The 144,179-nt window shown below is 34.7% G+C and overlaps 1 protein-coding gene and 1 pseudogene across 2 annotated transcripts; one reads left to right on the forward strand and one right to left on the reverse strand.

Moving 5' to 3' along the window:
- Positions 1-29,255: 29,255 nt before the first annotated feature.
- LOC115720548 (RGG repeats nuclear RNA binding protein A-like) lies at positions 29,256-54,121 on the reverse strand (annotated as a pseudogene).
- Positions 54,122-66,531: 12,410 nt separating this feature from the next.
- Positions 66,532-93,202, forward strand: LOC115711048 (agamous-like MADS-box protein AGL66). Of its 2 annotated transcripts, none has more exons than XM_030639393.2 (9): positions 66,532-66,858; positions 67,001-67,057; positions 67,239-67,254; positions 67,386-67,453; positions 67,547-67,574; positions 67,697-67,758; positions 67,914-68,013; positions 91,011-91,171; positions 91,355-92,751. In XM_030639393.2, exons 1-9 carry the CDS (start codon positions 66,671-66,673, stop codon positions 91,365-91,367), a joined length of 693 nt encoding a protein of 230 aa, XP_030495253.1. In that variant the 5' UTR covers positions 66,532-66,670; the 3' UTR covers positions 91,368-92,751. The 2 variants fall into 2 exon arrangements, with proteins under 2 accessions (XP_030495253.1, XP_030495246.1); XM_030639386.2 differs by lacking the exon at positions 91,355-92,751 and adding an exon at positions 92,775-93,202 and having other exon boundaries at positions 66,536-66,858.
- The last annotated feature ends 50,977 nt before the right edge of the window (positions 93,203-144,179 follow it).

Consider the following 144,179-nt stretch of genomic DNA (forward strand, 5'->3'; position numbering starts at 1 on the left):
TGTTCCCAAAATGTACGTATCACCCTGACTGTTCAAAAGTAGGCTTAACTAACAAATCAAAGAACATGTATAATACTCTTGAGATCGAACCTAACCATATCAGGATTAAGATCATTTGATCTAGGATCAAGAGTTGATATTGAATTGAATAGATATTACGGTAAATTTTAACAAATCTAATCAAAGTTCAATATCGGTCCCATCCGATGTATACTCCCTACATCTAATACTGGTAAACTTTTCCAATGCCCTCGAAAGGGCATAACACTTATCCAAGGTGTAAGAATACCTATCGCTGATTATATCATGCCAGTCTAAATCCAGTGAACTGACAAATCAGGGAATAAACTTTCGAACATATAATTAAGATTATATTCCACTGTGCTGACAACACTATAATCATTAACAAATTCATATGTTCTAGACTTAAATAGAATTCATACATTATATGCATATAATCATGAAATAAATCATGTGAACCATGCAACATAAAATGTTATTTCTGATCTTTATTAATAAGTAAATCTGATTATATTAAAATGGATTTTATTTAGGGAACAAAACCCAACAACTAAATCTTTAAGTTGGAGCCACATCTTCTCATACGTTGTCTTAAATATGATGTTTGAGGAGACTCCATTGTCTATCATAGTTAGGGCCATTGTCTTGTTTGCTATCTGCACGACCAAGGGGTCGCTGTGCGGGAAGTGGACGTGAATAGCATCTTCTTCAGTAAAAGTTATACTGGGTTCCCTACCGATGGTATTTTTGCCTTTCTCTCCTCTACAACCAGAACTGTTTCCTTTTGTTCATGATGTATGGCTTGGGCATACTTTTCCGTAGCTTTGCCCGAGTTCCAGCTGGATGTGGCCCCCCAATAATAACTTGTTAATGCATGTCTACTGGTAGAGGCATTAATAGATTCTAATTATCGTATGTTTGGGCAGCCCTTTGATTCTGATTGACCTTGACATATTTTTACAAATGTGGGTTATTTTTTCTGATCAAGAATTCAGTTTCTCGCTTCAGGTTATTGCACTCGTTCTTGTCATGGCCATAATCTGGATGAAAACAGCAGAACTTGGACGTATCTCTCTTACTTACGTCCTTCTTCATGGGAGAGGGTTTCTTGTGCGGGACCATAGACTGGGTTGTTGTGTAAATTGTCTCTAGGTCGTCAGTCAGGACAAAAAAGGCAGTAAACTTTAAGGCATTTTCTCTAGGGTTGTGTTTGGCATTACCAATGAACATTCCTTTTTCCGTTACCTTGCCTGCCACTGTTATTAGACCTCTTCCCATTCGAATTTGAGCTGCTACGGCAATGTGGATTTTGAGCAGGTGCCCCTGCCGAGGAGATACGTTGCTGACCTTTCTTATGTCCGACTGTGTCCACACACCAACAGCGTCCTCGAGCTTAATAAATCCATCTGCTCGATCTATAAATTCTGCCATGGACCCCACGGGGCCAAACCTTTTGATATCTTCCCACAATTCCTCAAGCAACTTAATGCCCCCCAGTATGGCAGCCAGCCTTTCCTCTTTGGTTAACCCCTTAACCTTTGTAGCCTTTGTCATTAACCTATTATATAATATTTGAGGGATTCTCCTGACACTTTTTTTACCTCGACCAGGTCTTTTAGGTGCGAGGGGAGTTGACGGGAGGAGGAGAACTGTGTGTGGAATTCTGAGGAGAAAGTCTACCACAAATTAAACCTTCCTGGGGGTATCTTGAAGTACCATTGTTGGGCGACCTCTGCAAGTGTAGCAGGGAATATTCTACATCTTACATCACCTCGTACCCACTGCAGGTCCATCTGCATCTCAAAATATTTTAGATGTGATAAAGGGTCTTCTTTGCCCGTATACATCTTCTAGGTCGGCATCTTGAACTTTAGGGGTAACTCAAGGGCTTCAATCTCTAGGGAGAAAGTTTATCCGCATGCTCGGTTCAGCTCAAAATCAGTGAGTTTTGGGCCGGTCAGGCCTTGTACCATGTGTTTCAGTTGATCCAATTGTGCTTGCACAAATGGATGAATTGGTTCATCCTATTAACTGACCTATGTCACATCAGGATCTCTTGGAGCTGGGTCTTGGATACGGGTGCCTGGTTGGACAGTTGGTTGGACGTATTGTTCGTCTGGGCCCCTTCTTCTATTCTGGTCAGCCTTGAGGTCGTGTGCAGCACCTAATCCATCAAATACCGAGGTACTAGGTGGTCTCGGTGTCTGACTTGTTTAGCCAGTAGGTTGGTTAGAATTTTCAGTTTGGATGAAGTTATTAGGTATAACTCCACCCAAAGGGTAGTCAGGAAGGATCGGGTCGTCTACTGCTTGGCCCATAGGTTAGACCTATGGCCGGGGATTGGACAGCTAACCATTATAAGTTTGGGTGGTAGGCCCAGTAGCATACTCTGTTGTATTGCTCAGTGGGATACTAGACACGGTAGCTGGTTGTTGATTGGCAACTTGGTAGGCCCTCCTTATTAGTACGGTGGCCTTCCTCGTGCGATCATCAATGGGTGCTTGCTGAGCCTTCAAAGTTTCCATCTCCCTGTCCCTCCACTCTATAAATTGGCATCTTTGCTCGTCAAATGCGAGGTTTATAGCAGCATAGAGATCCTCCTCATCATGATGCAAAGTATTATTATGGCCTTGCATGAGTCCAAGGGTTGTACAGAGGTTTTGGATCTCAGTATCATCCCTAACCGTCCTCCGAGCATTAGTGGTGGACGGGACTTCAATGTTAGGAGTGGATTAGTTGGCTGTAGAACTAGTATTCCAGTCTCTTGCACACCTGGTGTGATCCCAGCCAGAGGGGAAGTCACACCATGGCCCACAGTAGGTGGTTGTGTATTGGCCTATTCGGGGTTTGTCCCTAGTGGTCCTCTCGTATTCCCAGGGGTTTGTACATTAGGATCTATCACCATCGCGTCACCCAGATCAACTAGGCATTTGCGAGTTTACACCACCGTCTTGTATGCATGTTATAACTTAAGACAAACAACAAACTTGAGTTTAACTCTCAATGAAAGCATCAAAATATTGACCTCGCTTTTAGCCAACGACAGTGAGTCAATTATTAAGCGATTAAGAATATAATTAAAATAGAGCAAAAACAAATAAGTAATAAAAAGCACCAGATTTTAAAGAGGTTCAACACCGTAAGTGTGGTAATAGCCTACTCCCCTTTGATTGTATTAACCTGAGACAAAGAACAAAGTGTTTTTCTCTCTCAAAGCTCTTATAATGAAATCTCTGAACAATTCTCTTAGATCTCTCTCTGAAACAGTTCTTTCGATCCCATTCATAGTGAAGCTAAGTCACTATTTATAGGGCCTTAATGCATGAGGAAAGGTTTCCCTTTTGCTTACAATGTATAAAATAAGAAAGAATATTCATTACATATTATGACACACAAAATAAGAAATTAGAAAAAGTTGCCATATTCCTCTGACTCAATCACACGATCCTAGGGATTGTCTTCGTGCCTAGACTTCACGAGATCATTTTGAAGTAGTGAAGTCCTGATAAGTAGTTCGGAAAACTAGATCTATGCCTGCTCGGATGATCTGCCCTTAACCCTACTCGGGTAATTAGAAGTTATACATGTAGATGTATAATATGAAGTCTGCTGAGGACATTCATCTCCGCCCAGATTCGAGGAATGCAGGACATGTGTCACTTGTGTATTCTGCCACGTCATTGTGCAAAAAATGTGATAACAAATATAATTGATTGTAGGTTTGAAATTCAAACTTAAACCTAAAACCAAATTAAGACAAAAGTTATCTTAACCCAAAATAAATAATAAATGTTATTATTTTAAGACAAAACTTCAAAGATAATTAACTTGTCTTAAATAAAAGGTTTATTTAAGAATTATTTAATTAAAATTGTTTTAATTAATTAAAAAGGTTTAACAAGTGTATTAAATTAAAAGTTAATTTAATATTAATTAATTTAAATTATTTTAATTAATTTTGAGGGTTACGACGATCATAAAAAATTATAAAAATATCATTGATACTATGGATATTAGTTTTGTAATTTAGTTTCTAATTTCAAAGGTTACAAAATTAGAAATATCAAATTTATACGCGATTCATCATTATTGTTTACTTATTGCTTTTAAATAAATATTCATTAATAGTTGGTTAATAACATGCTCATGCATTGAATAATATGGCATACATAGAAATCCCACACAGTTTAAATTATCGCGCATCTCATAGTAAAAACATGGCATATTAGGATTGTCCTATGTATTTATGTGTTTACCATTTTTGAAACTTAAGCATGTGAACTGACTAAATTTAATTTAGAATTAACTTGATAATTTAAAATTAATCTATTAATTTAAAAAAGTTTTAAATTATGAATTAAAGAGTTAATTCAAATTTAATGATTATGACAGGAAAATTATTTATAATTTGAGGCTTTTATTATAAATAAATTAATAATAATTGTTAAAGTGGTTAATGTGTATTAATATTATGAATTAATAACCCAAACACATTAACCTTAAATAGTGAGTAGGAGAAGGAGTACATATTAATGTAACCTACAATCTCCATTATTTATCAACACTAAGGGAGTATAGACTGGCCTCTAGACGGTTTTATTTTTTCCCCCTAATATGTGTCTATACTGTTTCTCAAGGTTGATCTCTTGATTAAGATAAGAGGAAGCGATGTATTTTAGTGTGACATTGACCCTTAAGGCGACACACTAAGTTAAGTCATGAAATCTAAAATAATGGATTACACTCACAAATTGCAACTAAGCTTCATAGTGGTTAGTTGTTAACTTGGTCAAAAAGCAGTACTTTATATTTTGAAAATGAAATATGAGATATTCAGGTTTCAAAATAATAAAGATGAGATGTGTCTCATAGGCTTAATGAAATTTACTCGATACCGACCCTAAGGCGGTGATCAATTAACAAAGAGCTTTATCGTGGAATAACTTAAATAAGATTTTATGTGTTTTACTTGTATGCTCTCATGCATCACGTTTATAGTACTTTCAAAATGATATTTATTATTCATGCATAATAATTATGTTACTTTATTTATTTTTAGTCTTGTCTACTACCGAATCCCCTTACTACTTTAAGAGCACTTGAAAACTAAATGGTGATAACTTTTATAAATGGAAATCAACTCTAAATTTCATATGGTTTGTGAGAATCACAAATTTGTCCTAACTGAGGAGTGTCCTAAGGATCCCATTTCCAATGGCCCAAAAAATGTTCGGGACATATATGATGCTTGGATTCAATCCAGCAACAAGGCTAAATGTTTCATGCTTGTAAGCATGGATGATGTTCTGCGTAAGATGCATGAGAAGAAGGAGAATACATCTCAAATAATGAATTCTCTACAGGCCATGTTCAGGCAGCAGTCTAATTAAACAAGACATGATGCTACTCGTAGCTACATAAATTGTAAGATGAAGAAAGGTGTCACTGTTTGATCTTATGTATTGCACATGATTGAGCTATTGCATGAGGCAGAGACACATGGGGCTATCATTGATGACAAGACTCAAGTGAGTATGATCCTTGAGTCACTATCTCCTTACTTCAAGGCTTTCACCACAAACTATGTGATAAATAAGTTAGAGTTCAACATGACTCAAATATTGAACAAGTTGACCGCACTTGAGAACCTTAACAATGATATGTCTAAGGAAGGGGAATCAAACATAGTTGAAGCAAAATCCAACTCTCCTCCTTCTTCTAGTAAGAAAAGGAAGTGGAACATTAAGGATAACAACGGTGGCAAGCCCAAAGGCAAGATGTCACCCAAGGCCAAGAAGAACAAAGCCAGCCCTAAGTCCAAGGACAAGAAGGGTAAAGGCAAGTGTTTCTATTGTGGCGTAATGGGACACTAGAAGAGAAACTGTACCAAGTATCTCTTCGACCTTAAGAAAGATAAATATGATTTATTCATTCTTGAAGCTAGCTTAGTGGAAGATGATAAATCCTTACAGATTGTTGATTTGGGTTCCACTAATCATATTTATTCTTCTATGTAGATACTTGAATCGTCAAGGGAACTGCCGATGTGGAGATGACTATGCATGTGGGTAATGTAGCACAAGTGTCTGGCAAAAGTATTGGTAGAGTCCGTTTGAAATTGGATAATAAATTTTTATTATTGAACAATGTTTATTTTATTCCTAGATGTACCAGGAATATTATTTCCTTATCTCTTTTTCATGATTAATTTTTCAATATTGGTTTTATTAATAATGAGATTATTATTTCTAAAAATGATATGCCTATTTGTTTTGCAAAACAAAGTAACAAACTTTATGTGCTCAAGCCAAGTGAGCAATTAATTTTAAATAATGAATTATTTAGAGTAGCGATACCTTAAACGAAAAAGACGCAAAAGGTTTATGATGATGATGAAACGAATCTATCACATCTACTTTTAGGTCATTTTGGCCTAGAAAGAATAAACCAGTTAACAAATGATGGTCCTTTTAGAGAACTAAAAGTTGGAACTCTTCTGGTATGCAAATCTTGTCTTGAAGGAAAGATGACAAAAAGACCTTTTTCTGCAAAAGGCAATAGCGCCAAAGAGCAACTTGAGCTAATACATGCTAATGTGTGTGGACCTATTAATATTCAAGCTCAAGGAGGTTATGAATACTTTGTCACTTCATTGACGATTATTCTAGATACGGTCATACTTACCTAATGGCCAAGAAGTCTGAAATTTTTGGAAAGTTTAAAGAATTCAAGGCTATGGCTAAAAAGCAATTAGGTAAATCGTTAAAGACACTTCGATCAGATTGTGGTGGCGAGTATTTGGATTTCAAATTTAAAGACTATTTGTTGGAAGAAGGGATTTTATCCCAGCTGAATGGTGTTGTAGAGAGAAGAAATTAGACTTTGTTAGACATGTTTAGATCAATGATGTGCTACTCATCACTGCCACTGATCTTCTAGGGATACACACTTTTGGTAGCTACTTAAATTTTGAATGTAGTACCATTGAAGAGCATAAGCATTACTCTAATGGAATTATGGAATGGGACAAAACCCAATTTGAAACATTTTCGTGTTTGGGGCTATCCTGCTCATGTTCTTAAACCTTAGTCTAGGAAGCTTGCTCCTAAGACTAAAGTGTGTATATTTGTAGGATATTCAGATGAGACTCGAGGTGACTATTTATATAGTCATCAAGATAACAAAGTATTTGTTTCTACTAATGCTACTTTTCTTGAACATGACTATATGAAAAGTCACAAGCCACGTAGTCAAGTGGTGGTCGAGGAAATCAAAAAAGAGATTTCTGAACCAACAATTTCAGCACCATTAGTTGAACAACCGACAGCGGTTACCACAGTTCCTAAAAAGGAAACCCCGTATATCATCACAGTAGGAGGGTATGAGAGAACCTTTCCGCTATGAACATGAAGCACATGTTCTTGTTTCTGACATAGACAAGGATGATCCATTGACTTACAACAAAGCAATGCATGAACCTAACTTATACAAGTGGAACAATGCCATGGATTCAGAGATGGACTCCATGTGCACCAACAATGTCTGGGTATATGAAACTCCACTTGAGGATATTACACCCATATGGTGTAAATGGACTTTTAAGAAGAAGAAAAATGTTGAAGGGAAGGTAGAGACCTTAAGAGCTAGGCTTGTCGCCAAAGGCTACACACAACGAGAAGGCATCGACTATGAAGATACCTTCTCTCCCGTGGAAATGCTTAAATCCATTCGCATTCTTCTTTCCATAGCTTCTGCATATAATTACGAGATATGGCAAATGGACGTCAAGGCTGCTTTTCTAAATGGCGATCTTGATGAAACCATATATATGGAACAATCAGAAGGGTATGTGTTACCATGGAGTGATCGAAAGGTGTGCAAGTTGCTTAAATCTATTTGGATTGAAGCAAGCCTCTAGATCACGGAATATTGGTTTTAATAAGACTATTAAAGAGTATGGCTTTGAATAAACGAAGAAGAAGCTTGTGTGTACAAATACATTAAGGGTAATGTAGTGGTATTCCTAGTTTTTTATGTTGATGACATTCTACTTATTGGGAATAATGTAGAAAGGTTATCAAATGTAAAGAAGTGGTTAGCCGAAAAATTCCAAATGAAGGATTTAGGAGAAGCAAACTATGTTCTCAAGATCAAAATATATAGAGATATAAAGAGAAGAACATTAACACTTTCTCAAGAAACTTATATAGATAAGGTGCTAGAAAAATTCTTGATGGAGAATTCCAAGAAAGGACAATTACCATCTAGACATGGAATTACTCTATGCAAGGATCAAGTCCAAAAACTCCTCAAGAGGAAGAGGACATGAGAAAGTTCCCTTATGCATCAGCAGTTGGGAGCGTAATGTATGTAATGTTGTGTACAAGGTCTGACATATGCTATGCTATAGGGATTGTTATCCGCTATCAATCAAATCCAGGTTTGGAGCACTAGATTGTAGTAAAGCATATTCTCAACTATCTTTGGAGAATGAGAGAGCTCATGCTTGTATATTCCGATGGAGAGTTAAATCCTACCGGATATACTGATTCTAATTTTTAATCAGAGAATGATAGTCAAAACTCAACATTTGGGTCAGTATTTACTCTTGGTGGAGGAGTTGTAGTCTGGAGAAGCATTAAGCAAACCAGTTTTGCAGATTCAACCATGGAAGTCTAATATATAGCAGCTTGTGAAGCAGCTAAGGAAGTCGTTTGGTTGAAGAAATTCTACACAGCTCTGGAAGTAGTTCTAGAAGTAGAAAAACCACTGGTGCTCTACTGTGACAACAGTGGAGCGGTGGCCAACTCCAAAGAACCAAGGAGCCACAAGAGAGTTTGAGAGGAAGTACCATCTTCTAAGGAGTACAGTAGAGAGAGGTGATGTGACGGTCTTGAAGATTGCTTCGGAACATAACCTGGAAGGTCCATTCACAAAGACATTACCAGCAAAATCTTTTGTGGGTCATATAGCTAATATGGAACTATGGGAGATGCCCAATTTGCTTTTAGGGAAAGTGGAAGATTATTAGGGTTTATGCCCTGAAAAGCCTATTAACACATTCCTAATTATTAAATGAAGAGTCAAACATTTGATATATGTATGAATGTTAAATTTTTAATATTTATTATTGAATAATTTATATTAAATATCAAAAAATTCTTTATTCATATATGAGGTTGTGGCTTGTAGCTGTATAGAGAACTAAGACCACTTAGCTATGAATAAAATATTCAGCAACATATTAAAGTTATGGAATCTTTAATCAATAGTTTCCAGTACGGTTCACTGATACTCGTTCTTCGGTGCAAGTAATCTTGGTTCAAATTACGGATGTAGTGAGACATCAAAGTGAAGGTACTGTAAATAATAGAGATTATCTATGACAATGACTGACATGAATAAAGTTGTCTTTATCAATATGTCGTTTATCATAAAGACCTAATTCATATCATAACGATGATCAATAGTAGATTGGCCTAAATCCTAAGTTATCATGAACTCTTGTTTATGTTATTAGTTTCTTTGATTCACCCGTTAAAGTTTCTCAAAGAATATGATTCTTACAACTTCTCTTTTGGAAAACTAATAACATGGATGGTTGGGAACATGATGTACAATTATAGAATCCTGACTTTCTTAACGGATCAAATTTTGGTTCCCTTTAAGTGTTAATTCTAGAACTAGAATGTTGTGCACAAATACAGAAGGGATCTTGAATTATACTTCCACTAGAGAATTAATGAAAATAAAGGTAAAGAAGTAATAATTAGAAAAGGTAAAATAGTATTTTGACCAAAACTAATTACGAACCAACACATGGAGGGCTAATCACCGTAATTGATCATATCAATGGACACTATAGTTCAACTCAGTAAATATAATTCTATAATTACTAAGAGTGTAATTCCATATTTATAGTGGAGTAATCATTGAATTAATAAAAAAATAGATTATTTGGTTGATGAAACTCAATAAATAATGTAGTTTATTGGAGCTTAGAATTATAGGTCCATGATCCTCGAATCGCCACCTTGAGACACTGTCAAGGGTAGGGATAAAGAGTTGTATAAAGATGTTGGAAGAAAATATATTTTGAATTGGCAAAATCGTAATTATTTTTTTAATATAAATAAATAATTTTTTCAAATGAATTAAATAGGAAAAAAGACAAAAATTGTCAAGACAAAATTTGTTGAGACAAGAATTGTCAGGGCAAAAGTTATCAGGATAAAAGACACCAACCTTGTCCTAAAGATAGTGGTAGGTGCCTAGCTTGTTCTTGTCCCTATTAGATTGTCTTTTTGGGTTAATTATTTATTTAATTAATTCAAGTAGGTAAATATCTAATTTGAAAAGTGGTTAAAGATATTTCAAGGTTGTTGAAATATTCTCTCAAGTAGTTGAGAGATTCCCTCATAAATATCAGTAACCGAATTCGGTTATAGATATTTATTTATTTAAATAATTAAATAATGATTTAATTAAAGGGATTTAACTACTATAAATAGGAGCCTGATTTGAGAAATCAGGATCACTCTTTTACACTGCAAAAATTCAAAATCTATAGAGAGAAAAAGAAACTATTTTTTTCTCTCTATTGTTCTTGCTCATGTGTTGAGAACTCAACAAGAACAAAGGTTATACACTTTAGCCTCATAGCTCATACTATTCCTTGTGTGCGGTGGATCGATTTGGAAGATACTGGTGTGAGTTCAAATTGCTAATTCCTCATCAACTAGATTAAGGGATACAACATACGAGAAGTTTCGAGGATACCCTGTTAGGCTTCAAGAGGTATACTCTAAGCTAATTGTTTTTATTTTTTTTGTTTTAATGTAGACACATATGGAGATCCTAGGAGCAATAGTACAATGATAATCAGATAATACAAAACTCTTCCCCTGCGTACCTGATTTAGTACCATAAAACCAACAAATTTTACATCAGATTTTGTTTTATTGTAAATAATTAAATAATAAAATAATTAATTGGGAAGTAAAATTAAATAGGCTTTATATAAAACATGGTGTAACCCTAATGAAAAAATCCAAATTGAAAATCTTAAATTTTTTTATTGAACTAGAAAAATATTTTGTAGACTTTCCTTACAAAGAAAAAAAAGTTGACGTTATTTATTCACTTTTTGTTATAAAATAATATAAAATTATATAAAGTAGATGAAAAGAAAGAAGAAGAAGAAGAGAGAAAGAGAAGGTGAATGAGAATTTCTCAGTTGTTTATTCCAATGGGGTGAACTCCTATTTATACAAATACAATAGTCAAATATTAAGAAACTAAGAAAAAGAGAAACTAAGAAAAGAGGAATGTTGATTACAATTAATGGTAATAAATAAAAGATTTAGACATCCACATAATTATTAATATTTATAACACTCCCCCTTGGATGTCCATAATAACTGTCTCATTAAAAATCTTGCTGAAAACTTGATCAAACGAAAAAAAGAGTATAGTGTAAAATAACTCCCCTTCATTTAGGCATTTGTGGAGATCTTCTAATCGACGAATTTCGATCTTGTCTGCCGTCTTCTCAAATGTTGATGTTGGTAATAAATTTGTGAATAAGTTTGCAAGATTGACACTTGATTGAATATGTTGAACACCAATATGCATTTTCTTGAAGCGTATAAAGAAGAATTTGGTGAAATGTGTTCTAACTCTATCTCCTTCAATGTACCCTCCTTTTAGTTGAGTGACGCAAGCAATATTATCCATAGAGAATTGCTTGGGTTGATACTTCTTTATTGAGTGAAATCCATATGTTTCCCGAATATGCTAAGTCAATGATCTCACTCACACACATTCTCTACTTGTTTCATAAAATGCAAGTATGTTAACATGATTTATAGTTGCCTCGTTAAAAACCTTGCCAGAAAAACCCAGTGGGACAAAATCTGAGCTAGGGAAAAAGAGTACAATATATATTTCATATTCATAACTATTTGCAAGTTGCCTCGTTAAAAACCTTGCCAGAAAAACCTAGTGGGACAAAACCTGAGCTAAGGGAAAAAGAGTGCAACATGAATATGTCTCCCCCTCATGCACATATGATCCATAATTCTTTTGGTGATAATAGATCTCATAAGATTATTGTTATCACTTTTAAAATATCACCATATACAATCTTTGATCATATATTTTCTATAACTCTTCCAGAGTATGTATGGACTTCTAAATTATAGATGAGGGGTTCGTAGAACATTAGTCTTTATCCAACTAATTGTATCATTCATGTGTGTACACAACTTTGTTCATACTAAAATTTAAAATTTCAAGTAGATATGAACATAACACATTAATGGTACTATAAATTTTCATTTGTGACAATGATGGTACTCCAATACCATATATTTGTTCCATCTTGTTGTATGATCTTAATTTCTATATCAAATGATCATATATCTATAATTCTTGATACATATGAAGTATTTCAGGACTTCAATACTAATGAACAAACTTTATACATTTAATATTTCTCAATATACAAAAAGAAATAAAAGTTTGTTCTTCAATTAATCAAAAACTCTTCAAGGGTGTATCACAACGTATAATTTATGTATTTATACTGCATAGACAACTATAGGTATTTTTCAAACAATAATTTACTTACATGTCTTTATTTCATACAAAGATTTTTGTCATATATTGCGCGCGACTTTGAATTTATATCATTTAAGAATGTATAAAATTCTTCTAGAATTTTTAGATAAGGCTTATTTCAAATTCTCACTATATTATGAGCTCCAAATAAATAATTTTTTGTTGCAACATTTATGTGACGCTTATAAATCCTCATAAAATATATTCCAGGCTATAATTAAATCATGATTATATTTTCTCAATATTTAAGCCTTACTTCAATCAATCTCATGTCTATGCAAACTTTGTACAACAATTCATTATGTACAAATATATATATATGAAAATTTCTCATTAGAAATATTTATTTGCACACCCTACAGGTCTTACTTCACTTTATATGAGTAAATTTGCCTGGACTGTGTCATAATATTTTGGCCAAAAATCAAAATGTATGTCAATAATTCTCGACAAATCTAATACCATGATCCTTCCTATGTTAGTTTATTGCATATGCAAACATTCAACATCTATTGTCGACAAAAATTTTATTATATGATAATTTCCTCCCATATTGACATAACTTATAGAGATCTCTTTAAATTACATATTTTTTAAAATATGTTTATCATTTATAGGTACCTATATAGAATCACTTCAGGGATTCAACCATGATCAAATGTGTTATGTCTAACTTCTCTTGGGAGTCTCTTCAAGTACCGTTTTCATCACGGTTATCATTTTAATCATCAATACTTTATAACATTAAGGTATCTCCATGAATACCTCTAGATTTAACAACTTCAGGATAAATCAAATGAACATTTATTAATAATTTCTATATTGTTCATTTACGCTTCAGGCATTTTCAACTCATTCTAACTCAACTTTGAATAATATTGATTTGCAGTTGGTATATATCATTTTGAACTATATTGCTCTTATATACTTTGTGCAAAGATCATTTTTCAAAAATTATCATCGATCCCAACTGCTTCTCTCTCCCTGATCGAGAGAATTTTTAAAAATTGTGATATCTAATAATATTAATATACCTGTAGGGATTTCAATATATCACAATAAATCAATATTTCCTTAAACTCATATATACTATATGACATTGAACTTCTGGTTCAAGTTCAATACTTATGAACTTAATTCAATTCTAAGAATGAGTCACATGTGTATAATTAGAAATACATAAATTTACACATTTTGTAAATGCATGATCATATAATCTTATCACATCGATAAGAAACTATGCAATAAAAATCTAACAATGGCTCAAGATTGTTAAAGAAATATAATTTAAATATTTTTATGTGCAAATATATGCACATTCTTCTTTTGAGCCTTATAAATTAACAATGAGAAGAATCTTCTGGTTCTTCAACAAAATTTAGTCAAATTCTTTGACAATTTATTGCATATGATTGATCATGTCAAAAATAACTCAATTCATAAACTTCAGGTTCACTATAATTTGTATTTCAATGAAACTTTCACAAGGTAATGTAAAATCACTACAACATATAAGTAATCATAACAAGTTTCATTTTTATATACACGAATAATATAATTATATTATTCTCCAAAACATATACACTCTTCAGGAGTCACTATTATGTTTATCAAACTTTATATTTTTTCAGGAATCACTATCATCAATTCAGTGATGTGTATAATTTAAAATACATGACAACTTCATCATGTTATTGTAATGATCAAATAGATATAACCATATATATCATTCATTTTTCCTGGTATCTTTTTAACAAGTCGTCTAATTTATTAATAGACTATTCATCAGTCTAATTATCATGACTTGATATATTATATATTTAAACGTACAACCAGTACATATAATAAGTTATTTCTTATTACTTTCATAACTAGATAAAAGTTATACATCTAGGTACATACAAATATATTTTACTACTCCAAGTAGCAGTTGTATGTAAGACTTCTTCAGGAAACTTTTCCAATAATCATTTTGTGATTCTTTATCACTTTGATTATATTAGATCACTAACAAATATTAGTAAGTTATATATTCACTTCTGGGAATATGCAAACTGAATTAAATAGTAACTGCATAAATACATATCTTGTACCAACAATAGTTTGAAACTATTGATTTCAAGAAATAATAAAATATGTATATATTAATTTGCTTCTGGCATTATCAATATATGTAAAATCTATATTCTTTGAAATTGAATTCCATGTCTATTCATTCTCTTCAGGGAATGATATTTAAATATTCTAAATGTACAATAAATTTGTACAATTCACATTCTATTCAATAATCAAATATACTTTTATCTTGATTATAAGTGTGTCCGCACTACAGGTACGCGACTACTATTATTCAATTCCACACATGATATATAGATTTTATGCACTTTGATTGGGTGTGGTATCTCATCTTTTGGTTGTTTCCACTTTCTTGTGTAAATATTTGAGTAGTAAATAATGCCATCGATTATTTAAAATCAGTACATTCACTTCGGGGAATGACGTTGAACAAGTAGAACATTATTATAAATTTCTTAAAAATTTATTACTTATTCATCCATAAAAATATAAGAAATTATTCAGCAATTTATTTTATGATATTTCAAAGAATATATAAATGCAATTTTTGCATAGTCTCCAAGATGTATGCAAAATTTAATCTTTAATATATGTCAGATTCAATAATTTTTAACATTGCAAGTAATAACAATGTATAATAACATGACTAATACGAACAATCTTTAAAATTAATTGACTTCAATTCGTATCATTCTCTGCACGAAATGATGAACAATAAATACATGTCTCATGTATTAAAATAACATTAGTCATGCTCATTGTTATTCTTATATTTTGATGTTTCAATGCAATTTTCTTAACATTCTTTTTAGGTATTCAAAACCCACTATAAAATTGCATCAATAATGATCATTTTTAATGATTCTTTAGTTGTATTCACATAAATACAATCATTTTTTTCGACAAATATAAAACATTTACTTTAGGAAATGTTTGTAAAAATCTATATCGATATTAGATTACTTTTCATTGTCCTCAAAGAGTACAAGAACATATATATAAATATGTATTCATCTCTTTCATTATATATCCATCAACTATATAATGAATATTACATTTGCATAATCTTCAGGATATATGCAAGATTTTATTGAGGATGCATAATCATCAGGATATATGCAAGATTTTATTGAGGACGCATAATCATCAAGATATATGCAATATTTTATTGAGGACGCATAATCATCAGGATATATGCAATATTTTATCGAGGATGCATAATCTTTAGGATATATGTATATAGATTTTTCTCTACTATATCATGGAAATATACATTGTAAATATTATAAATAATAAGAACATAATATATATATATGAAATTAATAATAAACATATAAAAACATATACATACATATATAATAGATAGATATATAGATAAAAAGAAAAAAGAAAACAAAGGATTCTTAAAATTGTTTCAGTCAGATAAGTATATATATAAATATATATTTAGTGTATCGTGACCTTGAAACAATTCAAGAACTTTTAACAAAATACTTACATTGGGGCTTAGGCAGAGACTCATGCTTGAAGCTTGGGCAGAGACTCGTGCTGATAACGTGTTATAAAATAATATAAAATTATATAAAGTAGATGAGAAGAAAGAAGAAGAAGAAGAAGAGAGAAATAGAAAGTGAATGAGAATTTCTCAGTTGTTTATTCTAATGGGGTGAACCCCTATTTATACAAATACAAGAGTCAAATATTAAGAAACTAAGAAAAATGGAAACTAAGAAAAGAGGAATGTTGATTACAATTAATGGTAATAAATAAAAGTTTTAGACATCCACATAATTATTAATATTTATAACACTTTTTTGTTATTTTTAAAATTTAGAAAGGAAACTCTATAAAATATTTTTATTACTCTAATTCAAAAAAAAAAAAAGCTACATCATGCGTGTATATACAGTTATTTTTAACAATGCATATACAGTTATTAGAAAGGAAAATCTATAAAATATGAGTACCTATGTGTATGATTTATTACTTTATTATTATACGTTAGATTTTCAACAATGTATATTTTTGAGTAATTTGTGGCAAAAATACTTAAGTTTTATGCCGAGTACCAGATAAATACCTAAGTCTTATTTTTGGCGGTATAAATACCTTCTGTCACTACTCTGGAACTTCCGTAGGTACCTCTCTGTTTTTTGCATTGTAATGTGCCAGGTGTCGTGCCATGTCATTAAAATGTATGCCACATCACTCACACCACTTAAACTTAACCATGCCACAACATACATTAAAAACCCTAATAATAATACCCTAAGATTAATTAAACCCTCTTAAAATCAAAATAAAAATATTTAGAAAAAAACAAAAAAATAAAAATAAATAAATATTTTATATAACTCAAACCTAAATAGTCTGAGGCAAAACTTTTCCACCATTGTTGTAAGCTCGAAGGTGATAGTGACGCAATGGGACGGTGGTTTTGCGATAGTAAACCACCATTGGAAGTTGCAATTCGCACCTCTAGGACGATGAAGAATCCTGGGAGAAGGTTCAAGTGCTGCCCAATCCATAAGGTATGTTCTCTTTTCCCAAAAATTCTGGCAGCCCGAGGGGTTTTTTCAAGTGCTTCACCATTGTTAGTGTGCGAAGCTGGTATTTTTTCAATTTTCTGAAACTTTCCCCCTCTTATTTTGGGTGTTGATTGTTTGGTTTTTCAGAGGAATGGTGGGTGCGATTTTTTCGAGTGGGTTGACAGGGAGATGTTTCGAAATTGTGGAGGTGTATGTGTTGGAATTTATTTTACCAGGATCTTAGATCTACTCACAAGTATGTTTATTAACATCCTAAATAAGAACTTTCTAAAACGATGAAATTAAACACATATAAAGTTAAGAAACCTTACATTGGGTGCAGCGGAATTAAATGACTCCTTCCGTTCAGATCTCTAACCCTTGTATCCTTTCCGTTCAGATCTCTGAATCCTTGATGCTGAAACTCCTTTGCTGATGATCTTTCTTCACGATCTTCCTCACTATGATTGAGGTATTGCTTGCTGTGTGTGGGCACTACTCTAATCACTAAGGTAATTTCGAAATTCAAAGGAAGAAGAGAGAGAGAGAGTGGCAGCCAAGGAAGAGAGAGAAGGCTCAGGTTTTTCTGATTCAGAAGTGTAATTTTCCTGAAGCCTTCACTATCTATTTATAGCATTCCACTAGGGTTAGGTTTGAATTATTTGGCATTAAAATAATGAAAATATCAACTTAAAAAGCCTACAAAAGTGGCCGGCCATGGCTTGGTGGATTTGGGCCTTGCTTTTTGCAATTTTGCAATTTTAACACTTTTGTATCTGATTTTCTCAAAAATACCAATTTCTTAATTCAACCATTTAAATGCCAATTCTAACTATTTAATAACTATAAATAATTATTAAATAATATTGTCATTTATCATATTTATTAATTGAACCATACAAAGTATCATAATTAACAAATATGCCCCTATTAACTCTTTCTTTACAATTTCGCCCTTACTTAGTGAAAATTTCACAAATAGACATAGTCTAATTTGTGAATTATAATTGATTAATCAAAACCAATTACATGAGTCTTACAAAAAATATTATCTCAACTAGTGCGGGACCATGGGTCTATATAACCGAGCTTTTAATAAGTAGATCAAGAATTTAGCACTAAAATTCACTAACTTATTAATTCTTCGTTGAATCCACGCATAGAACTTAGAATTGCACTCTCAGTATATAGAATGCTCTATATGTTCCACCAATAGAAGCATCATTGGTTATCCATTGTTATAATCCTAATTTGATCAATGATCCTCTATATGAATGATCTACACTATAAAGGGATTAGATTACCGTAACACCCTACTATGTATTTTATCCTTAAAACACTTGACCCCGTATAAATGATATTTCAGCTTATGTGAAATGAGTACTCCACCATTTATGTTCGTTTGGTCAAGCTCGAAGGAGATCATCCTTTGCTTACTATTCGCCAGATAGAAGCTATAGATTCCATGTTTATGCTAGCGCTCCCACTCAATTGCACTACCGTGTTCCCAAAATGTACGTATCACCCTGACCTAAAAGTAGGCTTAACTAACAAATCAAAGAACACGAATAGCCTTTCAAGATTGAGCCTAATCATAACAGGATTAAGAACATTTGATCTAGGATCAACTTGGCGATATTGACTTGAATAGATTTTACGGTAAGTTTAATTAAATCTAAGTCAAAGTTCAATATCGGTCCCTTCTGATGCATACTCCATGCATCCAACCTGGGCTTTACTTTAACCAATGTTCTGGAAAGAACATAGTATTTCTCCAAATACAAGTAAACTCTTGTTGTAGATTATCATATCAGTAAAACCCTGTGTCTGATAAATCTAGGAAACTTTATTCACATAGTCATGTTTACTTTCCAATGTGATGACAGCACAATAAACATGATCAAGTATGTGAAAAGGGTTTAAGATGAATTTACAAATCAAATAGACAAGAAATTGATAAATTGAACCAAAACATACACAAATGAATGAAAAATACTTCTGTTTCTTTATTGATGTTGAATAAAATAGATTACATTGAAATGGAGTTTTATTTAGGGCATAAAACCTAACAAACTCCCACTTGCACTAATATAAAACTAATTAGTACATATCAATTAATCCTAAATTCTGACGGTGCTTTTCAAAGGCTGTCACGGCCAGGACTTTGGTAAATGGATCAGCTAGGTTGTCCTCTGTGTCAACTTTCTCAACTAGTACATCCCCTCTTGCCACGTATTCTCTGATAATGTGATACTTCCTTTCAATGTGTTTGCTTCTCTTGTGGCTTCGAGGTTCTTTACTATTTGCTATTGCTCCATTGTTATCACAAAGTAAGACTAGAGGCTTTTCCATTCCAGGAACAACACCTATGCTGGTGAAGAACTTTCTTAGCCAGACAAGTTCTTTAGCAGCTTCGGCTGCTGCTATGTATTCAGCTTCCATAGTTGAGTCCGATATCGCTGTTTGTTTAGCACTTCTCCAAACCACTGCTCCACCCCCAAGAGTAAACACCATCCTAGATGTAGATTTCGTATCTTCAAGACTTGCTTGGAAATCTGAATCAGTGTAGCCTATGGGATTTAAAGCACCACCCTTGTAGACTAACACAAGATTCCTTGTACTCTTTAAGTATTTCAGAATATACTTAACTGCATTCCAATGTTCTTGTCCTGGATTAGACTGATACCTGCTCACGATTCCAACAGCATAACAGATGTCAGGTCTAGTGCATAACATTGCATACATTAGACTTCCAACTGCAGAGGCATAGGGAATTTTCATCATGTCCTCTATCTCTTGAGGATCAGTCGGAGACTGTTCCTTAGATAGACGAATACAATATCTAGAAGGCATGTTTGCCCCATTGGTGTTGTTCATGGAGAATCTCTCTAAGACTTTGTCTATGTAGGTTGTTTGAGAGAGAGCAAGAGATTTGTTCTTCCGGTTTCTGATAATCTGAATACCAAGAACATAGGCTGCTTCACCCAAATCTTTCATATCGAATTGAGTGTTGAGTCATTCCTTGATGTGAGTCATTTTCTTGACATTGTTTCCAATGATCAAAATGTCATCAACATAAAGGACCAGGAATACTACTACTTGGTCTTCCTTGAGTTGGTAAACACAAGGTTCATCTTCATTCTGAAGAAAGCCATAGGTCTTGATGATTTCATCAAACCTTTTGTTCCATGAGCGAGAAGCTTGCTTAAGTCCATAGATAGACCTATTTAATTTGCAAACTTTCTTTTCCTGCCCAGGAAGAACATAACCTTCTGGTTGCTCCATATAGATGGTTTCTTCAAGTACCCCATTAAGGAAGGCAGTCTTGACATCCATTTGCCAGATTTCATAATCGAAAGCAAATAGCCTATGGAGAGAAGAATTCGGATGGATTTGAGCATGGCAACAGGACTAAAAGTTTCCTCATAGTCCACGCCTTCTCTTTGGGTATAACCCTTGGCTACAAGTCTAGCTTTAAAAGTTTCGACTTCGCCTCCAGCTCCTCTTTTCTTCTTGTAAACCCACTTGCATCCTATCGGATGATAGTCGTCAGGTGCGTCAACATATTCCCAGACTTTGTTCTTTTTCATGGAATCCATGCCAGCCGACCATCGTTTCCGTTGCGAACTAGCCATTGCCTGTTTATAGGTTAATGGATCGTTATCAATACCGTCACCTACGACCATATTGATTTCACCATCCAAGCCATAACGAGCAGGTTTTGTTGAAACCCTCCCACTACGACGAGGTACGGTTGTCTTCTGAACAGAAACTTTAGTAGTAGATTTCTCAGTTGGTTCAACTGAGGGAGTGGGATTGTCTTCTTCACGAGTGGAAGAGGACGGAACATTGGAAGGACTTATATCTGATAGCAATTCCTCTAGAACAACTTTACTTTTCGGTTTGAAGTCTTTAATATAGTTCTCTTCAAGGAAAGTAGCATTTGTAGAAACAAACACTTTGTTATCCTTGTGACTATAAAACAGTCCACCCCTAGTCTCTTTAGAATTTCCGACAAACATGCATACTTCGGTACATGATTCAAGTTTGCCTTCTCTCTTTCTTAAGACATGAGCAGGGCACCCCCAAATTCTGTAATGGCGCAAACTAGGTGTTCGACCATTCCAAAGTTCGACGGGTGTCTTAGGGACTGCTTTAGATGGAACAACAATTAAAATGTCATTTTCCATCTGTATAGCATATCCCCAGAAGGACGTAGACAGAGTTGAATAACTCAGCATAGACCTAACCATTTCTAAAAGAGTGCGATTTCTTCTTTCTGCAACTCCATTTTGTTGTGGAGTGGTTGGGGTAGTGTATTGGGATTCAATTCCAAGTTCAATTAAATGATCTTTGAACTGCATATCCATATATTCTCCACCCCTATCAGTTCGCAAGATCTTTAATGATTTACCTAATTGGTTTTGGGCCAAAGCATGAAACTCCTGAAACTTTTCAAATGTTTCAGATTTCTTTTGCATTAGGTAAAGAAAACTATATCTAGAGAAATCGTCAATGAAAGTGACAAAATACTCATAACCACCTCGGGCTTTGACATTCAAAGGTCCGCAGACATCAGAATGCACTAACCCTAGAGGGATTTTGGCACGCTCTCCCTTTGCAGAGAAAGAACGTTTAGTCATTTTTCCTTCTAGGCAGGACTCGCATACTGGCAGTTCACCTAAGACGACATTTTTCCTTCTAGGCACGCTCTCCCTTTACTTGAAAAGTTGACTCATCTGAGTTAACCCTAGATGCAAAAATCAGCCACTCACAACCATTACCTTTACACGTGGCCCTCACTCTTCTTTGGTCATTACTAATGTACTTGAAGTCCCTGTCATTAGCAATAAAATGTTCCCTAAGGGCCTTTCTGAAAACTTCAACAGTTGCAAAAATCATCCCTTTCTTAAACTCAAAACAAGCCTTGTCACACTGTGGATTATACTCAGGTCTTGAATTTTTCCTAAACTCACCTTCCTCATCATCACTTACTAAACTTTGCAAGTCATCTTCACTTTCAACTCCATCTCCTTCACACTCATTACCCTACCACCTTGACTGCAAAAATTAGTGACACTTGACCACCATTTGCTAGGATCTGTTGGCTTGGCTATATTCCTCTCAGCTTGGACATCTTGCTCATATTCCTCCTCATGAAACTCAAAATCTTGTTCATCATTGGCTTGTTGTGTCCCATTTCTGTCTTGGTGTTATGATGTTGTTGGGTCAATAACATTGGGCTCGTTTTGTGGTATGTCAACAGTTGGGTGAAATGGATTGGGCTGAGGTGGTATTGGGTCTAATGTAGTGGGTCGAGGTGGTGTTAGGTCAACTGTAGTGGGCTGAGGTGGTATTGGGTCAAATGGTTGGGCCTGATGTGGTGTTGGGTCAAATGCAGTGGGAAAGTCTGGTGTTGTGTCAAATATAGTAGGCTGAGGTGGTGTTGGTTCAAATGTGTTGGACTCATACATCATTGGGTCATTTATGGTGGGTTGGTGAATTCTTGGCTCATCTGTAGGGGTTTGGTATATAATTGGGTCTTCATCTTCTCTACCAGGTTGAGTATCAACTGGAGGAGCATCTTCCCCTGCATCTTGAATCTCAGGGTCTTCCCATTCTGGTCCACAACCATCAAAGATGACATAGTCATCACTACAATATCCTTCAAAATCTGACTCTTCTAGGCCATCCTCATCATCCATATCATCACCCTCATCATCTGTATCATCCTCATCAACTAATTCTTCAGAGGAGCTACTTATTTCAACCACCTCAATTCCTTTACCCTTACTGCCTCTTCTATCTTTTCCTTTGCCTATGGGTTCTGGTATGCCCACTACATCAGCCACCACATCAGCATCTGGTGGCAATTCCTCAATCACACAGTGTTGAACCTTTGTTGGTAGCTCTGGAACATGAGGCACAGCAATTGGGTCATCTTTCCATTCCAATTCCAGTGTCATCTCAGGCATGACCAAATAAACATCCATCTCTGTCTACTTCCTCCTTTCCATTTTGTATAGGATAGATTGGACATCTCTATCATCCAAAATCATGGAACCATTTCTCAGAGCTCTATCTTTGGCCTTATACAGCATACCAAAAGGCAATTTGTAACCTAGAGACAACACAAAACCTTCTATGAACACCCTGCTCATCTTCTCCTTATCAATCCTATCAAAGTAATTAACCTTCCCACCCTCATATTTCATATTACCAAAGGGTGTGAAGAACATGGCCCCATGGTGGATTGCAAGTGTCAAGTAGTCTAAATTATCACCTGTCAAATTCAATTTCAACAAAAAAAAAAGCAGGCAGATCACAGAGGAAGCAACAAATTAGCATCTCCCAAACATACCAAACACAAAATTAAGTAAATTTTTTTTGGTCAACTATGGACCCCACTTTCAGTAGGTGCACATGCATAAAGTTGCAATAATAGCAACACAAAACCCTAACCATAAGCTTTAAAGATTCTTATTCTTATTCCCACCAACCATTTGCTCGTGTAGTGTGTTGTAACCCAAACCCCCAAAAATAGCATTTCTTTATGTCAAATGGAACAGAAGAAAACAAAACCCATCACTATTAACTGAATAATACTCCAAAAAAAATACCTTTTTATAACAGACACACACACTTTCTAATCCCCATCATTTTCAAAACCCTAAATCACACAACAATACTAAAAGTAGGAGAGAACCCATCAATTCCACTTTCAAAACTGACAACAGAAATTATGAAAAGGAAACTTAACGTAGTCAGGGGGATCACCTCCATCGTCCCTGTAAAAAGCCATACCCTCGACACTGTCCCGTTTGACTTCAACCTTCGATCGTCTTTAACCTTGGACTGTTGCGTTTTACAATCGAACCTTCGATCTTCTTCAACCTTCGTTCATCTTCAAGTCGAACCCTAAGTTTCTCTCGACTCTCTCAAGAAAGTTTGGGATTTTTGTGCAAAAATGGTAACTGTTCTCTTTTCAAAAACTGAGGAGCAATTTTGTTTTGTTTTTAATTTAAATGTCAAATTTAATTTTAATTATTTCATTTTTCTTTCCTGATTTAGATTATAAATCAATTTCAATTAAAAGTTATTTTTTTAATAATTTAAATTGATATTATTTGTGTAAAAAATTTAATATTTAATTTTTATTTTAAGAGGGTTTTTAATGTATGTTGTGGCTTGGTTAAGTTTAAGTGGTGTGAGTGATGTGGCATACATTTTAATGACATGGCACGACACCTGGCACATTACAATGCAAAAACGGAGAGTTATCTACGGAAGTTCCATAGTAGTGACGGAAGGTATTTATACCACCAAAAATAGGATTTAGGTATTTATCTGCTGCTCGGCATAAAACTTAGATATTTTTGCTGCAAATTACTCTATATTTTTTTATTTGTATTAAATAGTTATTTTTTTTCTATTTAAAAACTAAAAAACTTTAACATACCTAACGTTACCATATTTTTATCTCAGCCGCATACCTAACCCTATTATCACATCTCCTCATCTTCTCTCATCACAAAGCTAATCTCTCTCTCTCTCTCTCTCTCTCTCTCTCTCCCTCTCCCTCTCCCTCTCCCTCTCCCTCTCTCTCTCTCTCTCTCTCTCTCTCTCTCTCTCTCTCTCTCTCTCTCTCTCTCTCTCTCTCTCTCTCTCTCTCTCTCTCTCTCTCTCTCTCTCTCTCTCTCTCTCTCTCTCTCTCTCTCTCTCTCTCTCTCTCTCTATATATATATATATATATGGATCTCGATGGGTCTAGTTGAGTTGTTGTCTTCGGCTATGGCTAGTGGTTTGTCTTTGTATGGATGCTCCAAGGCCGAGATCCCTCTCCTTCTCGTCGATCTAGTCTGGCAGCGGCAGTTTATGTGGTCTCGTCGAGCTCCCTCTCGTCCGTCCGCCCCCTGAAGTGGTCGTCTCCTACTATCATAATTTATATTGTTTTAAAAAAAAGTCACTTTATTTGTTTTCAGAATTGTACATATGTATTTACTGAAAAACAAAAAAAATTCATATTACAATTGTAATAATCTTTGATTTGGTATAATTTTAATAAGTTATTATATTTAAATTGAAAATATATTAATTCTTTTTTATTTTAATTAATATTATCTTTTATGAAAATTAATGTTGTTATATATATATTTGATATTTAAAAAAATATATATTAAAAAGTAATTCAATTTAATTTACATAATACTTTTGTCAACAGTTATAAACTGTCATTTAAAGTGACTTTTCCCAACAGCTATAAACCTTTATTTGAAGTGAATTTTCTCAAGAGTTATCAACTGTCTTTTAAAGTTCTACATTTTTATGACACCCACATAGTCAACGATTTTAGGAATCGATGAGAAATAGTATAAATGACAGTTATATATTGTTGGGAAAAGCCAATTTTGTTGTAGTGAATGTTTGAAGCCAAATGTGCTATGCAACTCCTTCAACAAGGTTCGAACAATGTTACTTCCTACTACACTAGACTTAAATCATTGTGGGACATGATTCAAGAATATAGACCTATTCCTGTTTGTAACTACAGAGCTATGAAGATCATTCAACAATATCAAGAAGAGGATCGTGTCCTTGAATTTCTTGTTGGATTGAATAAATCTTATAGTTTGGCTCGATCTCAATTGTTGATGCATATCCTCTTTCTATCATCAACAAAGCTTTTGCTTCTATCATTCAAGAGGAAAGACAATATGGCATCATTGTTGTCCATGTTGATATTGAGAAACCCATCCCTCCTCCAAGTGGTGAGTTTGTATGAGGTGTTCAATCACAAAGATAAAAACTCATATGCACTCATTCATTGTGGTATTACTGGATACACCATGGCCAAATGTTACAGGCTTAATGGGTATCCACCTAGCCATAACTTCATAGCAGTTTTTCAGATAAGGGAAATGGTTCGAATTATACCAAGAACTCACAAGTAGGGTTGTTCATCCGATCCAATCCGCACTTTTTTGGTCAAACAACATCCAATCCGCACTTAGTGCGGATTTCATTTTTTGGATCCAATCCAATCCACACAATAGCTCAAATCCAATCCAATCCGCAAAAGTGCGGATTAGATCGGTTACTTTGGATTGGTTACTTTTTAATATTAAATTATTTAATATTTATGAAAAAATATTTTTTTTCACATAACTAGCAACAAAATAAAACAAATTATAGTTATTTTATGTTTCCAACAACACATTAAATAAATAAAATAACAAATAACAAATTCAAAGGAAGAAAAAAAATTGTATATATATAAAAAAAAAAAGATATATTTAATTTTATTTTAAATTGTATGTAAAAAAAAAATATATAAGAATAAAATGTACATTTTATCTATTAAGTTTTGCAATATAATTGTATTATATGTATTAGAATTTTAAATTACTATTTTCTTTACATTAAAATATTATTTGTATATATAATTTTTTAATTTTGTTATAAATATGTGTGGATTGGATTGGATCGGTTACTTTTACACTTGTGCGGATTTTGAATTTTCCAATCCAATCCAGCCCGCACTTTGCGAATTGGATTGGATTGGATCGTGCGGATTGGATTGGATCGGCTATTTTATAAACACCCCTACTCACAGGGGAAGGCTGCTGCAAATCTCTCTGGAACTAATGACGATGTTGCCGAGGATAACTCTAGAGGAACCCAAGATCCTTTTCCTAATCTGTCACCAAACCAGTGCCAACAACTCATAGCTTTCTTAGCTCAAAAATTCCACAATGACAACTCATCCACCCCACAAAATCAGCCAGGGGTATCTAATTTTCTGGTAAGAACAATCTTATTTAATAGTAGGTCATTGATACTAAGATTATACGCCACGTGTGTCCCCATCTTGAAATATTTCATGATATTAAGTCAAATTTATCATTTTCTGATGTTATTCTACCTGATGGGACTACTAGAAACATATATTGCATTGGATCTATTTCTATTTCACCTCATATTTTGTGGACAAATGTTCTTTATGTGCCTAATTTCAAGTATAGCTTACTTTCTGTCACAACTTTACGGTCCTTTGCACAATGTTCATTCCCTTTGCACAATGTTCATTCCCTTTTCTTGGTGGTTTTTGTGTCATTCAGGACACCAAGAAGAACCAAAGGATTGGGATGGGTGAAAGCCATGGAAATTTGATTTTAAAATTTGATTTTTCTCCTTCTGTTATGTCTTTTTCTAATTAAAAAATAAATGTAGACAACTTGTGGCATTATAGATTGGGTCACCCCTCAAGTATCAAAAATTTTCTTATCAATAAAAGATTACATTTCAAAAACACTCCTTGTTCTGATTTTCATTGCTATACTTATCATTATGCCAAGCTAAGAAAACTTTCTTTTGTTTCTAATCACAATTTTTCAAAACATTGTTTTGAGCTTGTCCATATAGACATTTGGGAGCCTTTCCATACCTTGACACGTGAAGGATATAAGTATTTTGTTACTATAGTGGATGATTATTCTAGGTACACTTGGATACATTTATTTAAGCCAAAATAACCATTCTAGACATCCTTTAACTTGTTCAAAATCAATTTAATACCACCATAAAGGGATTTAGATCTGATAATGCCAAAAAGCTCACTACTACAAAAAAAAATACTATTTTCGTCAGTTTTTAAGTGTCATTTAAAGAATTTACGTCAGTTTATAAAACCGACGTGTATGCCATAATCTCAAATAGTTTTTTATTAGCGTTATTTTTGAAATGACGCAAAAAACAATTATCTACATTGAAAAAATGACGCAAAATATACACACTTATTTTATCTTCTGCGTCAGTCTAGAAATGACACAAAATTGTTTGTGGCATTTCTAAACCGTCACAAAAAACTTATAATGTTAGTTCAAAAATGACACATAAATTGCTAAAATACTTTTTTTTTCACCTATTGCGTCGGTTATAAAATGAAACATAAATGTAGGTAAAGAAAAATTACAAATTTTCATGCAATTTTTCCTACCTACATTATCAAATTTCTACCAAACCATATATTATTTACAATAAAGGATGGTCTAAAGCAATTAATTATGAGAGTGGTTCTCTAAGGAAACAAAGGAAGGTTGAGCTAAAAAAAACTTATCGATCAAATCTAATTTAATATGACTAGATGATAGCATAGCTCTATGAATGACGAGCGCAATTATAAGTTATAACAAGCATTACACACCCTTTTGGCACCCTAACAAGCATTACAATAAAAATTTGAGCTCATGGACTTGTCTAGCCTGGCAGGTGGTGAGGATAATTGAAAAAAATAAGTTAAGATATGAAGTTCATATGGAGCTACCTATAGCACAGATAAACTGCTGAGTATACAAAAACCTCCAAACTAGAGTAAAAATTACTAAAAAAAAGAATCAGTGGAAGGAAAGAGAATAGATGACTAGAAAGCAAGCAACAGATGTTGACAAAAATTAGCACTACATTACTTATTGCCTTGCAATAACTCAAGTATTTCATGTACTCCACGAGGAAGATCAAATGCATAATAATGCCCCTGGAGAGAAACAGAAGAGTACATCTGTGATAGTTATATCAAAATCAACATGTTTATCGAGGGATGAGAACACAAATTTAGTACCTCTACAAATAGAAATTTGTTATTTTGACCTATTAAAATATAGATTCCCTACTCTACTAATCAATCCCATAACCTTCTTTTCTTTCCTTTTTGTTGGAACTCAATTCCATAACCTTCGCATAACTTAGTGGTAGCTTACTCCATACTATAATTTAAGAGTCACAGAAAGTTTGATAATATCCTTGTCCTAAATTTTCAACAAGCCAGAGGTATTACATCAGTTCTCACCAAAAGCTGTGACAGTTTTATTAAAGTAAAACCAGTTTCAAAGCTATAAACCTACAACTAATTCACTAACTGATTTCTTAGATAAATATGCACTACTTAAAATTACCATACCATAAAAGACAAAATGACTATTTAAAAAAAAAAGGCAAAATTAATTACTTGACTAGCAGAGAAATTAATAAACTTGTTTTGTTTTCATATATGTCTTATTGATAGTATGCAATTCATAATCCCAATCATTACCCTTATTTAACATTACTTAAAAAAAATTGCTTTAACATTACTTGTATATATTACTAAAATCAATAAAATAACTAAAAATAATACCCTACGTTTTGGCTATTGGCACCTTGAAACTTAGAGCTGATGGGAGAAACTAGCAGAATCTCATTTACCGCCAAGGGATGGGAACTGTCCGGGATCTTCAATGGATGGGGCTGCCATGTTGCTAGGAGTGTATCCACCGCCATATCCACCTCTTGAACCACAGCCACGACCACGTCCATGGCCTCCAGAATAGAACCTCTCACCTTCAGCAGGCTTCGGGAACTCATTTATGGTAAAAGACTGCATCCAAATAATAATCCAATTGTATGTTATGTTTGTAACAAGAGAAAAAATGAAATAGAACTACCCTGCATTTGCACTTGCATATTTTTAAAATAAAAAACCCAATAAATAGGACGAGACTGAAGAAACCTTCTTAGCTTTCTCTTCTTTTTTAGCTGCTTCTTTGTGCTTATCCTTCTCAGATCCCTGAAATATAAATACCCACTAAATACAAATACAATTTAAGTTGGCTATATGAGGCATTTAGTTAATAAAAATAGAACAGCAAAGTCATACCAATTTGATAAAGATGTCATGATTCTCCTTTTTACATGAGATCTGCTACATCGATTCAAACTCTTTAGCATCAACCTTCCTTTCCTCTGTCTTCAAAGTAACCAGGGCCTTTCTCTTCTCCTCGAGTACCTTCTCATACTCCTCCAAATTCATTTCCTGACAAGATATACAATATGAAATCATGGTCTGATATAAACAATAAAGGCTTACCTTTTCAAGTAATAAAATAATATATAATACCAAAACATAAATCAATGCACAAATAAGTTCATTACTTAGGTTTTCATCAACAAAAACAAAAGGATCATTACTCAAACAACACTCTAATTAGGATTGTGTAAGCATTAATCAACCTAACATATTGTAGTTTAGTACGATTCAAAGCCTTACAGGCAAAAACATCTTTCCCAACATTAAATTGATTGTTTGATCTTATCTTTCAAACCTCCTCAAAATTAACATGAAGTAGTAAAAAATAAAGAATTAAGAATACTTACTCGATAACCTCTCTTGAAGCATAAAACATAATTGAATACGAATAAAAAAAGAATAATGAAAGCAACCTTGTCCTCAGGCTCCTTCTCTTCTGGCTTAGCTACAGGACTATCCTTGTTGGCATGAGGAGATTCCTCCTCTCTCAATGGCTTCTCAACATCAACATTCTTCTTAGTTTCAGTTTCAGCAACAAGCTCCTCAGCCTCCCTGTTTTGAGAAGAGAAATAAATGCACAGATAGTAATTAAGCATAAAGTAGTACTACCTCTCTAATTAAGAGTCCAACATTCCAAGAGATTAAAAACTTACGGAGCAATTTCATCTGTGGGTGTTCCCCAGTTCCCACGACCAGCACCTTCCCACTTAAGCTCATTTCTGCACAAATGATAGAATGAATTTTAAAATAAAGCTAATTGGCAATGATCAGTCAACAAAAAAATGCTGAAGTAAAATACTAACCCACGTCCAGACCAATTCAAGAATAAATAAACACGAAGAATAAGATGTAATAATCATCTTCCGAAATGCAAAAAAAAAAAAAAAAAAACTTTGGTTGGAAATTTTTTAAAACAAACATCACAACTCTCAATTGATCTAAGAACTGTAATTAGTAATAGTTAGCATAGAGACCTTATTATTCTTTTTATCACAACTCCCATTCCATCACTAAATGTTAAAAGGTAAAATTTAAAATCCCTAATTAATTAACAATGTTGACTCTCTCTCTCTATCTCTCTCTCTCTCTCTCCAATTCCATGACGAAACAACATAAATGAAAATTTTCAGCAAACAAACAAATAAACAAAACAGAGCTTGACCCAACACATTCAATAAGAAACATAATAGAGGGTTTCGAATCCAAAATTTTCTATTACCAAACACCAAATAGGGAAAACAATACTAAAAGTAAATAAAACAGATCTAACCAAAAGCTTATAAACCACTAAAAGTTTAGAATTAAGGAAATGATCTATAAAAACTAGCACGAGTCGAGAAAATTTCCAAATCATCAAAGTAAACTCATTCCTTAAATTTATACAAGAGGAAAAAAAAAAGATCCACAAAACCCTAATAATTTGTTTGATTATGGTCTGATCAATTCCTTTAATGGGTTTCTCAGCAAGCATAGAAAAAGGAGATCGAATCAACCCACCACAAACTCAAAACACATATATTATACACACATAAAAACAAATACCTGTGGCTGTGGCTGTGGCTGTGGCTGTTTCATTGGAGTTTTAGACATCACACCCACCCGTGTGTGACTCAGAGAGAGAACCAAACAATTGGAAGTGGTGGGTCAAAATCGTTAGGGCAGTTTTGTGGGTTCAAAAGGAAGAGAGGGCAGCAGCGGTCAACAATGGCGAGGAGTAAAGGGGAGCAGAGGCCAATAATGGAGAGGAAGAGATGAGATCGTCGGTCGACGATGGAGGAAGAGAGGGGAGCAGCCAATCGCTAGAGCTTTTTTATCTTTGAAATGTAGAAGGCGAATGTGAACAGTGGGATAGATTTGGGGACTTCGGGATTTAGATGTATTTTTCATCGGTTTTTAACCTTACCCATTTGTTTTTTTTGTCGGTTCTAGCTCACGTAGCTTTTATTCGACTCTAATAAACTGACGGGAATAACATTTTCACGTTTAATTATTTTGCTTTTTTTTTATCGTCGGTTGTGTTTGTAGCATCATTTTAGTAAACGACGCAAGTTATTATTTTATAGCGTCATTTAGTAATTGACAATCATATTTTTGGCACACTATTTACGTCGGTCAACTTTATAAACAGTAACATTGACTGACGAAAAACACTCATTTTTTTAGTAGTGGCTGCAATTTACAAATTTGTTTAGGTCTCTTGGAATTGTACATTATCACTCTTGTGTCCAAAGACCTCAACAAAATTGAACACTTACTTAATGTGCCTAGAGCTCTTTTGTTCCAAACTTACATGGAAAACCTCCTTTGTATTATCATTTGAAACTTTTGGTTGTCTTGCCTATGCTTTAATCTTGAATCAAAATGGATCCAAGTTCTCACCTAGAGTCATATCTTGAATTTTTTTCGAAATATCCTATGGGAATGAAAGCTTATAAGTTGTTGGATTTACACATGTTATCCAAAATTCTTTCCACCTGACATGGAATGTCCACATAAGCCAAAGATAGAATACAGGTGGAGTACAGCCCCGCCAATAGCAGAACAGAGCCTCCATGAAAGATATAGCAAAACCGGCAAGTAGCAACTGAAAGGAGTGAAGCGAGCCCTTAAGGAGATGTACCCACATCCTTTGCTGGCAAAGAGGAGCCTATGGGCCAGCAAAGGTGAGCCTACAGGGAGGCCAGGATCTGTGCACAAGCTGGCCGGCCAAAAAGTGACTTTTCGGACCAAAGGAGCCTCCGTTCGATCAAGGGAACCTGACCTCTTCAAGGGAACAATGTACAAAGTTGTCCTCAACTTGCAAAAGGCTAGTCTCCACACTCAAAGGCTGGCCTCCTCTTGGTGGAGCTATAGTGATCTACAAGGTCCTGTAGGCTTTGTCTTGCCAGACTAGGTCTTGGTAGGACCATGGTCGACCAGGATTGACTTGGCAGGACCATGCCCGGCCAAACTTCCGTGTAGGTCTATGGGCGGCCATGATTGACCTGGCAAGACTCTATGTACAACCCAAAACATGGACACAAGGCATGGGCTGGGAAGTGGGCCCTGAAAACCTAACAAAATGGCTGAATAATATCCAGATTCAAGGGCACTTTATTCTTTTATAATTATCTAACAACCTACGTAAATATCTAGGGATTTAAACTGTAATCTAGGGTTTAGCCCTCCTATATAACGGCCTTCACCCTAGCCTAAAAACCTAAGTCACTTAGCCTCTAAATAGTTCTAAGTCTGAAAGCCATGTCTCTCTTCTCTCTCTCTCTGGCTCACGCCCAATAGGGCTCTCTCTCTCGTCTCACTTCATCTCTCACACGCCTCTAAGGCTATTCATCTCTCTCATTAGAGATTTGCCTACTTGATTCATACTTTGTATCCTTATAGAGGGTTATATCAAATCCTACATATAGCGATCTGAATAGTATTATCTCTAGGTATCAATACAACCAAAAGGGGAGTAGGTCATTACCCGCTATCACAAGGGGGCTAAACCTCTATAACAAATCTCTATGTTTATTATTTTTCATTCTTGTTTGTGTAACACATGGCAAGCATCAGATCCATAAACCCCGCTATCAGTTGATCACTTTTTGAGGACAACAGTTTGGTGCTTTCATTGAGAGCGTGGATATCGTATCTGATCAAAAGCCATGGTAAACACGAGAAGAACTCTAATCGCACCATCTGCATCTTCGGGTTTCTCTTAAGACCCACAGACTATAGATCCAGACACTGAGGTTCCAGTCACAACTGGAATCCCGATGAACACTGCGGATGTGGTGAATCCTGTCACCACAACAGGCCCCATGAGTCTGGCCACCTCTTGGTAGAGCTATAGTGACCTGCTAGGTCCTACACACCTTGTCTGGGCAGGTCTTGCACACCTTTTCCAGCCAGGTCTTGCACACCTTGTCGGCCTAGACCCTGCATACCTTGTCCGGCTAGGTCCTGCACACCTTGGGCGGCCAGACCTCCCTTGTAGGTGTTGACCTCACTTTTAGCCAACGACAGTGAGTCTAACTTTGTAAGCGACAAGTAGTTTAATATGATTGAAATATTATAAAGCAAATAAAGACACAAGAATTTTATAGAGGTTCAGCCCCGAGCAGTTCGGTAATAGCCTAATCCTCATTATTTATATTGACTTAAGAACAAGGAGAAAGGTTCCTTTTCTTACAGCTCTTACAACAGTATCTCTGAATATGAATTCTTAGACATAATCTTTTGACCTCTTGCCCAGTGAATATGCATCACTATTTATAGAGCTATAAGCTATTATAATTGATATAAGCAGAAAGATTGCATAGTAAATACTGAATACACTGATCATGGGATTTGGACAGCTTGCTTGTTGGGTTTTGTGCCCTAAATAAAACCTAGTTCAATATAATCAGATTTATTACTTAATAAAGATCAGAAATAACATTTTATGTTGCATGGTTCACATGATTTATTTCATGATTATATGTATATATATTGTATGAATTCTATTGAAGTCCAGAACATATAAATTTGTTAATGATTATAGTGTTGTCAACACAGTGAAATATAATCTTGATTATATGTTCGAAAGTTTATTCCCTGATTTTTCAGAACACTGGATTTAGAGCAGCATGGTATAATCAGCGATAGGTATTCTTACACATTGGATAAGTGTTATGTCCTTTCCAGGGCATTGACAAAGTTTACCAGTATCGGATGTATGGAGTATACATCGGAAGGGACCGATATTAAACTTTGGTTAGATTTGTTAAAATTTACCGTAATATCTATTCAATTTAATATCACCTGTTGATCCTAGATCAAATGATCTTAATCCTGATATGTTTAGGTTCGATCTCAAGAGTATTATACATGTTCTTTGATTTGTTAGTTAAGCCTACTTTTGGGTCAGGGTGATACGTACATTTTGGGAACATGATAGTGCAATTGAGTGGAAGCGCTAACATAAATATGGAATCTATAGCTTCTATCTGACAAATAAAAAGTAAAGGATGATTTTCTTCGAGCTTGACCAAACAAAAATAAATGATGGAGTACTCATTTCACTTAGCCGAAATATCATTTATATGGGGTTAAGTGTTTTAAGGATAAAATACATTGTAGTGTGTTACGGTAATCTAATCCCTTTACAGTGTAGATCATCTATATAGAGGATCATTGATCAAATTAGATTATAACAATGGATAACTAATGACGTGTCTATATGGTGGAACATATAGAGCGTTCTATATATTGAGAGTGAAATTCTAAGTTCTATGTGTGGATTCAACGAAGAATTAATAAGTGAGTGAATTTAAGATATAAATTCTTGATATGCTTATTGGAAGCTCGGATAGATAGACCCATGGTCCCCATACTAGTTGAGACCATACTGCTTGTAAGACTCAGTTAATTGATTTTGATTAATCAATTATAATTCTAAAGTTAGAATATGTCTACTTTATGAATTTTCACTATGTTATGGCTTGATTGTGAAGAAATAGTGTTTTGGGGTTTATTTGTTAATTAATAGACTTTATGGAGTCTAATTAATAAATATTATAAATGACAATTTTATTTGATAGTTATTTTAATTATTAAATAAATAGTTTGGCATTTATAAGGTTGAATTGGAAAATATGGTATTATTGAAAAGAAGAGTAAGTGGTTGAAATAAAGTGGCAAAATTATAACTAGAGATTGGCTCACTTAAGTGTACGGCCAAGAGTGATTTATTGCCCAATATTTTATTCTTTTTTAATCCATTTAATTAAACCCTAACCCTATTGAAGAATAGTATTAAAGAAAGGTTATGGTCTGATTATCCAACTAATGCCTCCAAAGCTAAAAACCTAGATGAGACCTCTTCCTTCTTCTTTCTTGTTCAATTCGAAACACCAAGCCTTTCTTCACACTAAATATTTTTAGCCATTAGTGAATGAGTGAGTGCCCACACACATCAAGTGGTATCTCAATCATAGTGTGTAAGACTGTAGTAGATTCCAAACAACAAGAAGGAGAATCAGCATCAAAGGAAGGAGAGAAAGAGATCCAGGTTCAGATCTTGGTGATGCTCTGCTACAGAAAGGAATCAAGGGCTAAAGATCTGAACGGAAGGAGTCATTATATTCCGCTGCACCCAATGTAAGGTTTCCTAAACTTTATATGTGTTTATTTCAATGTTTTAGAATTCATATTAGGATGTTAATGAAACATACATGGTAGTAAGTCTAGATCTTGGTAAAATATTTCCAACAACTGGTATCAGAGCCATGGTAATGATTTACTTTCATGAAATATGAATTAAAACGATGATATGCATTCATTTGGATGGTTTCATGTGGTTTATGTGCTTATTTGATGATAGTTTAGAAATCGTAATATATGTTACTGAAATATTTTTTATTTCGATCTGGAATTATTTTCTCTGGAAAGTAGACAAAAAAAATAATAAATTTAGGCTTTTACAGAATTTAATTTGAATTTTTTATGAATTAGTTATGATTTTTTGAAGTTGAACGAAAATATCAGGGTTTGAAAGCACACTCGCGCGCGTGCATGGGACAAAATCCCTTCAGACAAAGCCTTGTCCGAAGCTTCCCCTGTGTCACGCCCATGTTTCTCGGCCATGGAGTCTGCATGCAGCCTCCTGTTTCGGTCTGATGGGCCATTCCGCGTGCACAGGGGTATGCAATGCATACCCCTGTTCACCAAACTTGTTTTCTTCATATCTTTTGATTCAAAAATCGTTTTTCATTGAAACAAAAGCCAATTTTTGGTAGAATTTTGTGTAGAATTTGAATTTTCAATTAAAAATCTAATTGTCAGAATAAAATTAATTTTTATTTTTATTAATTAATTAAAATTAGTTTCTGATATTAGTAGGCTTTGAATTTTGAAAATTTGATTTCTCACAAAGGAGCCTTATGGTTAATTTTGAAATTTTAGATTATTTTATTTATTTTAATTATAAGATCAGATATTATTTTTTTTATTAAATTTGAATGATCTTACTTTGATATTAAAATACTATCTTTTAAAATAATCTTGATCATTTTTCAAATTTGTTATTTTTTGAAATATATTTTATTAATTAAAATTATAAGATTAGGAATATGTTAGGTTTAACATTTTATCTTATTAGATATTTTTTTTATTAAAATTATATTTTGGCAAAAATTACATGAAGATTTGAAAAATTGGTTAGTTTAGTTTGAATAGATATTTTAGGATTTCAAACCATAAATTTTTCAAACTTATTATTTTTTTTTTAAATATTCTAACCATATAAAATATCTTATTTTTTTTAATTAGTTTATTTATGTAATATTTAAATTTATTAAATTATAAGACTTAGAATATAATAATGAAATATTTAAATTTAAAATTCAAGATATTTTATTATATTATCTTATTAGAAATTTTAAATAAATTTAAATTTTGAATAAACTTGATATTTGAAAAATTGGTTAGATTTTTTGTTAGAATTTAAGAAATTTAGGAGTTTGTTGAATTTTGAATTATTTCAAATATTGTCTAACAACCTAAATTTGAATTCTAGTTAAGATATTTATTTTAAAATTTAAAATTGAGATATTTTAGCTTACTTTCGAGATATTCCAGATCAGTTATTTGTTTGTATTGTTTGTTTATATATTAATATACAAATTTTTTTACAAACCTATTATTTATTTGATCTAAATTGCTATGATTACTTGTTAACAGATCCAATGATCTGATTTTAATCATAGTCCAATTGTCAATAGATCTTATAAATAATTTGTAACAGGTAAATTTTGCAATTTCTTTCATCTGTGTAAACCTAGTAACATGATAGGGCCCATCCAAATCATTTGACCTGTGTGAGCCTATATGTTTGCTATTGGGCTTAGATGCATATAGGAAGCCCATTTAAGTTTTACTAAGTAAACGGACTAGGTTGCTAAAATAAATTTTGACATATGTAAATTTATTTAGGCCCAATTAGATTTGGGTTTATTCAATGAATAACAATTGTTTATTTAAAGGTTAAATTCCTCTCTTTTGGGCCTTGTGTGAGAGTTGTGGGCCAATAGAAGTGGGTACGACATACTGAACCCAGCTCCCCCTCACATGAACTACCCCAATTGTGAAAGCCCATTTGCCTTATTTAAATAATTGTATTAGGTTAATTGTATTAGTCTAACCTAATTAAAATTTAATTAGCAACATAATTAACTTTTAAAATATATGAAAATTTATTTTTCATTTAATATTTTAAAGTTAATTTTAGAAAAACACTTAGTTAATGATATATGTATTCTAGATAGTTATTTCTAGTACTAATTATATTTCTAATATTTAATTAGGAAAATATCATAGATTGTGAAATTAATTGTTCATTAATTAATTTTGGTACAATCTAAGTTAAGTATATTTTTCCTAGTATTAAACTAGAATTAATAATTAAGTCTCCTCTATACTTAATTATTTATTTCTTGAACTTAATACATTTAATTAAATTAAAAATTAAAATATCTAAGTTGATTTTCATAATGATACTTAAATATTATTATTTTCATGTTATTTAATTAAAATTGAAAATTATTTTAAGTTTGAAATCTTATTTCAGAATAACTTAAATTTGAATAATTTTCAAAATATATTTTATTTTATTTTATTAATCTTTTTCCCACAATTTCGAAATTGCATTTCTTAAATGCAGAAATTTTGAATTTTATTTGAAAAATAGATTAAAATTAAAAATTATTTATTTTAATTTTGGACCAACTTAAATTAATGATTTTTTTTTTCATTTAATGATTAATTAAAATAAATGAATTAAAATATATTATAATTAGAAATTGAATTAATTAGTCAAAGAAAGTCTAGATATATATTATCTGTTTTGCTTGAAGTATTTTTTTAGTGTATTTAATCAAATAGAAAATTAATATTTAAGTTGATTTTCATCATGATACTTAAATATTTGAAATTTTTCTTAAATATTTAATTAAATGGGAAAATTATATTTTTTGTTGTAAATTAATTTTATTAATTAATTTTGGGCCAACATTAAATTAGAATAATTTTTTCCAGTATTTATTTTTATTTTATTTTAAGAAGCAATTTCGAAAATTGTATTCTTAAATATTTCAATTTTTCGAAATGCAATATATATTTATAGAAAATTAAATTTGAGTTGTAAATTAATTTAAATTAATTTTGAAACAGCTTAAATTGAATATTTTTCTAAATATTTATTGGAAATTATTACTAAGATGGAAATAATTCATTTTATTTTCATATCCATCTAAGTAAAATTTATAAATATTAAATTAAAATTTATATTTAGAATTTTTCATTCTAAATTGGTAATTTTAATTAAATAAATATTAGAAGAAAATACACTTTAAATAATGAGCTTCATTATTAGGACATTCGATCTCCATTGTTGGTTTTACATAGCTTTTGTTTTAGTGAGTAATCCTCCCTAATGGAGGAACGTTCATTAGCAAGTTAGCACCGTTTAATCTCGAAAGATAAGTATATTTGTAAGTGTTTTATATGGTATTGATCACCCTAATGGTGACGACTGTATTTGACTTACAAAATATGAAACAATGGTGGAAGCTCATAAGATAGAATAGCCTTGACTCTCGCCTAAACGGGACAACGTTGGATTCCAATCTTGATCGAATAAAAGATTGCTAGAATATTTATTATTTTAGATGAGCTGACAACTCTATTCAATGGATGGTAGCTTTGACTCTCGCCTAAACGGGACACTGATATCAGTTTGTTGAAAACCTTGAAAATTATTTAGGATAGTATGTTTTAGTATTTTCACTTGTCATTCCTACTTGCTATATGTTTAATAATTTCTGAATTGTGTATGAATTTATATTGAACCATGTTATTTTTTGTTATTAAATTGTAGTTTAATTTCGAATCTTCATTGTTGGTCTAACTTGGTTTGTTGTTCTACTGGGACAAATCCCTATTGGATTGTCAACATTAGACAAACATAATAGTGTTAGATCTCGAATGATAAATATTGTAAATGCAACATCTAGCTGTTCATCAATTGATGACACCTTAGACTAGTATTTACAATATGAAACAAGAAGATTGTATAAATAATATTTCTTTGACTCTCGCTAATCGAAGCATCGTTGGATTCTTATTTAAAATCGAAATTATCCTAATTCCTCTTAGCTTATTCATTTCGAATTAGCTCAATAACATATCATTGGATGAATGGTCTATAAATCATTTCATGTCATTCTATATTTTCTCTTAAGAAATTAAATGACACTTTTGATTATATTCCTGAAATTCTATCCCAAAATGATATAAATCCTTGATCTTAAAAATCTCCTACTTGTATGGGCAAATCAGACTTAGAGTAAAATTAGTAGTGGTGGTCCAAGAAAGAATTACTCATTATATTTGGTATAAATTTAAGTCTTTGACTTTAATTTTAGATTCCAAACAGAAATTTCTTATATTTCTATTTCCAGAATACAATACAGTTACACTTTCACAAGTGTTTAATATCCATCTTCTATTAATGGATTCAAAAAAACTGTATGTTAAAGTATGGATATGAGTTTAGTATTCTGTAACCAGGATCCACTTGCACTATTCTAAGAACTCTTTGATGTAACTAAACCTAAGTCATCAAAAAGACATAACCACACTTTTTTTTAATCTATGGCATTTGTATCTTGTTCATAGTAGTTTTGACAACATCAATCTCTGCAAAGAGTTAATATGCCTATATCCACTGAAAGTAGTTCATCTCATTCGCAGATGGATGTACATTCAAGGGTGGATATGAGTTTTTCGTTGTATTCTTAAAACGATCCCTCTAGATTTTACCTTATGCAAAAGAAATTTGAAATGTTTGAAAAATTTCATGAATTTCTAAAATGGTGAAAAACCATTACGGTAAGTGGTTAAAGATCTTGCGAACTGATAGGGGTGGAGAAATAGTTAGTAGATATGCAGTTCAAAGATCATTAAATTGATTTTGAATTATATCCAAACTTACCTCCTCAGAAATTCGATTTGTATATTGATGATTAGTTACTAGTCGTTGCCTAAGTCCTTCTAAAGTAATACCCTAGTGAAAGGAAAATTTCAGAATGATGCAATGGTTGTGTACTTAGTGTAAACCATTACTAGATTCATGGATGACCTAATCGAAATCTTAAGAAAAGCTAAAACTATTAACCATGCTTTGCATGTTTGTTAGCTATTCTAAGTGATTAGGGGTGGACCATCTTATAGTCATTAGATAAGAAAGTGTTTGTTTAAACAAATACTACTTTTCTAAGAAAATGACTAAGTCTGAAAATAAAGTAGCGAATAAAGGAGATATTTTTTTCTTGATTCCAAAAGTGTTCTATCATCTTATTCTTTACAAGATGATCCCACTGCCTCTGTTGTGTTGACACAACCGAAGAGGTCAATACCATTTAGTTTTCTTAGACATAATTCACGGTACCTTGTCGTAGTGGGAGAGTTTCAAGGAACTTTACTTCTTATGACTTGGAAGACACTAGTGATTAAAATCCATTGTGAGTTTAAACAAGTAATGGATTGTCAAGATAAGAAACTAAGAAGAAAAGCCAAGAGAACTATGGTTTGATCCATTCACATGGAATAACCTAAAGTTTTCTATTACAAGGACATAAAAGGAAATTTTCTTTAATAAGTCTATTCAATGGACTTAACAAAATTTCCTGTTCCTAGTATTATAGGTTTGAGTTTATCTAAACCTATGGCTTGTGGTATACCTGGTAATTACTTACTGTAATGCAAGCAACTTACTTAAGTAAGATGCTGAAGCATTTTCTTTCTAATGGCAATCTATAGTAGCTTCTCGACTTCAAGGCATAGATTTTATTTATCTAAGAAAAAGTCTCAACTATTCCAGAAAAGATAAAGCCATGAAAGAATTTCTTAAATCAACAGTGAGATGTCTCAGATATGCTTTAGTATGCCTTAGACCAGACACCTGCTGTTGAGTGGGAGTAATGAGTAGGTATCAGATTAATCCAGGAGAAGAACATTGGAAGACAATCAAGTAAATCTTAAGATTAAGAAGAGGAACTATATGTTAGTCTATAAGGGTGTGTTTAAAACTCTTAGACTACACCACATCAGATTTCAAGACTTGCCTTTGTGCTAGAAAGTCTGCTGATAAGATGGTGATTACTCTGGGGGTGGATTAGTGATTTTGGAGAAGTGTAAAAACCTATCTGAAGTCTCTTGGTCTACCAGAGAGAGATTGAATGTTAAAGTTGTAGGAAAGGTACTTATTCAGTCTAAGAAAAGTTCTATACATTTGTGGTACCGTTCCAACTTGTCTTAACTACTAGTGTTATTTCCTGATTAACCAAAAAGTAGTTGCCAAAAGTATCGAATCCAGTATCCCAAGAGAGTAGAACATATAGAGAGGAATTGCACAATACCAAAGATTTTGTGATTAAGGAAGAGTAATGGTGGAGAAAAGGTTGTGTTAATTCAACCTGTCAGATCCTATTACGAGGAGTATACTACTACTACACTTGATTTGTATATGAAGGTGTTGAGATTATTTGAAATGCACATTTTGTTTTATATTAGTGCAAGTGGGAGTTTGTTAGGTTTTGTGCCCTAAATAAAACCCATTTCAATATAATCAGATTTATTAGTTAATAAAGATCAGAAATAACATTTTATGTTGCATTTTTCACATGATTTATTTCATGATTATATGTATATATTGTATGAATTCTATTTAAGTCCAGAACATATGAATTTGTTAATGATTATAGTGTTGTCAGCACAGTGGAATATAATCTTGATTATATGTTCGAAAGTTTATTCCCTGATTTGTCAGAACACTGGATTTAGACTGGCATGGTATAATCAGCGATAGGTATTCTTACACCTTGGATAAGTGTTATGTCTTTTCCAGGGCATTGGCCAAGTTTACCAGTATCGGATGTATGGAGTATACATCGGAAGGGACCGATATTGAACTTTGATTAGATTTGTTAAAATTTACCGTAATATCTATTCAATTCAATATCACATGTTGATCCTAGATCAAATGATCTTAATCCTGATATGTTTAGGTTCGATCTCAAGAGTATTATACATGTTCTTTGATTTGTTAGTTAAGCCTACTTTTGGGTCAGGGTGATACGTACATTTTGGGAACATGATAGTGCAATTGAGTGGGAGCGCTAACATAAATATGGAATCTATAGCTTCTATCTGACAAATAAAAAGTAAAGGATGATTTCCTTCGAGCTTGACCAAACAAAAATAAATGATGGAGTACTCATTTCACTTAGCTGAAATATCATTTATACGGGGTTAAGTGTTTTAAAAATAAAATACATTGTAGGGTGTTACGGTAATCTAATCCCTTTACAGTGTAGATCATCTATATAAAGGATCATTGATCAAATTAATTATAACAATGGATAACTAATGACGTGTCTATATGGTGGAACATATAGAGCGTTCTATATACTGAGAGTGCAATTCTAAGTTCTATGCGTGGATTCAACGAAGAATTAATAAGTTAGTGAATTTAAGATATAAATTCTTGCTCTGCTTATTGGAAGCTCGGATATATAGACCCATGGTCCCCATACTAGTTGAGACCATACTGCTTGTAAGACTCAGTTAATTGATTTTGATTAATCAATTATAATTCTAAAGTTAGACTATGTCTACTTTATGAATTTTCACTATGTTATGGCTTGATTGTGAAGAAATAGTGTTTTGGGGTTTATTTGTTAATTAATAGACTTTATAGAGTCTAATTAATAAATATTATAAATGACTATTTTATTTGATGGTTATTTTAATTATTAAATAAATAGTTTGGTATTTATAAGGTTGAATTGGAAAATATGGTATTATTGAAAAGAAGAATAAGTGGTTGAAATAAAGTGGCAAAATTGTAACTAGAGATTGATTCACTTAAGTGTACGACCGCAAGTGATTTATTGCCCAGTATTTTATTCTTTTTTAATCCATTTAATTCAACCCTAACCCTATTGAAGAATAGTATAAAAGGAAGGTTATGGTCTCATTATCCAACTAATGCCTCCAAAGCTAAAAACCTAGATGAGACCTCTTCCTTCTTCTTTCTTGTTCAATTCGAAACACCAAGCCTTTCTTCACACTAAATATTTTCAGCCATTAGTGAATGAGTGAGTGCCCACACACATCAAGTGGTATCTCAATCATAGTGTGTAAGACTGTAGGAGATTCCAAACAACAAGAAGGAGAATCAACATCAAAGGAAGGAGAGAAAGAGATCCAGGTTCAGATCTTGGTGATGCTCTGCTACATAAAGGAATCAAGGGCTAGAGATCTGAACGGAAGGAGTCATTATATTCCGCTGCACCCAATGTAAGGTTTCCTAAACTTTATATGTGTTTATTTCATTGTTTTAGAATTCATATTAGGATGTTAATGAAACATACATGGTAGTAAGTCTAGATCCTAGTAAAATATTTCTAACATTGCCATATCTCTGTAATCTTATCCCAAAGTTATAGGGATTTCCTTGATGACTCACGATGCGAAAGCTGAATTCGCTAAGTGTTGGCGTTCTGTGCGGATTGCCCACCGCTCGGTCTAGAGGACTTCGTCCGAGCGAATGTACGAAGTGTCATATTCGGCCTGTGTCTTGCGAGCAGATACTTGGAGTCAATTCCACGTGTCACCATCAAGTGATGCCACGTCAGAGTGCGGAAATTGGGATAACATTTGCCCCCAAGTCTGTACAGGACTTCCGAAGTTTCTTGTAGACTTCATCTGTAACGTCCTAATGCTAAGGCACGCTACAGTGCTTTTTCAAATATTGTGCAATCTTTGCTAATCAAAGAAATTTCTCGAAAAACGTGTCAAATTAAAACTTTTGCTTTAAATATTAAACTTTGTAATATAATATAATATTTACAAATTCCGGGATCCCGTTTTCAAACTTTGTAAAGTATACTTTTTAAACTATACATTTCAAAATACATAACTTTCAGGTCGCACAGCGACTTTCAAAATATTACTCCCAGATGTCCCGAGACCGACACACTCCAGGTCGCGCCGCTTGACATGTACAACCTCACCCGAGCTCAGGTTCATTCTTGTTCAGCCTTCGCCTTTCCTTTACCTACACATGGAAGCAGAAACTGTGAGTCAACAGACTCAGTAAGAAATGCATATAACATACCATATAATTTCTGACCTGTAAATAGGCGCCCATACACCTATTTACAGAGCTTAACAGATGAGTATGAACGTTCAATACCAGGGTACAACCACTATACCACATACACATCGTACCTCACTGTACGAGTGTTGGTAGGGTTTACCCCGAACACTGAGTAACACTGAGTGATGTACCACACACCTTAGCATTTTCCCGTGCCCGTGTTGGTATCACTGTATCGTACTCACAGCCACAAGAATCACTATACCAATGCACTCTATAACTTATTCATACAATTGTTGGTAGTGCTTAACATAATTCAAGCATGCATATATAAACACATATACACACATTCAGATAATCACATCATACATTATACACAGTTCTTACCTGTTTTCCAAATTCAAGTGTGCTGGCCGACCTGAACGGAAATCACGTGCTAGATGGATGCCCTAATCACAATAATTGCAACACAGATGAGTGACTTGCTAAATCACTTTCCGGGATTTAAACTCGAAACTAAAAGTTTCCCTATCGATAAACCTCATGGCAATACCCTAAATATCTCAAAATTGGCCAAAACTAGGGTTCTGGAATTTCTACCAACAGGCAGACCGGTTCCCAACCGGCAATCCGGTTCTGGGTCACCAACCGGTCGACCGGTTGGTACAGGTCCCCCAGAACCGGAATTCCGGTTCTGTGCTGGGAACCCAAAAATCACCCCCCTTAACTCAAATCAATCCCAAACCTTACCAAACTCTCCAGTATACCTATACAATGTATAAATAACCATTTCCAATCAATAAATCACAGAACAAACCAACAAATCAAATCATGCCATTAAAGCTCAAAGCTTGAGTTTCAAAACTCAAGCTTGCTTAAAACTAACATCAAGCAATAAAATCAGCTGCTAGGGACTTAGATTAACTCAAACTAACCCCAGAAATTGAACCCCAAACATTTCAAAACCCAACAGCCACTAAACCTAGAAATTTCATAGTGAAACTAAACTACAACTTCGAAAACTTAAGGGGAAAAGAAACTAGGGTTACCTTGTCTTGATTCTTCTTGAATCCTTTGCTGAAAACACAGAATTTCAGCTCCCAAAACCCCTTGCCTCAGCTGGTTTCGAAGAGAGAGAGAGAAGGAAAAGAGAGTTTCTTCAATTTTTTGATATTTCTTCCAATTTTCCAAAAATAAGATAAATGAGATAACTAAATTGATTCTTGCTGAAATAAAGGCCAGTTGTCACCTCCCTAGGCAGCCACTACACCATTCCTTAAAAAGACTTAAATGCCCTTAAGGTTAAACTTAGGTATTTCTAAAGCTAGGGGTAAAATGGTCAATTTCCATAACCCCGCTCAATCCCGATAATTTATTTTCTCTAAATTATTTTCCACTATGAAATAAGGTTCTAAACTTACCCATGTGATTAATCTAGCCATCCATTGCATTTTCCGTTGTCGCCGAGCAAAAATCACAAAATTAACATATTTCACATATAAGCTAAATAATACCCCTAGAGTTTAATAAAATCTCCAGAATTGAGAAATTATAACTCTAATATTTATTTCTAAATATTGGGGTCCACATTTTAAATTAATTCACAAATAATAATAAAATAATAAAAATTAGTACTAATTGCCTTTACTAATCCACATTACTAGAGCGGTCATTACAATTATCCCCCCGTTAATAGGATTTCGTCCCCGAAATCTAACCTGAACAGCTCTGGATGTTGAGTCCTCATATCTGACTCCAATTCCCAGGTGGCTTCTTCCACCTTACTGTTCCTCCAGAGCACCTTAACTAGTGCAATAGTCTTGTTGCGAAGAACTTTTTCCTTTCTATCCAAAATCTGAACAGGTTGCTCTTCATAGGATAAGTCTGGTTGTAGTTCAAGGGCTTCATAACTCAAGACATGAGTCGGGTCCAACACGTATTTCCTTAACATAGAAATGTAAAATACGTCATGAACAGCCGATAACGCTGGTGGCAAGGCTAGCCGATATGCTACCTGCCCGACCTTCTCGAGTATCTGAAATGGCCCAATGAACCTAGGGCTTAACTTACCTTTCTTCCCGAAGCGCCTAATACCCTTCATTGGTGATACCCGCAGGAAAACATGTTCCCCTGCTTGAAATGTAACATCCCTGCGCTTCGGATCAGCATAACTTTTCTGCCTGCTTTGAGCAGTAAGCATCCGAGCCTTGATCTTATTAATAGCTTCATTGGTCCTCTGCACTAACTCTGGACCCAAGTAATTCCTTTCTCCTGTCTCGTCCCAATGAATAGGAGAACGACATTTTCTACCGTATAACATCTCATAGGGAGCCATCCCTATTGTACTCTGGTAGCTGTTGTTGTAGGAGAATTCAATTAAAGGCAAGTACTTACTCCATGAACCTTCAAAGTCCATGACACAAGCTCGCAGTAAGTCTTCCAAAATCTGAATAGTTCTTTCTGATTGACCATCAGTCTGAGGGTGAAAGGCTGTACTAAACTTTAACTTGGTACCCATAGCCTTCTGAAGACTCACCCAAAACTTCGATGTGAACTTTGGATCCCTATCTGATACAATAGATTTAGGGGCTCCGTGGAGACGAACTATCTCCTTCACATACAATTCAGCGTACTGATCCACTGAATATGTAACTTTCACTGGTAGAAAGTGAGCCGATTTTGTAAATCTGTCCATGATGACCCATACAGAATCATACATCCCCGTAGTTCTAGGCAAACCAGTTACGAAGTCCATTGCAATGTCCTCCCACTTCCATTCTGGAAGGACTAAAGGTTGCAGTAACCCTGCCGGCCTCTGATGTTCAGCTTTAATTTGCTGACAGGTCAAGCACTTGGACACGTAGTCCACCACATCTCTTTTCATCCCATACCACCAGAAGTAGGGTTTCAAATCCTGATACATCTTGGTGGTTCCCGGATGCAACGAATAAGGCGTGGTGTGAGCTTCATCAAGTATCTCTTTCTTAAGCTCATCAACACTAGGAACACAAACTCGAGCTTGGTATAATAACATTCCACTGTTCGAGACTGAAAAACCTCTAGGCCGACCAGCCATTACTTCGTCTCGAACCTTAACTAGCTCGGGATCTTCCAGCTGTGCCTTTCTGATTCTTTCCAACAGATCAGATTGGAGTGTTAAATTATGTAATTTCCCGACCACAAACTCAATCCCTGCACTAACCATTTCCGAAGCTAGTTGAGGGGCTATCATAACTGTGGTACAAATTTGCCCGGGACCTTTTCTGCTTAAAGCATCAGCCACAACGTTGGCTTTCCCGGGGTGATACAGTATTTCACAATCGTAGTATTTAACCAACTCCAACCACCTTCTCTGCCTCATATTCAGATCTTTCTGGGTGAAAAAGTATTTAAGACTTTTATGATCAGTATAAATTTCACACTTTTCACCGTAAAGATAATGTCGCCATATCTTTAAAGCAAAAACTACATCAGCGAGCTCTAAATCATGAGTTGGGTAACGCTGCTCATAATCCTTCAATTGACGAGAGGCATAGGCTATGACTCTGTCAGCTTGCATCAGAACACATCCCAGACCCTGTCTGGATGCATCACAATAAACCACAAATTTTTCTTGATCTGATGGCAAAGCTAACACCGGAGCTGTTATCAAACGTTGCTTCAATTCCTGAAAGCTTGTCTCACACTTATCTGACCACACAAACCTCTGATTTTTCTTGGTCAATTCGGTTAGGGGCATAGAAAGTTTAGAAAATCCTTCGACAAAACGCCGATAATACCCTGCTAATCCGAGAAAACTTCGAACTTCTGTCACAGACTTGGGCCTCGGCCAATTCTTCACTGATTCTACCTTGTTTGGATCGACCTTAATTCCATTCTTCCCAACAATATGACCCAGAAAGGACACCTCAGACAACCAGAATTTGCACTTTTTGAACTTGGCATACAACTTGTGATCCCTAAGTCGCTGTAACACCATTCGAAGATGATGCTCGTGCTCCTCTTCTGACTGAGAGTATACAAGAATGTCATCGATAAACACTATAACGTAGTTATCGAGGAAATCCTTGAATACCCTATTCATGAGATCCATGAAGGCTGCAGGAGCATTAGTCAATCCGAAGGACATTACCAGAAACTCATAATGCCCATATCTGGTTCTAAATGCAGTCTTCGGTATGTCCTCCTCCCGAATTCTAAGTTGATGATAACCAGACTGTAAATCAATCTTCGAAAACATTGTCTTTCCCTGAAGCTGATCGAACAGGTCGTCGATCCTGGGCAACGGGTACTTGTTCTTAATCGTCAGCTTGTTAAGTTCCCGATAATCAATACACATTCTGAGGGTACCATCTTTCTTTTTCACAAAAAGAACCGGAGCTCCCCAGGGCGATACACTGGGTCGAATAAACCCAATATCAAGCATCCCCTGAAGTTGCAACTTAAGCTCCTTAAGTTCTGCTGGAGCCATCCTATATGGAGCTTTAGAAACAGGTTCGACTCCAGGTGCCAGATCAATTATAAAATCAATCTCTCGCTGTGGCGGCAATCCCGGCAACTCCTCGAGAAACACATCAAGAAAATATTTCACCACCCGGACTACCTCAGGCCCAAATGTTTCAGGTCTGCTGGAGTCAAATACCACCGCTAGAAATCCTACACAACCATTGCATAGTAAATCCCTAGCCCTCAGCACAGAAATAACCGGGATTCGAGACCCCTGAACTGATCCAACATAAACAAATGGATCTTCACCTTCCGGCTGAAAAGTCACCATTTTACGCCTACAATCTATACTGGCCGAATACTTGGATAAGAAATCCATTCCCAGTATAATATCAAACTCCGTTAATTTCAATTCTATAAGGTCAGTACTCAATTCCCTATCTTCGATCCTAATTGGCATAGACCTAATGCGCCTATTAGAGATAACCAATTCTCCGCTAGGCATTAGGGTTCCAAACCCTCTTTCTAAAATATCACAAGGCCTACCCAAAAGATCAATTACCCTTGTAGCCACATATGAACGTGTAGCTCCCGAGTCAAATAATACTGTAAATAACAAGTTGCTGACGGGAAGCTGACCTGTCACAACAGAAGGACTGGCTGCAGCATCAGCTTGGGTAATGGCAAACACACGAGCAGGAACCGGTTTCACCTCAGCTTTCGGCTCCTCTTTCTTTGCCTGGGGGCAATCTTTCTTGAAATGCCCCACCATGCCACACAGAAAGCATGTCTTCCGGTTACACTCTCCCGGATGATGTTTCTTGCACCGTGGACACTCAGGATAAGAGTAACCCTGGCGTCCTCCTCTGCCTTGGTTCCCACGGAACCGCTTGCTTTGCCCCGAACCACCAGTAGCTGGAACAATTTTTCTTTTCTGCTCAGTGGTGGAGTCACCACCATCCCTACCATAAACAGGAGTAGGAACAGTGCGGGTTCCACCAACACTCGGAGTCACCTGGGGCTCCTGAAGAAATTTCACTGCCCCTCGGCTCTCAAAGCCTTTTCAACCATCTCCGCATATGTGGTTGCTTCAGTGGTAGTAATCACTAAGTCATGTCGAATCTTTGCACTCAAACCCGCCAAATATTTTTCTTTCTTGCTAAAATCGGTTGGCAGAATTCCCGCTGCCAACTTTGCCAGGCGGTCAAACTTGGTCGTATATTCTGTAACCGACATTCCTTCAGTTTGAACCAGATCAGTGAACTCTTTCCGCTTTGCACTGCGGACCGCTTCATTGTAATACTTGGAGTTAAACAACTCCTTGAATTCTTCCCAGGTCATCAACGTGACGTCTCGAGTGAGGGTTATCAGCTCCCACCACACGAGAGCATCTTCCTGAAACTGAAAAAGTGGCGCAGGTCACCCGATCATTTCCAACCACTCCCATAAAGTTGAGAATACGCTCGATCATCGAAAGCCACTGCTCGACCTTCATCACATCAGGACCTCCCAGAAACACTGGAGGTGCCTGTTTCCGAAATCTTTCGTACAACGGCTCCATACGGTTGCCAACAACAGGTTGTTCTGCTGGCACCGCAGGAACTGCAACGGCCTGAACCAGTTGAGGAGGCACAGCAGGAGGACCCTGCTGCCTCAATCTTTGGATCTCTTCATCTTGCTGGCGGATTCTATCTTGCATTTCAGCAAATCTTTGCTCCCAATCAGGAGGAGCTTGAGGTGGATTTACAGGGCGACCACCCTGAGCTCTGCCACGGCCACGGCCGCGACCACGAGGATTTTGAGGATTCCCCTGACCGCCTCCGGTCTCAACCATGCCACCCTGACTTCTTGTATTTCGCGGGGCGTCCATTTTATAGGACTTAGCCTGCGAATCCATAAGCCAGGCACGTTAGACAGCGATCAAAACTTAACACTGCTCTTAAAGACTTAAAATCAACACACTTTTCTTTTTTTTTTTTATAAATAATTAATTAAAATCTAATATGCTTCCTAACATGCATTCACATTCACATTTATTTAAAGTACTAAACAAGTACGGGCTTACTGAACCGTGAACCGAGCTTTCTCTAATGAAGATTGTACATGTCTTAGCAAGCTTCGGTAGACAAACCTGGCGGCTCTGATACCAAAATTGTAACGCCCTAATGCTAAGGCACGCTACAGTGTTTTTTCAAATATTGTGCAATCTTTGCTAATCAAAGAAATTTCTCGAAAAACGTGTCAAATTAAAACTTTTGCTTTAAATATTAAACTTTGTAATATAATATAATATTTACAAATTCCGGGATCCCGTTTTCAAACTTTGTAAAATATACTTTTTAAAATATACATTTCAAAATACATAACTTTCAGGTCGCACAGTGACTTTCAAAATATTACTCCCAGATGTCCCGAGACCGAACACTCCAGGTCGCGCCGCTTGACATGTACAACCTCACCCGAGCTCAGGTTCATTCTTGTTCAGCCTTCGCCTTTCCTTTACCTACACATGGAAGCGAACCGTGAGTCAACGTACTCGCAAGAAATGCATATAACATACCATATAATTTCTGACCTGTAAATAGGCGCCCATACACCTATTTACAGAGCTTAACAGATGAGTATGAACGTTCAATACTAGGGTACAACCACTATACCACATACACATCGTACCTCACTGTACGAGTGTTGGTAGGGTTTACCCCGAACACTGAGTAACACTGAGTGATGTACCACACACCTTAGCATTTTCCCGTGCCCGTGTTGGTATCACTGTATCGTACTCACAGCCACAATAATCACTATACCAATGCACTCTATAACTTATTCATACAAGTGTTGGTAGTGCTTAACATAATTCAAGCATGCATATATAAACACATATACACACATTCAGATAATCACATCATACATTATACACAGTTCTTACCTGTTTTCCAAATTCAAGTGTGCTGGCCGACCTGAACGGAAATCACGTGCTAGATGGATGCCCTAATCACAATAATTGCAACACAGATGAGTGACTTGCTAAATCACTTTCCGGGATTTAAACTCGAAACTAAAAGTTTCCCTATCGATAAACCTCATGGCAATACCCTAAATATCTCAAAATTGGCCAAAACTAGGGTTCTGGAATTTCCCCCAACAAAGTGCACGGCTCCCAACCGCAATCCTGCTCGGGTCACCAACCGGCCGACCGGTTGGTACAGTCCCCCGTAACCGAATTCGGCTTCGTGGCTGGGAACCCAAAAATCACCCCCCTTAACTCAAATCAATCCCAAACCTTACCAAACTCTCCAGTATACCTATACAATGTATAAATAACCATTTCCAATCAATAAATCACAGAACAAACCAACAAATCAAATCATGCCATTAAAGCTCAAAGCTTGAGTTTCAAAACTCAAGCTTGCTTAAAACTAACATCAAGCAATAAAATCAGCTGCTAGGGACTTAGATTAACTCAAACTAACCCCAGAAATTGAACCCCAAACATTTCAAAACCCAACAGCCACTAAACCTAGAAATTTCATAGTGAAACTAAACTACAACTTCGAAAACTTAAGGGGAAAAGAAACTAGGGTTACCTTGTCTTGATTCTTCTTGAATCCTTTGCTGAAAACACAGAATTTCAGCTCCCAAAACCCCTTGCCTCAGCTGGTTTCGAAGAGAGAGAGAGAAGGAAAAGAGAGTTTCTTCAATTTTTTGATATTTCTTCCAATTTTCCAAAAATAAGATAAATGAGATAACTAAATTGATTCTTGCTGAAATAAAGGCCACTTGTCACCTCCCTAGGCAGCCACTACACCATTCCTTAAAAAGACTTAAATGCCCTTAAGGTTAAACTTAGGTATTTCTAAAGCTAGGGGTAAAATGGTCAATTTCCATAACCCCGCTCAATCCCGATAATTTATTTTCTCTAAATTATTTCCCACTATGAAATAAGGTTCTAAACTTACCCATGTGATTAATCTAGCCATCCATTGCATTTTCCGTTGTCGCCGAGCAAAAATCACAAAATTAACATATTTCACATATAAGCTAAATAATACCCCTAGAGTTTAATAAAATCTCCAGAATTGAGAAATTATAACTCTAATATTTATTTCTAAATATTGGGGTCCACATTTTAAATTAATTCACAAATAATAATAAAATAATAAAAATTAGTACTAATTGCCTTTACTAATCCACATTACTAGAGCGGTCATTACATCATCCGAGCTGTCTTTGCGTATGGATGGGTGACACGTGTCAGGCACGTCAGTTCGCGACTCGACGTGAGGCTGACTGGGCGTCCCTTTTGTTTTCGGCTAATAAATGCTCTGACGCAATTAATGCTTTGAAATCCGATTTTCTCTCACCACGTTTGACGGTTGCACTTGATTGCTTTCGATTTCCCATATTCGCTTTGGGGGGAACCGAGGCGTCTGAGGTTTTTTGAAATGATTACCCCTTTTCTTTGTTTGCCTATAAATACCATTGAGCATTTGTTCACAAACTCATTTTCACCAACCTTCTTTGCTAAGTAAGTTTAGAGCAAAAAGAGAGGTTTTAGCTTCAACTTTGCTGAAGTGTTTTCACAAGCACTGCTCGTTTAGCTTGGCGTAACCTGAATCCAGACTTTCGATCCTTGAGTAAGTTCTCAATTCCTTTTTCATTTACTTCGCACATTTATTTTCTGACACATATATCTTACAAGATCCGACATATAAGCTTTGCTGTCAATCAACTCATTCAATTTCTTCTAAAACCAAGGGAACCACACATGTTTGCTGCAACAAGAATCTTACATTACCTCAAAAGCACTCCTGGACAAGGTTTATTTTTCTATGCCTACTGCCCTACCATTCATTTCCAAGCTTTTGCTGATGTTGATTGGGGAGCATATGCATGCCTTAACACTCAAAGATCAATATCATGATATTGTGTCTTCCTCGGTCGATCTCTTATCTCTTGAAAATCAAAGAAGCAACCCACAGTATCACGATCATGCTGAAGCTGAATATAGGGTCATGGCAATGCAATATGTGAACTCACTTGGCTACAGAACATCATCAGAGATTTCCACATTCAACCACAACTCCCCTTCACTCTCTTTTGTGACAACTCCGCTGCTATACACATTGCAGCAAACTCAGTTCATCATGAAAGAACTAAACACGTGGAAATCGACTGTCACATTGTTTGAGAAAAAGTCTCAAATGGCAACATCAAAATGAACCATGTCTCCTCCAAAACCAACATAGCTGATGTACTAACCAAACCCTTATTCCCATCTCACTTCAATGAAATTGTATCCAAGATGGGTGTCAAAAAATTTTACACTCCATCTTGAAAGGACCTATTAAAACCGTTATAATTAGTTATTTCAGTTAGCTATTTAGTTGGGTTAGGTAAGTTAGTTGAGGTGTTTTTCTTTCCTCTATTTTGGTTTATTGCTGCCTATATATACTGCAGCTTCCTTCCTTTGTATTCATTCAATTTACTTTCAATAAAGAAATAAATACTTTTCCTCTGTTCTGTTCTAATAGCTTCATGTTTTCCTTATAAATATTCTAACATTCGGTGCATTTTTTTCTTATTTTTGTTCTAAATTTATACTGACACCCTAATGTTAAAGTCTACCTCCGTTGTTCCTGGCTGCCACTCCCTTTGCACCCAAAGTATTGGAAGCGAAATCATTGTTATCTTCGTTGAAATGTGTTAATTCCATTTTTGGCATATTTAATTGACAAAAATATTTTATTATTCATTGTATATTTTCGGCTAGTATACATTAATATGGTTTCCTATTTGGTGTATTCAAACTTGAAAGGAAAGTTGTCTAGCTTTCCTATTTTTGGAAAAAAGGTAAAAATGGTAAGTTTGGTTACCCATTTCGTTTTTATCTAACCAGCTGTGTAATCTGATCTCGTGTTGAGTTTCCCATTTTCTTAGATCAGGTTTCTTGAAGAGAAAACCGGAGCTAAACTTTCCTTTTCTATAAAAGGAAAGTTGTAGTTACTGCCCACGATTCTGTAGGTACAGAAACGGAAATTCCTGGACTGATTGAAGAATTATTTTAGGGAAGTTTCTAGTGGGTTGAGGTCTTGTTCAGACCGAATGTAAGCTGTCTATGAGATGTATATTCATTATAAATACATCTTATAGCTGCTAGGTTTTGTATCTCTTTCATACACTTAGAATTGCTTTTATATCTTAAGGAAAGAGTGTCTTTGTTTAGTACCTCTCTTGGTACCTCTCTTGTATCTTTGAATTCCATTCATATCTTTAGAAAAGAGAGTCTTTGATTTGTAGAGAAGAGTTGTTCTACTCTTACTCTGTTTATTTGTTGTTTGTATTGTCTTGAGTCTGTATTCAAGTCTACAACGAAGAAGAACATCAGTGCACCTTCGAGAGAAGGTATTTACAAGCTTTCGGGAGATTGCTTTTGAAGTCTTGCATCGGGAGGATACAAGCACACAAATTTCGGGAGATAGCCTTTAAGCCTTGAATCGGGAGGATTCAAGCACTCTTCAAGGTGATCGAAGGGAGTTCGAGCACTTGGAGTTTTATCAAGATTTGGTTAGTAGGTGGAATACATCAAGCTTGCGGCATACAATAAGAGGGAGTCTATTTATGCATAAGTCAATTACTTTGTATTTTTGATACCGATCTAATGAATCTTATCTCTGGGCGTGGCCCCGTGGACTAGTAACAATCTGAAAGGATTGTTGAAACCACGTACAAAAATCTTGTGTGTTTTTACTTTTATGCACTGTTTGTTTTTCTGGGTTTCTCTGGAGTTACAGAGTTGCATTCTGTAACTACAGAAAATTGTTTTCAGTACCAGTTTTATTATTCCGCATTTAATTAATTATTTAATTAAATAATCAAACTGGGAATATTAAAATACGGAATTTCAATTGGTATCAGAGCAAGTCACTAAATTCTTAGTGAGATCTTGAGGTTATTCCGTTTAACTTGTTTTGTGTGAGATGTCTTTGTTTGCAGAAGGAAGTTCTATCTCTAGACCTCCTCTATTGAATGAGTCGAATTATCCTTATTGGAAGGTCAAAATGAGAGCATTCATCAAATCGCAAGATGAGAAGGCATGGAGAGCTATTCTTACAGGTTGGTCTCAACCTACTGAAAATGATGAAAAAGGTAATACTCAGGTAAAATCTGAACTCAGTTGGACCACTGAAGATGAAAAACTGTCTGGTTATAATAATAAGGCTTTACATGCTATTTTTAATGGTGTTGGTGAAGGTTTTATTAAATTAATCTCATCTTGTGAATCTGCAAAGGAAGCATGGGAAATCCTTCAAATTCAATTTGAAGGTACTGCTGATGTAAAGAGATCACGATTTACCATGCTGCAAACTAGATTTGATGAATTGAGAATGTCAGAAACTGAAACTTTAAATGATTTTTATGAAAGATTATCTGATATTTCTAATGAGTTTTTTTGCCTTGGGAGAAAAATTAGATGAATCTGTCTTGGTTTGGAAAATTGTTCGTGTGCTTCCTGACAGGTTTGACACAAAATTGCTAGCAATGGAAGAGGCAAAAGACTTTGGCAAAATGAAGGTTGAGGAACTCATGGGTTCTTTAAGAACTTTTGAGTTAAATCAACAGATCAAGAAAAAGAGTAAGCAAAGGTTCTCGAATGAGAAAAGCAAAGGTATTGCTTTCAATGATTCTGAAAATATTGTTTCTGATGATGAAAATGATGATAAAATGGCCTTGTTAGCAAAAAATTTCCAAAGATACATGAAATCTGTTGGAAATAAAATGAACTTTTCAAAGAACTCAAATGGTAACATTTCAGGTAACAATCCCTCTAAACCTTTTTCATCTAACAAAGATATTCGTTGCAGAGAGTGTGAAGGGTATGGTCATATTCAATCTGAATGTGCCAATACCTTAAAGAAAAATAAAAAGGGATTGAATGTTACTTGGAGTGATGATTCTGAAAGTAGTGAAGATGAAAAAGAAAAAGTTGCTCTAACAAGTGTTTTGTCAAGAAATTTGCAGGAAAAAGGAAAATTCATGTGCATGAATAATACCTCGATCGATGACAACAAGGAAGAATCTAGATCCGAATCAGATGAGTCAGAAATTGATGAGAATTCTATGGTTGAATCCTACAAGGTAATGTTTGGTAAGTTGATGGAAACATGTGCTGAAAATCGTTCATTGGTTAAAGATAATAAAGTCTTGTGTAACAACATTAATGAGTTGGAAGACAAACTTAAATGTTGTGAATCTGAACTATCTTTAAAAGAGTCTAAAATTATTTCTTTAACCAAGGAACTTGATAACATTAAAAAGAATGTGAAAATGCTAAATCCAAGTTCCACCATCTTTGAAAAAATTCAAAAATCTGGCCAAACCAATCATGCTGGTCTGGGTTATGTTTCTAATCAACCTAATTCTAATACCACTTTTGTTAAATCTAATAGTTTTGTTTCTGGAAGAACTGTTTCTACCTCGCAGTTTCGTCTCAACAAAGAAAGCACTCTGCTGTTACAGAAAAGAAGCACCACGGTAAGTTTGACAATTCTAAAGGGAATGGAAGACGTTTCATCCCTATTTGCCATTTTTGTGGGAGAAAAGGTCACATTCGACCTAAATGTATCACTATGCAAAACATGTTTAAATCTAATTACCTTGGAAATAAACATGTTTTACAAAAACAAAAATGGGTTGTCAAAAATAAATGCTTGATAGGTTCTTCTTGTTTTAAAACTATTGCTACTAACATGTGGTACTTTGATAGTGGGTGTTCTAGACACATGACAGGTGAAAAAGAATATCTTGAGAACATTAGACCAATGCAGTGTGAAGAAGTTACTTTTGGTAACGGTCTTGTTGGAAAAGTCATAGGGATAGGAACTCTCAATTTTGAAGGGCTTCCTAGACTGAAGAATGTCATGTTGGTTGATGGACTAAAAGCTAATCTTCTTAGCATTAGTCAAATTTGTGATCAGGATTATACTGTGAGCTTTGATAGTAATCATTGTTATGTGTATAATATTCTTGATGAAATTGTCTTGCAAGGGTTCAGATCTAATGATAACTGTTACACCATCACTACCTATGCTACTTGTCATTCTGCTATTGATAACACCACCGATTTATGGCATGAAAAACTTGGTCATATTCATTTTAAAAATCTGAGGAGATTGTCTAATGCAGGAATTGTTCGAGGATTACCTAAATTAGGTAAGGAGTCTTTGGGAAAATGTGGACCATGTCAGCTTGCTAAGCAACTGAAAATTTCTCATAAGAGTGTTTCTGATGTGAATACTTCCAGAGTTCTCGAACTCCTACATATGGACTTAATGGGTCCAATCCAGGTTAAAAGCTTGAATGGTAAGAGGTATATTTTTATGTGTGTTGATGATTTCTCTTGGTTTTCATGGGTAGAATTTTTTAGAGAAAACTTTGATACTTTTGATGTTCTTAAGTATCTTTGCTTGAAATTAAAAGTTAAAAAAGATTGCAACATTGGTAAGATAGTTCGTGGTAAGAGTAATCATGGAAAATATTTTGAAAATACTGTGTATGGTAAATTCTGTAAATCTTATGGTATTTTTCATAATCTTTCTGCTCCTAAAATCCCACAACAAAATGGAGCGATTAAGGATTCCCACCTTCTTGATCATGTTTTAGACAAGGCTTTGTATGGCATGAAACAAGCACCCCGTGCTTGGTATGAGCGTCTATCTGAGTTTTTACACTCTCATGGTTATAGAAAAGGAAATGTTATTAAAACACAGCTCATCACACACATTCAATTTGATATTATTTTTTTCTCATATGTTGATGATCTTGTTTTTGGAACTACTTCTAACTCTGAAGTGCAGGTTTTTGTTTCCCAAATGCAAAAGGAGTTCGAAATGAGTATGGTAGGTGAACTCACTTATTTTCTCGGTCTTCAAGTGAAGCAATCAGATGAGGGAACTTTTGTCACTCAAAGCAAGTATGCAAAGAATTTGGTGAAAAAGTTTGGTCTTGAGAAAGCCAAACATACCAACACTCCCATGAGCACAACTTTGAAATTAAGCAAAGATGAACAAGGAGTAAAGGTAGATCAAACTTTGTATCGAAGTATGATAGGTAGTTTGCTTTATCTTACTGCTAGTCGTCCTGACATTTGTTATAGTGTTGGTGTTTGTGCACGATATCAGGCAAATCCCATGGAATCACATCTTTCTGCTGTGAAAAGAATCATTCGCTATGTAAATAGCACTATTGAATTTGGGATTTGGTTTTCAAAAGACACTAATTCTAACCTTGTTTGCTTTAGTGATGCTGATTGGGCAGGTAATGCAGATGATAGAAAAAGTACTAGTGGTGGATGTTTCTATCTTGGAAACAATCTGGTTTCATGGCATAGCAAGAAGCAAAACTCAATCTCTCTGTCCACAGCGGAGGCTGAGTACATTGCTGCGGGTAGTTGTTGTACCCAATTGTTATGGATGAAACAAATGATGGCAGATTATGGGTTTGATTTGAAAACTTTAACCATCTTTTGTGATAACACTAGTGCTATAAACATTTCTAAGAATCCTGTTCAACTCTCTCGCACAAAGCACATAGACATTCGTCATCACTTTATTAGAGAGCTTGTGGAAAATAAAATTCTTGTCTTAGAATATATTGAAACTAGCAAACAAATTGCAGATATTTTTACTAAAGCTCTTGACTCGGTCCGATTTATTTCTCTAAGGAAATCCTTAGGGGTTTGTACTGTTTAATGCTTCTATTTTTTCATAATCCTTGATATTTAAGTTGTCTTAGAGTTCATAATGTCTTGTCTTTGTCCTAGAAGAAAATTTCAACCTTATAAGAATTTCAGTCATTATTTTATTGCTAATGTTGTAATATTATGATGTCATACAGGTTTGTCAGGAAAATTGTCCACTCCTCACAGGAATATTCAGGTTCATCAAACAGTATTATGTAAGCTACCATTTTCGAATAATGTTGTTCAAAAACTGTGTGTTCAAGCTCCATTGGATGAATAGAGCTACCTATCTCAATGTGTGAAAGCCATCTCTGAGTAAGTTGGAACTATGTAATTAGGAGTTATGTAGAAGATACGCTACCATTGAAAAGGGCTACCATTGAGGTAGTGTGACAAATGTTCTCCTATGGGTACAATTTATCAGAAAAAGTCTTTTTGACAAATTGGGCAATGTTCCCTGCTTACACTTTCACACACAAATGCTTGGCACAGTTTGTGGTAAAAATTGTTTCTTCTCGAAAATGGTGTTATAAAGCTGTTACATACTGTTTGATGTGCTTTAATATTCTTGGTGACGGAGTCAATTTTTTCCTGTGAACCTGTATGACCTCACTCTATTACATCCTTAGTTTGATAAAATAATTTCTCACTATTCTTATGAGTTTGATTTTTTCATCAGGGACAAAGACAAATGGACATTGTGAATTCTAGTTGCAAAAATATCAAGGTTATTTTATTTTTCTGTCTTTTAATCAAAAAATAAATAAAAATAAAAATAAAAATAAAAAAAAATAATAATAAAAAAAAGGGTTCGTGATCGAGTTGTCAAGTGAGCTTTGTTAAAAATTTTGTTATTTTTTTGTTATGTTTCATCATGTTCTTAGACACAATTTTTGCTCTTAAGTGGTGATTAGTGCTTTTTGTGTCTTGGTGTGTTCTCTTGTTCTTTATGTGCAATTTTTCTTTGGGGGGCATTGCTTGAAAAAATAAAAGAAAAAGGGGGGCATATTTTTTTTCTTTTTCAAATTCATTTTCGAATCCTTGTAAATATTTTTTCTTTTATTTTTTCATTTTATGGAAACATGTGTTAATTGTATACTCTATTTTGTGTTTCCTTTATTTGTGGAGATTTGGTCTTATTCTAGGAAACTTGTTCTTAAATATTTAATTATTTTTGGTTTCCTTTTTGGTGGCAATTTCGGATTTGGTGGGGTTATTATTTCTTAGATTTTGTGGGAATAATGGGTTTCCTTTTTCCATTTAAGGAAACATTGACTATATTTGAAAAACCTTTTTTGGTTTCCTCTTTTTCTCTCCACACGTGGGTCAAAGGGTTTCAAAGAAAAATGGCCAAAACTAAGAATGCCCAACCATCCAAGAAGCCCACTCGTGGATCTGCTTCTGCTTCTCCGGTGACTCCGCCTGCGCCGCCTGTACCAGCAACAGGAGCTTCTGGTTCGTCCTCTGCTCTGACGAAGTCTGCCAAGAAATCGAAGACCCAAGCTCGAAAATCAGTGGCAAATTTCTCATCTCCTCTTGTTGGTGCCTCTCCTATTGCCTCTCCAACACCTGGGTTGGGTGATCATGATGAATCCCATTCATCCGATCACACATTGTCGAAGTCCTCATCTTCGAATGGTGCTCCTAATGTCGACCAAACTTTGGTGACTTTGCCCACGGTGAGTTCTCGAACTAGGTCCAAGGTTTCCACTCCTAAAAAGCCTGAAGTGGTTAAACCTAAAATTGCATCCAAAGGGAAAAAGGTGGTTTCTTCATCTTCAAAGGGCAAAAATCTCAAGGAGAATCCCCCTTCGATCTCTTCCTCGGATTCTGAACCAGAAGAAAGTGAGGAGGATCATGATTCAGAGGGCTTGTCCGATTCAAGTGAAGAATTTGTGCCCAAAGATCTTCCTGCTGTTGATGATTCTGGATCCGAGAGTGAAGAACCGTAAACCGAGCCCGTCACTACGTAACTGTTCCAGTCCCTCCTGCTGTTCCAAAGAAGGACAAAGGAAAAAGGCCCATTGTCTCTACAAATCCTGTTCTTCCACAGAAAAGAAAGAGGCCCTCTGGTATTTCTCTTGATAACTTCAAGCCCCACTCTCATTATTTTTGTTATAATGATCATGCTAGAGATATGAAATTCTATGAGAATAGGAATTTTACTGTGGAGAAAAATTTTAATGTTATTGCTCATAAGCCTTTTGGAGTGTATAACATGTTGAAAGAAAGACAATGGGTAGATACCTTGATCGGTTTTGATGGGTATGTGGATAGAATTGTGAAGGAATTTTATGCTAACATCACTGATGAGTTTCTCGATGAGGACTCTTTCATGTTTGGCAAAGTTTTTGTCATAGGACACTGGTATTCCTTTACTGTGAAGGATGTTGCTGACGCTCTCAATTTGCCTATGGGAATTGAGCCAACTGATGTGGAGTTTGATCGTCAAAAGGTGTTCGGTTATCTCTCTGGTGATAATGAAATTGAACTCTCCGACACCATGCATATGTCTCAACTCACCTATCAACATGCTGCTCTCATGAGGTTTGCCCTATCCAATTGGTTTCCTTGCTCCAATCCGGTAAATGTTTCAAATGAACTTGCTTTCTTTTTATATAAAGTTTCAATTGGTGCTAAAATTGATTTGGCTGACATGATTTGGGAGCAAATTGTTTCTCTTCGAAAGGGTAAGAAACCTAGGCTCAATCTCATTTTTCCTCACTTAATCTATAAAATTTTATCTGATCAAGAGGAATTGATTCTTGAGAATGAATCAATTGAGATGCCTGCTGTTGGAACCACTTTCAAAATTCCTGAGAAGCCTCCTCAAGAAAAAGCTGCTCAAAGAAAGGTTCGGTCTGCTTCCCCTGGTCTTACAAATGATCCTGCTGCTGGATCTGCTTCCACTTCTGCTCCTACAGAAATGGCAGAATTCAACTTGCGTTTGGGAAGAATGGAGACCACTGTGCCCTGCTTCTGAGGAAAATGGACAGCATCATGAAATACTTCCGACCCAATGATGATGAATAAGTGGTTCAATCTTTTATCTTTTGCTTTTTATTAATGTTTATTTGAACTTATGACTTTGTCCATGTTTGTTTTTGTTATCTTTGGCTCCTTGATAGACAAAAAGGGGGAGTAGTATTATTTTTTGGATTCATTGAACTTTTTGTTACAACTCTGGACCCTTGGTTTTAGGGGGAGTTGCTTGTTTGTGGTTTAACACTTTTCCATTTAAAAAGTTGTTCTTCGGTTTGCAAGCTTTTCCGTCCAAAAAAAGTTCTATGTTTTATGTGTTAGAGAGCTTTCATGCAGGGGAAGTATTTTCTATACTCTTGTATCTTTAAAAAGCTATCTGCTTTGGTTTCTAACACTTGATGCATGTTTTCTCATAATAAAATATTTTGTCAATTAAAGTGCCAAAGGGGGAGATTGTTAATTCCATTTTTGGCATATTTAATTGACAAAAATATTTTATTATTCATTGTATATTTTCGGCTGGTATACATTAATATGGTTTCTTATTTGGTGTATTCAAACTTGAAAGGAAAGTTGTCTAGCTTTCCTATTTTTGGAAAAAAGGTAAACATGGTAAGTTTGGTTACCCATTTCGTTGTTATCTAACCAGCTGTGTAATCTGATCTTGTGTTGAGTTTCCCATTTTCTTAGATCAGGTTTCTTGAAGAGAAAACCGGAGCTAAACTTTCCTTTTCTATAAAAGGAAAGTTGTAGTTACTGCCCACGATTCTGTAGGTACAGAAACGGAAATTCCTGGACTGATTGAAGAATTATTTTAGGGAAGTTTCTAGTGGGTTGAGGTCTTGTTCAGACCGAATGTAAGCTGTCTATGAGATTTATATTCATTATAAATACATCTTATAGCTGCTAGGTTTTGTATCTCTTTCATACACTTAGAATTGCTTTTATATCTTAAGGAAAGAGTGTCTTTGTTTAGTACCTCTCTTGGTACCTCTCTTGTATCTTTGAATTCCATTCATATCTTTAGAAAAGAGAGTCTTTGATTTGTAGAGAAGAGTTGTTCTACTCTTACTCTGTTTATTTGTTGTTTGTATTGTCTTCAGTCTGTATTCAAGTCTACAACGAAGAAGAACATCAGTGCACCTTCGGGAGAAGGTATTTACAAGCTTTCGGGAGATTGCTTTTGAAGTCTTGCATCGGGAGGATACAAGCACACAACTTTCGGGAGATAGCCTTTAAGCCTTGAATCGGGAGGATTCAAGCACTCTTCAAGGTGATCGAAGGGAGTTCGAGCACTTGGAGTTTTATCAAGATTCGGTTAGTAGGTGGAATACATCAAGCTTGTGGCATACAATAAGAGGGAGTCTATTTATGCATAAGTCAATTACTTTGTATTTTTGATACCGATCTAATGAATCTTATCTCTGGGCGTGGCCCCGTGGACTAGTAACAATCTGAAAGGATTGTTGAAACCACGTACAAAAATCTTGTGTGTTTTTACTTTTATGCACTGTTTGTTTTTCTCGTTTCTCGGAGTTACGAGTTGCATTCTCGTAACTACGTAAAATCGTTTTCGCACTAATTTTATTATTCCGCATTTAATTAATTATTTAATTAAATAATCAAACTGGGAATATTAAAATACCGAATTTCAAAATGGTTTAGCCAAGAATTTCCAATAAAATGTAAAGACCGAATTACCTTATAGTTTCGAATCAAATTTAACTGTTTTTAGAGATATGGTTAATCAAATTAGAATAGCATTATTTTCCTTCTGTGGTATCACTTTGTATCATGTAAATCAATTGCCAACATGGCAGCTCATAATTTAGGCAAATGGGCAACATGATTACATGGTGTGAATAATATATGGATTGAAGATGATCGATTTCTTTTATTTTTATTTTATTAATTAATGGATGGAAGGAATCATTTCTGTAATGCCTAGACAAAATTGAGGCGCCACGTGTGTGGATGTTGTTTCGGACTGTAAGGAAAATGTTGAATAATAGCAGTGAGATGGTGGAAATGAAGGATGGTGAGGGAGTGGATCCCACGTGGGGAGAAGGTCGGCATTGTGAAAGTGAGAGCTGAAATTAAAATGAACAAATATATATATAATTTGCGGCAGAGAATCATCCTCGTCTTTTACCCCAAAACCACATTTCTCAAACTTTACAAAAACACCATCTCTATGTGCTATCCATCCATCTACACTTTTGCACGAGGACCCACCCTCCCTCCCACCTCTTCCTTAATCTCTTCACTTGGCCCCTTCTCAAAACTAAAAAACAACATTCCCCACTGTTCACACTTGCATTATAGAAAAATTAAAGTTCAAAAACAACAACATATATGCCTTCTAGTTCTACATTTAATTTGCTTCTCCTAGCTTGCACTCTGATCTGCACTACGCATGCATCAGTTTTTCAAGCCTTATTATCATATTTATATTATGTATCGGTAACTAAATTAATTAACTACGCCTGTTTGAAATTAAGCCACTGTAATTATTAAATGGTATAATTACTAGGATAGTAATTACCTCCAAACATATATATTAAAATCCAATTCTTTTATAGTATGCCAAACGTGTTCGAAAATAAATCGTGTAATTATTTTTAATTAATTAGTATTTGTTTGATATAACGCTAAATATGTTTTTAACTCCAAAGGTAATTAGATTAGAAGGTGTGTACGTAGACAGTTGCGAAAACATCTCTCAAATTATAATTCGCGATCATTCTATATACACTCTTATAAGTAAAAAAATTTCTCCACTACGTGGTAACGTGTAGCCAAATATATTGTTCATTTTAGAAACTTACTTATATATTTACAAAGAAATCTGTTGTCAGAAACTTAAACTCATGATTATTACCCATGTTGTGAGATAATATTATGTGCCTAAACTCATGATTATTTTCTAGTTACCTAAATATCTCTGTCTACGGATACGTACGTCACATTTTCTTTTATAAATTATCTTACATGATAAAGACAATCGTTTTCGTCTCTATCGATATTCTCTATTATCATTTTCGTCATTATATATGTTCCCAAACTAACCCTACCTATTAATGAGGGTTTCCTTTTCTACATCAGAAAAATTAATATAACTCAACTACAAACGGATATTTATGTATTCGTTCATGACTCATCCTTTTTAGTTTATTCCTAGTCATAGTCAGTATATACCTTAAATTTTTGATTCAGTAGAACAAACAGAAATGGGGAGAGTTAAGCTTCAGATAAAGAGAATTGAAAACACAACTAATAGGCAAGTCACTTTCTCGAAAAGAAGAAATGGGCTTATCAAGAAAGCCTACGAACTTTCTGTTCTTTGTGATGTTGATTTAGCTCTAGTCATGTTTTCTCCATCTGGGAGACTCAGTTTCTTCTCCTCCCGCAATAAAAGGTCTGCTCATCATGATCTAATAATATATGCATACATAAGATTTTATAGTACTACTGTTTCTACCCTTTTAATTAATATATTAATTCTAACACATGATTATTATTATTTTTCTTCTTCTTATCGTATGATAAAAAAAAAAAAGTATAGAAGAGATTCTTGGACGCTATGTTAATAACCTTCCACAGAATGACCAAGGACGGTAATATATAAGAATATAATTAATCTTTCGTTTTGGAAATATTCAGTATCATATATTGTTATTACAAATACGTAATATCCAATTAATAACGACTTTCTTCATCATCTTGTTTTGTTTCGAAACTCGATCCTACGTTTCGTTTAATTAAACTTGTCATATGCGCAATGCAACCATAATTAAGGCAGCATAATCAAGAGGTAACCATTTGGTTTTCTAGTATTTTAAATTTCCCTTTATTTAAAATATAAAAATTTTACCTCTTATTTCAAAAAATAAAAATAAAATAACAGAGAGTATTTTATGTGATTAAATAACTGCGGGTACGAAGTTTCTGAAACGAGCGATTAGTCAGATAAGGAATGAAGGTGACCAACATAACAATCGTACAATTACCAGGTTCTTCTGATCACTTTCTAAGCAACCATTTCCCCATTATTGGTACGTATATAGCTAATTATATTAATTAATTGATGTCATTGGAATTTGCAGCCGTACGAGCTCCGATTCTCAGCTTGAGGTACTCAAGATCTATATATGGATTATGAGCTAACCAAATTAATATTTTATGTTCTTAGATCGATTTATGATAAAATAAAATTCATCATTAATTGAAATGTTTTCTGATCAATTGTATTACAGGAGATTCAGCAAGTAATCCTTTGCTTTAGGTTGCAATTAAAAGAAATGGAGAATCGACTAAGGTAAGTAGGTCTTATTATTTTATATATTATATCCCTATGATCTTCCATACATTTCTATACAGTTTTCTCTCTCTCTCTCTCTCTTTCTCTCTCTCTCTCTCTCTCTCACACACACACACTTAATATATATATATATATATATATATGTTTTGCAGGATATACGAAGGTGATCCCTCTGAAATCACGACCCTGCTTGAGGCAGAATACTGGGAGCAGATTCTTCAAGAGACTCTAAAAAATGTCTGTTTGCGCAAGGTAATGAATAAAGATCGATCACCCAGCTGATTTTGTTTATATTCATTTTGATTTTAACTTTATATATGTTTGTATCTATATACTTATATGTAGAGAAATGTTAAAGGAATATTAGTGGTGTCTAGTTCAATTTAATATCAGTCCTACTTAATTAAAGTTACAAATTATTGTGAAAATTACTAACCGCACACGCAAAGAGATTGTTGAACGCCAATAATGTTTAATAGGTATGCTCATGTACGTTTATTTGATAATATAATTGTGTGAAAATTACGATTAACAGTGTAAAATCAAATCAATTAAATTTTAAACAATTAAACAATTAGCACTCACAAGATTATAATATATCACGAATAATAGTCGAACAAAAACAGTAATAAATAAAGTAAGTAAAACCAAAAAATGATAAATGCAGAAAATAAAGAAATCAACACCAAGATATATAGTGGTTCAAGTCCTACAGATCGATGTGATCTATAGCTCTATTCTAGTTCTGGAATACCTCCAAAATTTTCTTTATTGATTGAGCAAGAGCAGGTACGTTATAGTCAAGTTTGATTCTCTATTGAGTTCTATCAAAGTGTTTCAACTATCACACTCTTACCCAAGAATTTTCTTCATCTACAAAAGATTCTTCATACAAAATCCAAACCCAATCTGTCTCTCTCTCTCTCTTTTCTTAGTACCTCTCAATCTCTTTCTCTCTCTAACTTTCAATCTGAATTGTAAGATCTTTGTCTTCTCGATCCTCCTAAAGTTGGTGGTTGCAAGAATCGAAGTTGTTAAGTTAGTTAAACAATAACTAACTTAACCAACTCTCCTATGAGTGAGATCTTCACGTCAGCATAATTCTAAGTGCATCCAGGAACATATACGAGCTTCGTGGATCACGGACCAAAGGTACTTGCTGAAAAAGCTTTTGGATAGGATAGAACCAGCTAGAGTCGACTATTCGGATCTGCCTTTCAGGAAGACTAAACTTTCAGGAGGAATAACTAGTTGTCTGAAACTCTTTTCTAGAGGAGGGCTAGCTAACCTGAAGACTGAACCTGGAGTGGACATGATATTCATCTGGGAAACTCCCTTCCAAACACAATTATCATTCCACAAGAATCCTTCTGAGGTGGACAAGTTAGCTGTCTGGGAATAACATCCGGGAGACACCTAACTTTTTAGGAACAACTTTGGAGACTTTTTCATTTTGGAGGAACTATACAATAAATTTCACCTAGTTACTTAAAATTAAAAGAAAGACGATGTTGAAGAAAGAATACATCCATCATGGTTGGTGTTCTAAGAATCTTAATGTACTAATTTCTAAGATTGATCAAGTTCAAGCAATTGTTTATTGTTAAGACCGTAGTCCCAACATCAGTAGGATTATCTTCTCTTCTGACCTTTTCTAAATCAACCAGCCCTTCTTCTATCTTCTCTCTAATCCAGTAGAGTCTTATATATATATATATGTTTACTCTTTTCATGATAAACAAGATTCTTACAAAGATGGATGGATGAATGGCTATCCAAAGACACAGTCACTCCACCTTTGATTTGTTTCAACTCATAATGTACTCTGCGAAGCCATAAAGCTTCCTTAAAAGCTTTTGTAGTTACCATGAATTCTGCTTCCATGGTGGGAAGAGCAACCACAGACTGTAACTGGGCTTCCCAGCTTATACAGTTCCAGTTTGTCAAGAAAATGTAAGAAGTGGTTGATTTTCTAGTATCTCTATTCGAGGCGTAGTCTGCATCCACGAACCCTTTCAATTCCAATTCTCCTTTAGAATTTTCATAGGTCAGACCATAATCGCAAGTGCCCTTCAAATATCTCAGTAACTATTTAAGAACTTTCTAATGTTCAATGCCTGGATTGGACATGAACTGACTTAGGATGCTTAGAGAGTGAGCTATATCCGATCTCGTGCTCACCATCACGTACATTAAATATCATAGAACCATATCATAGGGTACATCCTTCATTTCTTCTTTCTATTTTGTATTGTTAGGACACTGGACTTTTGACAAAACAACTGACCTCTTAACGAAACGGATGTACTCTTTGCATCTTCCATGTTGAACTTTTGAATAACATTCTTGATGTACCCATACTCCTTTAAGCTAATAGTTCCTTCCTTCTGGTTCCGTGAGACTTCAATACCAAGTATCTTTTGAACTGGTCCAAGCTCCTTCATCTCAAATTCTCTTTTTAGCTTGGCTTTAATACTTTTGGTTGTAGATTTATGCTTGCTCATGATGAGCATATCATCCACATAGAGCAATAAGAACACACCTGTAGATTGCTCTAGATTCTTGAAATATAAACAGTGATCGTACATAGATCGTTTAAACCCGATTTGTTGCATAAACGTATCGAACCTCTTAATCCATTGTCTTGGGGATTGTTTTAAACCATAGAGGGATCTGCTAAGCTTGCACACTAATTCAACTCTTTGCCCTTCCACCTAAAATTCAAGTGGCCGCTTCATGTAGATCTCTTCATCCAAAAATCCATTTGGAAAAGCAGTTTTAACATCAAGTTGTTCAACCTTGAACTTTAATTGAGCTGCCAAGGACAACATCAACCTTATTGTCTTGTAATTTACCACATGTGACAAGATTTCTGTGTAGTCTATTCCTTCCACCTGAGTAAATCCCTTAGCCACTAATCTGGCTTTATACTTCACTGGTTCATTCTCATTGATTCCCTCATTCACCTTGAGAATTCATTTGGAGTCCACAATCTTCTTATTCTCTGGCTTTGGCACAGGTACCCAAGTCTTGTTCTTCCAGAGTGAATCCATTTCCTCATCCATGGCTTGAAGCCATTTAGACTTGTTTCCACCTAAACTTGCCTCTTCATAGCTTCTGAGCTCTTCAATTTCATGTTGTTGGACTGCCGCCAGTGCAAATGCTATTATATCTACTTCCGTGAACCTTGCTAGAGGGTGAATCTCTCTCCAAGTTCTGTGAAGAGTCAACTGGTAACCTTCCAGACCTATTTGTTTGAATCCTTCCAGCACCACTATTTGGTCTTTATTATCTTCTTGCCCTGCAACACCTTCTGTCTGTGCATTATTTTCTAGTTCCAAACTAACTTCCGCCTATAAATCTTTTTTCTAGAGCTTCATTCTGTACTCTATGTCCACACTTACAGTGTGTTTGTTTCCTATTTTTCTTGCATCATACGGAGACACGCTACCTTTCCTGGAGGTCAAGTGAGGATATTTTTACTCATTGAAAATAACATTTCTAGCAATCACAACATTTGGTTTACCCTTCCTGGAAATGTAGACTCTATAGCTCTTAGTGCCTAAGGCATAACCTAGGAAAGTTCCCTTCATGGATTTAGGTTCCAGCTTGTCAATGGACTGGTGTACATATGTTATACACCCAAAGGTTCTTAAGTGCATTAGGTTGGGGTTCTATTATACCACATTTCATAAGGTGTTAAGTCTATCACTCTATTTAGGCTTCTATATATAAGGTATGTTGTGGTTGCTAAAGCTTCCCCCAAAATAGTTTCTCTAATCTGAAACTGAACAACAAACATCTAACTTTGTTCAACAAGGTTCAGTTCATCCTCTCCACAACGTCATTTTGCTGTGGAGTCTTCACTATAGTTCTACGCCTAGTGATCCCATACTCTTGGCACATGTCAAATTCCAAGTTGATAAACTCTAACCCATTGTCCGTTCTAAGGTTCTTAACTTTAAGGTCGGTTTGATTTTCTACTTAAGTTTTCCAAATTCTAAACTATTCCAAGCACTCATTTTTGGTTGATAGTAAGTAGGTCCAAACACATCTACTATAATCATCAATTATTGAAAGAAAATATTACTTACCAGAGTGAGTGGGCACCTTGTATGGTCCCCAAAGATCAACGTGCACATATTCGAGTATCTTTTTAGTTGTGTGCCTTGCCAGAGTGAACTTCAACTGATGTTATTTCCCTAAAACACAATCTTCAAAAAATGGTAAGGCACAAGAATTTAAATTTTCAATTATACCTTGCTTGTGCAGTTCTTTGAAGCCTTGTTCACTGATATGTCCAAGTCTATGATTCTGCAACTTCACATTCGATTCTAGCCCTTTCACCAAACTTGTCTCTCCAGCTGAGATAGTTTCTCCTTGGAGAACATATAAACCATTGATATTTTCTCCTTTCATCACTACCAAAGAACCTTTGGTGACCCTTAAGCTTCTGTGAATGGATTTGTATTCGTATCCTTCATCTTCAAGCGCACCTAGGGATATGAGGTTTCATCTAAGCTCTGGGATGTGCCTTTACATCGTCAGCACTTTGATTCTGCCATCATACTATTTGATGGCTACCTTCCCGGTTCCAATGACTTTGCATGAATGATCATTACCTATTAGAACTTTACCTCCACCAGCTAATTTATAATCAAAAAATAATTCTCGACTTGGACACATGTGATAAGTGCATCCAGAATTGAGAATCCACTCCCTGTTCATTGAAGATTCTGAGATGGAGAACAACTCTCTATCTGTGGAGCAGTCATCACTATCTTTCGCGATTGCAGCAGAGTCCTTCCTGGAGTGATGATGTTGACTCTCCCTCCTATCTTCATTATGAAATTTGTTGAAGCCTTGTTGCTCCTTGTACTTCTTGCAAAATCTTTGGAAGTGTCCATATTTCCCACAAAAGTAACACTTCCTTGTTTCCTTCTCTAGAGACTTCGATCTTGATTGAGAGTGATGGTGTTTACTTTTTGAACTTCCTTTCTTGGGTGATCTTCCGCTTGCCAAATACACTTCTTCTTTCTTGGATTCCTTCTCCAACTGTAATTCAAAATCTTTCAACTTAAGTGTGGAAATAACATCCTCCAATGCAATCACGTCTCTGCCATACTTGATGGCTGCGTTGACTTCTAGATATGCGATTAGAAGTGATCTTAACAGAATGATGGTCTAGCTTTTTTCAACAACCTTGTGATTTATATTAGTCAGTCCTATACTAATCTCATTAAATCTATCAATATTATCATCTAAAGAAAGGGAAGAAATTATTCTAAAACTGTATAACTTTTCTAGCAAATTAATCTTGCTAGCAATTGATGGCTTTAAGTATAATTCTTCCAACTTGTTCCAAACTCTTTTTGCCATCTTTTTTGCAATGAGTTTTCTTTTGATAGATACATGATGATCGTGTATTACGCCATCTCCTCCATTTCTGTTTTTTTCCTCTAGTTTATTTTCTGCCAATAACTTCTCATCTCTAAGAACCTTGGAGACTTTTTGGTGTACTAGGATTCCTTTCAAACTTTCTCTCCATAGCGCAAAGTCCCCAGATCCATCAAACTTCTCCAACTCAAATCTCGCCATTGATGACATTCAAAGTTTCTTCAAGAATTAAAGCGGAAGGAATCTTGATTCTGCATTCTTGATCTATTACCTAGCTCTAATTTGTGGGAAAATTACGGCTAAAAGTGCATAATCAAATCAACTAAACTTTAAACAATCAAACAATTAGCACTGACAAGGTTAATATATCTCGAATAATAATCAGACAAAAATAGGGATGAATAGAGTAGGTAAAACCAAAAAAAAAAAACAACAAATGTAGAAAATAAAGAAATCAACACTAAGATATATACTAGTTCAAATCCTATAGATCGATGTGATCTATGGCTCTACTCCAATTCTGGAACACCACTTCTCTGTTGAGTTCTCTCAAAGTGTTTCAACTCTCATACTCTTACCCAAGAATCTTCTTCATCTGCAGAAGATTTTCATACAAAACCCAACCTCAATCTTCTCTTTTCTCAGTACCTCTCTCTCTCTACCTCTCATTCTCTTTCTTTCTCTAACTCTCAATCTAAATCGTAAGATCTTCGTATTCTCGATCCTCCTAAAAGCTTAAGTGTGGGTCGTATTTATAGGCTTAAGTTGCCTAGAAGAGCAGAACTATGCGTGAAACTTTAACATAAAAGAGTTCCAAGAACTGAATTTTCTTGGTGCTAATTTAGAGTATCACTGCTGGGCGGCCTCTACCAAGGTAGTTGAAATGATTCTACACCTTACATCATGCATGCAAGTCCATTTGCATTTCGAAGTATTTGATGTGGGACAGAGGATCTTCCTTGTGTTGGAAATTATTTTACCAGGATCTTAGATCTACTCACAAGTATGTTGATTAACACCCTAAATATGAACTTTCTAAAACGATGAAATAAACACATATAAAGTTTAGGAAACCTTACATTGGGTGCAGCAGAATAATATGACTCCTTCCGTTCATATATCTAGCCCTTGATTCCTTTCTATAGCAGAGCATTATCAATATCTGAACCTGGATCTCTTTCTCTGAATCTTTGATGCTGAAACCTCCTTCTTGCTAAAAGTCTTTCTTCACGATCTTCCTCACTATGATTGAGGTATCACTTGTTGTGTGTGGGCACTACTCATACACTAAGAATTTCAAAATCTCAATGAGGAAGAGAGAGAGAGTGGGTTCGGCCAAAGATAGGGAGAGAGAAGGCTCAGGTTTTTCTCTGAAGGAAAATTAGAAAATTTAAGTGTAATTTTCCTGAAGCCTTCACTATCTATTTATAGCATTCCACTAGGGTTAGGTTTGAATTATTTGGCATTAAAATAATGAAAATATCAGAGGGAAATTCCTATAAAAGTGGTCGGCCCTATACTAGTGGATTTGGGCCTCACTTTTTGCAATTTTGCAGTTTTATCTTTTCTGCATCTGATTTTCTCAAAAACGCCAATTTTCTAATTCAACCATTTAAATGCCAATTCTAACTATTTAATAACTATAAATAATTATTAAATAATATTGTCATTTATCATATTTATTAATTGAACCATACAAAGTATCATAATTAACAAATATGCCCCTATTAACTCTTTCTTTACAATTTCACCCTTACTTAGTGAAAAATTCACAAATAGACATAGTCTAATTTGAGAATTATAATTGATTAATCAAAACCAATTATATGAGTCTTACAAGCAATATTATCTCAACTAGTTCGGGGACCATGGGTCTATATAACCGAGCTTACAATAAGTAGATCAAGAATTTAGCACTAAAATTCACTAACTTATTAATTCTTCGTTCAATCCACGCATAGAACTTAGAATTGCACTCTCAGTATATAGAATGCTCTATATGTTCCACCATATAGACGCATCATTAGTTATCCATTGTTATAATCCTAATTTGATCAATGATCCTCTATATGAATGATCTACACTGTGAAGGCATTAAATTACCGTTACACCCTACAATGTATTTATTCCTTAAAACACTTGACCCCGTATAAATGATATTTCAGCTTATGTGAAATGAGTACTCCACCATTTATGTTCGTTTGGTCAAGCTCGAAGGAGATCATCCTTTGCTTACTATTAGCCAGATAGAAGCTATAGATTCCATGTTTATGCTAGCGCTCCCACTCAATTGCACTATCATGTTCCCAAAATGTACGTATCACCCTGACCCAAAAGTAGGCTTAACTAACAAATCAAAGAGCATGTATAATACTCTTGAGATCGAACCTAAACATATCAGCATTAAGATCATTTGATCTAGGATCAACATGTGATATTGAATTGAATAGATATTACGGTAAGTTTAATAAATCTAAGTCAAAGTTCAATATCGGTCCCTTCCGATGCATACTCCATGCATCCAACCTGAGCTTTACTTTAACCAATTTTCTGGAAAGAACATAGCATTTCTCCAAATGCAAGTAAACTCTGTTGTAGATTATCATATCAGTAAAACCCTATGTCTGATAAATCTAGGAAACTTTATTCACAAAGTCATGTTTACTTTCCAATATGTTGACGGCACAATAAACAGGATCAAGTATGTGAAAAGGGTCTCACATGAATTTATACATTATGTACATATAATCATGAAATAAATCATGTGAACCATGCAACATTAAATGTTATTTCTGATCTATATTAATAAGTAAATCTGATTATATTGAAATGAGCTTTATTTAGGGCATAAAACCCAACAAACTCCCACTTGCACTAACATAAAACAAAAAGTGCGTTTCAAATAATCTCAACACTTTGATATACAAATCAAGTGTAGTAGTAGTAAACTCCTTGTAATAGGATCTGAAAGGTTGAATTAACCACAACCTTTCCTCCACTATTACTCTTCCTTAATCACAAAATCATTGATAATGTGAAATTCCTCTCTATATGTCTACTCTCTTGGGATACTGGATTCTTATACCTTTGGCAACTACTCTTAGTTAATCAGGAAATTAACACTAGTAGTTTAGGCAATTTGGAATGGTGCCAAAAATGTATAGAACTTTCCTTAGACTGAATAAGTACCTTTCCTGTAACTTTAACATTCAGTCCCTTCCTGGTAGACCTAGAGACTTCAGATAGGTTTTTACACTTCTCCAAAATCACTATTCCACCCCCAGAGTAATCACCATCTTATCAGAAAGATTTTCTAGCACAAAGGAAAATTTCGAAATCTGATATGGTGTAGTCTAAGAGTTTTAAACACACCCTTATAGACTAACATATAGTTCATCTTCTTAATCTTAAGATTTACTTGATTGTCTTCCAATGTTCTTCTCCTAGATTAATCTGATACCTACTCATTACTCCCACTCAACAGCAGGTGTCTGGTCTAAGGCATACAAAAGCATATCTAAGACCTCTCACTGTTGATTTAAGAAATTCTTTCATGGCTTTATCTTTTCTGGAATAGTTGAGACTTTTCCTTAGATAAATAAAATCTATGTCTAAGAAGTTGTGAAGCTTCTATAGATTGCCGTTAGAAAGAAAAATGCTTCAGCATCCTACTAAAGTAAGCTGCTTGCATTAGAGTAAGTAATTACCAGGTATACCACAAGCCATAGGTTTAGATAAACTTAAACCTATAATACTAGGAACAGGAAGTTTTTTTAAGTCCATTGAATAGACTTATAAACGAAAATTTCCTTTTATGTCCTTGTATTAGAAAACTTTAGGTTATTCCATGTGAATGGATTAAACCATAGTTCTTTTGGCTTTCTTCTTAGTTTCTTATCTTGACAATCCATTACTTGTTAAAACTCACAATAGATTTTAATCACTAGTGTCTCCCAAGTCATAAGAAGGTGAGTTCCTAGAAACTCTCCCACTACGACAAGGTACCGTGAATTATGTCGAAGAAAACTAAATGGTATTGATCTCTTCGATTGTGACAAGACAATAGAGGCAGTGGGATCATCATATGTTATATAAGATCATAGAACACTTTTGGAATCAAGAAAAATATCTCCTTTATTTGCTACTTGTTTTCAGACTTAGTCATTATCTTAGAAAAGTAGTATTTGTTTGAACAAACACTTTCTTATCTATTGACAATGGGATGGTCCACCCCTAATCACTTAGAACAGCTAACAAACCATGGTTAACAGTTCTAGCTTTTCTTAAGATTTTGATTAGGTCATCCATGAATCTAGTAATGATTTACATTAAGTATACAACCATTACATCATTTTGAAATTGTATTACCATTGAAGGAATTAGGAAACGACTAGTAACTAATCATCAATATGCAACTCGAAATTTCTGGGGAGGTAAGTTTGGATATAATTCAAAAATCAATTTAATGATCTTTGAACTGCATATCTACTAACTATTTCTCCACCCCTATCAGTTCGCAAGATCTTTAACCACTTACCTTAATGGTTTTAATCATTGCTAGAAATTAATTAAATTTTTTAAACATTTCAAATTTTTTTGCATAAAATATAATCTAGAGTGATCGTTTTAAGAATACAACGAAAAACTCATATCCACCCCTGAATGTACATCCATCTGCAAATGAGATGAACTACTTTCAATGGATATATGCATATTAGCTCTTTGCAGAGATTGATCTTGTCAAATCCACTATGAACAAGATACAAATGCCATAGATAAAAAAAAAAAATTGTAGTGTCTTTTGATGAAATAGGTTTAGTTACATCAAAGAGTTCTTAGAATACTGCAAGTGGATCCTGGTCACAGAATACCTAACTCATATTCCATACAGTTTTAATCCATTAATAGAAGATGGATATTAAACCCTTGTGAAGGTGTAACTGTATTGCATCCTGGAATTAGAAATATAAGAATTTTTCTGTTTGGAATCTAAAATTAAAGTCAAAGACTTAAATTTATACCAAATATTATGAGTAATTCTATCTTGGACCAGCACTACTAATACAAACTCTAAGTCAGATTTGCCCATACAAGTAGGAGATTTCTAAGATTGAGGATTTATATCAATTGAGAATAGAATTTCGGGATTATAATCATATGCATCATTTAATTTCTTAAGAGAAAATATAGAATGACATGAAATGATTTATAGACCATTCATCCAATGATATTGAGCTAATTCGAAATTAATAAGCTAAGAGGAATTAGGATAATTTCGTTGAAAATAAGAATACAACGATGCTTCGATTAGCGAAAGTCAAAGTAATCTTATTTGTACAATCTTCTTGTTTCATATCGTAAAAATACTAGTCTAAGGTGTCATCAATTGATGAACAGCTAGATGTCGCATATACAATATTTATCTTTCGAGATCTAACACTATTATGTATGTCTAATGGTGAAAATCCACTAGGGATTTATCTCATTAGATAAACAAGCCAAGTTAGACCAACAATGAAGATTCAAAATTAAACTACAACTTAATAACAGAAAATAACATGGTTCAATATAAATTCATACACAATTCAAAAATTATAAACATATAGCAAGTAGGAATGACAAGTGAAAATACTAAAACTTACAATCCTAAATAATTTCCAAGGTTTTTCAACAAACTGATACAGTGTCCCGTTTAGGCGAGAGTCAAAGCATCATCCATTGAATAGAGTTGTCAGCTCATCTAAAATGATAACCATTCTAGCAACCTTTTATTCGATCAAGATTGGAATTCAGCGTTGTCCCGTTTAGGCGAGAGTCAAGGAAATTCTATCTTATGAGCTTCCACCATTGTTTCATAATTTGCAAGTCAAGTATGGTCGCCACCATTAGGGTGATTTATACCATACAAAACACTTACAAACTACTTATCATTCGAGATTAAACGGTGCAAAATTGCTAATGAACGATCCTCCATTAGGGAGGATTACTCACTAAAACAAACGCGGTGTAAAACCCACAATGGAGATCGAATGTCTTTTGATTAAAAGCTCATTATTTAAAAAGAGTTGTATTTTCTTTGATTCTCTTTATTTATTCTATTTATTTTAAATATATATTTATTTAATTAAAATTTCCAATTTAGAATGAAAAATTCTAAATATAAATTTTAATTTAACATTTATAAATTTTACTTAGATGGATATGAAAATAACATGAATTATTTCCATCTTAGTAATAATTTCCAATATATATTTAGAAAAATATTCAATTTAAGTTGTTACAAAATTAATTTAAATTAATTTACAACTCAAATTTTATTTTCTATAAATATATATATTGGATTTCGAAAAATTAAAGTATTTAAGAATACAATTTTCAAAAAATGCATGTTAAAATTAAAAATAAATCCTAGAAAAATTATTCTAATTTAATGTTGGCCCAAAATTAATTAATAAAATTAATTTACAACAAAAAATATAATTTCCTATTTAATTAAATATATATAAGAAAATTTTCAAATATTTAAGTATGATGATGAAAATCAACTTAAATATTAATTTTCTATTTAATTAAATACACTAGAAAAATACTTCAAGCAAAAATATCACCTATCTAGATTTTCCTTTGACTAATTAATTCAATTTCTAATAATATATTTTAATTCATTTATTTTTAAATTAATCAATTAATGAAAAAATCATTGATTTAAGTTGGTCCAAAATTAAAATAAATAATTTACAACTTTAATCTGTTTTTCAAATAAAATTCGAAATTCTAGCATTTAAGAAATACAATTTCGAAATTTGATTAATAAAATAAAGAAAAAATATATTTTGAAAATTATTTAAATTTAGTTGAATAATTAAATTTCAACTAAAAATAATTTTCTATTTAATTAAGTGTCATGAAATAACCAATAAGGGTTTTCTCTGTTTTTCTCTCTCCTTCGGTGACTCGCCGGGGCTATGGCAAAAAGGGGGAAAATGGCTGGGAAAACCAAAGCTAAGGGGAAGAAAACTGGTCCATCTTCTTCGGACAGAGTTATTAAAACTAGATCCATGGATGCGTTGATTGGAATTCAAGAATTAGAGATTGATGAAGATGTTGAGAATGTTGAAGAAATGAAACAGAGTGATGAGGCAATGGAACAGTGCTCCGATGGTGCGCCTTCGCCTGTAAGTGAAGTTCATCCCGACTTTTCTGATTGGCTCACGGGGGCAAACCATGCTTCTCAGGATGTGAGAATGGGGAAGAATCCCTCTCCTCCAATTCTCAGATCTAATGTTGCACGTAACCTAGAATCTTGCTTCGAAAAGACTACTGGGACGAAGACTGAGACACAACCGAGGGTTGCAGATGCTAGTGCGAAAATGAATGTGAAGGTGAAGATTGATTTTGCAGACATTGCTGAGGAGGTCAACTACTGGCAGCCGTCGATTGTGTGCTATGTGATTGGAGCTAATCCTCCAATCAACATACTGGATGGGTTTGTTCGCAGGATATGGAAGGATGCAGTAGTGAAAGTTGGTTTGCTTGCTAGAGGCATTTTTATTATCCGTTTTCAGAACTTGGATACCAGGGACAGAATCTTGGAGCAAGGGTATGTTTTCTTTGATAGGAAGCCAAGGGTAATGAAACCATGGAACTCGGTGGATGATTTCACCAAGGAAGAAGTCACCTCTGTACCAACTTGGGTCCAATTGCAAGGATTGGATATCAAATATTGGGGAGAGTCTTCATTGTTCAAGATAGTGGGGCAACTGGGAGAGCCACTCCAAGTCGATCAAGTCACAAAGAGCAGGGATAGGCTTCAATATCCCAGAGTACTAATTCAGGTGAGTTTATCTCAAGAATTCCCTAAACAGATTTCTTTTATTGATGAATATGATCATGAGATAGTGCTTGATGTTAAATATGAGTGGATTCCTTTGGTTTGTTACAATTGCTCGGGCATAGGCCATGATACCCAATCGTGTAGGAAGAAAGAGAGTAAGGAGGAGCATGTGAAACAAATATGGCTTCTTAAAAAATCGAAAGAAATGATGCAGAACCAAACGGATACAGAGGGATTTCAAAAGGTCACAAAGGGAAAGAAAGTCTTAATGGAGAGAGTAGAAGTGGATACTGAGATTAATAATAGATTTGGATCTTTGGAAGATGTAACAGGTGAGATGGTTGGTGAAGAGTGTAACATAGGAGGGGGGGGGGAGATCCCTCTACTTCTAATGGATAGACTCCTATGTTGGAACGTGAGGGGGATTAACAACCAACAAAAACATAATGAAATCAAGCAATTGATTTATTCAAAGAAAGTTGGGTTAGTTAGTCTCTTAGAAACTAAGGTGCAAAATAAGAATATGGGGAAGTTGTATTGTAGTCTCTTTTAAGGGTGGTGTTTCACTAATAATAATCCATGGATGGATAAAGGGAGAATAATTGTAGCTTGGCATCCTTCTGTATTTACGGTCAACATTAAATTCTGCTCTTGTCAAATGATCCACTGTCAGGTGCAATCACAGCAACAAATTGGGAATTTTTTGGTTACCTTCCTATATGGTTTCAATGATGAGCATAAAAGGGAAGATTTATGGGGTGATTTGGAGAAGCTAGCTGCTGGTATTCAGGAGCCCTGGATCGTGCTAGGAGACTTCAATGAGATCTTGTTTGCTAATGAGAGAGTTGGTAGGAAAGCCCAGAGTATTCCTTCCACACGACTTCGGAACTGTATGGAGACATGTGATATGATGGATTTAAAGTATTCTAGATCTTTTTTTACCTGGAATAATAAACAAAAGCCCGAAGATAGAGTTTTTTCGAAGATAGATAGAGCCATGATTAATTCAAAATGGAGTTGTGCTTTGCCTGACTCGGAAGCTGTGTTCCTTCCTGAATTATCGTTTGATCACAACCCTATACTTGTGTCTATTTATCGAGAGTGGAACTCGGGGAAGAAGCCTTTTCCATATTACAATATGTGGAAACTAGCTCCAGATTTTAATGCAAAAGTTAGCCAATGTTGGCAAGGAGACATTGCTGGTACAAGGATGTTCAAAATGGTATCTAAGCTCAGACGGCTGAAACCATTGCTCAAATTGATAAATCAAGAGGGTTTCTCTGATATTCAAAAAGCTGATACGATTGCAAGGAATGATCTAATAGCAGCCCAAGCTGCAATGACCAAGAATCCACTTTCATTTCAATTGATGGCAGCTGAGCAAGAAGCCAACAAAAGGTATAATGAAGTTCATAAAGCCTTTTCTATGTTCATGTCACAGAAAGCTAAGCTAAATTGGGCATCCTATGGAGATGAAAACTCGGCTTTCTTCCATGCTTCCTGCGTGCCTAAAGTAAATCCAGTCAGAAGGGTTGTCATCCCATGTCCTACTAACTTGGCAGTTGTTCCAGCTTCCTGCGTGCCTAAAGTAAATCCAGTCAGAAGGGTTGTCATCCCATGTCCTACTAATTTGGGGACCTATATTAGAGGTTGAGGAATGGTTGGATCGGGATCCGTCCCCACCGGATCTCTCTGATTCACTAGAGTTTCCACATTGGGATCTATAGCCATTGGATCTGTTCACTACAAGAAAATCATCTTTTGCCGGCGCATTGTTGCTCCGGCAAAGCTTTGCCGGCGCAGTTGTGCGCCGGCAAAGCTTATCTGGGAAGCTTGGTCAGTAAAGGACTTTTTGCCGGCGCGTATAGTAACTGCGCCAGTAAAGCTTCCTTTTACCGGCGAGAAATAACGCCGGTGAAAAATAAGTGCCGGTGTTAAAAAATGGCCTTATCCGCCATAAACCTGCTATGATAAGCTTTTGCCGGCGAAATAGTGCGCCGGCAAAACTATTGGCGCCAATAGTTTTTTCCAGTTTTTACCGGCGCAATATTGCGTCGGCAAAAGTATTAAATTTTTTTTTAAAAAAAATTTAATTAATTATATTTAATTAATTATAATATTAATTAATTAAATATAATTAATTAAATTTTTTTAAATAATTATAATATTATATTAACAAAATAAACCAACATAATTTACATTAAAAGATAAACTAACATTAATTACTACTAAAATCAGTATATAAACAAAATGTTAAATGTTCGAACCGGATAATAAAAAAAGTACAGTTCTATAGGCGGGTAATGTCGTCATCGTTATTTCTCTGAGTGTCGGGAGGCTGCGATGACGATCCAGCACCAAGAAGACGGCCAGACGATCCGGCACTGTGAGTGGGCAATGGTGGAAGATCCATGGGAGGCAAGTTGAAACCCGGCACAGCTCGAGAAAGATACTCAAACTGATCTTGGAATCGTCTGAGGTAGAGTTGTTGTGTCTCATACTGCTGCCTCGTATGTTGAGTTGTCTGCTCCGCTTCCTCTACTTTTTTCTGTAAAGCCTCGTACTGTTCCATTGTAACAGTCGGTTGGGCTGAAGGATGCGTGGCAGGTGCTCTTTTGGCCCCAACTCCCTTCGATGCGGGAGATGGCCAAAGCCTCTAAGATGCCGAGATCGTTCCCCGAGTACTTGTGTCATAACAGGTAAGTCTCGGGGGTACTGTGTAGGATCGACAGTAGGCTCTGCGGGCTCATCTTCAGTGGGCGCTGGTTGAGTTGCCGCTATTTCAACCATTTGCTTCTAAAACAATTAAACAAAAAAGTTAAATGGTTAATTTTAACACAAAGTAAATTGAAAGAAATAAATAAGAATTGAATTAAAACGTAAACTTACGTAAGCTTGTTGCGCGAACTCGTTGCGCCAATCGTTGCCTTTATGGTGAAACTTTTGAAAACTTTTGAAATATATTAGTATTGTTATTTTACTAGAAAAATTTAAATGAATGATAGTTAAATATAAACTTACCCCCTCGACAACATGTGAAACAATAGGCTTGGAGCCCCAGCCTCCTAGAAATTTCATCTTACCCCGACTTTCTTTATTTTTCGCTGCTCTCGCCTGAAATTAATAATTTTTCTAACAATTAATTATTTATTATTGACTATATAAATTAAACATTATCAAAATTAAAAATTTTAAAAAATGTACCTTTTGTTTGTCTGTGCTCCAATAAGCGATGCAGTCACTCCACACCTCTTGAGTTACTCCCTCAGGAGGTGACATGTCGGCCCTCTCCTGTCCAAGCTCCTCAATGTTTTGTATCCACTTCTTCTTGCGATCGCCTCCAGTCACGTAAACCCTTTGACATCTCGTACTCACCGTAGTCTACGAATGTAGGGTTATCTCGTGGGAGGAAAAACTTGGTCTGCAAAAAGTTACACATTAATACATTAATTACAATTTAATAAGAGTATAGTAATTTATAAATTAAAAAAATTATTAAGGCATACCTCAAGTCTATCCCAGAGTGCGTTGATGTCAGCTCTACTGACATCTTCCCATTTGAATTTATTAATGGGGATAGACATCCGAGTCATCCATTTGGCCATATTGTTGAATTTTTTTTCCGTTTTTGCCTACGGGGGTGCCAGTCTCTGCGTGCACCTCAAGCGGTAACTTGGCAGATTGTGTTTTGGAGAGCTCCTCCTCAACATTCTTGCCCTTGTATTTACCTCTGACCCCTTTCTTTTTCGAACTGCTGCCACCTGGTGTAGACATACTACATATACAACACATATTGTTTATTTAAAATAAACTAACATATTGCAAACATATTAAAGAAGAAGGGTTGTAATTTTTATTTTATTTAAAACACTATTTCAATTACAATTCATCATCCTCATCATCAGTGACATATACAGCATTATCATCACTGTCACTCTCTAATTCTAAGGAGTTGTCTTCTTCGGTATTTAGACCATCGTTGTCATCATCGTTGTAATAATTAAGTTTGCCGACTTACAAGAACGTGTAAGAAGACGTACCAAAATATCTACTAATGAAATAATCAAATAAGCAATAGATCATACTATAAGTATAAAACAAGCCCAAACTATCCATGCGGACAAACAGTCCTGGATAATTTGGAGAAGCGTATTTAAGAGTCCTTACTGACTCAGCCTCTCCAAACGGGTCTAAGGTATTTCGTGCATGTGTAAATTTAAAAAAAAAAAAAAATTATCACTATGTGATAATACAATTTTACTATCCTATCTTTGGTGTATAACCAAAGAGATCAAGAAAAGATAATAAAAATTTAATTTTATGCTATTTTAATATCTTATGCTCATTTGTACTTACTTTATAATTACACTTACTTTATGCTAATTAGATTAAATTCTTACTATAATTACTTTAAAATTTTATTTTATTTTATTTTTAAATTATAAGTATAAATATTTAAAATTTATAAATATCACTTCATTACATTTTAAATTTTATAATAAACATTAATTTATAACTTTTTATTTAATTTATTTAAAATACCCCCCTCTCACTCTCTTCGTCTCTCTCTCTCTCTGACCGAACTGAAAAAAAAAAACATATAGTCCGATGGTCCGACCATCGAACCATGTGCATTTGTTTTTTTTTTTTGTTCGGTCCGAGAGAGAGAGAGAGAGAGAGAGAGAGAGAGAGAGAGAGAGAGAGAGAGAGAGAGAGAGAGAGAGAGAGACAAAGTAGATAGAGGGGGGTATTTTTGAAGTTTTAAAAAAAGTGTCATATTTTTTGTAGTATAAAATGTATTGGTTTTTTAAAATAAAAATTGACCATTTTTAAGTATAGAAAATCAAATTTCCCATTACAAATTACAAACTTTTTAATCTTCAAAATATCATTTGCTTTCATTTTCAATTTTGTAATAAATATTCATTTATAATTTTCTATTTTATTTATTAAACTTAAAAATTACAACATTTTTAAAGTTCATCACTTACTTACTTTTTAAAATTAAACAATAATTAGTAATTACTAATTTTGACATTTATTCAATTAAATAAAAGATTACAATTTTTTTTTAAAAAAAAAAATTGATTACCTATTATATTTTATAATATATACTAATTTTTTAATATTATTTATTTAAATTAAAGATTACAAATTTTTTAAAATAAAAAAGAAATTTTGATTACCTATTATATTTTATAATATATATTAATTTAAATTAAAGATTACTAAAATAAATATTTTGATTACCTATTATATTTTTTAATATATATTAATTTATATTTTTCTATTTTATTTATTTAAATTGAATATTATAAAGTTTAAAAATTTCAAATACATTTTTTGGAATACTTTTGACATTTTATGATATACATTATTTTACAAATTTTTATTTAATTTATTTAAATTAAAAATTACATTACATAACTATCTACCAAAATTTGGGCAGCATAACGGCTTAAAAAGCGTAAACCCAAAATTTTCAAAACCTATCAATATAGCACAAACAAACTTTCGATAACAACATATGAAAAATAATAAATCACACCACCGATCGACCGCAACATTTTATCACGTAACCTACTTCACTAACATGTATAGGCATACTAACTTATAACAAAACTATTAAATTAATTACTAATATAAAGAAAAAAAAAACAAACCCGAAGCGGTCAAAAATGACAACAACAAGCAGGAGGCGGTGCTTCGGGCCGGTCAACGGGACCTAATTTCATAAAAATAAAACTCAATAATTAAAATATCAACACACATATACACACATAAATATATATACATACACTTATACTTAAACTTAAATATATATACACATACACATACACATACATACACACACACACACATAAACACATACACATATACATATACACACATAAACACCTATATACTCTCACATATTTACATATACTCTCACATAAATATATATACACATATACATATATATATATACATACACCCACATACACATACACATATACATATATACATATATACATATATACACCCACATACACATATACATATATATACATACACCCATATACACATATATACATCCACATCCACATACACATACACATACATACATACACATACAGAAATACATATATATACACATATATACACTAATAAACACATTTACACATACACATACACATTTACATAAACTTTTCAAAAAAAAAAATTAAAAAATACCAGGAGGTGGGGCTTCGGGGTGTGCGGTGGAGGCTACTGCGGCCGGTGGTGGTGCCCGACGAACGGTGGTGAGTGGCTGCCGGCGGTGGGGATTTTTTTCCAAAAAAAAACAAATTTTTTTAGAGAAATGAGTGGGATTTTGAGTGAGATTGATAGAGAAGTGAGATTGAGTGAGAATGAGTGAGATTGAAAGAGAGGGATGAAGGAGATGAAGGAGAAATTTTTTGAGAGAAAAAAAAAATTTCTGAAAAAAAAAAAAGCAGAAATGGGCTCTGCTCGTCGAAGGGGATATATGAACACTTTTACCGACGCATTGAATTGCGCCGGTAAAAGTGGTCATATAACCCTAAAACCAAACGCACCGTTTGGCTTAACACTTTTACCGGCGCAATAATGCGCCGGTAAAAGTAACCCCACCTACCACGCGTTTTATTTCCCCCCCAAATTTTCACGAGGGCGGTTAACATTCCCACCAAAATTTGGGAAACTTTTACCGGCGCAATTGTGCGCCGGTAAAAGCCTTACAGAATTGGACATGTGTTCGCGCCATTTGGCGGTTCAGTATTCATCTTTTACCGGCGCATTTCATTGCGCCGGTAAAAGGTATAGCTGAATCCAATCCCAAATTCAGCATCTCATTAATGCTGACAACTTTTGCCGGCGCAATTGGTCAACTGCGCCGGCAAAAATTGCTTTTCTTGTAGTGGTTGTTTCAATGGGATTGCCCCTCCTTGTAGTTACATCCATCTTTCTGTGTTTTTAAGAGAATCAAAACAACCACCTTGTTCTTGAGTTCAACTCTCAATGAAAGCACTGAAATATTAATCTTATTTTTAGCCAACAACGTTGAGTTAATTAAAGCGATTAGAGATAATAAACAATAATGAATAATAAAGGAGAAAAATAAGAACACCGATTTCTTATAGAGGTTTGGTCTATAATGGTGGAAATAGCCTACTCCTCTTTTACTTGTATTAGCTTGGAGAAAAGAAGCAAGAACTCTTGATCTCTCTCGAGAGCTTTTACAGAGCTTGTACTAGTGGATCCCTAAATAGTGAAATGACTCCACTATTTATAGGAAAGGATTACATCAATTAGGTTTCCCAAAATAATTAAGAAATAAAAAGGAAAACTAGTTACTTTCCTAAATTATATTATTATTACGTGAAAATCTCCTAAAAATAAGGATTTAATTGATAAATAAAGGAAAAAATATATCTTTAAGGCTTTCTCCGTTGCACTTACCTTGGAGGCATATGCGGAGTTGCTGTAAAATTGACGTTGGGTGGATGGTGTCATTTTACCCTGCGCGCTACCTTTGTCTTGTTCTCCAAATATATTGCATCTCATGAATAATTTACCCTGGACTACATATCAAGGATACTCCGCCCATGTCTAAAAATGATCCACGTGTCACTAAAAAAAGTGTCACATCACCCTGTTCAGATCTTAGGATAACAATATAAAAAATTGCTAACTAACTATATGAAGTTACATGAGTATGTTGGACAACTTAAACTGCCAAAAAAATAATACTCTTACTAAATAATACAAAAACTTGTTAGCAAACTCATAAAGTATTACCTTGTTATGCGATTGGACACCTCAATTAAATATTTACTAACATTACTATATAGATTATTCGCTAGTTACAATATTTTTTAACATTCAAACAAATAAAATAAAATTATTTGATATTTGGTAATTTAAAATCATACATATTTAATATATAGTTGAACTCAGATTTATTTAATTAAATTTATTAATATGTTACGACTTCGCTCAACTATGTGAGTAGCTTCAAATTTAATAATTTATTAATATATAACTATATATGAACAATTTAGTCAGAAAAAAATTATTTCTTACATTTAATTGTTGACTACTAAATATAAATTCAAATTATAGATTATCAAGTTAATTTTATTGAAATATAAAATATTTTGATAAAATATAAGATATCAAATTAGTATTTACTCAAAATAATATTACATAAGTATATGTAGGAGTTTTGTAGGTACGGACATTATTTTTGCTTATACAAATAAAGATATTTTTTTTATAATCGATTAACTTAATTTATTTTTTATATAACGATATACAATGTAGCTCTAATTGAAAAATCGTATTTTTACAAATGCAAATAATTTTACTAAATTTCAAATATATATATATATATAACTGTAACAGTCTGCAGCAATAGAATGGAACCATGTCACTGTAGAACACAAATTTGTAGAATCAAACTAGAACCGAAAATTAAGAAATGTAGAATTTAAAAAAATTGACACAAGAGAATTATACGTGGTATCAGTTTTCTTTTAAATACTCCTAGTCGACGGGGCTACGCTCAAAGAATGAAATCAATTAGTAAAGTATCAAATATTACAAAGGCAATTTACTTAAATAAATTTAGACTCCCTCTAGTGATTTTCCGCAACCCTTTGTAATCCACCTTGCTAATCTGATCTCTGAAACACACCAAGTAGTGAACTCCCTTCAGCTATTGATGTGTGCTTACTTCCTTCCGAAGTAAAGCTTAAATAAATCTTCTCCCGAAGATTTATGCTATCCCTTCCTCCCAAAATGAGACTTGAAAAAGTCTCCTCCCGAAGACCCACACTTGTTCAAAGCTTAGCTTCAAACTATTCTATGAATAGTATGAGATCATAATAAGAAAACCAAAACCTAGTTGAACACTAAGTTTTTAAAAATGAAACACTATTCTCACAAAGAAAAATATGAAAATATGAAACTAGAAGAGATAAAATCATTTGGCTGCTCTCTAGGTCCTATTTATAGAATATAGCAACCCTGGAGACAGCCACAAAAATAATTTCCCAGTATAAAACTTTCTTAAAATATTTCCTAATTTGCAACATCATAATCGGACTCTGCAGCAACATATCTAGACCAAAAAAGAAACTTTCTAAATTGGACTAAGATCACGAATTTGAACTTTAAACTTGTCAAATGAAATTTATTTGATCTGCTCTAATCAAAGCAAAACCGAAATCATTAATTAACAAAAAGAAAATTCAAATGTTTTAAAAATAAACAACTTTCCAAATAAAGAATTTCTTCTCTTGCAAGAAAAGCTTCCTAAACAATTACAATCAACTGGTAATAAATTTTTTCATAAAAGAAATAAAACAACTAGGGCACGAATTTATCACAATAAAATCAATTTAATTATACATTAAAATGCACATTAATTAAAAATTATTTATAAACTAATTTGCTAAAAAAACTTCGTAAATAATTACAACCAACTGGGAATAAATTTTTTCATAAAAGAAATAAAACAACTAAAGCACGAATTTATCTCAATAAAATTAATTTAATTGCTCAATAAAAATGCATATCAATTAAAAAATATTTTATCAACTAATTTACTAAAAAATACTTAACAGTAACAATCATTCAACTATTTTTTAAAAAACTCTAAATTTAATTTATTTACACTACAATAGTTTATTTTAAAAAAGATGAAAAATAAATGCAACCTTGCAATTGGCGTTTTAAACTATCTTGGATATTTTATATTTGAAATTTCTCACAACTTAGAGCATATATAACTAATTATAGTAGAATACACTATAATTCAATGAACATAGTTAATAAATAAAAAATAAAGAACAAAACTATATCGTATATTTGTTATGCTCTTAATAACAACAAAATTAGTCACCATTTGTTTTGTATATTGTATACTTACATATGGGGAAAACGGTGATTAATTTTTCAAAATTTGTATATTAAATTTTTTGTCTTGTTTTCTTAATTTTATGTATACACGATTCAGGTAGATTTACTTCCAAAGACTGCAAATGTAGAAGAAGAACTGATACCAATGACTACTGATAGTACTCCACAAAATATACTGGATCACTGCTGGCTTCCACGAAGAGACCAACAAATGCAAATGCTTAATTTTTTTCACGAAAATGGGCATCTCTCATTGAGGTATATATTAGAAATTGGTAAACTTATATTCATAATGTATATTAATAAGTTAATTTACTGCTAAATTATTTATATTTTTGAGTTTAGTAGGATTAATTCCATTGTCAAGTCTAGATCTGAAATAGAAATTACTCCAAACCAAAATACAAAATCGATTAAAATAAATAAATACAAAAATACCAGATCTGAAAGTTGATCGGAGGTTCGCTCAAGCCATGGTGGCGAGAGGTGGTGGTTCGGGGTCGAGCAGGACGTAAAAGAAAAGGAAAAAGAATAAAGAGGGGTAGAGAGAGAGAGAGAGAGAGAGAAGACAAAGTGAATAGAGAGATGTGTGGTTTCAAGAGTCGACGAACACTGCCCTAGACTCTGCAGGTTGTCGTTGGGGGAAGGAGCTCTGCATGTGCACTCCTCGCATGTGCATTCCTTGCCAGCAAAAGAGAGAGAACAAAGAGATCGACGGAGTGATGAGAACCAAAGATCTAGGGTTTTGGGATTCTGGGATCTCGGTCTACGGTCTTCGGTCGGGAATTGGATGGCATGGTGATAATAGAAGAAGAAGGAAGGAAGGAAGGAAGCGAAGGGAACCATCGTGGTTCCATGAAGCCAAAAGAATAAGAAGAGAAGAAAAAGAAAGAAAAAAAATATATATTAAAATTTTAATTATTTTTTAAAATTATTTTTCTGATTTATATATTTAAATTATTAATATGATGTTAACTAATAAAATTTTGGAAAATTTTACAATGCACACCCTTAAAATAGATATATTGATGTACCCTTATCTGTTTTAGCATCCGAAATAATTTTTTAGTCAAATTTTTTCTCATGGTCATGTATGTTATAGTTATTTAAGGCATCCTGCAAAATTTTAAGAAATTCAGAAAAGTTTAACACGCTGAAAATTATGTTCCGAATAGACTGTTTAACACGCTGTAAAATAGACTGTTTGAACATTGTTTTCTATATTGTAAATTATTCCGAATTTTTCAAAATTTTGTAGGATATCTTAAATAGCTATAACGTACATGAATATGAAAAAAAATTAGACTAAAAAATTCTTTAGGATGCCGAAATAAGTTAAGGGTGCATCAGTACATCCCTTTTAAGGGGGTGCATTGTAGAATCACCCTAAAATTTTAGTGTACGCTTGAAAAAGAAAATTAAAACGTTTTAATTTTTGATCAAAATAACTTAGAGTACTTCCAATAATTTTTTACTTAAGTTTTTTAAAATACATAAGTAAAATTTTATTTTTTTTATTTTATTTTAAATTTTCACATTAAATCATAGATAAGTTTCTCTACTTACTCACAAACATCATTTAAATAATACATCTTTTTAATATGTATATATTTAAAATACATATTATCAAGATAGGAATAAATAATTTAAATACTATTAATTATTTTTAAAAGAGCAATAATGTTTATCAATTATCATCTCTGGTTGAGTATGATTTTAAGGAATAGCTTTACTTAGACTGACAGAAGTTGTAGTGAGTTATTAATTAGTTATTTAAAAGTATAGCCGTATGATTACAGAAATATATTAACAAGATATTTTGCGGTTAATTTTCATATATTATTATTATTTTTTTTTACAGAAATGAGAGTCAACGCGCACGTGTAATTGAAATGGCACCGTCAAGATCTTATCAGGAGTAGAAACGAATGTACAAAAAAATGAATAATGATGTTGGAGATGATCATGTAATCCCAAGAAGCGGTTTACACAACAAGAATCTGGAAAATAATAATAATGCCCAGCCCAGCCTCTTCTCATCGGCAACTTGTCCCCATCTCAATTCTAACTATATATGTAGATTTTAGAAGACTAATTTGCAGTTGTAATACTAAGTTTAGCTCCCAGTTTTTTTACAGCATTAATATCTTCCCTAAGAGTTTTTGTACTTCCGTTGATATTTGGCCGGTTAAGTAGTTAGTACTCACGTGACACTTTTTTTTTTGAATAAATATTAGAATTTTATTAATTGTAATCAATTAAAATAATAGTACGTTGTAATTCAACGGAAATATCTCTCTATTTAAGTCAGGACTAACATTAAAACTAAAAGACTAATTAAATAATCAGCCGCCTAATTTTTAAATTGTTTGACAAAAAATTAAATGAAAAAATTACGGCATTACAATTAACATTAAGAATACTTATATTATGTTTTATCCACCACTCAAAATACATAACAATAGAAATTGTTGCAGCAGATTCATTCAACCTTGTAGCTTGAGCACACAACTATTGTGTCAGGCACGTAACTGCACTACTAAAAATCTCTTCAGTCATAGAAAACTTGTTATTCTCAACTGTTAGGTCTTTTTTTTTAGCAAATTAGTTGTCAAAATATTATTTAATTTATTGTAAATTAAATTGATTTTATTGTGTTGATTTCGTGCCTCTAATTGCTCTTTTCTTCTAAGAAAAGTTTTATTCTCGGCTGGTTTTATTTGTTTAAGAATATTGTCTTACAACGGAAGGGATTCTCTTATAGAAAGTTGTCTATTTGTGGGAAACTTGACTTTCTTTTTTTCTAATTGTTGAATTCGGTTTTGCCATGATTATATCAGATCAAATAAACTTTATTTGGCAGGTATTGAACATCAATTTGTGATCTTGGTCCATTTTGGAAAGTTTTCTTTCTGGTGCTAATCTGATGCTACAGAATTTGAATTTGATGATACAAATTAGGGATTTTTTAGGAAAGTTTTGGACAACTTTGAAAACGTGTTTGTGGCTATCTCTAGGATTTCTATATTCTATAAAAAGGATCTAGAGAGCAACTAAACATTTCTAATCTCTTTTAGTCTCATATTTTCATATTTTATCTTTGTGAGAAGAGTGTTTCATTTGTAAAAACTTAGAGTGTTCAATTAAGTTTTGGTTTTCTTATTATGATCTCGTATTATTCATAGAATAAGTTGAAGAGAAGCTTTGAACAAGCGTGGGTCTTCAAAAGAAGACTTTTCCAAGTCTCATTTTGAGAGGAAGTGAGCATATATCTTCGAGAGAAGATTTGTTTAAGCCTTATTTTGGGAAGACGTAAGTACGTATCAATAGCTGTAGGGAGTTCACTACTAGGTGTGGTTCAGAGATCAGATTAGCAAGGTGAATTACAAAGGGTTACAACAAATTATTAGAGGGAGTCTAAATTTGTTTAAATCGATTGCTTTTGTAATCATTAATAATTTACCAACTGATTTCTTTCTCTGGCGTGGCCCTGTAGACTAATAGTGCTTGAAAGAATACTGATACCACGTACAATTCTCTGGTGTCAAGTTTTAAATTCTGCACAATTTATTTTTATTTCTATTTTGTTTCAGAAAGTCATTACAGTCACATTTTATTTACAGTTTTTAAAGAAGTATATTGGCATTTGCAAAAATACAGTTTTTTAATTGGTATCAGAGCGGTTCACTAAACTCTTAGTGAGATCTTGTGATTATTTTCTTTTTAATTTGTTTTGTGTGCAATGTCCTTCTTTGCAAAAAGTGGCCCTATATCTTATTCTTCAAAGGTTGGCAACAAGAAAAGTATGTCTAAGTCCTTGAGAGGTAGTATTTATTCAAAACCTTTTACATCCAACAATAAAAAAGAGGTACAATGTAGAAAATATCATGGTTTTGGACACATACAATCGAGATGTGTAAATACTTTAAAAAGAACTAAAAAGGTTATGAATATTACTTACTTTGAAAGTAGTGATGAAGAGAAATCAAATAATATTGAACTAACATCTGTGTTTTCTAGTGTTCCATGTCATTTGCAGAAAAATAAGAGCTTTGTTTGTCTTGACAACAATGTTTTGGTAATAAAGATGTTGATGATGCTTTAGGGACTGATTTTGATGAATCAGATTTGGATGAGGATTCCTTAAAAGAAGCATATAGAAGTAGGTATGGTGAGTGGTTGAAATTGTATTCGAAGTATCGTTTATTGACAAAAGATATTAAATCACTTTGTCAAAGAAATGAAGAACTTAAACTAAATGTTAAAAATTTTGAAAATGAGATTGTTGAGAACAATAATGAAGTCAAACGATTGTCCAATAAACTTGAGCATATTGAGAAGAATGCAAAAATGCTAAATCCAAGTTCTTCAATTTTTGAAGAGGTTCAAGATATAGGTCAAATAAACCATGTTGGGTTGGGATGTGTTAAATATCAATCTAAATTGAACACTAAATTTGTTAATTTGAAAATATACCTCCTAGTTTTTGTGATCTAACAATGCAGGAATCTGTTTCTACAACTAAACCTTCTGTTATTAAAGAAAGGGAGCAGTCAGGCAAGAAATACAATTTTCATAAAAGAAGGAAAAAGTTCACTTCCACGTGTCATTTCCGTGGTGTTAAAGGTCAAATTTGACCTTAGTATTTTACCATGATAATCTCTTCAAAAATAAAACTTTCAATCATTATGGAAAATAATCTGTTAGGAAAAAGAGATCAAAATTCAAGAAGATTTAGGAAAGAAAAATGAATCTAAATATCTTGCTAATTTTACTTGTCATAATGCATGTGATAATACCAGTGCTATATATATATTTTCAAAAATAATGTTCAAAATTTTTGTACAAAATACATTGATATGAGAAATTATTTTATTAGGGAATTTGTTAATAATCAAACTTTGCAATTGTAGTATGTGGACATTGAAAAGCAATTAAAAGAATTTTCAGTAAAGACCTAGATTCAAGTCATTTTGACTCCCTCAAAAAATGTTTGGGGGTTTACATTACTTAATTTTTTTTCGTATGGTTCTCTATTTTGTACAAAATTTTGAGTTGTACTTTTCTTACATATCTTTATTTCACACTTAGTTGACTAAATATGTTTGTAAAGACCGCTTAGCTTTAATTTGGAAATTAGCATATAATTAGGGTTTTAATTATGAAAATTATTTATAAGTATTGAATTAATTATTTATGATAATTTATTTGAACTCAGAATGCATTTTTATGTCACATATAGAAATTTCATAATTTTGCATGTTTTGGTGCCCGGCAACATTGGAACGCGGTGTATGGCTATTTGAATCACATCTTAGTATATCGAGATAATAGTTTAGATATTGGGAATGTCGGGACTAGTCGGGATTTTAGAATTTCCCAAAATAACCCCTTAGTGCCATTTTATGACTTTTAGTGTGGGAGGGGCAAAATGGTCATTTTGCCCCATTTGTCTTTTGTCTTTTGTGAGTTTGGATCTTAGTTTATAATCAGATTTTTATTATTATTAGCTGATTTTAATTCAAGTAAAACCATTCTTTTTATTTTATTTCATTCATTTTACAAAATTAGAAAAAAAAAAATAAAGCCTTTCTCTCTTACAACTCTCTCTTTCTCTCTCTCAAAAAATCCTAGGGCAGCTAGGGTTCTTTGTTTTCTTCTTCAAATTGCTGTAATTTCCAGCAAGTTCTTAGTGATTCTAAGCCAAGGTAAGCTCTAGCACTTTCCTCTCTAGTTTTCTTGAATTTAAAGAAATGGAATTTTTGCATGAATTGATAGTTTTGCTGCTGTAGTTGCTGTAGTTATTTGTTATTATTTTCAGAGGTTTAATTATGGTTCATTATGTTGATTTAAGTAGGTTTTGGTAGTTTTTTGAAAGTTTAATCAAGTTTTGAGTTTAAGAACTCAAACTTAGAGCTTTAATGGTGAAATTCAAATCTGAGCTTTGATTGTTGTTTTGTTGCTTGAAATATGTTTATTGGGGTATAATATGCAGGTCTGGAAAGTTTGGTTGGGTTTGGAAACTATTTGGTTAGGGGTTTGAATTTTTGTTGGTTGTCTTGGTAAAACTGATTACCCGGATTTTGCAGCAGGGAGAAAACTGGTTTTTTCAGCTTGTCGTTTCGTGCCAGTTTTAGGTTTCTAGTTAGTTGATTCCCTGCTAGTTTGGGATATTACCATATTAAGTTGCAGTAGATAGAGTTTTGGTTTTAAACCTTAGCGAGTCACTTATGTGTGTTGTTATCGATGTGATTTAGGAGCCTATAATTCACCGAGCAGTTGTTCCACTCAGGTTGATCGGCACACCTGAATTCGGAATTGAGGTAAGATTAGTATAATATCATGCATATGTTATTACTGTTGGGTTTTGTGCCCTAAATAAAACTCATTACAATCTGTTTAGTTATCAATTTAGAATTTTGAAGTGATTTATGATTACGTGTATGTTACATGTTTATGGTTTAATATATATACTTGATATATGCACAAAATCAGTTAAATCCAGAACATATAGTTATTCACAATTACAGTATTGTCAATACAGTGGAATGTGATTGTGATTATATGTTTCAAAAGATTTGGTCCCTGTTCATCAATGTTTTGGATTTACACTGATGTGATAATCAGCGATGAAGTATACTTACACTTGGAGTAAGTGTTATGTTCTTTCCAGAACATTGGCAAAGTGTACTAGTTTCGAATGTATGGAGTATACATTGGACTGGACCGATATTGAACTTGGTCAAAGATATTGTAAACTTACCGTTGTATCTTTCCAAGTCAATGTTAGAAGTTGATCTTAGATTAAGAGAATCTAAATCCTGATATGCTTAGGCTCAATCTCAGGAGTGCTATTCATGTTCTTTGATTTATTAGTTAAGCCTATTTTTGGGTCAGGGTGATACGTATATTTTGGGAACATGATAGCATAACTGAGTGGGAGTGCTGAACATAAATATGGAAATCTATAGCTTCTACTGGTGTATAGAAGTAAAGTGATGATTCCCTTTGAGCTTAGTTAAATAGAAGTAAATGGATGAGCTCTTATTTCAGTGACTATATAGTAGATCACTAAAACATCATTTACAGGTAACTAAGTGTTCAAAGGGGCAAAATACATTGAGGGGTGTAAACGGTAAATTGGTCCCATCTCGATGTAAATCATCTATATAGAGGATCTCTTAATCACATTAAGATTATAACAATGGCTAAATGAGATAGCATATTGATATCGTGAAACATATAATATGCTCTATATAAGTCTGAGAGTGCAATTCCAAGTTCTAAGAGTGGATTCAACAAGGAATTAATAAGTTAGGGATTTACTTGGTAAATCGGTTCAACTTATTGGAAGCTCAGCATATAGATACATGGTCCCCATTCTAGTTGAGACTATACTGTTTGTAAGACTCTATAATTGATTTATGATTACTCAATTATAATTCTAAAAGTTAGACTATGTCTAATTTGTGAATTCTCACTGTTTAAGGATGAAATTGTAAATAAAAGGATTTCTAGGTTTAATTATTAATTAAGAGACTTTGCATGTCTAATTAATAATTATTTTAAATGACAATATTATTTAATAATCTATTTTAGTTATTAAATAATTAGTTTTGGCATTTAAAAGATTAGAATTGGAAAAATGGCATTTTTGGAGAAATAGAAATAAAATTGAGGAAACTGCAAAATTCCGGTGAGGCCCATACACACCATGGCCGGCCACCCTTTGAATGTTTCTCAATTATTATTTTCAATTTAAATTGTCATGTAATTGCTAATCAAAGCCTAAATAGGAAAGTGGTGGATCACACTAAATAAGGCTGTTAATCAATTACACAATAAAAGAGGAAACTGTTTATTTGAAAAGTTGTGCTCTTCCCTTTTCCTATTTATAGCCGCCCCCTCTCTCTACTCTTGGTATGCTTTTGCAAGGTCTTTGTGTGCAATCACTATACACGAAATCAAGAGAGAATTTCGAAAATCCTAGTGAGAGAGAAGTGCCCACACACATCACTCAGTAACTCAATCATAGTTTGGAAGACTGTGAAGGATCACATCCAACTGAAGAATTTTCGGGCTCAGATCTTGATTATACTCTGCTACAGACAGGAATCAAGGGTTAGAGATCTGAGTGGAAGGAGACACTTAATTCCGCTGCCATCACTGTAAGTTATTCTTAACTTTTATGTGTTTAGTTCATTGTTTTAGAAGTTCAATTTTAGGTTGTTAAATCAACATACTTGTGAGTAGATCTAAGTTCCTGGTAAAATATATTTCCAACAACTGGCACCAGAGCCATGGTAATTGATTTGCTTGCAAGAAATTTGGACTTAAAACGATTTGTCTGTGATTTGGATGGTTTCATGGTGTGTCATATTGATGTTTGATTGATGTTTGTGAATTCTGGGAAAAATAATTGATTATCTGTATCTGGAATTATTTTTATTGGATAGTTTGGAAAATTCTAAGCAATTTACTTTTTTACAGAACTCGATTTCGATTTAATTTGAATTAGTTATGAATTTTTGAAAATCGGGAAAAATCGGGGTGGTGATCACCCTACCCACGCGCGCGGAAGGGCTGCTTGCAGCCTCCCAGCGCCGAGGAAACTCGGCAGATCACCCTGTATACGCGCGCGGATGGTACCATCCGTACAGTGTGCCATTTTTCTTCGTTTTCTTCGATTTTTCATGCTATTTCATGGAATTGACTTCCGATTTTTTGTATAGTTTTGTATTTTGATTTTTGTTTTTCAATTTTCAAATCTAATTATCAGAAATAAATTAATTTTATTTTAAAATTAATTTTAGATATTAGTGTAATTTGAATTTGAAAATAGGATAAAATCAAGTATTGCTTACCTCTTTTCTTATTACTTTTAAATTTTGATTATTTTATCTTATTTTTGAATAAAAGGTTAGAAATTAATTTTTTTTATTAATTTTTTTTTAAATTGACCTTATTAAGAATAAGCTTACTATAATCATGGTATTTTAAAAGAGGAAATAAGATATTTTTGTTAACTCTTTTAAATTTTGTTATTTTTTACCTAAATTAGATTGTAAAATCAGAAAAGGGTATGTATTTACCATTTTCTATTTTATTGAATATTTAATTTATTAAATAACATGAAATTTAAAAAGGAAAGTTAGCAAATTTATTTTGAAATGATATTTAGGTTACTCAAAACCTAATTTTTCAAAATTGTAGGTTTAATTTTAAATATTATATTATTTCATTTATTCTTTAAAACCGTTTTTTTTTTAATTTTGAAATAAAGTTTAATATTTTAAATTAAATAAATCCTACATCCAACTATCCAAATCTAACCTTGTTGCAGGAGTATGTGTTTTAGATTGTTTGTAAGTTTTCTAAAACCTATTATTGCTTGATCTAAATTGCCAGGGTTAACTTGTTGACAGATCCAATGATCTGATTTTAACCCATGGTTCAATTGATGATAGATCAAGTGAATAATTTGTAACAGGTATATTTTTACATTCTTCTTTCATCTGTGTATGACCTAGTAACATGATAGGATCCATCCAAATCTGTGTGCCTGTGTGAGCCTATATGTTTAGTTTTCGTTATAGACACATATAGGTTGTTGTTGCTAAATAAAATGTCATAACCTGATAGATTTTATTTAGGCTCATTTAGTTAATGGGCCTATTCAATTAATAACAGTTGCTCATTTTAAGGTTAAATTCCTCTCTTTTGGGCCTTGTGTGAGAGTTGGGAGCCTTAGAAGTGGGTACGACATACTGGACCCAGCCCCTCCTGACATGAACAACCCCAATTGTGAAGGCCCATTTGCCTGATTTGGATAACTGTGCTAGGTTAATTAAACTAGTTTGACCTAATAAAATTGAATAGCAACATAATTAATTTCTTCAAAATTAATTTAAGAAAAACATAGTTTAATGAATTTCATTTCTAGATAAACTATTTATATTTTTCTTGTATTTAATTAAATAAAGAATTTTAACTAACTAGATTCTTTCTGAAACTTATTATTTCATTAAATATTCTTTTTTAAGTTATGAATTAGTTATTACTAATTTTCCCTTTTAACTTAAATTTAAATATATTTTTAATTTAATAATTAAGTTGAGGAATTCTAGGAATTAGTTATTGAAGATTCTTAAATGATATTGTTTAAGTTGGTTTTAAACTTAAAAGGGAATATCTTTAAATTAGGTAGTTACCACCTAATTTTGATATTTAATTAAATTTTGTTTGTAAAATTTTAAGTTTGTAAATTATAGATTCTTTCTATAATAACTTAAATCAGATATTTTCCAAATCTTGAAAAGATACTTAGTTAAATTAAGATATTTTCTAGATAGTTATTTCTATTCTAATTATTATTTCTAATATAGTAAAATATCATTGATTGTGAAATTAATTGTTTAATAGTTAATTTTGGTACAATTCAATTAAGGATATTTTTCCTTGTATTAAATTAGAAATTAATAATTAAGCCTTCTCTACACTTAATTATTTATTTCCTGAATTTAATACATTTAATTAAGTTGAAAATTAAATATCTAAGTTGATTTTCATAATGATACTCAGATATTGTTATTTTCATGATATTTAATTAAATAGAAAATTATTTTAAGTTGGATATTTTCATAATAACTTTGTTGCCCCTGAAATCGCCCAAAATGCGTGGACCAGTCGAAATGGGACACGTGGATCAGATAAACTTGTAAATATTTGATAAGTCTTTGTACGCCACAAGGAAACGCCATGGGCATGGGTCCCGGAGGAGGCACCCGGAATACAAGGTACTCCCGGAAGCTCGTATAGCATGAAGCCTCTCCGGGATGTGTCAGGCCTCTCCTGAGCAATCAAGTCGCATTTAATGCTGCATGGGAGGAAGCGTGTTGGGACTGTAACACGCAATAAAGTCTGACGGCACAACCCCCAAACAGCAGCGCTACAGTAATGATCATTTAAGTCTAGCGACGGCTACTCTGTGAAAAGTCACGGCAATCACAAGGCAAAAAGGACATTCCTCATAATAACCCTACAGCATCTAGGGATTTGACCATGCATCACCCATGGTATATTCATCGGAAATGCCCAACTTTATGGATACTTACAGATACATGTGTAAGAACAATTCTGGGGATTACCCCACCAAAACACTATAAATACCCCCTCAAAGCTCATTTAATGGGGTCGAGAATCTTGGGTGGCATAAGAACAAGAAGAGAAAATACTCACCAAGAACATTCTCTGTATTTATGAGAAAAACATTCTCTCAAGTGTGGAATCTGTATTAAATACATCCATTAATAACAATGACTCGTGGACTAAGGCTCATTAACGCCCCAACCACGTAAAAATCTTCATCTTACTTTCTTACAGCTCTTTAATATACTTATATTCTAATAGTTGCCGAAAATCTCGGTCAACATTTTGGTGCTTTCATTGAGAGCTGAGGAAAGCCGCTACATAGCAAACATTTGACTTCACAAGAATGGTGGAGACAAGAAGTACACGTCATCCTCGTCCTCTCGAAGATGCTCAAGATCCAAATGAGGAAGATGTGGCCTCAAGAGCAGCAGAGGAGTCCGAGGAAGAAGAAGAAATAGTCCCCGACGAGAACTACGAGGAAAACCTCGACGAGTATGCCTACGACGGAGGAAGTTACTCAGAGCTGGTGCTCCTTAGACAAAAATCTATCTCTCATGAAGCTGAGATCGAAGCTCAGAAAGCGCAAAATCAAAAAATGCAGGAAGTGATGCTAGCCATGCAGAAAGCCATGGAGGCGGCTGTCATTCACGTGCACCCCAAGGCAATGGCCGCTGGGCTCGACGGAGAGCCAGCGATGTCCTCGCCTAATTCCCAGCAGCAAAGACCTAGGGAACCTAGCCCTATAAGGCACCCTGCTGAGGAAAATCAAACAAAAAACCCTACTTCTACCCCTGGGCAAAAGAAAAAGGTGCAGGATCCGCGAAGGGTCCGCTCAGATTTCCCTAAAGGGAAAGGTCCGCAGAGGGGCAAGCCCCAGAGAGGGAGTCTGGGCCCTCAGGATCGAGGGGACTGGAAAAGCGTTTCTGTGCACCAGGAACCAGGGGGTAGAGGAAGAAGAGGACAGAGATGTCCTCCCGTTGATCTGAGAAATCAAATCAATGGGAATCAAGGTGACCTCCGGGATCACCTTGACCAAAAAAGATACAGGCCCGTGGTTTCCTCGGGTACTTTAAACGAAGGGATTATGGCGGAACTTGCCATACTCCGGAAAGATATTGCTCGAGTCTCCCGGAGGCAGAAGGGAGACGACTCCGACTCGGACAGCAAGGATCGGGAGCCATGTGCCAAGCATATCCTGGAGGCGGAGCTCCCTAAAAACTTCAAGATGCCCGAAATGGCGGCATATACTGGGAACTCCGATCCCAGTGACCACTTGTCACGGTTCAACCGTGTCATGACAGTCATGCGGGTCAGCAATGACGCCAAATGCTTGTGCTTCCCCCTCACTCTGAGCGGATCAGCGGAGGAATGGTTCAAAAAGCTGGAACCAGGATCCGTGGGTTGTTGGAACAAACTCCAAACCAACTTCCGGAGACAGTTTGTCGCCGCCAGGAAGGTTAATTTGGAGGTTAGTGCCTTGACCAACATCAAGCAACTGCCCACTGAGACCTTGAAGAATTACATCAAGAGGTTCCGAGAGGAAGCCTTGAAGACTAAGAAAGTCGATGACGGACAACAGCTTGCGCTTCTCCAAGCAGGAATCCGCACCGGGACTCCCTTTTGGAACGAGTTGCAGCAAGAAGGCGCTGCTAGCCTCCAGGACTTCCAGAAGAGAGTCCAAAAATATATTAACCTCGAAGAAGCCCAGATCGTGGCTTACGGAGGCTATTATCCCACCGGGATAGCAGGATACATGCCAGGAGTGTCGCCCTCGGGTACTGTCCCGACCGCAACTCCACAAGTAAGCGGCATACAGTTCTCTGCTACTCCCAGATACAGCCAGGGCCAAGCTTTGGCACCGGCATCTTCCCATTACGGCAACCCGTCCGGGGTGAATGGACAAGCTCCTTCACAGGCGGCCCCGACTGTTAGCTTGACAGGCCCTACCCAGGGGTCGAGGAGCAAAAGGTCCTCCAAGGGCAGCACCCGAACGGGAGAGAAGCGCCAAAAGAAGGGGTACACACCCCAATATGCTCAGTACACAGAGCTCACGGACTCCCAGGAACGTGTATATTTTGCCACTAGGCAAAATACGCACTACCGGAGACCACAACCATTGTACAAGGATAGCTCCCGGAGAGATCCGAGTAAAAGATGCGAGTACCACAACGACATTGTTCATAGCACCAACGAGTGTAAGAATCTCAAAGACGAGATTGAAAATCTGATCCGCTTGGGCCACCTCTATGAGTGGATCAAAAATAGGTTACCCCACCTTAATCCAGGGCAGGTGGCCGGGGGTATGCCTCCGGGAACGCCAGGGGTACGACGGGAGTATTGCCTCCGGGGCTCCCGCAGGTGACACCCAGCATATCCCCGGGCTACCGCCCCGGCCTAATGGACGGGTAGCCATGATCTCCGGAGGTCCCCATATCGGAGCAAACACTCGCAAGGAGCGAAAACGATATGCCGAGGCCGCGAAACACAGTGAGGTGTGGGAGGTTACTCAACTCCCAGCTCAAAGGCCTCGGCTAATGGACCAACCCATAACGTTCACGGAAGAAGACGCCAAGACGGTGCGTTTTCCTCACCACGACCCGCTGGTCATAGAGACCCCCATCGCAAATAAAGTGGTGGCTAGGGTCCTGATTGACAATGGGAGTTCCGTGAACTTGCTCTTCAAAGAAGCCTTCACTGTGATAGGGTTGACCGACCGGGACCTCTCGCCTAGTGGGTCACAGCTCACGGGGTTTAACGGCACGACGCTAATCCCGATGGGAAAAGTAAGGCTCCCAGTTACCCTGTGCCCGGATACCCCCCAGAGCACATTTAAGTATTGCACCTTCGTGGTGGTAGACTGTCCAACAGCCTACAATGCGATCCTAGGCCGACCGGCCCTAGTGGACTTTGGTGCGATTACTTCAATCCGACACCTGTGCCTGAAATTCCCTACCCAGGAAGTCGGAGTCGGAACTGTGAGGGGAAATCAGGGAGAGGCCAGGCAATGTTACAACGTTGCCACCCACCTACCTATACTCATGGTCCGGGAATCCCCTGAAATAGAGAAGGCTGAAGAGGATGAGCTGGATCCTCGAATAGGGTCCGAAAGGGTCGTGGAACCAATGGAGGACGTCGAAGAAATACCAGTGTGCGACGACGACTCCACTAAAGTACTCCGGATAGGGAAAAGCCTGGATCCGGAGGAAAAAGACAAAATAATAAAAACACTGAAGGGCGCCATCGACATCTTTGCATGGCGCCAAGAAGACATGACCGGCATAAGCCCTCATGTCATTACCCATGTACTCAATGTCAACCCGGACATGCCCCCTGTACAGCAAAAGAGACGCCCGCTCGACTCGTTGAAAGCCGAGGCCTTAGAGAAAGAGGTGGACAAACTTTTGTCCAGTGGCATGATCCGCGACGTGTACTATCCGGAATGGATGGCCAATCCGGTCCTGGTGCCCAAGCCGAACGGGACTTGGCGGGTTTGTATAGATTTCACAGATCTAAACAAAGCCTGCCCAAAGGACTGCTTCCCGCTACCCAGGATCGACCAGATGGTAGACGCCACGTCCGGATTTAAGCTGCTGTCTTTCATGGATGCCTATGCTGGGTACAACCAAATAAAAATGCATACGGCAGACCAGGAGTGCACTAGCTTCAGGACCGATAAGGGGGTATACTGCTACCTAGTCATGCCTTTCGGACTGAAAAACGCCGGAGCAACCTATCAAAGAATGGTTAACCGGATGTTTAAAAGCCTCCTGGGACGGAACATGGAGGTATATGTGGACGACATGCTCGTCAAATCCAAAGCGTGCAACTGCCATGCAAGCGACTTAGAAGAATGTTTCGAAGTCGTCCGGAGATACGGCATGAAGCTTAACCCGAAAAAATGCACCTTCGGGGTCAAGTCGGGAAAATTCCTGGGCTTCATAGTCAGCCAAAGAGGGATCGAAGCAAACCCGGAGAAAATCCAAGCTCTCCTGGACATGCCATCCCCCAAGAAACATAAAGACGTGCAGAGCTTGACCGGAAAGGTAGCCGCACTGAGCCGCTTTATCTCACGATCCACGGACAAGTGCATACCCTTCTTCAACGTATTGAAGAAGTGCCAAAAGTTCGAATGGTCGGATGAATGTGAGGAGGCGTTCAAGAGGTTAAAAGACCACATGGCCAAACCTCCCATCCTATCGAAACCCGTCCTTGGAGAAGACTTGTTCCTTTACTTGGCCATCTCCGAGCACGCGGTCAGCGCTGCCCTGGTCCGGGAGGAAGAAAAAACTCAGCACCCCGTGTACTATGTCAGTAAGCGCATGATAGGGGCCGAGACAAGGTACCCGATCATTGAAAAATTAGTATTCTGCCTCCTGATGGCATCAAGAAAGCTGAGGCCATACTTCCAAGCCCATCCGATCAAAATCTTGACCAACCATCCGCTCCGACAAGTTCTCCAGAAGCCTGAAGCATCCGGAAGACTCCTCAAGTGGGCGATGGAGCTGAGTCAATTCGACTTACATTACGTACCCCGGATTTCCATAAAAGGCCAAGCCTTGGCAGACTTCATCACTGAATGTAATGAAGCCGAGGCAACAGCTGATACGCCGGTACCGCCCATCCCCACTTGGAGGGTGTTTGTAGACGGAGCTTCTAATGAGAACGGTTCGGGAGCCGGAGTGGCTATGATATCACCTACTGGATTGCGGCTACAGGCAGCACTCCGATTCAACTTCACAGCTTCAAACAATGAAGCTGAATATGAAGCCTTGATAGCAGGGCTGAAATTGGCCAAAGCTGTAGGAGCCAAAAGAGTGGAAGTCTACAGTGACTCTCAACTGGTCGTAAACCAGGTATCCGGAGAATACCAAACTCGCGGCGAGCGGATGGCCGCGTACGTAACAATAGTCCGAGAACTGCTCCACGAGTTCGCGGACTATAAAATAGAAAGAATCCCCCGAGAGAAGAACGCTCATGCGGTCTGTCTGGCTAAGTTAGCCTCGGACAGTGAAATCGAAGAGCTGGGGGTAGTACCAGTGGAACGCTTGGCAGAGCCAAGCATCAAAATAAAAGAGACCACACTAACGGTTGGGCAAGAACCCAGCTGGATGGTCCCCATCATAAAATACATAACCACAGGTGAGTTGCCCCAAGAGAGGGCACTGTCTCGAAAGATTCAGTATCAAGCTCATCGTTATGTAATGATGGACCAAATTCTCTACCGGAGAGGACTCAACATGCATTATTTAAGGTGTGTATCGGACCCTGAAGCTAGACAAATCATGTTGGAGGTCCATGAAGGGTTCTGTGGAGATCATACGGGAGGACCCAGCCTCTCAAAGAAAATATTGAGGCAAGGGTACTTCTGGCCAACCAAAAAAAAAGAGAGTTATAAAAGAAATGGGTGGAATCTTGGTCAGTTGTACGACAGCTCAGTCGGCCCGCGGAGGAAGGCGAGGTCCAATACGCGCCTCTAGCGCGGCATCAAGCTTCTTCTTCTTTTCCCGAAATTTGGCAATCATTTCCTCGGGTTTGGGATAAAAAGTAAGCTTGATATTCTGATCATTGGTGGACCAGGCCATGTAGACGCCGTCATCGAAGCGCTTCGGGCACCGGGCGCAGGAAACGGGAGAGAGAAGCTCGGCCCTCTTGGCCTTCCTGGTGGATTGTTCTTCGAAATCCCTAAGCTCCTTCAGCTCCGCAGCTAGAGCGGCCTTGGACTCTATGTCCGCCTGGTGAGTTTCCTCTAAAGATCTCACTTTGGCGACCATTTCATCCAAAGCCTCCCTGGCTTCCCGGAGGTCTCGCCTGGCCTTCTCGGCAGCCTCGGTTTGAGCCCTTAGTTCCTCCTGATGATGGGCCTCCATCCTGTCCCTCCGCTGAGCCTCGTCTCGGATCATGGCCTCCGCCTGAGCCTCCCTCCGCTTGGCCTCCTCTTCCTTGGCCTTGGCAGCCGCCTCCTGGCGCTCGGCAGCCTCCTGGTAAATCTGCCTCTCCGCTGTGAGGTCCTGAAGGACCTTCCTGACATCATTCATGTCCCCAAAGTCGGACAGAGCGAAGCCATGGTTTATGATGTTCTTGGAGAGGCGGCCAGCCTCAGCAGCAAGCTGAACCATAATGCAGGGGTAAGAAGGAGAAGTTCCTCAAAGGAAATAAATAAAATACAAACAATAAAAGGAAAAGCAAAAATTGCGAAGTACTTACCACCGTGAGAGAATGGCTGAGGTCCTGGACCTGGAAGATGGAGTTCAGGGAAGCGCAAGTGGCAAACCGCTTAGGCGCGCAACGGGTGAGCTGAGATGCGAACTCGCCGGTCATCTCCGCGGTAAAAGGAGCCAAGGTAGGCCCTAGAAAGCGACGGAACCAGTCCGATAAGGGGTCCAGATTAAGGTCCCACAGATCCTGGTATTCCGGGTGGTTGATGCTCGCCTCAACCTCAGCTCGCAGAATCCTCCTAAGGGCTTCCACTTCGGCATACCCCGGGGAGTACTCATCCATAGCATAGTTGTGTTTGGCTATGCGAAGCTCCTGCCTCACCTCATCCCCCGGAATCGAGGTAAGCTCGATGTTGGGAGGAGCAGGATTTTCCTCCATCGGGGAGACCCCACCGTCCAGACCATGAGCAGGAGTATCGGCTCTCCGAGGCCTCTTCGGCTCATCCTGGGCAATCATCTTGCCCTTGCGCTTACGAATCAGAGCCACTTCAGGCTCCTCCTCGCCCTCCTCTGCTTCCTCCGGAAGGGCTCGAGGCTCTCCCGCACCCTCAGCGGCTCCCTCCGAGAAGTCGCATCCCTTCCCTTGGCCTTCTCCCGGGAGTACCTCCTCGTCATCCACTAAGTCAATAGTGTCGGGGGGAGCGCTGGAAGAAACCTTCAGGGAAGGGGCCGGGGGAGAAGAGGTAAAGGCCGGAGGAGCCACGGGAGTATGAACTCCAGCGAGCTGGTCCAGGATGGCATCCATGGAGATACCTGATTCACAAAATAAGCAAGTGTTAGAAGACTGTGAGGAATTGCTTATACAAGACATGACAAATAAGCTACTCCTACCCGAACTTCCTAATTCAGCCCTAGCAAAGTCCTGAACTTTAATGCTGGTGGCGTCATCTCCGAGATAACTGTCCGAGGGACGGAACCAGCTGGACGTTATGTAAGCTGATGGACCTAAGGGAATAGGTTCCGGAGGGCCGGAGCCCATCCGGGACCAACCTAGGTAATCTCCTAAGTTCGAAAAATAAAATTCCTTCAAACGATCCCCCCACCGGGTCGACGGCATCTTAAATCTACGAAGACGCTCGTCGAACCCTACGGGCCTACGACTGGTGTATTCATCAACGGGAGGAACATAATGAATTATCAAGGGAGACTTACCGCCGGCACCGGAGGTGCTAGCACCGTGAGCCCCCGAGTTTGGTTCGGGGACCGAAGGCTGTGGCCGGGAAGTTTGCTTCTCGGAAGAATCTTCAATACGAAGGGGCCTCCTGGCAGGACGATCCCCAATCTCTTCTTGAAGAATCTTGTCAAAAAATTTAGCCTCGGACTTCCCGGCAATAGCTTGGCTCCTTCACACCACCGGACTCCCCACGCGGAGTCCTCTCCCAGAGGCAGCCTGAGCCTGAGAGTATGCTTTCTCCTGGGCCTTCTGGTAGAGATAATCTTGGTACTTCTTCTCTGCCGTGGCAATGAGCTCATCCCGGAAGGCCTTCTCCGCAACCGGCGCCCTCACGTTGGGGCAGATGACCCGTGAGAGGTTGGAGTCCTCCACGGATTGGTGAGAAAGGATAAGTTTGGCTTTCCTACAATTCTCCGTGGTGACGAGGCCCCCGACATCAAGATCGGCGCGGTCATAGGAGGCAAAGGCTTGGGCCCTGCGGAGGAAAGCCTGAGTAGGAGGCGTCCGCTGGTAAGGTGGGATCCGCACCCACTCCGTGAGAAGCTCCGGGTGGTCCACGGCCCTGAACCCGGAGGAGAAGAAAAAGCGGTGGCGGTACTCCTTAACGTGAGTCTGCCTATTATACGGAACCACCCCCTCGTTAGCAGGGTGAATCCGGAACCCATAAAAACCATCCTTAAGTTTGTCCCCTTTCTTGGGGACGGATACAAGTTCGTAAAAATACAAAATTTCCGCCGGGCTGGGAGACCCCCAGCCGCGGGCGGTATAAAAAATAAATAAGCCTGAGAGCAGGCGGTAAGCTTGAGGAATGAGTTGGTATGGCGCAAGGCCGACAAATACGAGGAAATTAACAAAGTAATCTTGAAGCGGGAGCATGGCACCGACCATCAAATGAGTCTGGCTCCAAGCCCCGAAGCCGTCATAGTTATGATTAGGCGTCTCCGAGTCGCGAGGAGGCCGGTGATAGGTCCCTGAAGTGGAGGGTTTGATCCCAGCGACTTCTATGATATTCTCCAGCTGGTGAGGACAAGTCAAGGTGGATCGAAGCTCAGCCGCTTCCCACCCAGTCGCACGGGATTTATACCCCTCCTGGGCAACAGGTCCCAGGGAAACCTCCTCCAAGGTGGCCATGTCTTTTCCCTTCTTCTTCGAAGATTTCGAACCAGAAGCAGACATTTTGTGTTCTGCGAAAGACAAAAAGGGGAAAAGAAAATTCCAGCAGTTAGGTCCCATACCAAACCCTAAGTCAAGAAAAAGGGAGTGGGGGTCCCCTAACCGCTGGAAAGAGGCCCCCTCTGGACACGTGTCACATGGGAAACCCTAGAGAGAATCCCTGAACAAGTGTCGGGTGCAGAGAAATCGCAGAAAGTGGTTTTGCAAAAAGAAAAAAGAAAAACCATTCTATGCCCTAAGCAACTGTTGAACGAAGAACACTTGGCTCTCTTCAACAAAAATGCACATTATAACAGAGGCATGATAATGGCGATCCTACAACTAAAGCAGTAGACATAAAGCAGAACACTCAAAGAACTCAAAACACTCACACATTCAGAACTCGAAGTACGAACCCAGAAAACGAACGAAGTAAATGAAAGCATGTTATTATCTAAGGATGCGAGAAACTTACAGTAGATCGTTGAACTGGGGGTACTGGATGTGGTTGAGTAAAAGTTGAGAAGAACTGGCGCAGGCAAACACTGGAAAACTGAAAGAAACGTCTAAATGCTAAGTCAGTTCGTGCTACTTTGAAGAATTTTCTCTCTGAGAAATTCGAGCAAAAATGGCAAGAAATGGAAAGTAACCGAAATGAAGGAAAGGTGGTGGCTTTTATAGGCAAAAACGCATGAGGAATAGGCGTCATCACCTACCAATCGCACGGTGGGGGAGATGCACGATTCGAATTCCCGAAAATCAACGGATCAGATCAATCTGCCATAAAGGCGGTGGAAACGTTTGAGTATCCGTCTGACACCATTAATGCGCCGCATCAATCAAAGGACGTGAAACGAATCGACCTCTGCAAAAGCGAATCTCTGCATTTAATGCCATCATTAGACGCACCTTCACGCGCCCCAAGCTCGTGTCAGGAGACCGAGGAGGCGGCCGGAGACATTCCTGCAAAAAGCGAATCGCTGCATTAAATGTCGTCATTAAATAGGCCCCCACGCGCTCCAGGCTTGAGCCAGGGAAACGAGGAGTCGACTGGAGGCACCTAAGCAAGCCTTGGTTTATTTTTTCCAAGTAAACAAGGCTTGGGGGGTAAATGTTGCCCCTGAAATCGCCCAAAATGCGTGGACCAGTCGAAATGGGACACGTGGATCAGATAAACTTGTAAATATTTGATAAGTCTTTGTACGCCACAAGGAAACGCCATGGGCATGGGTCCCGGAGGAGGCACCCGGAATACAAGGTACTCCCGGAAGCTCATATAGCATGAAGCCTCTCCGGGATGTGTCAGGCCTCTCTTGAGCAATCAAGTCGCATTTAATGCTGCATGGGAGGAAGCGTGTTGGGACTGTAACACGCAATAAAGTCTGACGGCACAACCCCCAAACAGCAGCGCTACAGTAATGATCATTTAAGTCTAGCGACGGCTACTCTGTGAAAAGTCACGTCAATCACAAGGCAAAAAGGACATTCCTCATAAAAACCCTACAGCATCTAGGGATTTGACCATGCATCACCCATGGTATATTCATCGGAAATGCCCAACTTTATGGATACTTACAGATACATGTGTAAGAACAATTCTGGGGATTACCCCACCAAAACACTATAAATACCCCCTCAAAGCTCATTTAATGGGGTCGAGAATCTTGGGTGGCATAAGAGCAAGAAGAGAAAATACTCACCAAGAACATTCTCTGTATTTATGAGAAAAACATTCTCTCAAGTGTGGAATCTGTATTAAATACATCCATTAATAACAAAGACTCGTGGACTAAGGCTCATTAACGCCCCAACCACGTAAAAATCTTCATCTTACTTTCTTACAGCTCTTTAATATACTTATATTCTAATAGTTGCCGAAAATCTCGGTCAACAAACTTAAATTTGAATAATTTTCAAAATATATTTTATTTATTTTACTAATCATTTTTCAAAATTGCATTTAATTATGCAAGATGTTTTTGAATTTATCTTGAAAGATAGATTAAAGTTGTAAATTAATTATTTTAATTAATTTTGAATCAACTTAAATCAATGATCTATTACAAATTGTTATGTTTATTTTGTTTGTATGTGTAAGTGTTTTTATTATTGATACAAATTCTATAGGTATTTAAACTCTTTACAGAGTTAAGACTACATAAACACTAGAAATTATTTCTATGTTTATGAATAATTGTTAATTCTAAAACAATTTTTGAGAATTTGTTTAATAAAAAGATCTTTTGATCTGATAGGGATGGAGAAAAGTTAAGAATAATATGCAGTTCAACGATCTTTTATCTCTAATGAACTCTGGATTATATTCAACTCCACAGACTCTCAATCACACTTAGAGATTTACAACCTTTAGGGGTGGATCATAATCTCTATAAACTTAGGGGTGGACTTTATTCCACAGTACCCTTTGTAACACATAACTTAAGCATGGAAATAATATAATAAATTAGCTATTATCAGAATAAATCCTTGATCTTGATTATATGTTCCATTTTAAGATTTACTGTTGTAATAGTTAATGATGTCATTAAAGTTCATTGATAATGTATCACATTACCTTAGTTGAGTGGAAGAATATTAAAATTCTTTACCCATCTTCGTTTGGTTGATAATTGTGATAGGAACTTAAGAACAGCTCTGATCAAAAGAAATCTAACCATTCACATGGATAGAAATAACTTATCAGAATTATGAGAATAAGATAAAAGAATTCTTGCATAGTCTATTCGAATGACTTGAGTCAAGATTTCTAATCCTCATAACATTTTATGGTATCTTGATTTGATTGCTTAAATCTCTAGCAAGTATTTTACACTTCAAATACTAGACTGCTATGTTGTTGATATAGTCTTAAAGAAACTTAAAGTTTCAGATTAAGATAATAAGTCACAACAAGATATTCCTCCAAACAATAGTAAAAGGTTAAAAGTTTTTAACCAGACATCTGCTATTGAGTGGGAGCCATCTGAGATGTAATCAAATAGGGAACATTAGGGGACAATCAAGAAAGATTTATGAAAGTGACCTATATGTTAGATATTAAGGAACTATGCATTAGTGATCCCAATATCCACACCGACTCATAAAGAATTTTGAGATGGTGGTTACTCTGGGGGTGGAGGAATCATTATAGAAGAGTGTAAAAACCCATCTATAATAATTCAAGCTTCATCAGAGAAGATATAACTTTGTAAATTCAAAATTACCAGAAAGTTAATTTACTGAAGGAAATTCTACACTGCATTATCTCAATTCCAAATTTTAAAATTTGAGAGATATGTCTTCTGTTTGTTCAGATGTACTTAATGGGCAGTAAGGATTTCAGTATCCCTTGATGAGTAAAGCATATAGTTAAGAAGGTTTCATAAGTTTTATGAACCTGGTTCCAGATATATGGGTTGATTCAAATATACTACACTTGATCAAAGGATCGAGGTAAAAGATTGATTGTAATGCACAACTTGTTTTATGTTAGTGCAAGTGGGAATTTGTTGGGTTTTGTGCCCTAAATAAAACTCATTACAATCTGTTTAGTTATCAATTTAGAATTTTGAAGTGATTTATGAATACATGTATGTTACATGTTTATGGTTTAATATATATACTTGATATATGCACAAAATCAGTTAAATCCAGAACATATAGTTATTCACAATTACAGTATTGTCAATACAGTGGAATGTGATTGTGATTATATGTTTCAAAAGATTTGGTCCCTGTTCATCAATGTTTTGGATTTACACTGATGTGATAATCAGCGATGAAGTATACTTACACTTGGAGTAAGTGTTATGTTCTTTCCAGAACATTGGCAAAGTATACTAGTTTCGAACGTATGGAGTATACATTGGACTGGACCGATATTGAACTTGGTCAAAGATATTGTAAACTTACCGTTGTATCTTTCCAAGTCAATGTCAGAAGTTGATCTTAGATTAAGAGAATCTAAATCCTGATATGCTTAGGCTCAATCTCAAGAGTGCTATTCATGTTCTTTGCAGGAGTATGTGTTTTAGATTGTTTGTAAGTTTTCTAAAACCTATTATTGCTTGATCTAAATTGCCAGGGTTAACTTGTTGACAGATCCAATGATCTGATTTTAACCCATGGTTCAATTGATGATAGATCAAGTGAATAATTTGTAACAGGTATATTTTTACATTCTTCTTTCATCTGTGTATGACCTAGTAACATGATAGGATCCATCCAAATCTGTGTGCCTGTGTGAGCCTATATGTTTAATTTCTGTTATAGACACATATAGGTTGTTGTTGCTAAATAAAATGTCATAACCTGATAGATTTTATTTAGGCTCATTTACTTAATGGGCCTATTCAATTAATAACAGTTGTTCATTTTAAGGTTAAATTCCTCTCTTTTGGGCCTTGTGTGAGAGTTGGGAGCCTTAGAAGTGGGTACGACATACTGGACCCAACCCCCCCTCACATGAATAACCCTAATTGTGAAGGCCCATTTGCCTGATTTGGATAACTGTGCTAGGTTAATTAAACTAGTTTGACCTAATAAAATTGAATAGCAACATAATTAATTTCTTCGAAATTAATTTAAGAAAAACATAGTTTAATGAATTTCATTTCTATATAAACTATTTGTATTTTTCTTGTAATTAATTACATAAAGAATTTTAACTAACTAGATTCTTTCTGAAACTTATTATTTCATTAAATATTCTTTTTTAATTTATGAATTAGTTATTACTAATTTTCCCTTTTAACTTAAATTTGAATATATTTTGAATTTAATAATTAAGTTGAGGAATTCTAGGAATTAGTTATTGAAGATTCTTAAAAGATATTGTTTAACTTGGTTTTAAACTTAAAAGGGAATATCTTTAAATTAGGTAGTTACCACCTAATTTTGATATTTAATTAAATTTTGTTTGGAAAATTTAAGTTTGTAAATTATAGATTCTTTCTATAATAACTTAAATCAGATATTTTCCAAATCTTGAAAAGATACTTAGTTAAATTGAGATATTTTCTAGATAGTTATTTCTATTCTAATTATTATTTCTAATATAGGAAAATATCATTGATTGTGAAATTAATTGTTTAATAGTTAATTTTGGTACAATTCAATTAAGGATATTTTTCCTTGTATTAAATTGGAAATTAATAATTAAGCCTTCTCTACACTTAATTATTTATTTCCTGAATTTAATACATTTAATTAGGTTGAAAATGAAATATCTAAGTTGATTTTCATAATGATACTCAGATATTGTTATTTTCATGATATTTAATTAAATAAAAAATTATTTTAAGTTGGATATTTTCATAACAACTTAAATTTGAATAATTTTCAAAATATATTTTATTTATTTTATTAATCATTTTTCAAAATTGCATTTAATTATGCAAGATGTTTTTGAATTTATCTTGAAAGATAGATTAAAGTTGTAAATTAATTATTTTAATTAATTTTGAATCAACTTAAATCAATGATCTTTTCATTTAATGATTAATTTAAAATAAAGGAACTAAAATATATTATTAGAAATTGGATTAATTAGTCAAGAAAATCTAGATAGATAGTATTTTTGCTGGAAGTATTTTTTCTAAGTAAAGTCTGATTTATTTTAATGTATTTCGAAAATTATATATTTTTGGAAATACAATGTATATATTTGTAGAAAATTATAATTTGAGTTGCAAATTAATTTAAATTAATACAACTTAAATTAAGCAATTTTCTTAATATTTGTTGGAAAATTAATACTAAGATGGAAATAATTCTTTTTATTTTCTTAACCATCTAAGTTTAATTTTACAAATATTAAATTAAATTTTATTTAGATTTTTATTCTAAATTTAAAATTTAATAAATATATATAGATTTAAAAGAAATAAATAATAGAAGAAAATACATTTTTAAATAATGAGCTTTAAAATTTTAAGATATTCGATCTCCATTGTTGGTTTTACATAGCTTTTGTTTTAGTGAGTAATCCTCCCTAATGGAGGAACGTTCATTAGCAAGTTAGCGCCGTTTAATCTCGAAAGATAAGTATATTTGTAAGTTATTTATATTAGTATTGATCACCCTAATGGGCGTCACCGGTAACGATAGGGTGGTCTGTGCCACCTTCCAGTTTCAAGAAGATGCACTGGTTTGGTGGGACATGGTGTCTATGATTCATGATGTTACGACTATGACCTAGGAAAAGTTCCAGGAACTCTTCAATGCAAAGTATTACAATGAAGCAGTTAGGAGTGCTAAGAGAAAAGAATTCACTCATTTGACTCAGAAAGAAAATATGAGTGTTACTGAGTATACAACGTAATTTGATCGTTTGGCGAGGTTGGCCTCGGGAATTGTGCCAAGTGATTTTAGTAAGAAAGAAAAATACCTAGATGGGTTAAATGTGAAGATCAAGCATGATTTGATGATTACTACTAACGACTAGACCACCTATGTTGAAATGGTGGATAAGGCACTATGAGCTGAGGGCGCAGTGGGATGTATGATTGAATCTGGTGGGACTCCAGTTATTGGCGGGGCTCCTACCCCTCCTGCATCAGGTTTTAGCAGGGGAGGTAGTGGTTTGGCCATAGAGCAGAAAAGAAAAGCATCCACTGCAACAAGTGGCTCGGGTTAGAACAAGAGGTTCCGGGGGAACCAGGGTCGAGGCAATCGCCAAAGTGGCACCGAAACCCGATACACTTACCCAGAGTGCCCTAGTTGTAAGAAGCACCATCTGGGGGAGTGTAAAGGGCAGGGGTGCTTCCAGTGTGGCATGTCAGGGCATTACAAGAGGGATTGCCCCCAGCTCAGAATTGAAGCACCGAAGACTGCAGCAAAACCCACTCCAGCCAGGGTGTTCGTAATAACTCAGGCTGATGTAGAAGCCAGCCCTTCAGTGGTAACAGGTCAGCGTCATCACCTACCAATCGCACGGTGGGGGAGATGCACGATTCGAATTCCCGAAAATCAACGGATCAGATCAATCTGCCATAAAGGCGGTGGAAACGTTTGAGTATCCGTCTGACACCATTAATGCGCCGCATCAATCAAAGGACGTGAAACGAATCGACCTCTGCAAAAGCGAATCGCTGCATTTAATGCCATCATTAGACGCACCTTCAAGCGCCCCAAGCTCGTGTCAGGAGACCGAGGAGGCGGCCGGAGACATTCATGCAAAAAGCGAATCGCTGCATTAAATGTCGTCATTAAATAGGCCCCCACGCGCTCCAGGCTTGAGCCAGGGAAACGAGGAGTCGACTGGAGGCACCTAAGCAAGCCTTGGTTTATTTTTTTCCAAGTAAACAAGGCTTGGGGGGTAAATGTTGCCCCTGAAATCGCCCAAAATGCGTGGACCAGTCGAAATGGGACACGTGGATCAGATAAACTTGTAAATATTTGATAAGTCTTTGTACGCCACAAGGAAACGCCATGGGCATGGGTCCCGGAGGAGGCACCCGGAATACAAGGTACTCCCGGAAGCTCGTATAGCATGAAGCCTCTCCGGGATGTGTCAGGCCTCTCCTGAGCAATCAAGTCGCATTTAATGCTGCATGGGAGGAAGCGTGTTGGGACTGTAACACGCAATAAAGTCTGACGGCACAACCCCCAAACAGCAGCGCTACAGTAATGATCATTTAAGTCTAGCGACGGCTACTCTGTGAAAAGTCACGTCAATCACAAGGCAAAAAGGACATTCCTCATAAAAACCCTACAGCATCTAGGGATTTGACCATGCATCACCCATGGTATATTCATCGGAAATGCCCAACTTTATGGATACTTACAGATACATGTGTAAGAACAATTCTGGGGATTACCCCACCAAAACACTATAAATACCCCCTCAAAGCTCATTTAATGGGGTCGAGAATCTTGGGTGGCATAAGAGCAAGAAGAGAAAATACTCACCAAGAACATTCTCTGTATTTATGAGAAAAACATTCTCTCAAGTGTGGAATCTGTATTAAATACATCCATTAATAACAAAGACTCGTGGACTAAGGCTCATTAACGCCCCAACCACGTAAAAATCTTCATCTTACTTTCTTACAGCTCTTTAATATACTTATATTCTAATAGTTGCCGAAAATCTCGGTCAACAAACTTAAATTTGAATAATTTTCAAAATATATTTTATTTATTTTACTAATCATTTTTCAAAATTGCATTTAATTATGCAAGATGTTTTTGAATTTATCTTGAAAGATAGATTAAAGTTGTAAATTAATTATTTTAATTAATTTTGAATCAACTTAAATCAATGATCTATTACAAATTGTTATGTTTATTTTGTTTGTATGTGTAAGTGTTTTTATTATTGATACAAATTCTATAGGTATTTAAACTCTTTACAGAGTTAAGACTACATAAACACTAGAAATTATTTCTATGTTTATGAATAATTGTTAATTCTAAAACAATTTTTGAGAATTTGTTTAATAAAAAGATCTTTTGATCTGATAGGGATGGAGAAAAGTTAAGAATAATATGCAGTTCAACGATCTTTTATATCTAATGAACTCTGGATTATATTCAACTCCACAGACTCTCAATCACACTTAGAGATTTACAACCTTTAGGGGTGGATCATAATCTCTATAAACTTAGGGGTGGACTTTATTCCACAGTACCCTTTGTAACACATAACTTAAGCATGGAAATAATATAATAAATTAGCTATTATCAGAATAAATCCTTGATCTTGATTATATGTTCCATTTTAAGATTTACTGTTGTAATAGTTAATGATGTCATTAAAGTTCATTGATAATGTATCACATTACCTTAGTTGAGTGGAAGAATATTAAAATTCTTTACCCATCTTCGTTTGGTTGATAATTGTGATAGGAACTTAAGAACAGCTCTGATCAAAAGAAATCTAACCATTCACATGGATAGAAATAACTTATCAGAATTATGAGAATAAGATAAAAGAATTCTTGCATAGTCTATTCGAATGACTTGAGTCAAGATTTCTAATCCTCATAACATTTTATGGTATCTTGATTTGATTGCTTAAATCTCTAGCAAGTATTTTACACTTCAAATACTAGACTGCTATGTTGTTGATATAGTCTTAAAGAAACTTAAAGTTTCAGATTAAGATAATAAGTCACAACAAGATATTCCTCCAAACAATAGTAAAAGGTTAAAAGTTTTTAACCAGACATCTGCTATTGAGTGGGAGCCATCTGAGATGTAATCAAATAGGGAACATTAGGGGACAATCAAGAAAGATTTATGAAAGTGACCTATATGTTAGATATTAAGGAACTATGCATTAGTGATCCCAATATCCACACCGACTCATAAAGAATTTTGAGATGGTGGTTACTCTGGGGGTGGAGGAATCATTATAGAAGAGTGTAAAAACCCATCTATAATAATTCAAGCTTCATCAGAGAAGATATAACTTTGTAAATTCAAAATTACCAGAAAGTTAATTTACTGAAGGAAATTCTACCTTTGCATTATCTCAATTCCAAATTTTAAAATTTGAGAGATATGTCTTCCATTTGTTCGGATGTACTTAATGGGCAGTAAGGATTTCAGTATCCCTTGATGAGTAAAGCATATAGTTAAGAAGGTTTCATAAGTTTTATGAACCTGGTTCCAGATATATGGGTTGATTCAAATATACTACACTTGATCAAAGGATCGAGGTAAAAGATTGATTGTAATGCACAACTTGTTTTATGTTAGTGCAAGTGGGAATTTGTTGGGTTTTGTGCCCTAAATAAAACTCATTACAATCTGTTTAGTTATCAATTTAGAATTTTGAAGTGATTTATGAATACATGTATGTTACATGTTTATGGTTTAATATATATACTTGATATATGCACAAAATCAGTTAAATCCAGAACATATAGTTATTCACAATTACAGTATTGTCAATACAGTGGAATGTGATTGTGATTATATGTTTCAAAAGATTTGGTCCCTGTTCATCAATGTTTTGGATTTACACTGATGTGATAATCAGCGATGAAGTATACTTACACTTGGAGTAAGTGTTATGTTCTTTCCAGAACATTGGCAAAGTATACTAGTTTCGAACGTATGGAGTATACATTGGACTGGACCGATATTGAACTTGGTCAAAGATATTGTAAACTTACCGTTGTATCTTTCCAAGTCAATGTCAGAAGTTGATCTTAGATTAAGAGAATCTAAATCCTGATATGCTTAGGCTCAATCTCAAGAGTGCTATTCATGTTCTTTGCAGGAGTATGTGTTTTAGATTGTTTGTAAGTTTTCTAAAACCTATTATTGCTTGATCTAAATTGCCAGGGTTAACTTGTTGACAGATCCAATGATCTGATTTTAACCCATGGTTCAATTGATGATAGATCAAGTGAATAATTTGTAACAGGTATATTTTTACATTCTTCTTTCATCTGTGTATGACCTAGTAACATGATAGGATCCATCCAAATCTGTGTGCCTGTGTGAGCCTATATGTTTAATTTCTGTTATAGACACATATAGGTTGTTGTTGCTAAATAAAATGTCATAACCTGATAGATTTTATTTAGGCTCATTTACTTAATGGGCCTATTCAATTAATAACAGTTGTTCATTTTAAGGTTAAATTCCTCTCTTTTGGGCCTTGTGTGAGAGTTGGGAGCCTTAGAAGTGGGTACGACATACTGGACCCAACCCCCCCTCACATGAATAACCCTAATTGTGAAGGCCCATTTGCCTGATTTGGATAACTGTGCTAGGTTAATTAAACTAGTTTGACCTAATAAAATTGAATAGCAACATAATTAATTTCTTCGAAATTAATTTAAGAAAAACATAGTTTAATGAATTTCATTTCTATATAAACTATTTGTATTTTTCTTGTAATTAATTACATAAAGAATTTTAACTAACTAGATTCTTTCTGAAACTTATTATTTCATTAAATATTCTTTTTTAATTTATGAATTAGTTATTACTAATTTTCCCTTTTAACTTAAATTTGAATATATTTTGAATTTAATAATTAAGTTGAGGAATTCTAGGAATTAGTTATTGAAGATTCTTAAAAGATATTGTTTAACTTGGTTTTAAACTTAAAAGGGAATATCTTTAAATTAGGTAGTTACCACCTAATTTTGATATTTAATTAAATTTTGTTTGGAAAATTTAAGTTTGTAAATTATAGATTCTTTCTATAATAACTTAAATCAGATATTTTCCAAATCTTGAAAAGATACTTAGTTAAATTGAGATATTTTCTAGATAGTTATTTCTATTCTAATTATTATTTCTAATATAGGAAAATATCATTGATTGTGAAATTAATTGTTTAATAGTTAATTTTGGTACAATTCAATTAAGGATATTTTTCCTTGTATTAAATTGGAAATTAATAATTAAGCCTTCTCTACACTTAATTATTTATTTCCTGAATTTAATACATTTAATTAGGTTGAAAATGAAATATCTAAGTTGATTTTCATAATGATACTCAGATATTGTTATTTTCATGATATTTAATTAAATAAAAAATTATTTTAAGTTGGATATTTTCATAACAACTTAAATTTGAATAATTTTCAAAATATATTTTATTTATTTTATTAATCATTTTTCAAAATTGCATTTAATTATGCAAGATGTTTTTGAATTTATCTTGAAAGATAGATTAAAGTTGTAAATTAATTATTTTAATTAATTTTGAATCAACTTAAATCAATGATCTTTTCATTTAATGATTAATTTAAAATAAAGGAACTAAAATATATTATTAGAAATTGGATTAATTAGTCAAGAAAATCTAGATAGATAGTATTTTTGTTGGAAGTATTTTTTCTAAGTAAAGTCTGATTTATTTTAATGTATTTCAAAAATTATATATTTTTGGAAATACAATGTATATATTTGTAGAAAATTATAATTTGAGTTGCAAATTAATTTAAATTAATACAACTTAAATTAAGCAATTTTCTTAATATTTGTTGGAAAATTAATACTAAGATGGAAATAATTCTTTTTATTTTCTTAACCATCTAAGTTTAATTTTACAAATATTAAATTAAATTTTATTTAGATTTTTATTCTAAATTTAAAATTTAATAAATATATATAGATTTAAAAGAAATAAATAATAGAAGAAAATACATTTTTAAATAATGAGCTTTAAAATTTTAAGATATTCGATCTCCATTGTTGGTTTTACATAGCTTTTGTTTTAGTGAGTAATCCTCCCTAATGGAGGAACGTTCATTAGCAAGTTAGCGCCGTTTAATCTCGAAAGATAAGTATATTTGTAAGTTATTTATATTAGTATTGATCACCCTAATGGGCGTCACCGGTAACGATAGGGTGGTCTGTGCCACCTTCCAGTTTCAAGAAGATGCACTGGTTTGGTGGGACATGGTGTCTATGATTCATGATGTTACGACTATGACCTAGGAAAAGTTCCAGGAACTCTTCAATGCAAAGTATTACAATGAAGCAGTTAGGAGTGCTAAGAGAAAAGAATTCACTCATTTGACTCAGAAAGAAAATATGAGTGTTACTGAGTATACAACGTAATTTGATCGTTTGGCGAGGTTGGCCTCGGGAATTGTGCCAAGTGATTTTAGTAAGAAAGAAAAATACCTAGATGGGTTAAATGTGAAGATCAAGCATGATTTGATGATTACTACTAACGACTAGACCACCTATGTTGAAATGGTGGATAAGGCACTATGAGCTGAGGGCGCAGTGGGATGTATGATTGAATCTGGTGGGACTCCAGTTATTGGCGGGGCTCCTACCCCTCCTGCATCAGGTTTTAGCAGGGGAGGTAGTGGTTTGGCCATAGAGCAGAAAAGAAAAGCATCCACTGCAACAAGTGGCTCGGGTTAGAACAAGAGGTTCCGGGGGAACCAGGGTCGAGGCAATCGCCAAAGTGGCACCGAAACCCGATACACTTACCCAGAGTGCCCTAGTTGTAAGAAGCACCATCTGGGGGAGTGTAAAGGGCAGGGGTGCTTCCAGTGTGGCATGTCAGGGCATTACAAGAGGGATTGCCCCCAGCTCAGAATTGAAGCACCGAAGACTGCAGCAAAACCCACTCCAGCCAGGGTGTTCGTAATAACTCAGGTTGATGTAGAAGCCAGCCCTTCAGTGGTAACAGGTCAGCTCTCGGTCAACAACTCTTATTTCTCTGTGTTGTTTGACTTTGGGGCCACCCATTCTTATGTGGCAGCCAGAATTTTTGGTAAATTGGATAGACCGCATGATAGCTATGAAACAGGGTTTGGGAACCCTATGTTGGGTTTTGTGCCCTAAATAAAACCCATTTCAATATAATCAGATTAACTAGTTAATAAAGATCAGAAATAACATTTTATGTTGCATGGTTCACATGATTTATTTCATGATTATATTTAATGTATAAATTCTATTAGGTCCAGAACATATGAATTTGTTCATGATTATAGTGTTGTCAACACAGTAGAATATAATCTTGATTATATATTCGAAAGTTTAATTCCCTGATTTGTTAGTTCACTGCATTTAGACTAGCATGATAATCAGCGATAGGTATGCTTACACCTTGGATAAGTGTTATGTCATTTCCAGGGCATTGGCAAAGTCTACCAGTATCGGATGTATGGAGTATACATTGGAAGGGACCAATATTGAACTTTGATTAGATATGATAAAGTTATCGTAATATCTATTCAATTCAATATCACCTAGTTGATCTTAGATCAAATGATCGTAATCCTGTTATGGTTAGGTTCGATCTCAAGAGTATTATACATGTTCTTTGATTTGTTAGTTAAGCTTACTTTTGGTCAGGGTGATACGTACATTTTGGGAACATGGTAGTGCAATTGAGTGGGAGCGCTAATCATAGATATGGAATCTATAGCTTCTATAGGTATTTAGAAGTAAAACGATGATTTCCTTCAAGCTTGCTAAATAGAGATAAATGATAGAACGTTCATTTTAGTGACTATATTAATTCACTAAAATATCATTTATAGGTGGCAAGTGTTTTAAGGATAAAATACATTGAAATGGTGTAACGGTAATTTTATCCCTATGCAATGTAGATCATCTATAGAGGATCATTGATTATTGGGATTATAACAATGGATAATTTATAGCGTATCTATATCGTGGAACATATAGAGCGTTCTATATGACTAAGAGTGCAATTTCAAGTTCTATGCGTGGATGCAACAATGAATTAATAAGTCAGTGGATTTACTTGGTAAATTCTTGATTTGCTTATTGGAAGCTCAGTTATATAGGCACATGGTCCCCATACTAGTTGAGACCATATTGCTTGTAAGACTCAGTTAATTGATTTTAATTAATCAATTATAATTCTAAAATTAGACTATCACTACAAGAAAAGATGTTTTTGCCGGCGCATTTCGTGACATGCGCCGGTAACAGTTGTCGAGACTACCAAAATTGTGGAATTCTAAATTTATTTTGGGTTTACTTTTGCCGGCGCATTTGTGCGCCGGTAAAACATAGCAATGCCGGCGTAGTCAAGTTAAATCCGCCGGTAAAACGTAACACCATTAGGCGCGAGAATTTACCGCCTTTGATTTCATTTTTGGGGCGCTTTTCTTCTTTTACCGGCGCATATATGCGCCGGCAAAAGACTGAAAAAAGTTGGAGGGAAAATTCCCGCGTGGGTTTTATTTGGTAGGTGGAGACACTTTTACCGGCGCAATTATGCGCCAGCAAAAGTGTTAGTGAAACGCGCGTTTCACTCGTAGGTCAAAGTAATTTTTTTTAAACACTTTTACCGACGCAATTGGATGCGCCGGTAAAAGTAGTCATATGTATCAGGAGGCACGAAGCCCCCTTTCTTCCCCACTTTCATTTTCAGCAAAAAACAGCCGCCCCTCTCTCAATCTCTCTGGTTCTCTCTCTCTCTCGTTCTCTCTCATTTCCCTCTCAATCTCTATCAAACTCTCTCAATCTCTCTAAATTTATCTCAAAATCTCTCTTTCCCACTCAATCTCTCTTTGTTCATCTATTTTTTCCCCAAAAAAAAGTCCGACCACCACTCCGTCCTCACCACCGCACCGCCGCCGTCCACACCACCGCACCCCCCAAACGCCGGCTGCAAGGTATTTTTTTAATTTTAATGTATTGTTTAAAAATTTAAATTTTTATATATGTGTATGTGTATTATGGTATATATGTATGTATATGGATGTGTATGTATGTATGTATATATGTGTATGTGAGTGTATATACGTATATGTGTGTATGTGTATGTAGGTATATATGTGTGTATGTGTATGTATGTATGTATATATGTATGTATGTATATATGTATGTATGTATATATGTATGAATAAATGTATGTAAAATGTATGTGTATATGTGTATATGTGTATATATGTGTATATATGTGTATATGTATGTATATATGAATGTGTGTATGTATGTAAATATGTATGTATATATGTATGTGAATATATATGTATATATGTGTGTATGTGTGTGTATAAGTGTATGTGAGTGTATGTGAGTGTATGTGGTTGTGGTTGTATGTGTTGATATGTATTTAGGTATTAAATTTTTAATTTGATTTTACTATTTATGGAATTAGGTCCGTGTTCAACCGCTCGGGATTACCGCAAGCTGCCACAAGTTGTTATTTTTGCACTCGATTCAGGTATATTTTTTTGCTTTCGCTTAGTACGTAGTAGTTTTTGATATTAGTTTATATGTATATGCATGTTAGTGAAGTAGGTTCTGTGATAAAATTGACTGCTGTTGGATGGGTGGATTATTTTTTTGTTTATATATTGTCTTGAAATATTTGTTTGTGTTGTTTATAGGTTTTGAAAATTTTGGGTTTACAATTTTTAAGCCGTTATGCTGCCGAAATTTTAGTAGGTAAAATGTGAAATTAATTAATTATTTAAAAAAAAATTAAGAATAACTTAATAAATTAATTGTTGATAAAATAAAATAAATAAAGTAAAACATAAAATTGAAATTGGAACATGTAATTTAAAAATTTAGTGAAGTAATTTTATTTTAAAAAAAAAAAAATTCAATTTAAATAATAAATAATTAGAAAAATATTTAATTAAAAAAAATATTAAAAGATGTAATATATAAGTTAAAATGTAATAAAGTGGTATTAAATGTTTTTAAAAAGTTAGTAATTTTAATGTAAATAATAAATGATTAAAAAATAATAAAAGTGAAAAATAATGTAATAAATAATTTACTATATATTAAAATTTTTACAAAGTTAGTAATTTTAATTTAAATAATAAATGATAACAAAAATAATAAAAATAAAAAAATGTAATATATAAATTAGTATATATTATAATCTATAATAGGTAATCAATTTATTTTTTATTTTAAAAAATTTTTAATCTTTAATTTAAATGAATAAATGTGAAAATTATAAATTACTACTTATTGTTTAATTTTAAAAAGTAAGTAAGTGATATTATTAACTTTAAAAAGGTTATAATTTTTAAGTTAAAAAAAAATAGAAAATTATAAATGAATATTTATTGTTAAATTGAAAATGTAAGCAAATGATATTTTGAAGATTAAAAAGTTTGTAATTTGTAATTTAAATAAATAAAATAAAAAATTATGAATTAACTTTTATAATAAAAATTAAAATTTAATCAAGTGATATTTTTAAAATTTTAAAACTTTTATACTTATAATCTAAAAATAAAATAAAATAAAATTTTAAAGTAATTATATTTAGAATTTAATCAAGTTATCATAAAGTAAGTGTAATTATAAAGTAAGTACAAATGAGCATAAGATATTAAAATAGCATAAAATTAATTTTTTTTTATCTTTTCTTCATCTCTTTGGTTATGCACCAAAGATAGGATAGAACAATTGTATTTGTATTATCACATAGTGATAATTTAATTTTTTTTTCAATTTCACACATGGACGAAATACCTTAGACCCGTTTGGAGAGGCTGAGTCAGTAAGGACTCTTAAATACGCTTCTCCAAATTATCCAGGACTGTTTGTCCGCATGGATAGTTTGGGCTTGTTTTATACTTATAGTATGATCTATTGCTTATTTGATTATTTCATTAGTAGATATTTTGGTACAACGTCTTCTTACACGTTCTTGTAAGTCGGTAAACTTAATTACTACAAGTTTGCTAACTTATAAGAACTGTGGGGAGGTGCTGCCGAAATTTTTACAAAAATAAAATAATCTTAAGAGCGTAGATTGCACTATATGTATATTACAAACCTGAATGGGATATGTTCTTTACCCTTTTAGTAATGGAGTGAGAAGGTGGATTAGGACACTTGCACATTTTTTTGTTTGTTTTTAAATTGTTTTTGTTAAATACTTCCTAGTGGAAGATGCCTGCCAACCGAAGTTGGATGAAGGCGCACCGGCGCTCTGCAGAGTTTCGAAGTGGCGTTGACGAGTTCGTTGCGGTAGCAACGAACCACGTGAACGCTGACGGATTAGCTCGATGCCCAGGCATGCGGTGTTTGAATGTTAATTTCCACACACCTGCAACTATAAGGGTTCATTTATTTCTCAGCGGGATCCAACCTTCGTACAACCCCTGGTATTTCCACGGGGAGACTCTCTCAGCCCGCAGTTGAACTTCCTGAAAATGACGAAGAGGAAATGGCAGATGTGTTGGCGGACATGTTAAGAGGGGACCCTGGGTTTGACGAATCTGCTAACACTACTGATTCTTTCAATGAACCCCCTATCAACGACAACAACAAGTTCGATGACTTGTTTAAGGAGATGGAGGCTGAGTTATATCCAGGTTGCAAAAAATCAGCCCTCAATGCACTGGTAAAGCTTATGCACTGCAAGGTTTTGAATAGGTGGAGCAACCACTCTTTCGATATGTTGTTGTCCATCTTGATTGATCTATTTCCAGAGGGGACAAAATTACCGAAGTCGCATTATGAGTCCAAGATGCGATTGCGCAATCTAGGTTTGGGTTACGACTCAATAGATGTGTGCAAGTATAATTGTGCTATTTTCTGGAAGGCGAATGAGAAGAAGGAGTTTTGCCCTGTATGTGGCGAATCACGATGGGTGAAAAGAAAGGGTAAGGGGAAAAAAGTTCCTCACAAAGATGCGTTACTTCCCATTCACACCTAGGCTGAAACGATTATATTGCTCAAGACACACTGCGGAGGATATGCGGTGGCATTACTCGTAGAGACCAAAAGAAGACGATGTGCTTAGGCATCCTGCGGATGCTGAAGAATGGAAGCAGTTTGACCGCCTTCATCCGTCTTTTGTTGTTGAACCTAGAAATGTCAGACTGGGATTGGCGACTGACGGTTTTAATCCATTTGGCAACATGAGCAACTCTTACAGCCCGTGGCCAGTTATTTGTGTCCCATATAATTTGCCACCGTGGAAGTGTATGAGTTCTGAATCGTTGTTGTTGACCTTATTAATTCCAAGTCCATCATCTCCTGGGAAAGACATAGATGTATTCATGAGACCGTTAATTGATGAACTGAAACAGTTGTGGGAGACGGGTGTTGAAACCCGAGATGCCTACAACGGAACTGTGTTTTCAATGCGTGCGGCAGTGTTGTGGACAATAAATGACTTTCCTGCTTATGCTCTAATGTCTGGTTGGAGCACAAAAGGGTATATGGCGTGTCCCACTTGCAATGAACATACTCCTTCCAGTGGCCTAAATAGTAAGATTGGATATGTTGGCCACAGACGCTTTCTCGAAATGAGTGATCCGAGAAGGAGAAGCAAAAAGTACAATGGTAAGCCTAAGAAGAGAGCAAAACCTCTTGTATTGACGGGGGATGATATTTTATCTCAATTAGACCGAATTCCATTGACTTTGCCTGGAAAACACAAACAGTTCGGGGGTGTGAAACGGAAGCGTTCTAGTGAAGAGCTCAATTGGTCTAAAAAAGTATTTTTTTTGAGCTTGAGTACTGGAAGTCAAAGTCCTTACGACATAATCTTGATGTAATGCACATTGAGAAAAATGTGTGTGACAGCTTAGTAGGTACTCTTCTAAGTATCGACGGGAAGTCAAAGGATACCGACAAGGCGAGAATGGATTTGCAAGACTTGCAAATACGACGAGAGTTGTGGTTGTATGAAGACCGGAATGGGAAGTGGAAGAAGCCTCCAGCTAGTTACACACTTAGTGCTCAAGAACGGATTGAATTTGCAGACTTCATAAAGTCTGTACGATTTCCGGACGGTTTTGCAGCAAACTTAGACAAAAATGTAAATTTGGATACGGGCAAGATTTCCGGGCTCAAATCACATGATTGTCATGTGTTGTTACAACGTTTACTACCGGCAGGTATCCGTAAGTTCTTGAAAAAAGAAATCCGGGACACAATCATTGAGCTGTGTGTGTATTTCAAACAATTATGCTCAAGAACACTTCATGTTTCGGATTTAGAAAAAATGCAAACAAATATTCTAACTATTTTGTGCAAGTTAGAAACAATTTTTCCACCGGCCTTCTTCGACATAATGGTTCACGTAGTTATGCATCTCCCTAAAGAAGCTATACTAGGTGGACCAGTGCAGTACAGGTGGATGTATCCCAATGAGCGCTCAATGTTTGTGTACAAGCAATATGTCAGGAATCGTGCCCGTCCGGAAGGCTCTATTGCTGAATCTTTTGTGGTTAATGAGGCATTAACCTTTTGCTCAATGTACTTTCGAGAAGTGGAAACTCGATTCAACCGTCCTGAATGGAACAATGACATTGTCCAAAACATGCCAACTCGACAATTTTCTGTATTCAAGCATGTTGGCCGAGCCCTCGGTATGAGGACAGTCGACACCTTACCCATGCAAAGCAAGCGTAAGGCGGAGTGGTACATTTTGAACAATTGCACAGAGGTTGAACCGTATATCAAGTAAGTATAAATTCCATAAACACAAACACACAATAGTCGACTTCATCTAAAAAATTCTTAACTTACTAAGTGCATTATATTATATAGTGAGCACAAGGAGTTACTTCAAGCAAGGGGTGTACGCAATATTGAGACAGTGCAAGAGACTGAGTTCCCTGAATGGTTCAAAACTCAAGTAAGCCTTGTTGCCTCTCAATACTCTTAATCTTGTTCTCAATAACTGTTCAACTTTTATTAATTTAATATTTTTCCTGATATGTAGATTAATGAACTACGGTTGAGCAACCAGGGTGCAGTGTCAGATGAGTTGTATGCTATCGCTAACCCAGCGAATACAGCAATTTATTTTTATCCAGGGTGCATAGTGAACGGTATTAAATTTTTGGTCAAGGAAAGGGATGATAACCGCAAAACACAAAATAGCGGTGTCATGGTCCCCGGTGAAGATGGACAAAATTTTTACGGCACACTTGAAAAAATTATGGAGTTCACTTATTTGAAAGATTGCAGTGTTCTCTTATTTTTTTGTAAGTGGTTTGACACTAACGGGAGTAGAATGGATAGTGACGGTGTTATTACTAGCATACGCACTCAGCAGAAGCCGGTGGTACCAAAATGAACCGTTCATACTTGCATCTCAAGCAAAATTGATCTACAACATTCCTGATTTAAAGAACGGTAAAGACTGGCTGATTGTAAATGAGTACATACCGCGCAATGTTTGGGACTTCCCAGACACGGATGGGGAGACACCCTTTGTACAGGAAAACAATTCAGCTGAAACCGAGTTCGTTGTTCAACTTCCACAGTTGGATGATGTTGACTATGTTCGCCATGATGTCGACCCAACTGAAGTTGCAAACATCCATCGTGTGAATTCACAGCCTCAACAATTAGATGATTTCATTGTCGATGATGACAACGAGGGTCTAAATACCGAAGAAGACAACTCTTTAGAATTAGAGAGTGACAGTGATGATAATGTTGTATATGTAACTGATGATGAGGATGATGAATTGTAATTGAAATAGTGTTTTAAATAAAATAAAAATTACAACCCTTCTTCTTTAATATGTTTGCAATATGTTAGTTTATTTTAAATAAACAATATGTGTTGTATATGTAGTGTGTCTACACCAGGTGGCAGCAGTTCGAAAAAGAAAGGCGTCAGAGGTAAATACAAGGGCAAGAATGTTGAGGAGGAGCTCTCCAAAACACAATCTGCCAAGTTACCGATTGAGGTGCACGCAGAGACTGGCACCCCCGTAGGCAAAAACGGAAAAAAATTCAACAATATGGCCAAATCGATGACTCGGATGTCTATCCCCATTAATAAATTCAAATGGGAAGATGTCAGTAGAGCTGACATCAACGCACTCTGGGATAGACTTGAGGTATGCCTTAATAATTTTTTTAATTTCTAAATTACTATACTCTTATTAAATTATAATTAATGTATTAATGTGTAACTTTTTGCAGACCAAGTTTGTCCTCCCACGAGATAACCCTACATTCGTAGACTACAGTGAGTACGAGATGTCAAAGGGTTTACGTGATTGGAGGGCAGACTGCAAGAAGAAGTGGATACAAAACATTGAGGAGCTTGGACAGGAGAGGGCCGACATGTCACCTCCTGAGGGAGTAACTCAAGAGGTGTGGAGTGACTGCATCGCTTATTGGAGCACAGACAAACAAAAGGTACATTTTTTAAAATTTCTAATTTTGGTAATGTTTAATTTATATAGTCAATAATAAATAATTAATTGTTAGAAAAATTATTAATTTCAGGCGAGAGCAGCGAAAAATAAAGAAAGTCGGGGTAAGATGAAATTTCTAGGAGGCTGGGGCTCCAAGCCTATTGTTTCACATGTTGTCGAGGGGGTAAGTTTATATTTAACTATCATTCATTTAAATTTTTCTAGTAAAATAACAATACTAATAAATTTTCTCTTGAAAATAGGCTAACCCGGACACAGGAGAACTGCCAACTGCGGTGGAAACTTTTCAAAAGTTTCACCATAAAGGCAACGATTGGCGCAACGAGTTCGCCCAACAAGCTTACGTAAGTTTACGTTTTAATTCAATTTTTATTTATTTCTTTCAATTTATTTTGTGTTAAAATTAACCATTTAACTTATTTGTTTAATTGTTTTAGGAGCAAATGGTTGAAATAGCGGCAACTCAACCAGCGCCCACTGAAGATGAGCCCGAAGAGCACAACGTCGATCCTACACAGTACCCCCGAGACTTACCTGTTATGACGCAAGTACTCGGGGAACTATCTCGGCATCTTAGAGGCTTTGGCCATCTCCCCAGACTGAAGGGAGTTGGGGCCAAAAGAGCACTTGCCACGCATCCTTCAGCCCAACCGACTGTTACAATGGAACAGTACGAGGCTTTACAGAAAAAAGTGGAGGAAGCGGAGCAGACAACTTAACATACGAGGCAGCAGTATGAGACACAACAACTCTACCTCAGACGATTCCAAGATCAGTTTGAGTATCTTTCTCGAGCTGTGCCGGGTTTCAACTTGCCTCCCATGGATCTTCCACCATTGCCCACTCCTGGTGCTGGATCATCGGCTACTGCTGGTGCTGGATCGTCATCGCAGCCTCCCGAGACTCAGAGAAACAACGATGATGACATTACCCGCCTATAGAACTGTACTTTTTTTTATTATCCAGTTCGAACATTTAACATTTTGTTTATATACTGATTTTAGTAGTAATTAATGTTGGTTTATCTTTTAATGTAAATTATGTTGGTTTATTTTGTTAATATAATATTATAATTATTTAAAAAATTTAATTAATTATATTTAATTAATTAATATTATAATTAATTAATTTTTTTTAAAAATAAAATTTAATACTTTTGCCGGCGCAATAGTGCGCCGGTAAAAAGTGGCAAAAACTACTGGCGCCAATCTGACTGTTGGCGCCAATAGTTTTTGCCGGCGCACTATTGTGCCGGCAAAAGCTTATCATAGCAGGTTAATGGCGGATAAGGCCATTTTTTAACACCGGCGCTTATTTTTCACCGGCGTTATTACTCGCCGGTAAAAGGAGGTTTTACCAGCGCAGTTACTATACGCGCCGGTAAAAAGTCCTTTACCGACCAAGCTTCCCAGATAATCTTTGCGGCGCAAGCTAACCGCGCCGCAAAGCTTTGCCTACGATTAGGGTACTTTTGCCGGCGCAACAATGCGCCGACAAAAGCTGGTTTTCTTGTAGTGTATGTCTAGTTTATGAATTTTCACTAAGCAAGGGCAAAATTGTGAAGAAAAGATTTTATAGGTTTTATTTATTAATTAAGAGACTTTATAAGTCTAATTAATAAATATATTAAATGATAATATTATTTAATAATTGGAATTGGCATTTAAGTAGTTAAATTGGAAAATTGGCGTTTTTGAGAAAATGGGATGGAAAAATGACAAAATGGCAAAATTGCAAAGTGGGCCCAATCCCAATCCATGGCCGGCCACACTTAGTGTAATTTACCATTTATTTTTTTATTATTTTAATGCTAATTAATACTAATCTAAACCTAGGTGGTTACCTATAAATAGATAGTGATGGCTCACACTTAAAAGATTAATGATAGATGAAATTTATTGTCTTCATAAACTTGAGCCTCCTATTCTATTCCTTAGGCCGAAACCATCCGTCCTCTTTTCTTCTTCAATTTTTCATACCCTTGAGTGATAGAGTGAGTGCCCACACACATCAAGTGGTATCTCAATCATAGTGTGTAAGACTGTGAAGAATCCAATCAACAAGAAGGGGAATCGGGCTCAAAAAGGAGAGAAAGTGATCCAGGTTCAGATCTTGATAATGCTCTGCTACAAAAATGAATCAAGGGCTAGAGATCTGAATGGAAGGAGTCATTATATTCTGCTGCACCCAATGTAAGGTTTCCTAAACTTTATATGTGTTTATTTCATTGTTTTAGAATTCATATTAGGATATTAATGAAACATACTTGTTAGTAAATCTAGATCCTGGTAAAATATTTCCAACAACTGGCCTCAGATCCATGGTAATTATTTACTTTCATGAAATATGAATTAAAACAATGATTTGTGTTGATTTGGATGGCTTCATGTGGTTTATGTGTTACTTGATGAATGTATGTAATTTACAGAGTTTTTCCATGAAAAATATTTTTTTTCTATTTCTGAAAATATTTTATTTGGATTCCTTGTGAAAAATTAAGCAATTTTGTTTTTTACGGAACTCGATTCTGATAAAAATTGAAAGAGTTATGAATTTTTGAAAATTGGGTGCCATGGCTGTCGAGTAGGTGCATCGAGTGCATCAGGCGCTCGGACACACACGCCTACGCGCGCCACATTCAGACAGCTCCCTTTTCTGAACCTGTGTGCTCGCCCGAGAGATGCTGCACATCCGCCCGAGGACACTCTGCGCACGCCGAGTTTTATCGGCTGAGTTCCCTACGTCCGTGCGCGTCTAGCCGCTTTTGTAGCCTCTCTTGGCTGCACTTGCAGCCGCCTATTGGCAGCAAACACCAAAAATGCAAAAATTGGGGGATTTTTTCCCAATTTCAGATTTTTCCAATTTTCAAACCCAAAATTCAAAATAAAATATTATTTTTAATATATTTAAACTTAAATATCATTTTTTAAATTAATAATATTTAATTTTAATAGATTATTATTATTATTTTTTTTTTTGATATTTTGAGGTTTAAATTTAAAAATTGATTATTTTATTTTTTAAATTATGGTCAGATTTAAAAATTTGTTAATTTCTTTAATATTTATATATTATTTAATTATAAGATCAGATATTTTGATATTTAACATATTTTAAATTAAAATATAACTTTATCATTTTTATTTGAAATATTATATTAAAATTATCTTATATGACAAATTAAACAATTAATAAATTTGAAATTAACCTAGATATTTTTATAGATATTCTAACCATAATATTTTTAAATTTAAAATTTTGTTATTTTGTTAAATATTTAATTATTTATAAATTATAAGTTTAAAAATGATATTTTACTATTTTATATCATTTTACTTATTAGAAATTTATAAATTATATTTTGAATATTTAAATGACTTAGATATTTTTATAGAAATTTGAATATTGCTTAATTTAAGATATTTTGACATATAATTAAGAAAATTATTATTTATTTATTATTTTATTCTTAAAATAATAATTATTTAACCACATCTATTTTAAAATTGGTTTATTTTATTATTTTAATTTTATTAAATTATAAGATTAGAAGATGATATTCAAGATATTTTTTTTTTCAAATCATTTATCTTATTTGATATTTAATTTAATTTCATAAAATAATTCAAATAAACCTAGATATTTTAAATTAGTTTTTCATTTTTGAATTTTAAATTTTGAGATTTTTAAGGTTTGTTTTAACAACCCTGAATTTTCAAAATTTTAGTTGGTTAGTTTAAAATAATAATTTAATTATATGAATATCTTATTTCACATCTATTACATGGACATTGTTTGTTTATTTTTATTGTTTATTAAAAAACTTTTTTTAACAAACCTATTATTTATTTGATCTAAATTTCTATGATTAACTTGTTGACAGATCCAAGGATCTGATTTTAATCATAGTCCAATTGTCAATAGATCTTATAAATAATTTGTAACAGGTAAATTGTGTAATTCTTTCATCTGTGTAAACCTAGTAACATGATAGGGCCCATCCAAATCATTTGACCTGTGTGAACCTATATGTTTGCTATTGGGCTTAGATACATATAGGAAGCCCATTTAAGTTTTACTAAGTAAATGGACTAGGTTGCTAAAATAAAATTTTCACATAAGTAATTTATTTAGGCCCAATTAGAATTGGGCTTATTCAATGAATAACAATTGTTTGTTAAATTCCTCTCCTTTGGGCCTTGTGTGAGACTTAGGGGGCCAATAGCAGTGGGTACGACATACTGAACCCAGCCCTCCCTCACATGAACTACCCCAATTGTGAAGGCCCATTTGCCTTATTTAAATAATTGTATTAGGTTAATTATATTAGTCTAACCTAATTAAAATTGAATTAGCAACATAATTAACTTTTAAAATATATGAAACTTGTTTTTCATTTAATATTTTAAAGTTAATTTTAGAAAAATACTTAGTTAATTGAAATATATTCTAGATAGTTATTTCTAGTACTAGTTATTTTTTCTAATATTCAAATAGGAAAATATTTTAAGTTGAAAATTCATTATTTATTTTAATTGATTTTGGACCAACTTAAATTTAGAATATTTTTCCTAGTATTAAATTAAAATTAATAATTAAGTTTCTTTTATACTTGATTATTTAATTCTTGTATTTAATACATTTATTTAAATTGAAAATTAAATATTTAAGTTGATTTCATTCTTGATACTTAAATATTATTATTTTCATGACATTTAATTAAATAGAGAATTATTTTAAGTTGGAAATTTTAATTTCAGAACAACTTAAATTTGAATAATTTTCAAAATGTATTTTATTTTTATTTTATTATTCATTTTTGAAATTGCATTTCTTAAATGAAGAAAATTTTGAATTTTTTCTTGAAAAATAGATTAAAGTTGAAAATTATTTATTTTAATTTTGGACCAACTTAAATCAATGATTTTTTCATTTAATAATTAATTAAAATAAATGAACTAAAATATATTATAATTAGAAAATGAATTAATTAGTCAATGAAAGTCTAGATAGATATTATTTGTTTTGCTTGAAGTATTTTTCTAGTGTATTTTATTAAATAAATAATTAATATTTAACTTGATTTTCATCATGATACTTAAATATTTGAAATTTTTCTTAATATTTAATTAAATAGGACAATTATATTTATGTTAAAAATTAATTTTGGACCAACATAAAATTAGAATAATTTTTCAGGAATTATTTTTATTTTATTTTAGAGCAATTTCGAAAATTGTATTCTTATATACTTTAATTTTTCGAAATGCAATATATATTTATAGAAAATTAAATTTGAGTTGTAAAATTAATTTAAATTAATTTTGATACAATTTAAATTGAATAATTTTCTAAATATTTATTGAGAAATTATTACTAAGATGGAAAATAATTCATTTTATTTTCATATCCATCTAAGTATATTTTTATAAATATTAAATTAAAATTTATATTTAGAATTTTTCATTCTAAATTAGAATTTTTAATTAAATAAATATATATATTTAAAATAAATTGATTAAAATAAACATTAGAAGAAAACACATTTTAAATAATTAGCTTTATTATTATTAGGATATTCGATCTCCATTGTTGGTTTTACATAGTTATTGTTCTAGTGAGTAATCCTCCCTAATGGAGGAACGTTCATTAGCAATTTAACGCCGTAGAATCTCGAAAGATAAGTACTTTTTGTAAGTGTTTATTTTAGTATGGATCACCCTAATGGTGGCGACTTTTAATAAGGCTTACAAAAGTATGAAACAATGGTGGAAGCTCATAAGATAGAATGGCCTTGACTCTCGCCTAAACGGGACAACGTTGGATTCTGATCTTGATCGAATAAAAGGTTGCTAGAATGTTTATTATTTTAGATGAGCTGACAACTCTATTCAATGGATGGTATCTTTGACTCTCGCCTAAACGGGACACTGATATCAATTTGTTGAAGACCTTGGAAATTATTTAGGATTGTATGTTTTAGTATTTTCGCTTGTCATTCCTACTTGCTATAGGTTTAATAATTTTTGAACTGTGTGTGAATTTATATTGAACCATGTTATTTTCTGTTATTAGTTGTAGTTTAAATTTCGAATCTTCATTGTTGGTCTAACTTGGCTTGTTGTTTTAATGGGACAAATCCCTAATGGATTGTCATCCATTAGACAAACATAATAGTGTTAGATCTCGATAGATAAATATTGTAAATGCAACATCTAGCTATTCATCAATAGATGACACCTTAGACAAGTATTTATAATATGAAACAAGAAGTTTATAAAAGTAAGAATAACTTTGACTCTCGCTAATCGGGACATCGTTGGATTCTTATTTTAAATTCGAAATTATCCTTTATTCCTCTTAGCTTATTCATTTCGAATTAGCTTAAATAATATATCATTAGATGAATGGTTTATAAATCATACAATGTCATTCTATTTTCTCTTAAGAAATTGAATGGCGCGAATGATTATATTACCGACATTCTATCCCGAAATGATATAATCCTCAATCTTAGAATCTCTTACTTGTATATGCTTACTTTAAGCAAATCAGACTTAGAGTTAGATTAGTAATGGTGGTCCAAGAAAGAAGAATTACTCATGTATATTTGGTATAAATTTAAGTCATTGACTTTAAATTTTAGATTCCAAATAGAAATTTTATATTTCTATTTTCAGAATACAATATAGTTACACTTTCACAAGTGTTTAATATTTTTTTTTTATTAATGGATTCAAACTGTATGTTAATATGGAATGTGAGTTTAATATTTTGTGACCAAAATCCACTTGGACTATTCTAAGAACTCTTTGATGTCACTAAACTTAAGACATCGAAAGATAACAACCACATTCTGATATATCTATGGCATTTGTATCTTGTTCTAGTGGTTTTGACAAGATCATTCTCTGCAAAGAGTCAAAATGCCTATATCCACTGAAAGTATAATCATCTCATTCGCAGATGGATGTACATTCAGGGGTGGATATCAGTTTTCGTTATTTTCTTAAGACGATCACTCTAGATTTTACCTTATGCAAAAGAAAGTTAAAATGTTTAAAAAATTTCATGAATTTCTAGCAATGGTGAAAAACCATTAAGGTAAGTGGTTAAAGATCATGCGAACTGATAGGGGTGGAGAAATATTTGGTACATATGTAGTTCAAAGATCATTAAGTTGATTTTTTGAATTATATCCAAACTTACCTCCCTAGAAATTCGATTTGCATATTGATGATTAGTTACTAGTCGTTGCCTAAATCCTTCTAGGGATATACCCTAGTGATAAGAAAATTTCAGAATGATGAAATGGTTGTATACTTAGTATAAACCATTACTAGATTCATGGATGACCTAATCAAAATCTTAAGAAAAGCTAGAACTGTTAACCAAGGTTTGCATGTTTGTTAGCTATTCTAAGTGATTAGGGGTGGACCATCCCATAGTCATTAGATAAGAAAGTGTTTGTTTCAACAAACACTACTTTTCTAAGAAAAATGACTAAGTCTGGAAACAAAGTAGCAAATAAAGGAGATATTTCTCTTGATTCCAAAAGTGTTTCATCATCTTATTCGAAATAAGATGATCCCACTGCCTCTGTTGTCTTAACACAACCGAAGAGGATAATACCATTTAGATTCTTAGACAAAAGTCACGGTACCTTGTCGTAGTGGGAGGGTTTCAAGGAACTCACCCTTTTCTGACTTGGAAGACACTTGTGATTAAAATCCATTGTTAGTTTAAACAAGTAATGGATCGTCAGAATAAGAAACTAAGAAGTAAAGCCATGAGAACTATAGTTAAAACCATTCATATGGAACAACCAAAAGTTTTCTTTTACAAGGACATGAAAGGAAATTTTCATTAATAAGTCTATTCAATGGACTTAACAAAACTTCTTGTTCCTAGTATTATAGGTTTAAGCTAATCTAAACGTATGGCTTGTGGTATGCCTGGTAATTTACTTACTCTAGTGCAAGCGACTTACTTTAGTAAGATGCTGAAGCATTTTCCTAATGGCAATCTATAGAAGCTTCTCGACTTCTAGACATAGATTTTATTTATCTAAGGAAAAGTTTCAACTATTCCAGAAAAGATAAAGCCATGAAAGAATTCCTTGAATCAACAGTGAGAGGTCTCAGATATGCTTTAGTATGCCTTAGACCAGACACCTGCTGTTGAGTGGGAGTAATGAGTAGGTATCAGATTAATCCAGGAAAAGAACATTGGAAGACAATCAAGTAAATATTAAGATTAAGAAGAGGAACTATATGTTAGTCGATAAGGGAGTATTTAATACTCTTAGACTACACCAAAACAGATTTCTAGACTTGCCTTAGTGCTTAAAGTCTGTTGATGAGATGGTGATTACTCTGGGGGTGGACTAATGATTTTGGAGAAGTGTAAAAACCTATCTGAAGTCTCTAAGTCTACCAGAGAGAGACTGAATGTTAGAGTTGCAGGAAAGATACTTATTCAGTCTAAGGAAAGCTCTATACATTTTTGGCATTGTTCCAACATTTATTAACTACAAGTGTTACTTCCTGACTAACACAAAAGTAGTTGCCAAAAAAAAAAGTAAAGAATCTAGTATCCCAAGGGAGTAGACACATAGAGAGGAATTTCACAATATCAAGTATTTTGTGATTAAGGAAAAGTAATGGTGGAGGAAAGGTTGTGTTTAATACAACCTGTCAGATCCTATTACGGAGAGTATACTACATACTACACTTGATTTGTATATCAAGGTGTTGAGATTATTTGAAATGCACTTTTTGTTTTATATTAGTGCAAGTGGGAGTTTGTTGAGTTTTGTGCCCTAAATAAAACTCATTTCAATATAATAAGATTTACTAGTTAATAAAGATCAGAAATAACATTTTATGTTGCATGGTTCACATGATTTATTTCATGATTATATTTAATGTATAAATTCTATTAGGTCCAGAACATATGAATTTGTTCATGATTATAGTGTTGTCAGCACAGTGGAATATAATCTTGATTATATGTTCGAAAGTTTAATTCCCTGATTTGTTAGTTCACTGCATTTAGACTGGCATGATAATCAGCGATAGGTATGCTTACACCTTGGATAAGTGTTATGTCCTTTCCAGGGCATTGGCAAAGTCTACCAGTATCGGATGCAGGGAGTATACATCGGAAGGGACCGATATTGAACTTTGATTAGATATGATAAAGTTACCGTAATATCTATTCAATTCAATATCACCTAGTTGATCCTAGATCAAATGATCTTAATCCTGTTATGGTTAGGTTCGATCTCAAGAGTATTATACATGTTCTTTGATTTGTTAGTTAAGCCTACTTTTTGGTCAGGGTGATACGTACATTTTGGGAACATGGTAGTGTAATTGAGTGGGAGCGCTAATCATAGATATGGAATCTATAGCTCTTATAGGTATTTAGAAGTAAGACGATGATTTCCTTCGAGCTTTCTGAATAGAGATAAATGATTGAGCTCTCATTTTAGTGATTATATTTTTTCACTAAAATATCATTTATAGGTGGCAAGTGTTTTAAGGATAAAATACATTGAAAGGGTCTAACGGTAATTTTATCCCTATGCAATGTAGATCATTTATAGAGGATCGTTGATTATTGGGATTATAACAATGGATAATTTATAGTGTATCTATATCGTGGAACATATAGAGCATTTTATATGACTGAGAGTGCAATTTCAAGTTCTATGCGTGGATGCAACAAGGAATTAATAAGTCAGTGGATTTACTTGATAAATTCTTAATCTTCTTATTGGAAGCTCGGTTATATAGGCTTATGGTCCCCATACTAGTTGAGACCAAACTGCTTGTAAGACTCAGTTAATTGATTTTAATTAATCAATTATAATTCTAAAATTAGACTATGTCTAGTTTATGAATTTTCACTAAGCAAGGGCAAAATTTTGAAGAAAAGATTTTCTAGATTTTATTTATTAATTAAGAGACTTTATAAGTCTAATTAATAAATATATTAAATGACAATATTATTTAATAATTAATTTTTAGTTATTAAATAATTAGAATTGGCATTTAAGTGGTTAAATTGAAAAATTGGCATTTTTGAGAAAATGGGATGGGAAAATGACAAAATGGCAAAATTGCAAAGTGGGCCCTGTTGGAAATTATTTACCAGGATCTTAGATCTACTCACAAGTATGTTGATTAACACCCTAAATATGAACTTTCTAATACGATGAAATAAACACGTATAAAGTTTAAGAAACCTTACATTGGGTGCAGCGGAATTAAATGACTCCTTCCGTTCAGATATCTAGCCCTTGATTACTTTCGGTAGCAGAGCATTATCAATATCTGAACCTGGATCTCTTTCTCTGAATCTTTGATGCTGAAACTCCTTCTTGCTGAAAGTCTTTCTTCACGATCTTCCTCACTATGGTTGAGGTATCACTTGCTGTGTGTGGGCACTACTCATACACTAAGAATTTCGAAATTTGAGAGGGAAGAAAGAGAGAGGGAGTGGTCGGCCAGATAGGGAGAGAGAAGGCTCAGGTTTTTCTCTGAATCAGAAGTGTCAGAAGAAAGTTTAATTTTCCTGAAGCCTTCACTATCTGTTTATAGCATTCCACTAGGGTTAGGTTTGAATTATTTGGCATTAAAATAATGAAAATATCAGTTTAAATTGCGTACAAAAGTGGCCGGCCATACAAAGTGGATTTGGGCCTCACTTTTGCAATTTTGCAGTTTTATCTTTTCTGCATCTGATTTTATCAAAAACGCCAATTTTCTAATTCAACCATTTAAATGCCAATTCTAACTATTTAATAACTATAAATAATTATTAAATAATATTGTCATTTATCATATTTTTTAATTGAACCATACAAAGTATCATAATTAACAAATATGCCCCTAAAACTCTTTCTTTACAATTTCACCCTTACTTAGTGAAAAATTCACAAATAGACATAGTCTAATTTGAGAATTATAATTGATTAATCAAAACCAATTATATGAGTCTTACAAGCAATATTATCTCAACTAGTGCGGGGACCATGGGTCTATATAACCGAGCTTCCAATAAGTAGATCAAGAATTTAGCACTAAAATTCACTAACTTATTAATTCTTCGTTGAATCCACGCATAGAACTTAGAATTGCACTCTCAGTATATAGAATGCTCTATATGTTCCACCATATAGATGCATCATTAGTTATCCATTGTTATAATCCTAATGTGATCAATGATCCTCTATATGAATGATCTACACTGTAAAGGGATTAGATTACCGTTACACCCTACAATGTATTTTATCCTTAAAACACTTGACCCCGTATAAATGATATTTCAGCTTATGTGAAATGAGTACTCCACCATTTATGTTCGTTTGGTCAAGCTCGAAGGAGATCAACCTTTGCTTACTATTCGACAGATAGAAGCTATAGATTCCATGTTTATGCCAGCGCTCCCACTCAATTGCACTACCGTGTTCCCAAAATGTACGTATCATCCTGACCTAAAAGTAGGCTTAACTAAAAAATCAAAGAACACGAATAGCCTTTCAAGATTGAGCCTAATCATAACAGGATTAAGAACATTTGATCTAGGATCAACTAGGCGATATTGACTTGAATAGATATTACGGTAACTTTAATAAATCTAATTCAAAGTTCAATATCGGTCCCTTCCGATGCATACTCCATGCATCCAACCTGAGCTTTACTTTAACCAATGCTCTGGAAAGAACATAGCACTTCTCCAAATGCAAGTAAACTCTGTTGTAGATTATCATATCAGTAAAACCCTATGTCTGATAAATCTAGGAAACTTTATTCACATAGTCATGTTTACTTTCCAATGTGTTGACGGCACAATAAACAGGATGAAGTATGTGAAAAGGGTTTCAGATGAATTTATACATTATGTACATATAATCATGAAATAAATCATGTGAACCATGCAACATTAAATGTTATTTTTGATCTATATTAATAAGTAAATCTGAT

The sequence above is a fragment of the Cannabis sativa genome, chromosome X (genome assembly GCF_029168945.1).
Source record: "Cannabis sativa cultivar Pink pepper isolate KNU-18-1 chromosome X, ASM2916894v1, whole genome shotgun sequence".
Lineage (NCBI taxonomy): Eukaryota > Viridiplantae > Streptophyta > Magnoliopsida > Rosales > Cannabaceae > Cannabis > Cannabis sativa.

What these genes read in the sequence shown, in the direction of transcription:
- LOC115711048 (XM_030639386.2), top strand. Translation starts at nt 66,671, where the DNA reads ATGGGGAGAGTTAAGCTTCAGATAAAGAGAATTGAAAACACAACTAAT. An exon ending in GCTCCGATTCTCAGCTTGAG is followed by an intron (nt 67,575 to 67,696) that starts GTACTCAAGATC and finishes ATTGTATTACAG; the next exon opens with GAGATTCAGCAAGTAATCCT. An exon ending in GAAATGGAGAATCGACTAAG is followed by an intron (nt 67,759 to 67,913) that starts GTAAGTAGGTCT and finishes TATGTTTTGCAG; the next exon opens with GATATACGAAGGTGATCCCT.